The 144,135-nt window shown below is 40.6% G+C and overlaps 4 protein-coding genes across 4 annotated transcripts in view; all 4 read right to left on the minus strand.

Annotated features, from left to right (window-relative positions):
* The window catches only part of LOC311002364 (zinc finger protein 385B-like), a gene marked incomplete at both ends in the record, with an annotated part of 57,106 nt that extends 36,538 nt beyond the window's left edge, over positions 1-20,568 (minus strand). Inside the window, one exon of the mRNA XM_083993716.1 lies at positions 20,277-20,568. Coding sequence (XP_083849842.1) covers positions 20,277-20,568 — 292 coding nt within the window. The remainder of the gene's footprint in view (positions 1-20,276) is intronic.
* A 41,623-nt stretch (positions 20,569-62,191) lies between these two features.
* On the minus strand, positions 62,192-67,446 carry LOC311002679 (ras-related protein Rab-5C-like). The gene is made up of 6 exons (XM_083994107.1): positions 67,338-67,446; positions 66,445-66,839; positions 65,799-65,950; positions 65,483-65,605; positions 65,274-65,367; positions 62,192-63,261 (listed from the first exon to the last, which is right to left on the minus strand). The coding sequence occupies exons 2-6, from the start codon at positions 66,611-66,613 to the stop codon at positions 63,134-63,136; spliced, it is 666 nt and encodes a 221-aa protein (XP_083850233.1). The 5' UTR covers positions 66,614-66,839; positions 67,338-67,446; the 3' UTR covers positions 62,192-63,133.
* A 6,632-nt stretch (positions 67,447-74,078) lies between these two features.
* LOC311002449 (voltage-gated delayed rectifier potassium channel KCNH4-like) lies at positions 74,079-121,082 on the minus strand (the record flags this gene model as incomplete). Its single annotated transcript, XM_083993831.1, has 16 exons — positions 74,079-75,137; positions 76,308-76,384; positions 76,871-76,962; positions 78,339-78,730; positions 79,585-79,623; positions 87,273-87,487; positions 87,890-88,139; positions 88,428-88,627; positions 89,055-89,249; positions 93,168-93,369; positions 93,521-93,678; positions 95,585-95,825; positions 105,895-106,028; positions 106,545-106,676; positions 110,370-110,603; positions 121,007-121,082. 16 exons carry the CDS (start codon positions 121,080-121,082, stop codon positions 74,079-74,081), a joined length of 3,696 nt encoding a protein of 1,231 aa, XP_083849957.1.
* A 4,712-nt stretch (positions 121,083-125,794) lies between these two features.
* ghdc (GH3 domain containing) lies at positions 125,795-132,641 on the minus strand. Its single transcript, XM_083993840.1, has 11 exons — positions 132,430-132,641; positions 131,897-132,187; positions 130,740-130,936; positions 130,458-130,652; positions 130,124-130,243; positions 129,727-130,024; positions 128,645-128,834; positions 127,273-127,344; positions 127,027-127,160; positions 126,858-126,946; positions 125,795-126,750 (listed from the first exon to the last, which is right to left on the minus strand). The coding sequence occupies exons 1-11, from the start codon at positions 132,512-132,514 to the stop codon at positions 126,529-126,531; spliced, it is 1,893 nt and encodes a 630-aa protein (XP_083849966.1). The 5' UTR covers positions 132,515-132,641; the 3' UTR covers positions 125,795-126,528.
* Positions 132,642-144,135: the final 11,494 nt, after the last annotated feature.

A 144,135-nucleotide genomic window follows, 5' to 3' on the forward strand; every position in this document is an offset into this window, starting at 1 on the left:
TGTGCGCTGCCGGGCTTACAGAGCTAATGTGCGCACAGTCGGTACAGTGGTTTTGGGAGAGTAAACAGAAATGGTCAGATTCAAGGTTAGCTGAACATTTTTTAGCAAAACCCTAAAAGCTAATTTAATTCCACTTCTCACTGATGCCATAAAAGCATTGGAAAACTTTGAATGACTAAAATAAGATAATAGAATAAATACGCTTTTGGCTACTGCAAATTAAACTACAAACCATGAAATGGTCATATTGATCATGTGGGATTTGTGTAATAATTAACCAGTCGCCTGTATAACAAAAAAAAAAAAGAAAGAAATTGTGCAAGAGCTGTATAAATCATCTCTCTTCAACGTTACTGCTACTCCATATGACCATATGACTGACCTTGAGGTATGGTATCTGGGTGATGAAAGACGCAGGTCCAAGTTCTCACAATAACCAAAGTTGCCCCGTCCTAATCTGTACGTGTCTACTCTGCATCTCCATCATACTTTCTCTGTGTAATGTTACTTTCCCAGCCCATTATCCAGAAGTTATTATATGGAAAAGATGAATAAATCTAATTTTACTCAAACCACAGAGGCCCCACAGCAGGTGTAGTAATCTCTAAGGCGTTTTAGAAGGTTTTAGCGTCCTCCCTGAGAGCCCACATGTCCTCCTCAGGCCCCTGACACCGCCTCAGCCCCGCTGGCATCAGTCTTACGCTGGACTGCAGCAGGTCTCTGGTCACCAGATATCTCCAGGCTGCATGAGCTTTTGGCAAATCCAGAAAATAAAAAGAAATCCATGGCATGTGTCTAAACCATTCAAATTACTTAATGTAGTAGGTATTGGCATGCAGGCTGCATTCCCAGGATACGTTTGGAAAAAATTTCGTGCCCTCATTTTGATGCAGGATGTGAGTCATTCTAAGCTTCAACATGCACAGCGAGAAGTTTGAGATCACTTGGAAAAACAACAACACATAAATGCTTATGTCTTTCTAATGATTTTATAAATTCTGATTTTACTGGTTTGAAGAAATTATAAATTGAAAAGCCTTGAAAAGATTGAAAAGAACCATCCCAAAGTTTTCCCCACACTCAACCAACAAACTACCAAAGCCACAATAGCCACACACTGCAAGCTTAAGAAATTAGTGGTGCCTAAAATGTACAATAACACTCCCCACAATCACATCACATTTTTGGAGCTACAACTTGTTTTTGGATTGGACTAGGTGTAGATTAAGGCCAGTCTATAAATTGCATGGTTTGGACAGGGGCAAACGCTTGTAATACAGCGCATGTTCTCTTAAGTGACAGAAACCTATGTGTGTGTGTGTGTGTGTGTGTGTGTGTGTGTGTGTATGAGAGAGAGAGAGCTCCCACAGTCATTAACAGTCAAGCTAATCAAACTCACATTGTCAACACTCTACGATGACTGATTGGGCCTGTCAGTCTCTGTTAGCACGGCTGAGGTAAAGGAGGGCGCAGACTCTGCAGCACCAGCCAAACATTTGGAATAAGACTCACTAAATTAGACGGCTTGCCACATTTTTCTATTCATACTGTATCAAAATGAGTTTCTGAGAAGTCACAAGGATTTGTGAAACGAACAGGATGTGTTCAAATGAAAATACACAGTAGTCATCATCCACATGTGACACACATGTCCCTATCTACAAGATGACATGAAGGTGTAATGCCAGGGTGGTGGTGGTGGATACAAATTCACTTTTGATTTCAACATGGTGGCTTCAACTGTCGATGCAAAGGTGAGGTCATTGTATCTCTCTTTACCCTTCACATTCAACCTTCACATTAGCCAGAGATGTATTCAGTTTAAAATAGTCATTTTCACATGGTGCCTGAATAATATAATATAATATAATATAATATAATATAATATAATATAATATAATATAATATAGAGTCTAATTTGTTGTTGTTGCAGATAAGATTAATACAGTTTGTATTTGTTACAAATCTCTAGTAATGAAAACGTATGATTACAACAATCTACTCACTAATCATCTCATTGGTCACATTTGTACAGCTTATTGTTGCAATTATCATCCATCAGCCAATCAAACGACAACAATACAGGTCAGGAACTCCACTTAATATTCACATCAAAAAAGGGGGAAATTTGTGATCCCTGACGAATTAGTATAAAAGATAACATGATGCACGGGATGTCAACATGAACCAGAATCTATCAGGTACATCTTGTCAAATCCATACCTCCAAGAACTGAGACTGCCATCTTGGATTTGTATGGTGTACCTAATAAATTGCTCACAAACTGCTACATTCTCTGAATTGAAGCAGAATCGAAGCTGTGAAATTGAGTTGGCGTGTCAAAATGTATTTGCGCTGAGCTTAAGAACTTGACTTTGCTCTGGTGACGGGTGTCTCAAGAACTGCAGTGACACAAATAAATTAAAATGCTCTCACCGACACAAGGCACCCAGTTAAAGTACAGCAGACTAATTAAATTTGTTCTCTAAGATAATCTGCTCTATCAGTATTGCAATTAAAGCCATACTCTGCCATCTTCATTACCCTTCGATTGGGATAATGAGTCATTATAGCTGCTGGATAGAAAGCATGAGCCCCAACAGGAAAATCAATGGTCCCTTCTAAACTGACTCATAAACTTTCAGGCTCCTACGACATTTGAAAAACTTTTCCAAATTGTCCCTAACCATGCCAACAGACAGATCAGTGCCTCATAGCTAGCATGATGGGTATCATAACAGCACGTTAGACTAGCATGGGTGCTATTTGTAAATGATTTAAAGAGGAACTATGCAGGATTTTTAGCTTAACTCTGCTACATGTTTACCTAATTAAACAGCTTTGGAGTAATTGCGATGGTTTAATAAATGACATGTAACTTGTTACTGGGAGAATAGAGGCTTTCTGCCTTCCAAATGCACGTCACTTATTGCGTCTCTTGGCTGAAAAACAACTTTGCAAGATCAGCACCGCCACCTCGGTGTCCCAGCTCTGCGCACCGTGACACAAACGCGCCCCTTAACCCATGACCTCTTGTTATACACGTTGTAACATTCTAAGTGATATATAATGTTATCTATCGCTCTATTGATTGATTTCTCGCTGGCTTCACTGTAAACAAATGCACATAGCCAGCAAAACAGCAGAAAAGGGCTTGCATACAGTATGGTAGTTCCCCTTTAAGGTCAAAGTAAAGTGATTTACTTAAAACTATATCCTATCTTTCTCAGAGGTCTAGTTTTGTAGGTTGATGTATACTTTAAAATGAAATAAATAAAGATAATGACTTCATCGGGTTACCTAAAGGAAATATTTCTGGCTGATAGAAGGTTTGACAAACATTAGTAAAGACCGGGAGGAAAAAAAAGCACAACCAAAACAGAACACTTCATCATGTCAAGCAATCACGGAGGCAATTTGTAACCTGCAGCAGGTTATTCTGGGCTGATCAGATAACTATCATTTGTAGCAATTTAAAGCAATTCCCTGGTGTTTTTAAACCTCTGATACATAGTAAATAATTTGTATGTGTGTGGGTGGTAAATTGGATTTCTGGATCTTATTTTTATGACATTGCGCCGTACAGTTTTGTGCAAAACAGGATTGTAGTCAGCAGCAGACACGTGACTCACCTGCTTTAAAAGGGAATGAAAACAGGTAAGAAAACCAGCCTGTGTTACTGTAATACACTATACATTTCCTGCTTCCCTTCTTTGAATGCGTATTTTCAGCATTTGTTAGCTGACAGTAGAGTGCAACAGAAAACATGTGGGAGGGGGAACAAGGGGGGCTGACAAGTGAACTCACACCTAAAGAACATGCCCCAAAGCTCTGGAATAAATTATTTTTTAATGTCAGAAAGAATTAATTTGTTACCGTTTGAAAATCTTACACGTTTTCATCATTTTAATATGTTTTATTCTTCTGTCCCATTTATAGTTACAGTGATCCCGTGTTTTACTGTCTTACCTGCTTTATCACGTTAGTTCTGCGTTTTTGTGTTTCCACCCATACTCTTGAAATGTCGTGTTTCTGAAAAGATCCCCCCACCAGACTTGAGCCAAGAAGGTGGCAATCAAATCTTAAAGCGTCTTACATCGCTGAGCGCAGTTAATTTCCAGCTGAGGTGCAATTGTGCCGTGCGCCTCTGATCACGTAATTACAAAAAGCAGCCACCATGTCGTACTGCAGGTGACTGCTATTTGCACATAGAAACATACATGGACACAGAGCCCCCAGTGTGCATTATTACACTGCTGTGCTCCTATTGTGATTTATTATAATTATTTCACCCCATTTAGTTTAGTAGCTAAAGACTCAACACTTGCAACTCCATCTGCTAGTTTCCTCTGTCTCTTATTTTTCTGGTTCTTTCTGTATAGACAAAGGCCAGAGAGAAAGACATCAGTCTCACAACTGGGGAATATGTTCTTTATGCAAGGGTTTTCTCACAGTGTCACATCTCTTACATATTATACCGAACAAAGAATGAGATTCATATACATAGCCTGTCACTGCAGCTTGGGAGCAGTGCTCTTGACGAGGGGTGGAGGGGTGGAGGGGTGGGGACAGCTGCAGCATGGCCACCAGGCAAAACTCTACACTTATCTCCTCTCCAACTGTTTCCCTTTGATCTCTCTAATCTGCCATTTAAAGAAGAAAGCAACCCGAGCTGCCACACAGACACTTCTTAGTATTTCCATCCAGACACCACATTGCACCGTGCATGTGTGTTTCCATGAGCTATTCGTACAATCATACAATGTATATACATATTTATACTATAAATCTCTGATTTAGGTTAACTCCATGAGATGAGAAATGTCATGGATTTCACATCCTTGTTATATAAAACCTATAAGGATTAACGTCTTTCTGTGTTTATGTAAAATTAAGAGTGAAACATATCTAGGGCTGCAGCTAAAGTGTATTTATGTTATTGACTATCCTGCTAATTGATTGTTTTGTCTAAAAAGATGTCAGAAAAGAGTAAAAACTGCCCCCAAGAGGCCATAATGAGATGTGTAAATTCTCTCTTTATAAACAAAAAACATACAACAGAGAAAATAGCATATACAATTACAAAGCTGATTTGTCTCCATAAAACTAATCATCTAATGATTTTAACTCTTGTTTCAGCTTTAATTCATGCACATTTGTAATTAGAGGTCAAACTAAGTAACTGGAGAGTGGTACATTTCCTGCATGTACTACTAATGTGTGCTGGCAAAATGAGAGAGCGTCACTTGGCAAAACTGAGACGATGCTAAATTTAAAAACTCTAAATGCAATAAGCATTTTGTCGCCTTTAAAAAAACAAACACAAATGACTAAAAATCCCCACACTGCCTTTATCTTTAACAGGCTCCAATTATGCAAGCTAATCTGGGCATATTTCCCTGGGGAGGCAAAGACATAATTGCCAGCAATCTACCGAGTGATATCAGTGCTGTTCTTGTGTGGCTTAAAAATGACTTTACACATCTGGGGAATGCCAGTGTTGTATCGGTCTGAACTCCACACTTGGCTTCATCAAAAGGGCTGAATTAGAAAAACAAACAGGCCGGGGACTCGTTGTGGATGCAGAGGAAGTGAAAGAGGGCAGATGGTCGACGGGAGACGGAGCCTGCCCTTGAGCAACGACGCTGAAGTCATTGTTGTACAACACACTGTTGCGTGCGTTTGGGCAGACGGACCCACAACAACATCACAAGACAAATCAAACCTGAGCTCAAATCAGTTCCTTGTGAAACTATTTAGCTATTTTGCATTCCCATAGATAAGCAGCACTGGTATTACAGTCGTAGTGGAGGAATAAACAACAGTCTTACCCAGCAGCATCTCCACGTGTAAGTGATTCCTCAGCTTCACACTTTCTTCAGTGCTTTGACTTAGGCTTCTCCTGCCGGCTTATCTCCCATCAGAGAAGTTGAACAAAAACCAACAAAGTGCCGCACACACACAACCCCCCCCCCCCCACACACACACACACACAACCGTCTCTTTACTGTATCTGTCTCTCCTCCACTTTGACTTTCTAACTAAGGTGAAACAGCAGTCCTCTCCTCAGGCGCAGTGACACATCCAGGCTGCCATCCAAAGAGCCGCGGCTGAAGAACGACACATGTGTGCGTCAGTTAAGAGCTCCATGCTCTGCTGATCACCATGCCCTTTGTGAGATGCTGGAAAAAGGAGAGCGAAGCAGGCGGAGAAGGAAAGAGAGGCTGAGAGCGTTTGAAGAGCAAGTGTGTATTCTTCTTCTGTGTGTGTGCGTATGGAGGAGAGAGAGAGAGAGCGACAGAGCAGGAGAGTGAGAGAGAAAGAGGCTGAAGAGAAAAGAGAGAGAGAGGGGGGGGGGAGAGATGGAAACGAACCAGCTCTGTACAATATCAACATCCCACATCATCATCATCATCATCATCTTCTTCTCCCTCTACTTCTTCCTCTTAGCTGTGTTTTCTATTCAGGGTTCACACCTGCATGCTCCTTAAGGACTCAAATGTCATTTCCTTCCTGGCGTTACTTGACAACAATAGGCATCATTTATCTGTTTCTGTTCCGCTTAAACATGCAGCCGTTGCTGTGTCACTCCCGTTAGTTATTAACATCGTGGACATGAGAGAAAAACATTTAAAAAGCTGTCAAACCACATCCCAACCATGCGCCTCATGGTGAGGTTATAGACACTGCTGTGATTCATTCTGCAGTTCCCAGTGTTTGTGGTGAGGGATTGAAAATATTTCTACACCTCTTTCAAATAGGTTGAGTCACAAACCTACCTGAGTCACTCACGAAGCACAAAGTCATTATTTCTATAGCCGCCATTTGAGTGTGACTGATATCATCACTGTCGTAATCAAAGAGCAGGTGTTTAGTGTTCAGCCTGAGAAACCTGGATAATATGAGCTGTGTGTTCAATAGGCTCCTACAGAAAAGCCTTTACAGCATGTCGTATGTTTTATCCTCCATATATCTGCAATTATAATTATGTGTAATATCAAATCTGATGGATCACATAAGCAGCTGAAGTGGCTATAATGTGGCAGGAGTTGAGCTGCAGGTGCCAGAGAAGTGACTGTGTAATTGCCTCTGCACGATAAACACGGTGGCCTCCAGTACCAATTACAGGTTAACTGAAATACAGTAGAAGTAGAGAAGCAACCATGTCCATTAGAAAATATGTTTATGTACATCAGACAGTAGCAAATTTGTTTTAATGGAAACAAATCAATTGAATCCAATTTTCTATTAATATGATGAGGAGGTGTTCATTTACAGTTGCATGTTATTGAACACATCGCTGTTTATTTACATTTAATCAAATACCAATGTGCTTGTAGCATTAACTGAATTATCAATTAATGTGTAGATGCAAACTCCAACTCTGATACTGAATGCTTTATAGACCAACCATCCACCGTCCACATGAAGCTCCTCCTGGTGAGTCCCATTTGTGGATCAATGTATCTCTTTATTAACTGCATTAATAACAGCTTAGCTGCAAATGGAGACAGGATTTAGAGGAGGCTGATGAAGTCAGCAGAAAGTTGACTGACACTTGAAACAGAAATATCCACAAAGGTTTTTCAAATATTAATCATCATATACTAGTGGCTGTAGCTGCTTCTTATAACATTCATCACCTAATTAAATACTTGAAATTGACAGAGAATAGATCAATCCTAATAGGCAGGTCTGTAGCTTTAACCCTGCAAATATATACTATTTCTTATGCAAAGTCATGATCATTTTACATCTGTTTTAATACATTATCAGTTTTTAAGAAAAGGAACTACTTCATATTCATGCAGAAGAAGGTTAATGCACTATAATGAGTTGCAAAAATCAAAATCAGAGCAGCTTAGCATATTAATTGTACAGCTGTTTCCCCATTCAGTGCTGATTTAAATTATTTGAGATTAAGCAGCCAAAAGTGTGCAGCTCTACTCAAGTGTTTGTTTCAATGAGCAGGTGGGAGAGATTATTGTTCGACTAATAGTTTGCTCATTTTCCCGACTAATCTTTCGATGATTACTCTGTTGATGCTGCAGAGCAGAGTTGTGATTCTGGCTTCTGTGTTTCCCCGTCATGGTGCAGCATGATTCAAACAGGAAACTTTATGGATGAATGAGGCATTTTACGGCTCGGTATGACAAATATCCCCTGGGTTGCAAATAATGTATTACACTGCAATGGTCTTGGCATTAGCACTAAATTAGCACCAAATATCAACTAGTTTCAGTTTCAAGGTGAATGTTTCACTTGTACAGAAACAAAGCTGTTGAAGGGTTGTATTTAAAGGGACAACGAGGAGTTTCTCCAGCGGCAGAATGAAAAATTCCGCGACAATAAAAAAGTCTCATATTAATGTGGATGAATCTACGTTACCACTTGTTAATGGCCCATTTTCGATAAATATATTGTTTTGTCTCTATTGTTATTTTGTTATTATTAGTGGTGGTGGAAATGCTGGTCGAGCCGACCAGCGTTTCTTTACTTTCGGTTTCGTGGCGAGTCATGAGAATAACGCCGCTGAATCACCGTTTATGGTCGGAACGACGACGGTATGTGATCGTCTTCCAACCTCTGACTTTAATTCTTGATGAATGAAAAACACACGTCTGTCAAAGAATTTCACGGTGCGCGGAGGCTCATAAATGTAGTGTGAAAACGCTTCGCTTTTCCAAAACTCCTCGTTGTCCCTTTAAATGAGATTTTTTGAAAGTATTTTACAGTTGTTGTTTTTTTAAGTTTGCCAACAATTTGTTTCTATTTTTTCAAGAACATTGCTGCTTAAAATTAAAGATATTCAGAGGTTCTGATATATTCTAACGGACCATAATGCCACTGTATACAGGAGGCAGTGGTGAAACAATTTAGTTTACTTAGACGGTACTGTTAAATTCTCAGTACTCTATTACATGTCACAACATTTTAAATTATTTTACATCTCTGAATTCAGGGTGACAACTAATCCAATAAGTTAAATGTATTCTGTATGAGTTTCAGAGTTATAGTAGCGGAAGAGGGTTTTATACTATATTATTGTGGACACACACAAGAGCACATGCGGGCAATACAATTGTTTCATACAATGGGAAAGAAGAAGATTGCAAACTGGTGGTAAAAATGTTAGTTTTAAATTTTAGCCAAAAGTTGGTTTAAGAGCGTACACCACCTTTATGGGCTTTAAGGATATGATTTATTTTTGTGACAAAAACACAAGTTTTCTCCGTTCACAAGAAAACACGACAGTGCAGATTAAGTTTAAATGTACAAAGTGGGCTCAACCTTTACCATGTAGAAAACACAATTGTATGTGCTGAATGTAAAGCCTGACACTGACATGCAGTAAAATGCTGTTTACTTGTTATCAGATGAGTAACAAATAACTTGTATAATAATATGTAACCAATGCAGAATGCTCCTTGTAAATAGTATTTTAAGTGTATGATTATTTAAGTGAGAGAATTCTGACTTTAGAAAAGTCTTTCAGCTTTCAGATAAACCTTTTTTTTTTCAAGAATGAAAGTTGTTGAAGTGGAAGGTTTTCACTGAAAACTTGACTCAGCCTCACACACCCATGTTGCTCCAGAGTTGTGGAGGCAACACAGAGGCTTTGCATGCATCACTGGGGAGGGCTGGCCTTCAGTGCATTGTTATTCATTCCACAGTCACTATGATCACCTCAAATAAACACAATTATTCACACAGCCTCTACCCTGAAAACCTGGCCTCAAATGTCATACAAATGTTGTTCGGACACACACTCACACACGTACACATGCACGCACACAGCTTGTGTCTGCCCTGTGTGCTCCTTGCTGGCTCCTTGTCCACTTGAATAAGTGTGGTGTGGAAGCACAACACTGACAAATCCTGACAGTTTTACACTTGATTTCAGGCTGCTGCATTCAAATGAAAGAGCAGGGAGACGGCCTGGAGCACAACGGTTGCATGTCGGCTCCACACAGCATGCTTTCATCTGGCTGGGAGCCGACTAAACATTGGTTATATACCTCTATTTAGCTATACGCACTCTGTATGTGTAGTTAGCTACGTACGTTACTAGGGAAAGGACAGGGAGAACAGGATTTAATTTTATGGTCACTACACTTTCTGAATAAATCCTAACATATAGATGTATATAGATATATTCTACATGTTATCTCAAGAAGTGACATTTTCACTCAGACAAATCCATTGTTGTTCATATTTGTTTTCATGTCTGATCATGTGACTCTGCCTCAGATGCAGAATAATGACTCATATTCTTGCTAACACAACCCCAGTGGACTGCCATGTAGAAAACAACAAGTGGTCCATATCCCTGGGTAACATGTGACCTGTTTAGATGACACAGCCACTGGGGAATACTGTAAAACAGGTGTCTGCTTTAATGTCATCATGTCATCATTCAATGATCATTCCCTAAAGGATTTAGTGAAGACTCAAAAAAAGAGGAAATGGTCACCGAGCCAGCATCGCCCCTCTTTTTTTCTGTCTCTGCATGTCTGTCTGCAGCCTACCCTCTCTCCTGCAGGCCCTCAGACTGTGCAGAAGTATCATTAATGACAGATCAAGTGACATCTTAAAAAATTTGCTCAGCAGCCTCTGCGATGTGAAATGAGGCCAAGCAGCACAAAACTCCAGCTGATAAATGTCCTATTTCAAAGTGTAAAATCAGCATGCATGTGCTTTAATGGCGCTTCCTGTGGTACCATGCATCTACTGTGTGTGTTGGAATAGAAAAGAAGCAACAATTCAACCTTCAGAGAAGCATTCAATCTGCAGCGAAGCTCAATTTGAGAATTTCTTTGATTTTCCATTAGTGAGAGGAAGCTTTGTTCCACGGAGAAGAGAGGCTGAATTTTCCTTTCTAGATGGAAAATTGTTACAGGAAATAACATTAAATTTCAGGTTTGACTCGGGATGTTTGAAAAGTCAAATCAGAGAGGAACTGAATTACAGGAAGTAATATCACATCAGATGAATCTGAAAATTTCTGCCAGATCGGTGTAATTCAAGTCAGTTCAGTTCAGTTCAGTTCAGTGAACCTTATTTGGTCCCAAGGGGCAATTTAAAAGACGTGTAGACTTTAGATTAAACAGAAATACACCAGGAAGAACTCACAACTAGAGTGAGACAAACTTAACACATTAAAAAAAAGAGACAAATCAATGACAAGCTAGTAACTAAGCTACAATGTTTCAGCAGCTGCCCTTTCCCTCATTACTGCTCCATATCGCAAAAATATTCGACACATTATTAGTCTTTGCCATGTGAAATAAAATAAAATCTACTCTCAAATAAATTTTCCTTTGTTTAGGAAGGGAGATGAATGTTAGGCATCGACTCTGGTTACAGAAGCATAAACAAAGAAAGAGCCATGAGAGCTTTTCAGCTTCTTGTAAGGTCACATGGTTTTGCCACAATTGTTCAAATGAATGAACGTCATGTCAAAGAAACCACATGGGAGGGAGGTTCACTAACACACAAATACATTTTCACAACAATTATCATTATTTAACACTACAAATTGAAACCGTTCTCCCTTTCTCTAAATCTACGTATATCTCATACTGAAGGTCCTGAATGATGAGACATTAACTTGCATGTGAAGCTAGATTCATTCCTACGTGCAGGGAAACACAGTATTTTCTTTTGACCTGACCTTGAAATTTAGAGGTCATGACTGAGGGAATACAAGATGATACAATTTCCAGCTCTGATTTGTGCCACATTGAGCGATATATAAATAATACTAGGTCAAAAACCTCATTAGATTTCCATCATGACTTCTACTATAAAGTTACTCTAGTTACTCCAACATGAGACTGACATGTTAAATTGCTGTTTTAAAGGGTGCATGTCCTGTATAGTATATATCAGTATAATCAGTATATCAGTATAATCAGTATTCTGATTCTGATTCTGAAATGTCTTAACTCTTCTTCTTTTTTTTTTGCATGTGCATCCACAAGTGTGCATGTAAACAAATGCACATGCTTCTGGAAATGAGGAAAGCCCTGAACTGAAACAACTCAGCAGGTCCAGAAGTGGAAAGTGCTTTGCTTCGTTCTCTTGAGAACCACCCCACCCTGTTTTCATTTGAGCAATCACTTCATGAAGCTAAATAAAGGGAATGCTAGTTCAGCTGTTGGAAGGGAACAGGTATTATTAGGCTGGTTTCATCGCAGCACAGACTGCCTTATACCAACAGTCACCTTAATTGACTTGGCCCGTCCTCCTGTGCTCCTCTCCACTGTGAAATGGGAAACAGGCAGAAAACAGTTTGAGATATTGTACACAAACTTGACAATTTTATGTAGGAATTTTCCATCCTATTTGTTTACAAGGTTTAACTGAAGATCTGTTTGGCCGCTATTTTCTACCAGTTGAATCCTGCAATGAGCCGTGCTGTTTTTCTGAAACAACAATTTACTTATCAACAATGTTTTTCCCCCTGTACTTGAATATTCAACTTTTATTTCTTTGCAGGTTTTCATTTGCATGTGGACATTTAGGGTTTACAGACTATTTATGGGATTTGGATTTGGAAATTTGGATCTCATCATTTTTCAAGTACACACATTTCTATTAACTAGATATTTAATGATTAGTTGATTAATTGACAAAATATCACCCTTCCACTATTCCCCTAACTCATTAATCATTTTATTTTTGGATATTAGGATTTCTCACTTTTTTTGGAGGCATGTGTGTGAGATTTACTGGATATGGGAACAAACAAGACATTTGAAGATATCTTTTTGGATTTTTGGAGCCTTGAATATGACAAAGTACTGACAGTCTGTGTGTTCAAAAGTACAATTATTTTTCTGTCTGTGCAGTTTTTACCCCCAAATAAACCATTTCATGGCTAATTTTAGGACTAGGCAGTTGTTTGCTGTGCTGCTCAGTTTGGCTGTGGTATATTGTCAATTTCACAACAACCCAAACAAAAGGGGTCAAATCCTGTAGGGTTCATTTAACCGGTTCAAACATGGCAGGTGTGAAATCACTGTGCCCCATGGTGAGGAAACAAGAGGCTCTTCACCCTGAGGGACCGACACAAGCTGCCCACGACTGAGTCTCATCCCAACTATCAATTAATGGATGAGAAGGCTCTGACATTGTGGCCTGCAGGAGGTCGGGTGTTCAAACTCTGTCAGCGCTGATATTTTTGATGTACACGTATAAACTTGGGATGAGTACATTATGAAAAATGATGCACAGTTTTGTGCAACAAAGACATTTGCATTGCTGTTGGATTTGTTCGCAGTACAAATTTGGAATAGTACAGTATTGAAGTATTCCCAACACAATCTGGTCTCTTGTTTTAGAGAAATGTGTCAGTAAGGGCAACATTTCATCTGAACAAACTGCTCCCTGCTGTCTAGCTCACAAACTGGAGCAAAATGGAGGTCACATTAAAGAGCAACTAAACCCCTAAACCACTTTTTTCTGCTGAAAACAAATTAAAAAAAGAAGGAAAAACCTTTCTCAGTATGTTACAGTAATCCACTGATTTCATTTTACAGATAGCAGAAATGATCTGTCAGATACATTCACACAGGGCAAATTATCTACTGTTGCTATCAGACATTTAACTTTGTCCCAGTTTCAGACTAAACTACACTGAAGCACAGTTGTGTTCACATGGGGGAAATGACAGAAGAATACATTGAAGAAAAAAACATGGGTGAAACTAAGTGAGTGTTGTTGTTTTTTGTGTTGTTGCTGTTTTGGTATGTTGATGTGTGAGTTTGTTCTGTCTGGTTACTGTGTACTGGTGTGAAATAAAACACTTAATAATAATAATAAGAATTGGGCTGACGATGTGCTTAGTAGCAACAGGTGTCCCATAATCAATCATCAACTCCACCTGTGCTTTTCCTGTTCTGGTTTGGTTGGTTTGTTCTGAACCAAAACCTCTACTCTTTTTTGAATGGCCTATTCTGATTTTAACCCTAAAACTCAATGGGTATTTTTCACAGGAGACATTTCTGCTTGTAATAGTATGAAAAACACAGATTTACTAGTCGTAACAATGCCTCTGACAGAAAACCATGACAGTGCGACCCTGAAACTGAAGCCGCTGGGTGGGATTGAGCCATTATTTATTCCATTATTCATCAAATCAGTGATTTTTCCTACTTTAAATGCCATAATGTTCTACCTAAAAAAAGCCAAATCAAAATAGACTTAAAATCGTTGCAAAGACAAAGTGATGAATGCATGTACAGTGAGCTGATTTTGTTGTGTTACAGTTGCACAAATGCAGTCAGAGTAGTAGGAGCAGGAGTGGATGAAGGGGATGAATTCAGATTCATCACGTAGACTCACCGCTCATTTCTATTCACCTGAATAGAAGGACGCAGCATTCACACAGGTGTCCGCTCCACACCAGAAACACAGTCAAGTCAACAGCTGACCCAGATGTCCATAAATGTGTGATAACAAATAATGACCTTGCAAACACACACACACACACACACACACACACACACACACACACACACACACACACACACACACACACACACACACACACACACACACACACACACACACACACACACACACACACTGTTCTGGATCAGTCTCACACTTTTAAGTATGAATGATGATCTGCGGGGTCTATTATCTGACACAAAAAAGTCAATAACATTTTGATGATAACAAAATGAGGCTGAAATGAGGGAGAAATTAAACATTGGCTGTACTATTAATTTAATTTCATGCACTGAGTTAGACTGGAGCAGCCAAATATGCGTGCTGAGCCTACGGAGAGAGAGAGCCTCATAAATCAACATTAAAAAGTGCCATCTTATTGGCCAGTTGTAGATTAGAGGCAGTTTTTTTTTCCTGAGTGCTGACTGATGAAGCTGGTCAGCGCAGCAGAGTGACACAGGTGGCGGTGAGTGAAGGTGATTAATGGTCCTTCATCGAAACAGGTGTGCAGAAAATGCATGGTTATGTAAATAAACATCTGAATAAACAAGGTGTGTTAGCTCTCTGCTGAGTGAAGACTGAAACTATTTCAACACTTTTTTTGCCTATAGCAGCACAACTCTGCTGCTGGAGAGCCTGTATTTGCAGTATACTTAGTACAGTAGCCTATACGCCAAGTGTTTCTGACAGGTAGTGTAGTTTTTTTTTAAACATTTCTTTCCAGTTTAAATGTAGCCTTAGGTTGTAACATCTTCACGTGATACAGTGTAAACACCAGAGCTCACATCTGGCTCTATTAGCAGGTATTAAATATTCTTGATGTCACAAACGGTAAGAATCAAACACAAGACAGAAGCTGTTTCTACCAGAAGTTCACAATTTTCTGTTTTATGTTCTGATTTGTTGATTAAACTGTGTTTCAGGCTGTTTATCAAGCAAATATTAAGTTACGACTCTTTCAGTAAGAAGCAGTGAGGGACGGTTGTTCCTCTCCAGTAATAACTGTTTAACTGTCAGGATTTTCAGAGTAATACGCCATCACTTGATCTTTTTCACAGTGGACATTTAACTTGTCATCAGATGAATAACACAGGTGTAATTAATAACATAAATGGTGGCTCTGTCCCATTTAGGTGCTCCACATCCAGGCCTCTGGTGTTGTGCTTGATGTCTCACTGGCGTGGCTCAGTGGGACGGATGTAATGGAGCCATCACTCATTTTTATCAGTTATTTTTGTTTTTTTCCCCTCCTTTGACAAGTGAAAATGAGGGGGAATTCATGCAGGGACTGTCTGACCTCATTACTGTAAAGTGCCTAAAAAAATGAGAGTCTGCTGAAGCTCACCAAAAGTACATATACTGTCGTAGGTTTGTTTACATCAAGAGTAATCACAACTAGAAAATTTCCTCTGGGGAAATTTTGAATGGGCCACGGAGCTACTGCCGGTTTTGCCATCTCTGTCAACATGGGAATCAAACCCACGATCTTAAGGTCAAGACAGAGCTGATCAGACAGACACATGATCATCTTTCTACAGATGTTACTGGTTCAAATTTGCGGACTTCACGCGTGGTCCACGCGAGACGCTACAAGACTCAGGCATTTTTTTTCTTTGGCGAGACAAGAGGTTTTAATGAAAAGCCTCAATGTGCCAAAACAACCGCCAGGTGGCATCTGTGAGAACGGAGGACGACAGGCGGATGACTCAGTGATCTGTGCAGTAATCCACAGCTTAAACTCTAGGCTATTAAACTAGAACTAACTACTGTATACACTGCCTAAATCACAGAAACTATTATAATATGATAAAGCCTGTCTTGCTTTATGACTTGATGATTATGTATCACATATCGCCGCGATTAGGAGTGGCGCTGTTCATGATACAGAATACAAGAGGATGAAAGGAGAACTAGCTGCAGACAGTAAATAATATAGTAGCCTAGTTTTTCAATGACAAAATGTAACGACGGCAGCTACAGTAGACTATAGCCCACGTCTCACTCTCTTTTTTCGGTCATCTGTCTCGTCATCTCCAAAATGTGTTTTTAAAATGAGCCAACTACAGTACTGTGCAGTAGTGCCGCAGATTTCTCACTCCGCACCTTGTTTGAGAGTGCAGCTGGATGATTTCTTGTGAATGAACGGGTCTGTGTCACTTTGGGGCTGGGCGATAAAACATAGGATAAATAACTTTCCCTCGATAGAAGACGCGGCCGATACAAAGTGACACCGTCAGCCATGCAGCCGGCCTGGACTTTTTATTTTTAATTATGAAGGATCATCTGCGCAAGGCAAAGATGATAGCATCAACAAAACACGGCGTAACACACGCGGCTGTATGGGACAGGCTTTTATTTAATTCAGAACAAACCGCTTAGCAAAAATGGAAAATATAGTCTATAATAATTAATTGATCTGTTGTTTGGCCACTGTTTGAAAATAACCCGAATTATGAGCAAATAATCTGATCCAGAACAGCAGTCATAATCAGACTTCTTCTAAATAAACCTAAACATTAAATAACTGGGTCAGGTCGGACCATGGGGTTATTTTTTTTTTTAGCCTATGTGCAAAGTACCACATTAACATCTCTATTCATATAACGCCCATCGAAACAGCTGATTTACATGTCGGCCGTTAAGGCAAGGCAAGGCAAGGCAATTTTATTTGTATAGCCCGTTTTTCATTTTCGTTTCTTTTGGATTTTTTTTTACAACAATGTATCAATATAATATTGTTTTCGTTTCATTTCGTTATAAAAATCAATCCCTTTTCTTTGAAACAATGAGATTGAGCAGCTAAAACTCAATAAACTCAACCATGGCGTTGATGTTTTGTGATTTATCTGCTGCCTTGACTCTGCCCTTTATACATGTGCGTTCAGATTAACAATAAGACAAGCCATGGTTGAGTTTATTGAGTTTTAGCTGCTCAATCTCATTGTTTCAAAGAAAAGGGATTGATTTTTATAACGAAATGAAACGAAAACAATATTATATTGATACATTGTTGTAAAAAAAAATCCAAAAGAAACGAAAATGAACTAAAGAAAATAACTTTCACACACACACATTAAAACAGTGCGATTGGTTGAAAGCTGATAATTAGCCATGTGCTTATAAGCTGATTGGCCGAAACCAAGAACAAAGCCGCGTGAATGGCCAATCGCCATGTGTTAACATTTCCATATTCCGCACATTCTGTGACAAACTGTAAACTGTTTTCTTGTCTGTAACAACATCTATTGCACGTCTGTCCGTCCTGGGTGAGGGATCCCTCCTCTGTTGCTCACCCTGAGGTTTCTCATGTTTTTCCCTGTTAAAAGGGTTTCCATGGAGTTTTTCCTCAGTCGATGTGAGGGTCTAAGGACAGAGGATGTTGTTACGATGCCATGTAAAGCCCTTTGAGACAAACTGTTTGTAAAAACGGGCTATACAAATAAAATTGCCTTGCCTTGCCTTGCCTTAACGGCCGACATGTAAATCAGCTGTTTCGATGGGCGTTATATGAATAGAGATGTTAATGTGGTACTTTGCACATAGGCTAAAAAAAAAAATAACCCCATGGTCCGACCTGACCCAGTTATTTAATGTTTAGGTTTATTTAGAAGAAGTCTGATTATGACTGCTGTTCTGGATCAGATTATTTGCTCATAATTCGGGTTATTTTCAAACAGTGGCCAAACAACAGATCAATTAATTATTATAGACTATATTTTCCATTTTTGCTAAGCGGTTTGTTCTGAATTAAATAAAAGCCTGTCCCATACAGCCGCGTGTGTTACGCCGTGTTTTGTTGATGCTATCATCTTTGCCTTGCGCAGATGATCCTTCATAATTAAAAATAAAAAGTCCAGTAAAGTCCTATAAAAAAAAGAAGAAAAAAAAAAAAAAAAGTCCAGGCCGGCTGCATGGCTGACGGTGTCACTTTGTATCGGCCGCGTCTTCTATCGAGGGAAAGTTATTTATCCTATGTTTTATCGCCCAGCCCCAAAGTGACACAGACCCGTTCATTCACAAGAAATCATCCAGCTGCACTCTCAAACAAGGTGCGGAGTGAGAAATCTGCGGCACTACTGCACAGTACTGTAGTTGGCTCATTTTAAAAACACATTTTGGAGATGACGAGACAGATGACCGAAAAAAGAGAGTGAGACGTGGGCTATAGTCTACTGTAGCTGCCGTCGTTACATTTTGTCATTGAAAAACTAGGCTACTATATTATTTACTGTCTGCAGCTAGTTCTCCTTTCATCCTCTTGTATTCTGTATCATGAACAGCGCCACTCCTAATCGCGGCTATCAGGCTGTCAGCATTGTCCCCAAAACGTCTGAGCAGTATTTAGTACGGTGCTGCCACCTAGAGGAAAACAGTTGTGGTGAAAAGTCACGCGATCACGCGATCCTGCAGTGCAGGAAAACCCCCGCAATTTTGAACCAGTAACATCTGTATAAGCACTGATATGGACGAGCTGTAACCACATTAGGTTAACTGTGTGTGTGTGTGTGTGTGTGTGTGTGTGTGTGTGTGTGTGTGTGTGTGTGTGTGTGTGTGTGTGTGTGTGTGTGTGTGTGTGTGTGTGTGTGACTATGAGCTGCATCCTGTGTCAGTCTGATTAGCTGTGTCTGTGTTTATAAACATTTAAACGAGCGCCAGGTGGATTGTTTATGAAGTTAACGAGCTCTGGCCTGAGAATCAGACATTACCACGGCAACTCGAGGTGGTTACCACGGCGATAGGGGCCCCCCCAGGCTGAGACAGACAGAAACGTGGAGAAAAAGAGCGATTTTATGCCTCTGCACCGGTCTCACATTTAGGCTTACTGTGACAAAACGGTAACTCCTATCAGAACAAAACACAGATCACTTTGCTCTAAGGACTTCCTGAAAAATGTGGTACGATTTGGTGTTTCTACAGTAAATATTTTGGAGACGCTGGCAGTTTTAAAACATCGGTCCGTTCTGCTTCTCTCAGAAAATATTTGTATTGGAGTCAATGAGGAGCAGAGACAGACGTGGCCGCACTCAGAGGCTTATTCTGTAAATTATGTAAGTCTCTCTGATATTTTGAGCACATGATGAGAGACAGAACAAGTTTGTCTTACAAATTCTGGCCGGGCCGAGTGTGGAAAGAGACCGATGATGTCACGCGCTCTGACACGAACATTCCGTGCAATACACAACCATTATAATCTCATAATTTCTCCAAAAATGATCATGGTCATAGATCAGATCAAAAACTGTATGACCTATCAAAACGTGGAGTAATATGACAATACACAAGACTTGTGTCTACTGTTTAAAGTTTAAATGAAGTCTCTTGGTGAAAGTATGCCTGAGCAGTAGACGTTTGTTAAACTCCAATGATTGGTCTTTTTCGCTCTCTTTTTTTTTCACCCGTCCCATTGACTTCAATGCAAAATTTTGCGCAGTTTTTCGCGACTTACATCACGAAAAATTCATAAACTGTTGAGAAAAGTAATAGCACACCGATCCCGATCAAACCGCACTGGTCCCTGCAGCTATTTCATAGCTGTAGGGACCAGTGCCCGGTGCGATGGCCCGTGGCCCTAATAACAACTAACTGCTGCACAGCTGAATAAACACAACTCTTTTACTCACTGCAGAGCGATTCTTTTTGTAAGTTTAATTTGTTCTCTTGTCTGCACCTTTCTTATCAACAGCTTTACTTACCAACAGAAAACTTTTAGGAGGCAGCGCTGTGTCTTTGCCCTGCTCATCTTGTGTTGTGTTGTTTTGTGTTCAAGTCTCAAGTTGAATTCAGGAAATTGAACTAAATAAAGATGAGTGTGTCCCTACCTGTGCTGACGGCCTTGGCGAGTCTGCGCAGCCTCCTCTGGTGCGTCTTCCCCCGGTAGTGGATCTGGGCCTGGGCGCTGGAGTTGAGCTGTATGTTGCACACTTGGCACATTGTAGCGCTGCCGCTGCTGCTGCTGTTGCTCTGACGTCGCTCCCGTTTGGCCCTGTGCCCCGCTCCCACCTTCTTTTCCTCTTCATCCTCCTCTTCTTCCTCTTCTTCCTCCTCCTGCCCCTCCTGATTCTTGCGGGCAGGGCTGCTGTCCAGCCAGCTGGGGCTCTTGGGACGTTTCATATCTGGATGAAGGTTAAAAAAAAAGACCAAAAAAAAAAAAGCTCATTAATGAAAAGATTAATTACAGATTACCTGATTAGGCAAAGGTTATGTAATCAAAAGTGTTGAAAATTCATGTGGATATTGACATTTCATGAAATGTGTGGTATGTAGGTTGCTGAAGCCTCCACAGGGGGGCAACAGAGCAGCATCAACTCCATTCGGAGAAGTATTGGGTCTTTTTCTTTGGTGTGATTCGAACTGCATTTTTACATTCTCTACCATTGCAGAGGCTGAGAGTCAGACAAAAAGAACAGTTATCACTTGGATTCATCCACATCCTTTGACCAGAGCGTTCACTATCAGCATGTAGAATTTTCAATATGACCAAATGCATGTGTCAGAAATCTTTGACATCCCATTAAAGGGCTTGAATTAGACATCCATTAGCTGAAATGAACGGCCTTATCGCTGACACACATCACAGCATTACGACAGTCTGTAGATAAGCATCATGTTCCAGTGTCTCTCTATTTATCAGATAACAAAAGCTGGTTCCCGGGAGGAAAACAAAGCGACATGTTTCTTTGTGAGAGCTCGCAGCCATAATATCTGTAATGGCTGAGCAGTTATGGCAGAACGACAGCATAAATCAAGCTGTGGCAATGGCGATGGAAATGTCACCTAAAGTCGAACTGAATTCTTTGTTTTGGTGCTGTTCATATGATAATGGCATCAATTAAGTCCTCATTGTGTTGGACGTTTTATCCTCTGCCTAGCTGAAGGTATCCACCCCACCACTGGCGGCGCCGCCGCCGCCGCCGCCACTGCCAAACAGACATAATCATTTGTAAAATCTTTGCCGTTCTAAAAATTCAATTTGAGCGGTGTAAAGATGAAAGTGGAATGGAAATGTGTTCACTGGAATTCATCAGCCTCCGACCAGGCACATGGACTTCAAAGCTGCAGCCCATCACCACAATTATTTGAATGTAAGTCTGGCAGGGGATCAGTTACTGCTGGTGGAGCAGGTTGGAGGAGTAAGGAGGGTTTCAGCACAACCAGGTGTTCACCCAAACCTGGACCACAACACAACAAAACACAACCACACCTAAGACACACACAAAGTGACAGAAATTAGAAAAAAAATGGACATTTCAGAAAGCTTGTAAATCATGGCTTATGAATACTATACACATCAAAATATTGAATAACATTTACATGACATATGCATAAACATTTGAGTTTGACACAGAACAGTTCACAACAAATCAAACAAAAAACACGTCGAATAGAGTTCACATTCCAGTCACGTACTGGGAAAATGTTGATCAATATAAATATATCTCAAGTCACAAAATGTTGATATTGAAAATATTCAACAATTAACAGTACATGATTTGCTTTCTGAGAAAATAATGGGACAAAATGTCTCATCTCTCTTCGTAGTAACGAGAGGAAAAGGGAAAGGAAAAAAAAAAGACAGTGACTTAAACCATGAGGCAAAAACATTTATCTGAAACCACCGCCACTGTCAGACTGCCACTGCCTCTGAACATAAACTATAGGAAACAATTACATTTGCTATCACAACATAATTGAGAAAATAATTCAGTAGCATATTAATATAACCTATATACAGTATGTTGGAAACAGAGTTCAAAAATAATCAACACACTCCCCAGAGGAAAACTATATCACAAAACAATAATATATTTAACAGTTAGAATATATACATTTTATCTTTTCCCATAGTTTCTCTCAGTGGCAGTAACCACACTAATATAATAATTCACCAATGTGTTTCAAGGGCCAGACACCAACCAATCAGCTGCCACTGCTGAACTTCTGATTAGTTAATCAATTATTAACTCACCATTTAATGACAGGAAACGTATAGAAAAGAATTGCCTTAAAAATTTGAATTTTTATGAGCATACCTTGTTTTAAAATCTCAATCATCATCATTAAGTGGGTTGACATTGAAGTGCCACTGAATGCACACAGTACTATAACAAAGAGCACTAAATACATTTATGTTTGACAAAATACAGAGAAAATCCCAATATTCAAATCCATATCAGATTCCAGTCTAATATAAAAAGCCCCCAAAAAATGAATGTTGCTCAAATCGACCCCTTCAGATTCAGATGATATAATTCAAAATATAAGATTCTGTCATGATAACTGAAATCTGTTCGTAGATTAATGTACTATAACATAACTACACTGGTCCATTATCAATTTATTTTTTCTGATTTGTTTACTTCCATATCTCCAATGAATGCAGGTGCACACATCACTTTTTAAAATATCAGGAGACAGTGTTTGTTATTTCCAACAAGCTGCAGAGCTGCAACAGAAACATGCTGCATGCTGCTCCGACTGTCTGAGGTACAACATGTGTCTCAGTTCTGTTGGAGTTTTACTCTCACCTCCAAAGTCAGTTTGACTTCTCTGTGTCACTGTATATATTTATTTTGTACACAGGTCTCTCTTGACAACTAGACCCTGATCTCAATTAGACATCCTGTTTAAGTAAAGGATTTAAGTAAAGTAAATAAGTAAATACTATGTGCTATTAGTAGCTGATACTTTACCTTCTATTATGAAATAGGCAAATGTCATATCCCATGATGTCTATTGCCTTATTAGTCCAGGCAATCTAGATCATTTTGGACCAAAACATAGAACTAATTGCAGAAACAGAAGGTTTTTCACCATACATCATTTCTTTGAGGTGTCCAGAACAACATACTAAAAGTCCTAAGAAATCCTAGTTGGGGAAATATGTTTAATTCTCATTGATTTACTGTAGGATATATAAAGTCTATGGTGCCAATAAGGCCAGACAGCCATACACCCCAATGGGGCTATTTTTTTTTCCTTTACTCCTACCACAATGAAACTTTACACAATGAAATTATACATGAAAAGTAATTTTTTTTGTATTACAAGTTTCTTTTAAAATGAATTTGAATATGCAAATAAGCAATACACTAATGGAATATGCCCAAAATACACCAGAATAGGCTTGTTTTCCCCCCTTTACTCCTACCACAATGAAACTTCACATAATGGAAGTATACATGAAAAGTAACATTTTTTGTATTACAAGTTTCTTGGAAAATTAATTTGAATATGCAAATGAGCTCAACATTAATTGAGTTATGGTCAAGAAGCCATAAAGCCGCAAGCAGCAAAACCAGGGGCCAAATAACTAAGTTCTTATGCTGCCTTCACATGGAGTCCGGTAAACAGCAGACGGCATGCCGGACTCCATGTTAGTGGATGAAGAACGACGGTAAAACTTGGGGGAGCACGGCAAAAAATACCGTGGACGGCAACGGCATACTGTACGGCAATGCCGTCCCGAGTTCAAATATTTTAACTTTTGCCGTCCTCAACCGAACATGACGTGTGAGTACGAGTATGTTGACGTTGCCATAGCAACATGGTGACGCGTCTTGCCGTTGTGCCGTGCCGTCCGACAGTTTGTTTGTTTTTACCGTTCCGTCCAGCAGCATTTGCCGTTTACCGCCTGGCGTCTACCATGTGAACGCAGCATTAGTCCCGCTCATATATGTTGAACATAACAGCATATTTAAAGGTGTACAGAAAAGGCCGTTTGTCCTGTTTGTTGCGCCGAGTTGTCACGAGCTGCAACACGAGTTTACCCGAGTAAGGAAAACAAATTTGATTGGTCGTTATCGAGCGGGCGGGATATTCAAAGCTTGGGGCGAGACCGAGCTCCGTGTGTGTGTGTGTGTCTCAGACGTTTGAATGACCGATTACGGATCCAATATCAGTGGCTGATGAATCGTGTACAAGCTGACGTATAATCCGTGCGCCTGCATTATCCAATGCGAAAAAAAAAAAAAACACACTTTCATCCCGGATTTACTCAAAAATAGAATTTTGCACAAAGTTTGGCCTACATCGTCTGAAATATGAGTTATTACATTAATTTTATGATCCAGAGTGGGCTCAAATTCAGTTTTCTTTTCTGTACACCTTTAACATAACATCACACACAGTCATTGAAACGACTTTAATGTACAGTATTCTGACTTTCTTCTGATGTTCTCTGCAAATTGGGGGGAAAGTCATTAGGTAAGGCTTGTTTGCTAATAAAAAGTGGATTTAGAAAGCAACTGGAGACAAGACTGTGCAATCAATTCTTAAGGTCAGTATAAGTCTTTTTGTGGTAACTAGTGTGGCAAGTGACTTCAGATTGTATGCATAGGTTAACTTACTGAATGGACATGAATGTTAGTTTATTTTAAAGAAACTTGTAATACAAAAAAATTTACTTTTCATGTATACTTTCATTCTGTAAAGTTTCATTGTGATAGGAGTAAAGGGGAGAAAAAAAAGTCTATTCGGGTGTATTTGGGGCATATTTGATTAGTGTATGGCTCATTTGCATATTCAAATTTATTTTCAAAGAAACTTGTAATACAAAAAATGTTACATTTCATGAATACTTTCATTGTGTAAAGTTTCATTGTGATAGCAGTAAAGGAAAAAAAATAGCCCCATTGGGGTGTATGGTTGTCTGGCCTTATTGGCACCATAGACAAATATAAATCAATCTTGGATTGATGAGTATTAAACATATTTCCCCAACTAGGATTTCTTAGGACTTTTAGTATGTTGTTCTGGACACCTCAAAGAAATGATGTATGGTGAAAAACATTCTGTTAAAATTAGTCTGTCGGAAAACGCTATTTTGCCTGGACTATATGTTATCATTTCCTTTTGGCAGAGAGGTCAGAATAGCTTTTCAAAAAAACATGTGTTTGCAAATGACCATCACAAAATAAAAAGCCCTCTGGATCGTGGCCCTGTTTTCAGGCCAAATCAAACTCAGTTCAGATGTTCATGCTGGCTAATGTCTAATACTGTACATTGATGCCACTGGTGTGTAAACCCTCTTCCTTCACACGAGGAACACTCAAGCTGCTCCACTTACTCGTCTTCATGTAGCCAGCTGGAGTTGGCACCTGACAGCCCCATTACTAAACAACTTTTAACAGGTTGCCGGCAGCCAGCAGCTGCTGGTTTTTGCTGACGCTCTGTACCACAGCCAGGGCTGCCCTGGCTGTTTGGCACCTGAACGGGCAGCTGGGAGCAGCCCAGTCCTCCACTACAGACCAAATGGTTAAAGTGACCGGTGCTGCACAGATTAAGCTGTGGCACCTGCAGCTGAGGGTCTGCTGAGTTATGAGTCGAGAGTGAAACCCCATCAAAGCAGCATCATTTGTTTTCATTGGAGTATTTTAATTTTTAATGCTCAGCAGCTCTACAGGGTAAAGCAAAGTATTAACACTTACTTAACGATCTACAAGAAACAAACAGGACAGAGTTGCTTTTTGTCTTCAATAATCACATGGGTAATGTAAAAGTTGACCTTGTCATTGTTCCAGTTTATCCAACCAAAACCTGCAGTTATACTTTCTCTAACATTGACCAAATCATTGAAGAGGAAAAAACTATTATATAAACTAACTATATTATTACATTATAACATTAACCAGAACCAGCACAAGACTGAGTGATACCTGCAGTACCCATCACAATATATCGCTATCAAGATTACACAGCATCATTTATCTAATTGTGAGTAACATACAACTTTTTGCATCATTTCAGTGATGAAACTTAAAATATATAAAGCAAAATTTGCTGTAGCTTAGATCCTCCAGCTATTACTGAGATGTATCATGCCAACAATTTTTCTTACACAGGCCTTGACACCTTGCAGGGTGCAGGTGTGAATTTTCAATTGTTAACTTTTTTGGTGTCGAAATGAAACAATAAAAGAAGCTGTAACATTGTACTTGGTAAGAATTTAAATAGTGCTAGATTTGTTTCTCTGGAAGGATGGTAGTGAGTCATGGGTCGACAGTTAGCTGGTTTTCATGCTAACTTTGGTTGAATAAAAGATGTGATAGACAAGTTATCATTATGAGTTTTTGGTGAGTAAAGGAGTTAAAGTAAAGTCTGATGTTGAATTCACAGTGTTTCCCCTTGACTGGTAAGTAAACAATTCTGAATGCTAATGCTGTAGCTTACAAATAGCTCTGTTAAAGAACAAAAGAAAGAATTCAAGAGCACAACTGGACCGAACTAAATTATTATTTATTTGAAACACTGAAATTCAACATGTAAGAAGACTGAATGAAGAAAACCAAACACACACATAACAAAGCACATGTTGGAAAAAATAAACATGAAGAAAACAAGACCTACTGGAGTGTGGTAATGAGCTAATCAGCAAAGTCTCCAAACACCACCAGCACAAAAATCTACATATCAGTCCAAATCCTAATGGTTTGTACACAATCTGAAGGGCATCATGGTCAAATTTTGATGATGTAAAGTACAGCAGAATGAGTATTATCCATACAAGAGACATGAGCTCTGTCTAGATCTTTATGTATCATGGAAAAATTCTTGTTTGTTCAACATGATACAGAGAGCTCTGAGGGGAGTTCAAGCATCAAACCCAGCACCTTTATCTGTGCTGTATCGGGCGTGCTGTCCTCTTGGTAGTGAAACTATCTGGCCCCAGCTGCTCTTTAAATACCAGCACTCATCAGCCCGTCTGGCTGTTGGTGGAGGATCAGGAAAACTACTTCAGAGCCAATAATATAAAGCACAAGTCATAAAGGCTGCATTATGTTACTCCCTCTGACAGGATGCCCCTTGTACTGTAAAGCTCAAAATCGTAAACAAATCTGGAGAAGTGAGTTTGCCCTGACCGGATACAGTTAGCCATAGTAAACATTTTTAGTCCTATCACTGTGTTATTGCTGCCACGCTGCGTCCTGTAAAAAGGATTCCAGCTAATGGTTCTTGTCATCACCCGATCTATCAAGACAGTAGATATAAAAAACCAAATAGTTCACCTGCCTGTACGTCTCATGTCTTTGTTTACCACTCCCATAACTTTCTGTGGTCAACATCTTTTCTTTATGGGCGAACATAGCTGCATGGAAATCACCTGTCAACTTCATAAACTACTCTATCAGGAGACTCACTTGTACCTAATGTTCTCCACATGGGTGTCCACATAAAAGGGCCGATCATTCATTTTACGGCCCTGGTGATAAACTTTTTTTGTGGTAGATTTAAAGGACAACCTCAAGTCTGAGCCTGGAATAAATCTAATGCCGACACCTCCCAGACTCTCGATGGTTGGTGGAGTTAAAGGAGAATCCCAGTCATTTTTTTTTTGGTGTTTTTGCCTTTATTTGATAGCACACAGTATAGATAGACAGGAAAGGGGGAGGCAGAGAGAGGGGGAATGACATGCAGGAAAGGTCTGCCCGACGCAGGATTCGAACCGGGGACGCCTGCGTTGAGGACTGTAGCCTCTATATGGGGCGGCCGCTCTAACCACTGCGCCACGCACCGGCCCTATACCGGTCATTTTTGACCCCAATCGTTGTCATTACCATAACATGGCCGTAGCATCCGTGACGTCACCCATTGGTTTTGGGGAGTCGTTTTTGTGACTCAAATATGGCGGCCTGAACAGCGCCATGTTGGATTTTGGTGGGCGTGTACTTTCCATATTTGGAGGAGAGGCGGTAACTGAGAACCCGTCCACTGGCCTCGAAGCAACTGCCAAACTGAGCTTTGCTCCCCCCAACACTGGGTGACCATCAGGACAACGATTTAGGGATTCTCCTTGTGTGAATTTCAGTCTGAAAGGGAAACAGAAAGTTAAAATCACTGCTTAAAATGTGATTTAAACGACACTACCAGTCTAATTTGAAACTACTTATGCTGGCTTTAGTGCTACGTCTTTATCAAAGCCTCCATGAAGGTCATCTTAATGCGAAGCTGGCAGAGGCTAACAGCTAGCAGCAGCAGCAGCAGCAGCAGCTCAATCCGGTCCAGCCAAGTGGATACGATACTGAGCTGACAGGCAGCAATAAAACTTGCAACCTGTTCAGCCCGTTTCCCCCCCAAGCTGCTTTGCCCATCTGTATGATGTGCTTGCCTGCCTTGATGTGCTGTTGTTTCACGCTGGGGGCAAATTTGTTTATCACTGAGCTTTGACAAATGAGGGATTTCTGCTGGAAGAGTTTTGGCACGGTGAAGTCCAAAAGAGTTACTCACAGTCGTTGTTTTGACTTGTGTTCGGAAAAACATCTCCTTCTGTTTTTAAATAACATTAATTACATGATAAAATGACTTGTCAGCATGTAGATCATTGTCCTATAATTTCTCAAGGGGACACAGTACACCATCGCACTTCTCTATATTTAGCTGCACTTAATTCCCACAGCAACAGTATATCTATTACACTATAAAGGCTATGAGGCTATGCAATGTTTTTTGTTCTCTAACTGTACACTCTGCCATCTGTCTCTATACAATCAAAGTCTGTTGAATTATTATTAATCATACTCAACTTCAAGGCAGACTAAGAATATACAGTATTTCAGAGAACCCGACCCTGTGTTTAGACCGGCACTTCCACTCCCTTCAAGGCTATAAATTCATCTGAACCTGTGATATTTCACAGCTCCGTCTGCGTGATCTAGGAAACTCCTCTGAATGAACGGGTCTAATCCAGATGTGTTAAAGAGGTGGGCCTTGCCTACAACAACTCTACAAAAGGCAGCTGTTAATGGGATGTTTTGGCCATACTCTTATGCTCTTTCAAAAATGGCTTTGGTCCAGAGGCCGAGGCCAAGATGAGTTCCCTCGCTGCCACACCTGTCATCACTGTTCCATTACGTCGACAGCAGACGACAGCAGATTACGCGTTTGGCCCGACATGAAAAAACTGGACAGAGAAGGAATATGAGTAATAATCTTTCTGTTTGTAGTGGGATATATTTACCAAGTGTGTGTCTTACGTGTAAAAAAAAAAGAAAAGAAAAAAAAAATCTGATCACGGCTACAAACTCTAAATGCCCCACACACAAAAAGGCAGCACCTACAGTATACAGTTCTTTTGAATCTTCAAGTTAATTACAGCTGTGTCGCTAGGCAACCCCGCACATCCCATGTGAAGACGAATTTGAACCTTTTCCACACAAATTGCAGCTCAATTATGCTGCAATTTATGCGGTGAAAGAGAAAGAAATGGACGAAATGCCACATTTTACAGAGTTGTGGGTGTGGAACTGTGCAACACACACGGTCTGCAGAAAGATAAAAGTGAGTGAATGTATTGATTTCTAATCTAATCTGTAATGATGATGAGCTAGATTATGGAATAATAATCCGATACAAGGTGAAATCTTCACATTTGTTCATATTTTTTTTATCTGAAAACCAATTCCAGCAAAAAAAATTGCTATGATTATAGTTGCTGTTGTTGCTCTGGGTGGTGATGATTTTCTGGTGATGCTGTTACATGCTGTCAACTACAAAGTGTAATGTGGACTCAAATCCAGACTGAAGAGACAATGCTGTCCCCTAGAAACTACATTTATATTCTACTAATTTGCTTTCCCAATTACCTTTGTAGGAAAACATTAAAATGTTACTAATGTTGGTCTCATGCTTGGACGCTTTTTTAATATCTAACCCGTACCTCATCCTTCCGTTAACCTTGACCAAAGGCTGTGAGAGACAGGGGCTTAAAAGAGGTTTAGTTTATCCTGAATCACAGCGGGGGTGAACAACAGGCAATCAGCCAGTAGAGGTGAAAAAATAAAAAATAAATCCCCAAAAAAGGAAGAAGCTGAGCAAACACCCCCAAAAAGCATTAATGATAAACTCGTGGGATGGCAAACAAAAAGAAAATACACAATCTGACACAGGCACTACTAGTTTTGGTCTGGTAGAACATTGCATGTTAGAACTGTAGGAATAATAAGTAGATACGTAGAAAATGAAATGGGCCTACCTATAGGCCTACTGTATTATATCCATCATTTTATGATAATCAACAACTGATTAATCACTTCACTGTTAGTTGGACAGAACAAACACTTTGGAGAAAATGACTTACACACTTTTACGGACAAAATAATCAATTGAGATAAAATAATAAATGACTGAATAAATGAGAAATGAACTGATCCTAAGCTGTAGCTCTGACATCAGTGTACAGTGATAATAGTGTCCTCTTGATGAGGACAATACACATTACTTAACTTTAGAAGTTGGTTAATAACAAACTTTTATGCCCCTTTCAAGTTAAGTGCACCTTGTTAGACTGTGGTGAAATAAAAGCAGCTCTTAGTTGTTGTGGATGTTCCTCTGAGCGGTGTTAAATGAGGATGATGAAGATCTCTACTTGGAAAGCTCAAAGAGAAGCATGACTCACCTTGAAATCTCAGTGAGGTATAGTTGCACACATGCAGACACACACACACACACACACACACACACACACACACACACACACACACACACACACACACACACACACACACACACACACACACACACACACACACACACATGTGCATTCAACACATTAACAATAGCAAACACACAGTGGGCCACACTCACACACACACTCATACACACACTGTACACACTGTATAAATGTGTACCATAGAGATACAACTGTGTTAGCATACATAATCCCACAGCATGAGTGTGTGTCAGATCTCTATGACAAGGTCATTTGCAAATGTTCCACTCATATAATGCAGTGATTCACTCTGTTAGGTAAGTGAGTGGGAGCTGTTAAGAGGGTGCATATATTTAGTCTCTACATTTCCCTTGGACTCAGCTGGTACTGGGAACATGGGACAACGACACCTCATATATACATATAGTTGTGCAAAGGCAGTGACGTGATATGTCTACTATTTTGTAAGTTCAACAAACCATAAAATAATGAAGCACGGACAACACTGTGACCCAGAATAAGGCAACAAATGTTGTGTATGATGAAAAAGAAACAAATTTTAAAGATTTTTTTGTTCAAAATTTGAATTTTGATACTTTTACTCTGCATTTGTCATTCAAGCTACTAAATACATAGTCAGCACTAACTTATTATACAACAGGTTGTAGATGATTCAAAGACTATTTAGCAAAAAACACAAGGATGAACTAAATTAAAACCTTATTTCTAAAGTTGACTAATGCCTGTACTGACCTGGCATCTATCTTATAGACACCTCACTGCAATTGACCAGATAATACACACACACTCACACAAGCACCCCAACTATTGACCGAGTGTGGATAGTTAATGGACTTGCACTTATATAGTCTTAGTGTCCACAAAGTGTTGCCACTCATTCACTCACACCTTCATATATCACACCCACGAGACACCCACAGCCTTTAGGTGCAACGTGCAATTCAGTACCTTGCTCAAGGACACTTCCTCACATGACCTCGAACCGGGGATCCAATCACAGACCTTCTAATTACAAGACAACCCACTCTACCTCCTGAGTATATTGTGGATCCACTATTACAGCAGGAAATCCAGTTTTTGGACCCTAATGCTGCACCACTGGTCTCCCTCTGTTGTAAAGAGACACCTGAGGGTCCACAAGTCTCATCTGGGTTAAAGGGACAACGAGAAGTTTCTATTTGGTTATAAAAAAGTCTCACCTTAATGTGGATGAATCTACGTTACCACTTGTTAATGGGCCCATTTTAGATAAATATATCATTTTGTCTCTATGGTTATTTTGTTATTATTAGTGGTGGTGGAAATGCTGGGCGAGCCGACCAGCGTTTTTTACTTTGGGTTTCGTGGCGAGTCATGAGAATAACACCGCCGAATCGCCATTTATGGTCGGAACTACAATGGTATGTGATCGTCTTCCAACCTCTGACTTTAATTCTTGATGAATGAAAACATGAGTCTGTCTTGCACCGGTCAAAGAATTTCACGGTGCGTGGAGGCTCATAAATGTAGTGTGAAAACGCTTCGCTTTTCCAAAACTCCTCGTTGTCCCTTTAAAGAGGAAACACTGCTAGATATTTAGGAAGCTCTCTGCCCTCCCTCCAGCGTCTCTTGGCTGAAAATCAACCTTGCAAGATCAGCGCCTCCGACCCGGTGTCCCAGCTCTGGCCTCGGCAGCACCACAACACAAACACAACCCATAATCTGTAATCTCTCTTGTTTATGACAGATAAGACCACACACATATACACATAGTAAAACGTATATGATATATAACATTATCCACATGAAGAGCCACACTTTAGCTCCAACAAACATTTGGTCAGACGTCCATGCACTACTTGAAAGAAGACAAGAGTGTTCAGGTGTCGGACAACAAAATGTGACCACACACTCATGAGCTTCGTTGCTTCATTGCAGTTTACTGTAGGAAAGAGTCAAAATCCTTAAGAAAAATAGTGAGGTTTATCTAGTTAAATATATCAGGGTAAATTTAAGGGTTCAAAGTTTTACTACAACACCAGCAGGAAACGTTGAACCTTGGGTGGTGGACAGCCTTGTCCTCCTCATCACTACCACGGATACAGGCGTGTGCATCCTAAAAGTCCTTTGATAGCCCACAGGTCCACGATGGCAAGGCCCGGTGTTGGAAAGATACACAAGCGCTTTTTCTCTGTCTCTCTCACACACACACACACACACACACACACACACACACACACACACACACACACACACACACACACACACACACACACACACACACACACACACACACACACAATACCACTCTGTAGCTAGAGATTAGGTCCAATGTTAAACAAAGAGGCAGTGCAGGTTTCCGACATGCCAGCTCTTTAATTAGACTGCTGGTATCTGAGGATACAGATACCATAGTACACACACACACACACACACACACACACACACACACACACACACACACACACACACACACACACACACACACACACACACACACACACACACACACACACACACACACACACACACACACACACACACACACACACAGGAGAGGTATAGAACATAATTGAGAATAATATGTAAATAAATGGTTTGGTGGTTTTGAACATGTACACACAAACTCAAGCTAATTGTTTATCTGTAGAGTGTTTGTTGCAGTGAGATGGTGAGACAGGCAGATACAGTAGGAAGTGGAGCAGCCAATCAGCTGTCACCTTCTCTGATGTGTTGTGAGGCTACGAAGACCAGACAGCCCTCGCATGCCTCTGTGGGTAAGTAGCCTGATACAGTATTTGCCAACACAGGCCGCTCAAACAATCCAACAGGCTCGCTGAACATTAAATTCATTAGTCACTAAATTAATTATGCAATGACTGACAACTGCTGTCTGCTCCGTCTCTTACTCCTACTCATTTCTGTTCAATATTTTCTTTCCTTTCTGTCTCTACTCTTAAAATGTTAAACTTATCTACTGGTGCTCACTGTGTGATAACTCATATCATTTAGGGCTTACTACTTTCATACACAGTCTTATTGTCAATGGGTAGGCAGTTTTAAAGGGACAACGAGGAGTTTTGGAAAGCTAAGTGTTTTCAAACTGCATTTCCCATGAGCCTCTGCGTGCATGGTGAAATTCTTGGACCGGCGCAAGACGGACATCTTGCCAAGAATGTTTTCATTCATCAAGAATGAAAGTCAGAGGTTCAAAGACGATCAGATACCGTCGTAGTTCCGACCATAAACGGCGATTTGGCAGTGTTATTCTCATGACTCGCCGGGCAGCGTCCGCGAAACCGAAAGTAAAGAAACGCTGGTCGGCTCGCCCAGCATTTCCACCTAATAAAAATAACAAAATAACAATAGAGACAAAACAATATATTTATCAAAAATGGGCCCATTAACAAGTGTGGGTAGTGTAGATTCATCCACATTAATATGAGACTTTTTTATTCTTGTGGAATTTTTGGTTCTGCCGATGTAGAAACTCCTCATTGTCCCTTTAAATTTGATTTCATGTTGCTGCTTTTGTAATTGCGTTCTTGACCCATCTGGGGCACCATTCATTTGACATTTACCTGAATTTCAAACAAAAGTAATGGTTGACGCCTGCAAGCGTCAACAGTTTTCTTTAAAGCAGAAGTAAGCGATCCGGTGGTTTTGGCTAACTTCCTGTTAGCTGATGGAGTTAGCAGTCCCCGCCCTCGTCCCTACGTCACCACATTCACGCACATCGTCCTCAGTCTATGCAACTGCCCCCTTGTCTTGCACACACAGAGAGGACCGCCCCTTTATGCCGTTCTCTCTCCTCATTGGATAAAGGTTGTAGGATACAAGGAACGTTTTCTCCTCGGCTTACAGCAGAGCAGAGTGACTGACAGACCCGTGTTTCAGACCAAACACTCTATAGAAGTGATTGCTGTCGGAAGATAGAACAATTTAAGACTTATATTAACACAAATATTCTGCTTACTTCTGCTTTAGTAATCAGACAGATTGGGATTTATGATATATGATGATGTACAATAATTAGCTGGAATCAGGAAATCAAAAAAATATGAAAATGACTGATTGATTGATTGACTTGTTGTGAAAATAATTGTTGTTTTGTTTGTAATTTTTGAGCGACTGCTGCATGGCAGTGAAAATCTTAAAAATATATAACTGTGATTCATGAAAAAAAAAAACATAACCATCATACAAGGAAAAATAAAATCAAAAGCATCCCACTGTTACAGGGAAATCAACTGCACTCAGTAGCATAGGCAAAATAAACTTGAACAAGGGAATTGTTTCCTAACACCAACTAGGTGTTATGAGATTTCTCTCTAAAGGCTTTTCTGGGACATCAAAATACTCAACCACCGAATCTCAATACCTGTTGACCGCTGGTTTACAGTCACAAGGGGATGTTACATTAGGTAAAATGCCAGAAAGAGACAACAGACATACTGACTCAGCAGTTTCTGATTCACTTACATTGAATGTACAGGCTAACACAAAGACACCACATCTACTGTACCTGGACATCAGGCCATCCAGCACTGACCCCTGTTCATGTGGTCAGCTACAGTACGTTAGGGTGAATCATACTCCTCTTTGATCTCCACTGGCTTCCCATGAGGCAGCTGTTGTTTTGTCTATTAACTCATTGAGTGCCAACCACGTAATTTCTCGTTTTTCGTTCCCATGCGTTGAGTGCCGTTTTTTTTAAATTATGAAACTAGACACTTTAACACACGATGTGTACATTTGGGGACTCTATGACGAGCAGAACTGAAATAGATGACGATCAAAAACTCATTACAGCTCACGATCTGGAAGTTTTTATCATAACTCAGCTTTTGCAAACGGAGTTCTGCATGTGGATGCAGCAGCTGCTCTGCTCTCACCCGCGAGGCTGCAGCAGCTCAGAGCAGAAACAGGAAGCTCTCAGCCGACTGTCCCGCCCGGTCTTCATCTGGAGCAACACCGTGTCCTCCCCAAGGTCCTCCCGCGGTAAAATCTGATGGTCTCTGGGTCAAAGCAGACCGGCATCACCGACCCGTACCACAGAAGGACCGCGACCACCGGTGGGACCGGTCTTCCCGACCTGCTGTGGCCGAGAGACCATCACATTCCGCGGCGAGAGGCTGTGACACAGCACGGTGCGTTTGTGTTAAACCCCCCCCCCGATGGTGGTTTTGTGAATAGAGCAATTGTTGTATATATTTATCTTATACGAGCCCTTTGATCCAGAAATGCGAGTGTCAGAAGAGCGACAGGCACAAACAGAGCACCTTTCATAAAAGACGCTCTATCTCCTTTTCTAGAAAAAAAGCAGGGATTTTGGTGAAACCCAGCCATGTTTAGCTTGACTTTTCTCAGGAACAGAGGCACGTAGAAACAAACGGTTTGTGGCCATTTGAAGCATAAAGTTTCACCTTTCAAATGAGCCACAGTATGTGTTGGTGGCAATAATATAGAATACACTGTGGCTCTACAAAAATGGTCTAAATTGCCGGTACACTTGACTAAAACTTTGGAAAGGAGCGCGGCACTCAATGAGTTAACAGTTGTGTGTGAATGATGTCACAAAGTGTAACAGTTTACAAAGGGACAGATTGTGGATGCACATGTCCCCAGACATCAAAATCATTAATCCTAGTGGCCTTTTGTATACAAAATGATCAGTCAATCAATTGAAAAAATAATCTGTATCAATAATGAAAGAAATCTTAAACCCTATAAATATTCAATCCACTTTTTTTTTATCATAATACAGTGCTTTACAAAAGAGCATATTTTCAATTACCTCCATGTCACTGCTATTTTATCATTTATCTTAAATGTTATTACTGTGGTGAACAAAACTAGGAGCAATCACAACACATTGATATATATATGACATCTTGGCACACATTGTTTCGTAATCTGAGAAACCCAGAATGCTCATTTAAAATAAATCCCTGTCCTTGCACTTAATCTACTTTCAGCAAAAAACCTTGATAGATTCACATTCAGTATTGTGGTCCACGTAAACACTGCTGAGGTAAGCCACAGCCACGTCCAACAAAATGTAATCTGCTCCACCCAGGTGGAGTCAGTGAAACTTAATGCCGAGCTGACAGACTAGATTTCCTGTTGTAACGAGACAGAAGAAACTCACCAGAGAACTTATCTGTCATCACAGTGTTGTTACCAGAAGGTTAATGAGCTCATTTATTACACGTTATCGGACGTTATGCACATTATATCACTAATGGTCTGAAAATCACAAGACTTGAAATTTGCTTGAGTAAATCATCACAGTGAAAATCATGTCTGTTTATATTTCATCATCACTTTCATCGTTCATGTTGTTGCAGGTGCAGCAACTTTCACACAATATGATACAACACTGAGGACGATAAAAGCAAACATGATGATTCACTGTGTTTCAAATTTCAAACATAGTTTATTTTGATTTAAAAAAAATTGAATATAAATTAATTAGTATAAACTAGCCTGTGGTTTCATGTAAACAAGGTAAACAAACAAAAACACTTTAATCGGCCGTTCAATGAACATGAACAGTGACTGTATGGACCTGGTTTGACTTGTGCTGGGGACCCTTATTTCATGTCATCACCTCATGTCTCCTCCCTTTTGACTTTGTAATGGATTTAAAAGCCCTAAATACTTTGTTTGAAATGGTGCAAATCAGTTAAAATGTATTTATTACGTAATTATAAATAGTGGGATAGGCCTTCATTGAAATGCAGTGTTCTTTATAAGGAGGTTATTATTTAATTGTATTTCATATTCATTGAGTTTTTTCAACCCAGTGACAGGACACAGGGGATAAAAGAGTGGACACTTCATTGTGACTAAAAACCCTTGGTAAGCATTCAGCTCTGGGATATAAAAAAAAAATTGGAGGACATCAAGCCAAGGACGAGGAATGGTGCAGTAGGAAAGGGGAGGAGAAGAGAGGAGAAGAGAGGAGAGGAGAGGAGAGGAGAGGAGAGGAGAGGAGAGGAGAGGAGAGGAGAGGAGGGGAGGGGAGGGGAGGGGAGAGGAGAGGAGAGGAGAGGAGAGGAGAGGAGAGGAGAGGAGAGGAGAGGAGAGGAGAGGAGAGGAGAGGAGGATGTCTAAACTAAAACTAAACCCCTAAAACTAAATGGGGCAGAGAAGCTCACTCAAATTGGGCTTTTTTCCTAAAAGGCTACACACAAACTAAAGACAGTAGGTAGACTGACCTATACACTAGATGGACAGATGATGATGGAAACTATGAGCAAAAATCAGGTTAGGCCAAATGGGAAAACTGGGACATTGGGGGAAACTTGGGAAGGACATTCCTTCTTTTTTATCTGGAGGGAGAGACTGCTCTCCAACCAAGGGCGACAGCAATTGTGGGCATCTGTCATCGGCCATCTGGGACGACCTTAAGGCTGCTGTGGGGACCATAGCAAATGTGACCTGAGCACGGACGACTGTAGTGTACTGAAATCATGCAAACAGAGGGGAAAAAAGGACATTTACTGTGCAGCATTTAAACAAATACTTCAATTCATTCAGCGTTTACTTCAAAATACTGTGTATGTGCTCAGGTTGGGAGTATAGTTTGACATAAACTTAATTTTAGGTTTGTGTCTGTGTTCATTTTAGATGAGCTATTATTTATGACATATCTCAATGCAAAAATGATAGCATGACCAGTTGTTTACATTTTGGACATTTTTCTGAGTGGTCAGAATATTGATTTTCTCATCTAAACCTTGGTAATAAAGCAGAAATATTTCTTTAAACCAACTGATATTTCTTATTTTTGCTGCAACAATAACCACTAAACGGCGCTGTCATTTTGAATTACATACACTATGGTCATTTTGCTAATACCAAAGCAAACCAAAGTGATTTTATGCTAAATAATCAATGTTTTGATGATGACCAAATTCAAGATTTCATAGCCTTCAACAAACTGTATGTCAGCATATGGTTTAAATGGACTAAATATAGCAGGTTTCAAAGACCTTACAGGCAGTTTGAGGGACATACAGATATGGCGAGAATGCTGATTACAATGAGATGGATTAGTCGGGACAACTGTGCTGCTTTTCTGACAGAGAGATGTGGGCTGTTAAAGGGATCGGCCTGCAGTCAGCTGTAATCCTCCTCTTCCTTCCCTCCACGCTCAAAACAACACTTGACCCAATTCTCTTTAATAGTTTTAGATACATTCAACGAATGGGAGCTTATTGCAAGAATTTTCACGGCTAAGGGATGCCAAGAAAATGTGTGAATCTGTGCAGGATGTGGTATATGTCAGTGAAAATCAAGCTATTATGCTTTCTATGCTATCCATCCTGCCAACGACAGAGAACTGAACATGGTTTCTGTACCTCAAGATGATTTTCAAGTGTCGCTGTTGTGTTATGATGTAGATTTTTCTACAAGCTATAGGTGGTTTGTTCATATTTAAATTACATTGACGGTGAAATTCAAAGCCTTTTAATAAACTTTATTCAACTTATTCTTCATCTTACTTGGTTTATTTGCTTGCTGATCAGTCAAGAACATTTAATTTATTTTACGACTACAATTACTAATCGTAAAACTTTACTAAATTAAACTTTATTATCCTGAGTGGAAATTCCTCTTTGTTTTTTTGGTAGGTGACAGGCAAATAAGTACAATCTCTGTTGTTACTGCATTTCAGTCCCATGTTGTTGGATCTTAGAAACTGCAAGGTACTTACACTGCAGTCATTTCAGCCTCATTTAGGAGTTATTTAATTAACTTAGTGTCAATTGATTGTCGCCAGTTCAGTTAGCTTCCTCTGCCCATTCTTCCAGTAGATGTTCTTGTTTCTTTAATGCGATTCCTCCAAACTCCAAAATCTTTTAAGTCATAAATTAAGAGTGTGGAAAAAGTCAAAAATTTTAACAAACAAAGAAAAAAGTTACCGAGTGCTCACAGGTGAGGAGTAGACTCCAGGCAGTTTGTTCAGATGCTCTTGAAGTTGAAAAATCCAAAGTAAGAAGAACTAAAGCAAAAAATCTTACTTCAGGCACTCCGACGAGCCAAGGAATTTTCTTTAAAAAGCCTTTATTTTATGTTAGGGCATATCTTCTTATTAAAATATAGGACGCCAACCGGTCAAAAATTTTAAATGGATTTTATATGTTTACAAAAAGAAAAAGAGAGGTATGCTGGAAACTACAAACGCACAAACATGTGACATATAAACATTCTGACCTTCAAGGCATGTAAACTAACAGCAGGTTATATACACACAAACTGGACAATCTATATGATGAATTATCTTCTGGGACGGCATGAAAACAGTTTCAAGTGATATTTATGAAGATGAAAAGGTCATTATTCAAAGGTTTTCTGTTACAGTCAGTCTTTACAAGCCCATCTTCTTTAAGTATTTCTTGGTGAATGGTTGTTCTCTCTCCTCATTGGATAAAGGTTGTAGGATACAAGGAAAGTTTTCTCCTCGGCTTACAGCAGAGCAGAGTGACTGACAGACCCGTGTTTCAGACCAAACACTCTATAGAAGTGATTGCTGTCGGAAGATAGAACTATTTAAGACTTATATTAACACAAACATTCCGCTTACTTCTGCTTTAACTGTCAAGGTAAGTGTGTTGTTTGGTCCATTATTATTCTTTATTACATATATTTTGAAAAATAACCTTGGATACAAACGTGGCATTGGAAATGACTCTACGATTTATTTGAAGAACTTGAACAAAAGTCTATTTAAGTCTCTTGGCCTTGACACAAGTGTGTAAATATGCTTTTACATATAGTACCCTGAGGGTGAGCGGTGAGCACGATTTCTGCCTCTCGCTTTGGGCTTTGTGCACCTGATAGCTTTCAGATCAGTAACTGCATGACACTGATAATACAGGCTGAGGCAAGGACTCGTGACTTTTCAATAACAGCGACGTGTACCTTATCTCAGCCTGCCTCTCCATTTCTTTAAGCTCTGGCACCAAGTTATATTCCCACTGTTTTGAGAACTTCAGCAAAATGCTAAATATGTTTATGCTAAATGATGGCGTGCCAAGCAGAAAATCCTTCCATTTGGAGAGGAAACGTATGCTTTCCATGTGGAGTGATAGCAGGAGGTGGGAGGAGGGAAGCATGGGGGCAGGGATGACTAATGTGGATGACTAAGAGATGTGCTCAGGCCGCTTTTCCATGTCATTTGTCTAGGCCATGTCTAGCGCATCAGTTGATAAATATATATTGTGTGGAGCTGAGACCCCTGTGTAGCGATAGTATTTTTCATTTCCATTTTTTCCATCTTTTATCTTAAACGGATGGCACTGAGTGAGCAAAGAACAACAAGAGATACTTCAAATATATTTGACTGTTCACAGCATAGTCACTCAGTGTTTTTCTCTGGGCGAGGAAAACAAAACACAGGAATGTAGATCCTACAAACCGCACAGAAGCCATCACCTTCTCACATTCTGCACCTGACCACTATTTTCATTAATAACAATAATCACTTCATTAGTGTATAATCAATCTCTAAGTCAATAAAATGTCAAATCCACACATTGGACATAACTGGAACTCAGGAATTGCTTAATAAATAACCTAAATGATACTTCATAAACAAAACTGTAATCAATAAATTGTCTGTTGATCTATATAAAAACTATTGCAGCCAACGTCGTCATATTATAAAAGCCCAAGTCAATCAGTTGATAATCCATTATATCACCAAAAAACTTTAAGTTGTATCCATTGTTGCTTTTTCATATTTAATACTGTATGGTGCAGCTCAGAGCCACTTGACCCAGACAAAATGTTTTCCTTGAAAAATTAATCAACTATGATTGACTGGGTTTCCCCAAACATGGACTGGCTATTTGAAACTGCCCATCACCTCATATTGTAAATTAAAACCATTAATGCAAAACATATTGATTATAGTGCTGCTTATGTATATGGTTAGTTATACGAGAAAAGATGTGCGTATGACTACCTGCATTAGCAATTATCCAAACAAACTTTAGATTAAATGACTTTTCAATGCAGTGAGAATCTCTGAGGTATCTAATCACAATGGTTAAGAAATTCAATGGCATTTTATTTCTGGTGCAAATCATCCCAACGTTGACAGACGACTGCTGATAAGATCGCTGCTCTGTCTCTCGCTCCAATTCCTCTAATCATCCATCCTATGAGTTCTTATCTGTGCTGACTCCTATTAGAAACCTAACAGGCTAAATTGGATGGACTTTTAATTAGCTGCACTCCCCAGGTAAAAGGGGTTTAATTGCCTGAATTATCTTACCGCCTCCTTATGGCAACAGGGCACGAAATAGCACCTGAAAAGCTTTTCCATCAAATAAGCCAGTTAGTTAAATCAGTTTGAATCACAACATTACCAGCCTATACAAGAAAAGAGTTTGTCTGTTTTATCCAAATAGCATCATCACGATGATTCATTCTGATGTAGTTAGTCATTTGGCACACAAGATGATTATGGGACCAACTGGGTGAAAGTACCACTGATTAAAAAACAGGGACTACAAATTACCACTTACATTTGAGTTACTGTAACATCAACCCTCATAATGATCAAATATAAACTTTGAGTAACTCGGTCATAAGCTCATGTCATGAGGTAACTAACGCAAAACACATGGCCATAACCCTTGTCTGTCTTTTATTTTGGTGTCAGTGAGCAATAGTCAGAATAAAATAAAATAAAAATAAAAAAACAGCTGTCTGCATCTGGAAACAACAGTAGAGGAAATAAAACGGCACAGCTACAGGCTGTGAAATGACGACAATAAGATGAAAGATGTTAAAACAATCACACATAGCTTGAGGGAACCTCAGACTGCAGAGTTCATTTCTAACTCTCTTGTATAGCTTCATCACTACAAGTCACCACTTTTGAATATGTAACAAACTGTCAAATATTTTTAAAAGTTTCCTGTATTTCATTATTTTCTCTGGGACATTAGGTAAAAATAAAATATCAAAACATGACCAAGGCCAAACTAATGACCTAACTTTCACTTGATGATACCTGCGATGCTGTATAGTTGTTATATCACTATGACTATTTTGCTTTGGCACTCAAGCGAATAACTACTGAACAAAAAACATTAATTTACACTCCTCTGTAGAAAAGCCCAAATATGAACTGTTATATTCCTGTTGTAATTCTGATAATGAGCCAAGCTATAGTACAGAGTCATGAGTGAAAAGCTCCACAGACATCGACACAGCAACAGACTGTTAATACACTCAACCAAACAGAGGGAGCAAGAAAATGGAAAACATCAGCGACATTTATTATCAAGCCTGGTTAATAAATGAGACCTTTGTGTCACAGTGAGCCATCATGGACATGAAAACGCTGGAATAAAAATTGTGCAAGAAATTTTAGTCAGTTGACCCATGATCCTAACTTGTTAGCGGACAGAACAGTCCAGGCTTCACCGTCAGTGTCCTGTGATTCAGCTGTGAATTGAATCGGACAGCACTATACAAGCTGCACCGTCTCGCCATAATGGCTCCTTCAATTAACGACTATTTAATTTGGCCTGCTTGACTGGTCTTTGTGTTCAGCAGTAATGGCCATTAGAGGGAATATAACCCCATTTAATGGAAGAACAAAGCAAAATTATTACAGAATAAAAGGCTGCGTGACACATCAGGTGCAAAGTTAAGTTATCTGATGCAAAAAAAATGCTCCTTTTCTTCCCCTCAACAAAAGAGGTTTCCAATTTCATCAGCTGTGTGACTGAATCTAGTTTAACTGTAGGGCATAAGGACTATTTTCTCTCTCTCTGTGTCTGAGGGAAACTAAATACATCTTCTAATTAACACCATTAGCCTGAAGTATGCATCTATATATAGATAAATGAGCTTGTCTTCATATGTATGTCAATATAAAGGATAAGTGAACCAACAAAACTTCAGCACAATTAGTCAACTCCAAAACAAACAGGCACAACAATGCTGTCTTGTATATAATGGTGTCAACAAGCTCTAATTATCCCAAAGGGAGGGAAATATTCAATGGGAGACGACTCAGAAACACCCTGTCGAGGTGTCCCATCCCTTAATTCCTTTTTTTCCTGCTGTAAAAACGACAGAAAGGTAGCCTAATGGACAGAAGTTCTGGTTTAGACATTGTAACACACACTATTGACCTTGTATACATAGTTGCCTAGCAGTTCATCCTCATTTTGAAATGTGAAGGTGAAGTATTTTCAAATCCTGGAGTAGAGCACAGGCCATAACCGACCAATGAATGAACACACTGCAGCAGGTTACACAACTTCACACAACTCTGGTCTGTACAGCACTGTAAATAGTGTTCAGTTTAACTGGTACTAACATGACAGCATATAGCTACCTTCCTACCTTAGCTACCTTATTTTTCATACTGCAGTTATGTGGTGCAAGAGTATAAATATAGTGCCTCCTTTTCTATTCACTGAATTAAGAATCAATACTAAACTGAATCATGACCCAGAATCAGAGTTGAAATCACAAGATTTCCTGCTGAGGATTTGATTCTCTGAGTGAAATGTTGATGTAAAATGTAAAAAAAACGGAAACAGCATTAGTCACAAGAATTTCTGAATCTGTTTCTCTGTGAAGCCAAAAGGCTTTCAGGGTTTCCCTCAGAAAATTGTTCGGCGAAGATGGTAGGCCAATTTCTTTGAGACGGGTAGGTGGGTGTACAAATCTATATGCATTACACACACAAACACACACAAAGAGAAATATTTTCGCACTGCTGCCTGCTGTGTCAAATCTGTACCTGCAATCCAGCCACAGAGGAATGGAGAAGTAATGGTCCATACAAAAATTCAACTTCCCACACAGCCCACGAGGTGTCTGTCCATTTCTCTGTCCATATACTCAAACTCAAAGACTCAAAGAACTCTTTCTGCACCCATGAAAAATTCGACATGGCTCACTGACGTGATCTAACAAAAATCTAATTTGCGTTCCTAAATGCATGTTTGTGTTAATAAATGCAGCTAAAAGTGACACATGCTGCTTAATTCACCAACCAGCAGCATTTGGGAAATTCTGTGGCAGCTGTATGTGAGTGGCATTTGACAGGCAACTGCACGTTTGCTTTCAAAAAAAAAAAAAAAAGGAGGGGAGGCGGGGAAATCAAGGGACTCTCTGTGCTGTGTGTATAGTGTGTATTTTAGCACCCTGTGTGTTGATATTACATGACATCATGACAAGAGGTCCTTTTTAAAAGACACACAGCAGCCTGCTTGTGTGAGAGGAAATAAGGTTTTTTTGTGCATGTGTGTGTTAAGTTTGTACTTTGCAAAAATCGCTGCGTTTGTGTATTTTTCCTTCCAGTCAGAATTAATGTTGATTTATCTTGAGGTAGATTCTGAAGAACGAAATCTTACACAAATACGTTTATGTTTTTCCCTGATGATCCAACCTCAGGGAGGATGATTCATACTGTCAGTGTAGAGATGCATGAGCCGAGAAAACTACTTACTGTGGGTGTAACCAAACATTTGACTGTGTCTTATAGACTGCCTGCCTGTCCCTCTTCAGCTTTCTGTTTATTATGGCCTGGTATTGACCAGCTCATCTTGTGTCATTACATGTCATGTATTGATCGTTTTTGTGGGCATTTTGACATTTTCACGGCACCCTGAAGGATTGTTCTCTCCACCCTGAGCTCCAGCTGACAGCGTTGTGTTGAGGTGGGGGGATCAGGAGAGAGTCTGGGAGGTGGCTCTGCCCTGTCTTCACCTCTAAGCAGCCAAATAAAGATCACAGTTATCAGTCCAGAGGCAGGTTTAAGCTGCCACAGTGAAGGAGAGTGTCATCTGACTTGTAATGACACAGCCCGAGAGCCATTACATCTTTGATGGGAGACTTAAGCAGAAATCCATTTCAGTGTGTCTGGGGAGAGACGGGCTCAGAGGAGGTGGAGGGCTGTGGGGTGTTTGGGAAGAGCAATCTGTTGTGAGTCTGTTGTGATAAGGTGTATGCTGCACATGCAATTTACTGGTGGAAGCTTCCAGTGAGGATGACCGTGGTACGTAAATTCACCCACGGTCCATTTCAAATTAGTCCTGATAATACATGCACGGGAAGAAAAGAGATGCGTTTTTTTCTAAAAAATTCTCGTATTTATCGTCTTTTTTTTTTCCTGCTACGGTCGGCAGAGAGAATGTGTGTTAACAACACAGGCAGGGGGTGGAGCGATAAAATCCTGGGCAGAAAATGGCTGCTGTAGAGAACTGTGGTGAACGCATGAAGACAGTCTTTCTCTTGCTTACATTTTACACCACTGCTCTTTGTATATATTTTGCATACGAAAAACTGCCCAACAGAACTGACAATAAGTCGACTGACAGAATCAGAACAGACAGAATCAGAATCTGCTATTTGTGTAAAATAACAAATAATTTAAGGCTTATCAAAAATGAGGATTTTATGCTTACACATTATTTTAAATTAAATATCTTAGGGGCTTAGATTGTTGTCTGAAATAAACAATAAAAACAGTTTGAAGACAGATTCTGCAAATCTGTAATGATAATTTCAACAATTTTTTTATTTTATAGATCAAACAATTAAAGCAGAAGTAAGCGATCCAGTCGTTTTGGCCTTTATGCCGTTCTCTCTCCTCATTGGATAAAGGTTGTAGGATACAAGGAAAGTTACAGCAGAGCAGAGTGACTGACAGACCCGTGTTTCAGACCAAACACTCTATAGAAGTGATTGCTGTCGGAAGATAGAACTATTTAAGACTTACAGTATATTAACACAAACATTCTGCTTACTTCTGCTTTAATTGAGAAAATAATTAGTTGCACCCCTACTGTTCAAAAAGCGCATAATGCATACATATTTTCTAAGATACAACTTCAGATTATAACCAAATAACCATAATCTTTGATGTAACAATAAAACACCTTGTTTACACCTGAAAACAACATATAAGATAATAATAGTATAAGATTTCTTTAAGTCAAACAGAGAAATGAATCCCACAGACTACAACAGTGAGAGGAGCTCTGCAGGCCGATGCTATTGGTGGACCACCTAGACTGATTTAAGACCTGTGGTCCTCGATGACACAGAGCAGGTGGTACTTCCATCTGCACCTTTAAGAGGCTGGAGAATAACCCCTCTATCAACCATATGTGTAGAAAAGCAATTTACAGCTAAGGGGGTAAATATCTCAAATATGCTGAATTATTTCTGATCCACTGCTGTTCATCTAACCCCATCCCAAACGTAGCCCGTCCTCAGGGAAACCCAACAGTCACACAGCTGAGAAATACCCTCATAAAATAGGAGTCGGACTGACCACGTTTTATTGTTATAGATACTGTATGTTCTGAAAGAGGCTAGCTGCTGCAAGATAACACAGTGTTGAGTGAAACTAAAAGAAACAATGACTATATCAGTAAGCAATAGCAATATGATAGTTTTAAGCCATATGAATCTTATGTTATCCCTGCAATGCCTTGGTCTGTATTTTGATGACATCACTTGATGTGTGATTGTGGAAACAAGACCATTTGATTTGATTCAGTGCTAACAACCTGTGACCTTCAATTCTCATTAGTCAGGAAGGAAAATAAGGTTATTACAGACACCAATAAACAGGATAATATTGATAATTAAACTTGACAGTCAACTCTTTTAACAGATTTCATTCTGAGCATTCAGTTAGTAATATTATAGCCTACAGTCCTTGAAACAATAATCTAACATATTATTTCAATTGACTTTTTTTTTTTTTTTTTACCTAATAAGAGCTTTTATAAAAATGTATTCATTTCATGGCAATGTTGTATAACATTTCCAGTTGGCATACAGGGATATTTCTCTGTGACTACGTGCAGCCCAAATCATGAGAAGTGATCCTGAATATTTCCAGTGAATTCATCATAAAAACACACAGCCTATGATAAAAACACATTCGGGATGCCACACCCTGCTACAGCTGAATTGTATTTGGGAGTACCAACAGGATATCCCTATGTTAGGATAACATAGCCCAGACACAACTCTGGCTAATTATTGACAGACTGTCTTCCTGTAAAAAAGAAATAAAATAAAAAAGACCCATTGGTCATCTATGGGAGCAGCCATAGTAATTATGATTAGGGCAAACGAGGAAGTGGTGTGCTGTAGTATAAAGGGCAACAACGTTTGTGTTCGGATGAGGGTCAGCAAAACACAGAACTGTTCATTTCCCATGTGAAATGTCATTTCTTTGATCTGTAACTGTGTGTTTACATGATGATGAAGGTCTGGTATGCTTGCTGTTGGTTAGTGTGTTAGAAAAGGAACAAAGGATCTATATGTTTGTCTAATCTCGAGGATTTGTGCCCTCATACTGTATAAAAACACTGAGAGCTCTGGGCGTTGTCGAAAAATCTTTGCTTGGTCATGCCTGTGACAAAAAGCAATATTCCTCACATGTCAACAAAAAAAATGTTTTGTGGTTGATTGTTCAATCCTTGGTGGACTTTATCAGCAGGAGCCACAAGTCCATTGACAGTGAAGGGCTGGAGCTCAAGCTGCTCCCATCCCAATCTCGTTCCACATGATTATTCTCAATTTCACAGCTGATGGTTTTTACTGAGACAGACGGCAGCAGCCAAATGCCAAAGTACAGAGGAGAGCACCCTGAGGAGGAGGAGAAAGTTAGAGAGGGAGGAAAAAAGATAGGCTGGTCACTCAACTTCATCACCAATGTTTGGGATAGAAGTAATCTGTGAATGTGACCTATTGCCAGGTGCAAGGTGGTGAGGGATGTGGGGTGCTGCTTGATTTTGTGGCTGATGGTTCAAGTCCATAATGTGAATATGAAGGAAAATAGAGCAGTGCTGAGCCTGCAGGTAGACATCAAAAGAAATGAAGGGAAAGCCTTCCACTCCTAACTCTGGTGATGCAGTGTGGATCTTACACATCCTAACATGTCTGAACTCAAACCACCTGCATTATGATTAATCCTGTAGTTTATGATGAGTCGCTGTAAATTCTTATTAAATCTGCAGCCGCTACACACTACAGTTCAGTTCACAGTTGTTTAAAGCCCCAGTGTGTAACTTATTTGGCTTTTTATTGGCAAAAATCAAACATGTCTTTCATAAATATGTATTTCACTGAAGTGGAATCACACCCGCATACAGATGAAAGCTTTCTGGTACCTTAGAATGAGTTGTTACAAGTCGTTACAAAAGTGGGCGACGCACCGAACCGAGGCGGCCATGTTGCATCGCCATTTTTTACGTTGAGTGGCAGCGTGGCCGTAGGTAACCACGGAAACTCAGCGGAGCTGTGGGCTCGGCCTGTTAAAACTGTCACCACTGTGTAGTGTGAGGAAGGACGGAGGCACTGATGTTGCATTCAGGTGCAGTCAGGTGCAGTCAGGCAGACGGTTGTCGGCAAACCAACCGGATGTCATTTTACTCCACCAGAGAAAGACGGTAAAACAATACCACATCACCATGACAACATATTGTCAGGCCTGTATTGTTTTGCCTCGTGCTGTCGGACCACTTGTTTACATAGACGCTTGTTTATCCTGTTACATGCAGCGTCTGTTGTCTGTCTGACGTCTGCCTGATTTCACCTGAATGCAACATCAAGAATACGTTTCGATATGCACCCGCACGGCTAGACGGGGGGAATAACTACTATACCTTTAAGGAAAAACTGCATTTATATACTTGTGGCCTCTTTTATAGGAGTCACTTGTTCAGTGGGAAAGACAGCCAGAGACAGGGAATTAGATGACAATAACAAAGAGAGATCATCCTGTGATGGGATCACACCATCCGCGCCGCCCGCCTGCATCTTGACCCATGAGTACAGAGTAGTCATTACTACATTATTACCACCTGCGACAGTGTGGCTGGTATTGTTTTCACCTTGCGAGTCTGTGTGTGTCTTTGTGTGGGTGTCATTGTGGGAAATGTGGTTTCGGACACAGGAACACTATAGCAGGAGCTACTGTACCAACTAACACAGAGGCAGCAGTGGCCAATATAGCACAAATGTTGTGTCTGTATCTGTGTGCAGATTTTTGTCACCAGCATTAGGTACACCCACAAAACTTCATAGCTGTGTTGTGATAAAAAGTGAAAAAGGCTTAACATGTTGCCACTCATTGCAGCTATAGTGTAATCCAACTGCAAGATGTTCTGTAATCATTTCTACATGATGTATATTTAGTGCAAATAGGTCAGATTGGTTTTCAACTACACACTATTGTGATGACAAAATTTGTGATATTAAGATCAATTAAAACTCTTGCTACTATGGATGTAAACAATTAATCGACTATCGATTAATTGTCGATAAGAATTTAATCGATTAAATTAAATTAATTGCAATTAATCGTTCCTTTTCAATGGGAGTTTTACTGTGAAATGTAAACAAGCAAAGCCGACGTAATGTAGCAGATCTCTGTGTAAACGTGCAGCGCACTGCAGCACACAAGGGAGAGAGGGAGAGGAGGTGAAAAGAGACAACAACACTGTTAGCTAGTTGTAGCTATAGCATACTGGCCTCAGGCTGTACCATCGCTAACACACAGACGACCAGTGAGTAACGAGTCAAAAAGCCGCCGACACTGAGCAGCCTGAGGAGTTGTAATGCAGCCTGACCGCAGCTCAAACAAACAAAAAAAGCGCTGGTCGCGGTGGCGCGGAGAACAGCAGAGTTTCCTCTGCTGCAGCGGATCAGCTGACATGTGGTCAAGACGTAGCTACAGACCTGTCACAGTCACAGGTGTCTCTCATCTCATCTCATTATGACAGGAGCTCTGTCTTCAGACTGTCCTGACCTGTCCCTGAACATCACACAGGGACAACATGGAGCTGCCTGAGTTTTACATCAGGCTGAGTTCAACAAATCAGTTTAGCTACTGTTATTTAAGTAGCCTAGTTAAATACAGTAATCATAGTGTAGTGGCAGGAAAGACCATTAAATGTGTAGATATTGTGTTGGTCAAGAACAAGTTCAACTTAAAGCAGATATCAGTGGAATGTTTTTGTTAATATAAGTCCTAAATAGTCCTATTTTCCGTCAGCAATCACTTACATGAAGTGTTTCAGCCTAAACACGAGTCTCTCCGTCACTCTGCTCTGCTGTAACCCGAGGAGAAAATTTTCCTTGTGGGATACAAGTGTTATCCAATGAGGAGAGAGAACGGCATGAAGGGCTGTGTGTGCAGCCAAGGGATGCGCGTGAATGTGGTGACGTAGCACGAGGACCAATTGATGCCTGACAAGGGCGGGGGCTGCTAACTCATGGTGCGTTCAAAGAAACTCGTACTTTGTGTTTTTCCTTCCTGTGAAGTCATACCAGTTCGATCTGGTACGAGTTCACGGGTCGGAAGTTATGAGTGGCCGTTATAGGGAACTTTCACAGACAACAGGATGGTAAAAACACGAGCTACGGGTTACCTGGAACGCTACCAAGTCGTAGTTGTGACTTGAAGCTGTAACTTACGGTTTCAAAAGCCTGCCTTGAACGCAGCATTAGCCGAAACGGCCGTGAAGCTGATATCTGCTTTAAGTCAGAGGAAAAATGTTTAGGGTGTTTTTACTGTTCCTGAATATAAAAATGGGTCACATTGGACCCTCAACATTATTTAAAGGTTAAATAACCTGATACTTAAACATTTTTCATTGTGCTGTGCTCTTAAAATAAACTAACAAATACTAGTGTAAAGTCCTATAAGGAATGTTGAGCTTAAAGGGACAACGAGGAGTTTTGGAAAAGCGAAGCGTTTTCACACTACATTTATGAGCCTCCGCGCGCACCGTACATTTCTTTGACCGGGCGCAAGACGGACTCATGTTTTCATTCATCAATAATTAAAGTCAGAGGTTCAAAGAGGTTCACATACCACCGTAGTTCCGACCATAAACGGCGATGCGGCTGCGTTATTCTCATGATTCGCAACGAAGGAAGTGCTGGTCGGCTCGACCAGCACTTCCGCCACCACTAATAATAACAAAATAACGATAGAGACAGAACGATATATTTATCGAAAATGGGCCCATTAACAAGTGTGGGTAGCGGAGATTCATCCACATTAACGTGAGACTTTTTTATAACCGAATAGAAACTCCTCGTTGTCCCTTTAAATTTTCAGTTAGTCACTGAAATAGCTTTTTTGACAACTTGATCAATGCTAAGCATGTCGATACTGAAAAAACTGCCTAAAAACCATCAAGTTTAAGGCTTTAATTACAACCTACTCTGAGTATTTACCTTCATTCCTGTTTCTCTAGTAGTTTTGTGAATTTTACCCAGTGCCTGTAGAGTGTGAGTCCAGCTGTGTACACACCTAAGAGCCCAACAGAATCACAACACCAGGTACTAAAAAAAAAAAATCTACAAACTCTCCCAGCCTCACACTGGAGGAGTGCTAGTGAAAATTACAGCATCACTCTGGGGAGTGGGTAGTAGGAGGTGCAGGATTTGATGAATCAAGGACCTTTTGTTCACAGTGAAAATGACTGCTTGCATGCAGTTGGAAAGAACATCTCTTCTGTGGTGCGACGGTGTTTGGCAGGCAGGCGGGCGTCATTTGGAGCCATTTAGGTTTGAAGCTGACGCAGAGGGGGATAGGGGAACAGCAAGGTCATTTAAAGAGGATGCAGAAGATGATGATGTGGCCAGTTCTCAGTGTTTAAGTGGATCTTCTACACCTCAATTGAGAAGGAGCCGCGAATATGCCATGGCAACAACTGACAATGACTGCATGAGACACTCATCTATAGCAGTATAGGCAGGTATACAGACCCACACCTGAAATCTGGCAAACAGTACTGACACATAAGAGGTATTTTATTTAAATACTCTATCCTGGGGTTGTTGGTGGCTATCCATTTGTGTATTTGTACAGTCGCACAGAAAATAACTCCCCCGCTGACACACATAAGCATCTGTCTAGTGTCTACATGCACACACATCCTGGCAGTCACACCCTGACTGGGATTCATGTGGGCAGCGAAACAGATCCTTAAACTCCAGGGTTTAAAAAACTACTCCATTCATTTACCCACTTAGCCGACTTAATACCTTTGACCTCCATTAACAGGATCACAGACTATTACATCCACTGATTTATAACTCTGGCAGTCAGTAGTTAAGGATGATGGCTGAACACATGCATGTATACGTAATAGGGATTTCACTTCTCATAAAGTTTTAACAATTTCAAATTGGAGACAATAACCATTACTTAACCTTTAAAATACAAATTGGTCTTGGCAGTTCCACCTTAGTATGTTTTGGTCTCTCAATCTTCACACAATCTTGACAAATCAAGCTCCTAGTCTCAGTGCAAAGCAGTTTACTATTCACATATTACTGCAACAGCTGAATTTAGTCAGATTTGTCAGTATGGCTCTTAAGAGTTGTCCCTACAATAGGGTCCTACAGCCCTATATTGCCTCTTTATGGCAAAAAATAAAAAAGATAGTTAACTTGTCTAACTTGTAACTTTGGTACAGAATTACACTCATTTTGACTTCTAAGCAGTACAATTTTAAGAGTTAGCTTTTAAAGGACACTGCTAGCCTTTGTTTTCATTGAATTTTGGATACACCATCTTAAGGTTTTTGCACAAATAGGCTATAAAGACAGGTAACCACCATAGACTGTGTATAAAACGGTAACCACATGTTACTCGTGTTTAAAAGTAGCTACAGCTGTATCACAACACAAGTAGGTTATAGGTTATTAAAAAAAGTTAAGACACAATGTCGTGTGTGTTTAGCCTACTAGTGAACACATAGCCTTGTGTTTGCTGGTTTGTCACTGCGTAAGGAAAGAACAACTTATTTTTATTTTATTTTTTTTTACCTTAATAAAAAATAAATATTGAAGACACGTCTGGTCGAGAGACCAGCGCAGTCCACCTGTGTCTAACATTACACACAACAGCAACAACAGCAACAACAGCAACAGCCTCGACCGTTTCTCCTACCTGGGTGAGACGTGTTCACGGCTCCTCCGGTGCTGCTGGACATTTCCATTTCACAGCGCGAGCTCAACTGCAGGCGTCCTGGTCCCGCGACCGAGTCAGGAAAAGAGAAGCCACGCGGGGTTATGTGCGCGCGCTGTGCCACTGCCGCCGCCGACGGGGGGATGCCAAATCACTGCGCGCGAGGATGAGAGAGAGAGAGAGAGAGAGAGAGAGAGAGAGAGAGAGAGAGAGAGAGAGAGAGAGAGCTGAAGCTGACATGAGTGTTTGAAAATGGATTCAACATCCATAACTTTTACAGCCACACAAAGGTGTGTGTGTGTGTGTGTGTGTGTGTGTGTGTGTGTGTGTGTGTGTGTGTGTGTGTGTGTGTGTGTGTGTGTGTGTGTGTAGTTCAGTCACAGCAGCGATGTGAATAAAAATGCAGGCTAATGCAGCATAGGGGTTTTAGTCCATTTCTATTACTTATATTGAATTTTAAAAATGTGACTTAAATTATATTTTATTAACACAAGATGATGAACTACCAACCAGAATAAGGGGTCTGTGAGACTGTTTTAGAAACCTTTTTAAACCTTTATTACTATAGAAAAAAACCCTCATGTGAAGCATATTCCTAAACAAAGTTAAAGGAATAGTATAGTTTTAACACAGGCCACTCAGACAGGCTTTACAAAATGAGACATGTGTTAAATAATCTTTATATCGCAAACTTCAACTCTTCCTGCCACCCACAGTGTTGGTGACTGACAATATGGTCAAATACAGTTGTTGTTGATGTTGATGTTGTTGTTGATGTAGTGATAAGATAAGAATTTAAAACATTTCCTGAAAGGAGAAGGCTAGAATGTCAGGACCACAAACATGTCTTGATGGAGAGAAAAAAAACAGGTCAATGAAGAGTTGAAAAATGTCCTGTCTTGCATTACTAAGGAAAGTGAAACAAAGAAAAAGTAAATACCCTCATTTGTTCCTTTGCTAGATCGATAATTAAATTGAATGGGTTCTTCCCTGGCACACACCCCCATCCCTCCACCAAGTTGGGTCAAAAGAGGTTCAGTACATGTTGCATAAGCCTGCTGAATAATGAACAGTCAAACCAACAAACATATGACAGGTGCAATAACCACTTAAAGTGTTCTTATTCAGTAGATTAAATCTACATATAAAGGGACCTAAGGAAGGTTTTACCTTGACTGCAATATCTCAACATGAAATGTTGATTATGCTAAACCAACCACTAGGTCTTTCCAACATTACAGTAACAGGTAATATAAACAAACATTTTCCATATGAGATTCTGAACACAAAATGAATTGAATGGGACATTAAGGCCGCGTTCAGACTGCCAGCCAAAATCCGATTTTTAGCCCATCCAGATTGGAACTGGATGGCTCTTTTTAAGTCTGAACAGTCCCAAATCACATGAAATCCGATTTTTGCAAAACGGATCGAAACCACCTCCAGGAGGTAGTTTCAGATCGCATTTGGACAGATGCGTCTCAGTCTGAACAGCTCCAAACACTCAGATCGGTTTTGACTGTCCGTGACGTCACTCTCCGCGGCGCTGTCACGGTGTTACAGGTCCCGTATGGTCCCGTGAGCTCCAGTTAAACATCAATTTCCTCCTTGTTACTTTTCTTTTATGCAAACTACCGTGTTGTCGGCGACAGGAGTGACGGCGACGGCGCGCTCCCAGCTCTGGGGTGCTGGAGTTTACCGTCTCTGTGGCTACACACACACACACACGCGCGCACACCAGTCTCTCTGGTACACGTACACGTACACACACACCAGGCGGGCTGAGGTTGAAACTAGCGGGGCAGTGCGGCTGCAGCACCGGGCAGATCACTGTGCTGCAGCTGATCTGCCCGGTGCTGCAGCCGCCGCGTCCGCGAGGCATATACGGCGTAGCCTCCGCTCCGACGTCGTTGCTACAGCAACCTGTCAGATGGGTCAATAATGTGGCCCAGTCTGAACAGAGCCAAATGCGATTTGGACACTTGCTAAATACAGTGTGGACAGTCAGCCCTAAAAATCGGATATGAGAAGGAATCAGATTTGAATCAGATATGCCTGCAGTCTGAACGCGGCCTAACTTCTCAATGCCTTTAATGATGAACATCTATTAGACATTTCTCTACTGCAGTATTTTAGTATTTTGGCATTTATCTCAAATGTGTTTTCAGATTAGCGTGACTCTACAACAAAAATGGAAGACTTCTTACAACATTAAGAAGTGAAGGAACATACAGAGAGAAGCATCTTCTGCTTTGGTCCCAATGTGTTTCTACTCCTGGTAAAAGTCTGTGTCTTTCAAATGTCATACCTTTGTAATCCAGGCTTAGTTTTAAATGTGTGAACTCCAAGACCAAGCTGAGACAAACCCAATGACATCAACAGGGTTCATTTCTAGGCATTAGAAAGCTGCCTCCAGAGGCTGTAGACTGAAACCATGCTAATGTATGTGTGAGCGGTTCTATTATTAAAAGCCAACTCCGACATCACAGCCCCTTGGAGGAAGATGAATTGTTGAAGGGGGTCAAAGGAAACTGTTGTATCACTTTGACATGTCAGGTCCCCTCCACCTTTAGGGCCCTGTTTGTTTGCTGTAAGGCCTATCACCAGCCATCATTCCCCAATCCCACCCCCTTTAGACCCCCTCATTAACATTGTTGGGCCACGTTCAAAAGCGGATGCCTGCAGATGAATTTGAGAGTACAGTGACTCGGGCACATGCCTGCGTGTGCTGTGGCCAACCTGGTGGTGTGCGTTTTGGCTCAGCTGTCAGCCAGACACTGATGGATTCTCGCTGGAAACATACTTGGAGTTTGAGCTATGTCCTTCGCCTAGAAGTCCTCTGGCACCCTGCTTGACCTCACCACAAGGCACCCACCCTAAAAATAAAGGTGTGCTAGTATGCACATACAAGCAGAGACAAGGGTGTAAGATATCACCTCTCACCAAGTGCTCTTGATGCTTCTGCTGGTGTGCGTGGATACAGAAGGAAACAACACACACAGCTAAACAGCTACACACACATTTGCACAATGCACACACAAAGCTAGCTCAAACTGGAGACTCCCACAGTCGAGGAATCAGCCTCCCGTTGTTAACGCTGGATTAGGATTTACAAGGTACAGTGTTTTGGTTGCTCCATTTCCAATCAGCATGTTGGCAGCAGCTAATACCAGAGCTCGGCTCCATCATCATCATCTCCAGTGCTTTCATTAGAGGACATTTTTATTCCTCTGGTTCCCAGAATGATCAAGAACGCCGCTGCTCTCTTTAGAGCCGCATGTCTCAGTTTAACGTGGTTACTATGACAACATGATTTTATTTCTTCTTCTGTGTTAACTGAATTCTTTTTCACTTTAACGTCTGATTGAGATAGTACCTGAAGGATGCAAGTGGCTCTTAAAAAAAAAAAAGACAGAGCAGGAAAACGGAGGTGAAGAGCAGTTTCCTTGTGAGAGCTGAAGCCAGATCATGGCTGTAGCTAGTTCACAGCCTGCAACATTGTAATGCTCAGTAGGAAAGAATATTTATACATGACTACAATACCCAACTTTTGACTCAGGTTGGTCTAGTAATTAGTCCACTACAGTGTTTTGACCATTCATTATTCAGATAACAAAAGCAATTTCATGTTTTTGGCATAATGTGACTCACATGATGTGATGTCTTTTCAGGGAGGTAAAACATTCACCATGTATCAACCATTAAGCTGCCAACCCTCTCTGCTCTCTGTTAGAAATGGCAGAAAATGAAAAGTGACATTTGTAAATAGTTTAGATTTTTCTCCAAAATCAAAATTCATCATAGGCCATTTGATTCCTTTGTTGTCATTTTTGTATGTGTTGTGTAAAAAGTGTATAGTGTTTTAATATTTGCTGTCAAATGTTATAAATGTACCTTCATTTATTTTCCTTCATATTTACTTTGCTTTATAGAAAAATAAGGTAACTATGATTTGTTTTGTTTCATTACTGAAGTCAATAAATTGTTTCTGGAATTTGATATGATTGCACATGATCAAGAAGGAAAATACACTTTCTACTTCAAGCAACAAGAAGTAAACATATATTTTCAGACATAATAAATTGAAAATGTGTTGTCTGTATTATAGATGTAATGTTGTGGAAAATCATCAAACAACGTGTGCCCTTGAAGTAACCTTTAGTCTATCTCCTGTACAGGATGTTTGACCAGTATGAGGCATCACATTTTAGTCTTTTGTTTTTATTTCTTTTCATGGTGCAAATTTGTAAAAAAATAAATAAATAAAAAATAAAAATAAAAAAAAAGGTTTGAACCATTGGGTTCAACAATGTTAAATGATTGGAAATGCTACATGTATTTAAATTATATGACATCAAAAGGGTTCTATTCGTATTATTCAAACTGTGACTTATTTGTCTGCCTGACTTTGAACAACCTTATTTATGTATTCATTTACACGAAAAAAACACTCATGTCAAGACCAGACATACAGTTGTCTTGGCTCATTTAACATGCATTACTTCACTTCTCTCCGACACTGAGGAATGTGAATAAACATTATACATGGACAGACGGGGGAAAAGTCTGGATGAACAGCCCCAAAAATAACGCACTTACTCTTAGGCAGGCTGAACAAATGAGACTGAAAAGCTTTAGAAAAGTGTCTCAATGTGTTCTGGGCAAACTTACGTCATTGCCCCATCGCCCCCTCTCCCCTTCTCCGTCCTTGAGCATCAGTGTCACTGAAGTCCACTTGAGTTTCCTCAGTTATGACACCCTGAAGAGAAAGCAAGGGAAGACAGTGCAAGCTTGATACACAGCTTCATGGCTTCAAGTTCATGGCCGGGACCATCAAGATATTGTTTTTCATAATATTATAGGTCCTGATGATATGTAGGAATCTAGGGAGTCCAGATAAACTGTTCTTTAAAGTTAAGGATTTGCTGTTGGTTGATAAAATCATATGCAGACGATCTTCCAGTGTGAGTCAAGGCTAAACAAATATCTTTTCTGAAATGGACCAGAGAGGTGAACAAAAACTGATGCATTTTAATAGTTGTTCAAAAGAAAATAATTCAAGCTTATTGTCCAAAATAACAGTTTTTAACCGGTTATCAAAGCATAAATACTACTGTAAACAAGGAGAAGCTGTTAGCCTGGCTCTGTTCAAAGTGAATTAAATCCACCTGACTAGCACAGATAAACATACAAAGTGTAAATACCATGTGGGCTATTTCTTGACTGGGTGCAGTTGTCAGGTGAGAGACTCCAGGAACATATAACAAATAATAATAATAAAAAAAAAAATGTTGTTTTTATACTTTTATTCTGTAAAGAGTGAACTGGGGAGATATAAAGTGTAAACTTTTTTTGTAAACCTTTAGTTGTGTTGAACCTTGTTGATTCTGTTAGCATGCTAACTAGTTCCCCCTGTTTTCGAGTTAAGTGACATAAGCAAGCTGCTAACTATAGCTTCAGCTTTGTTATACAGGTGTGGAAATGGTATCAATCTTCTCATCAGGAAAATAAATAACTTTAATTTTTTTTTTACCCCTCTGTATCAGGAACCATGTGAACACTTTCAATTGCTCAGTGGATGTGTAAATGTATTGCTGACAATGTGAATAATAAGCACACCCAGCACAGACACATATAATGCAACATAATGCAAGATATAAAAAAAGAACTCACAATCCTTTCAAAAAAAGAAATCACAATCCTTTCAGCAGCAACTGCTCATTGTGCTTTAGTGTGGCGGCATCATGGCTCCGTCTGCACTAGCATAGCACCCCATCCTGTGGCGACACAGTTAGATGTTTCATTTTAGATAAGAGAAAATTATTGTACCACATCACACATGCTATCGCTATCAGCAGAAATCTCAAACTGCTCCGCAGAATGCAGTCCAGATACCGTGTCCCTGTGCCCTTGGTATTTAATGACATTTCTCTCTGTCCTAGAAGATAGAAGCAATCCATCAGAGCAGGCCTTTGAAAATATTTGACTGTTTTTCTGTGTTTTTGAACTGGGCTTATGCTATTAAATTGGGCCGATGGTTCCTCGAGCAAACACAAATTTATAGTTCTGAGGCTAATCTGAAAATCCTTGTTGTTATGACAACCAGACCTTTTACAGGTTTTGGCCATGTTACCTGTTTCATTTGTTGTACGAAAAGCAGACACAATAAATATCACTGGAACAAAACGTGGATGTGTAAAAGGTTTGTGACTGCACTTATTTTCGGGGCACATCTCCTTCATTCTGCAAATCTCCAGCTCTAAACACAGTCAATTTCAGTCCAGCTCTCACACACAAGTATGAAATGAGTTTCCTTTTTGACAGAACACATCTTGACTGACAGCTCAACAAATGAGAAATCATCTACTGTGAACAGAGCGGCCTTCTGCTTTTGGCAGAGATGCTGCCTGTTTCTGAGGCGAGAGAGTGTGTGTGTGTGTGTGTGTGTGTGTGTGTGTGTGTGTGTTGAAATGGCTTTAAATATGGATTTAATGTAAGGTCCGAGGCAGCAAAACCATAATAGCAGGTCTGTCAGCTTCAGCTTACACCATTTCCAGTACAGAAATCATTACAAGTTATATATAACCTGTAATATTTATATAATCATACACACACACACACACACACACACACACATTACATCTTTATGGAGGGGTCAGACCAAGAGAATGGGTCAGTCACATCATTTTTAGTACCTGCATGTATAACACAAAGACATGTTTCTTCATTAGTGTTTCCTGTATTTCCAAAATGTAGTTGTTGCTAGGATTTTCTAGTTGGGCGTATATAATGTGGATGTAATTCATATTCAGAGGGATGTTTGAGGACTTATTCGTTGCTCAGTGAAGGAGTTTGTGAGACCAGTAAACAACTGAAATATAGTATCGGTTAATATTCAGTCATAGCAGATCAAATAAAGGTTGTACCATCAAAACCTCTTTGATCTTAATGGCATCTTTTTAAAACACTGCAGCTGGTTGGGACTCCTTCTACTATCACTGGTCACGCAAAACAGTGTATTTATCTAAGGAGGTGGTCAAAATATTTCTTCTATCTATCTGGTTCACATTTATTTGACCTATTATGATTTCAATTGCGTATGCCACCGAGGAGACACACAACATTGTGTTGTATAGTTGTGCTCTGACAAATAAGCCATTATATTCTATTTGATCAAGTCTAATTCAATACACTGTAAGCAGTGACAATAAAGTTAAACACCTCAACTAAAAACCTCTCTAAAACAGTTACAGCAATTACTGAACACATTATTTAAATTATTATTTTTGTATTGAATTTATCAGACTTTGCAAGTTGCAATAAACTAATATGTTCACAAAATACTTGATAGACATTGTTCTCAAATGCGCCATCTAATACATTATCCAGTTTCTTCATCTACTTAAAACCACAAAGAGCTTCAGGCACCTCTATTAAGAGGGCACTGTTCATTACAATAAAGTGAACTGCTGCATTAACCCAGAGAAACCCTGCTCCAAAATGAGCTGTAGAATAATCAGGTGAACACAAATGAGGCAACACCACTACTGTATAATCCCTCTGCAAGGAAGCGTCTTTCTTCCTCCACTTTGTCACTAATGGATCTCTACATGTCAGTCCACCCTCACATGTGCGCTTGCATACAAATGCATGAATTGTCTCAGGGGCATTCAGGAGAGCAGTTTATGACTATTTTTGTATCTGGATTTCAGTGCGGTGCTGCCACCTAGTGGTTGGAAATGTTTATTGAAGTTGGAAAATTAACATGTTAGATTGGGAATCATTTTTTAACCATTTAGAAATTGTGGCCAAAAGTATGATTTTAGGATTAACTGAATCTAGGAAGTGCTCCCATCATTAACAACACTTTATGAGTTACCCTGCAGATTGAAATGAACATCTGTGCCAGGTATGACAGGTCACTGTATTTAGTCCAGGATAGAGATTTTGCAAGACAGCGGTATCAATGTACTTTTGGAGTAGATCCTACAGCGCCTTTGTGCAGCTACAAATTTCATAAAACATGCAATGACAGGACGCCATAGGAATACTAAAGAATGACCCTGAGGAGAAAGCACAGGCACACCCTCACCCTGACATCTCTGAGTGGACTACCAGATCATGCCACAAACTAACATGTTATCAAACACACCTGAATACGAGGTGAGCACTATATACATCTTTACTAAGGAAATCTATTTAGCGAGAAAATACGCCTTGATACATCTCAATTTATCATCCAATAGGAAACATTCATCACAACATCATTCTGCCAATGCCAAACCACACACTGCAAAACAACTCCAAACAAAATGAATCTCGCATGTCATTTATTACTTTTTAGATTTACAAGTTATTCTTACATTTCATTTAAAAAAGGCTAACAGCTCTCTGGTGTCACACATATGAATACGCAATGAATGCAAACAACTGCATTTGTTGCACAGTTCAGAAAACACACTTCAGATGTGCAGCCTATTAAATCGTGACCTGCTTCAAAGAGCAAAGTCTGGAGCTTTCCGTTATAACTGTGTCATGTTCAGGTCCCTCAGGAGAAGAACTTAATGCTGTGACCTCAACTGCAACAGGACCAAAAGATTCATTTCTCTGCCTTTTACAATTTCAGCATTATCAATAGTTGGGCATTTGTATCTTTCATAAGATGAAGAATGTAGAAGGAACTGACAGGAGTAGAAAAATAAACAACTGTCAATATATATATGCGTGTGTGCATATCTACTATACACACACATACATGTACAGTGAGGCCCAAAAGTCTGAGATCACTTTCCAATTCACTTAAATGGAAAAGTGGTCTCAGATTTTGGACTGCAATGCACGTAACATAAAAACACACTCAAACAATTAGGGAAAATGTCAAACAACCTCAATATCACCCCTCAAAAAAAAAGAAGAAAAAAAAAAAAGAGGATAATTTAAGACAGATTTCAATCAACTGGAGACAGAGGTTTGAAGGGAATCAGGGAGGTAGATAGATACAGTGGGGAAAGACAGAAGAGAAGTAGTGAGGGATCTTTGTTATTCCCTCTAGCTTATGATTCTTAAAAAAAAAAAACCTTCCTTTTAATCAAAGAGGATCCAGATAATCTCATCTGTAATCTCAGTTTAAGTGCAGGAGTGGCGAGTGGCTCTGCTCTCTCCTGCCTCTCTGTTATTTTTTTTGTTTTTTTTTAGCTATGTGCTGTCCATAAAACAATGTTCAGGGCTCGCTCACTAAGTTCATTGTTTTGTACTTGCTAATTGCCACCGCCGCAGCACTGGCTGCTGCGGCTCTGAGGGGCAGTTTCTTGTAGATCCACACCGGTCCGGGTCCGTCCACCTTGCCCAGCTCCACCCTGAGCCTCGTTCTTCGGTAGCTTCTTTGCTAAAAGGATAAAGAAACACAGGATTGCAAATATAAAAATTCAAAAGTTCAAAGTTGCATGAACACAAGAGGAATACAGAAATGAAAACATATAATTCTGCTTCACAAAGTTCTAGCTTCTCAGAAACTTTAAAACACTAGATAATCTTACTTTGTTCTAAAAATATTCCAATTGGGAGTAAAACCATTCTTTGAAGGAACTGTTCACAACTCACTGATATATGCAGGGTATAATGAGGGGCTGCAAGCTGCACAATTTCAATGACAAAAGGTCATTAACGTAAAAAGGTTGGGGACCACACGGTTCCAACATCTGTAGAGGCTTGTGTCACAGAATTAAGAAAAAGAGAGTTCTCTACCTCAGCAGGTGTCTTGGAAAAAGTAATTCCTGCAAACTAATGTAGTTGAAGCAGACACCACAGAGAGGGATGGACTTTCACATTCAAAGAAGTGTTGACTTTTTTCCACTTTCCAACTAAATGAATTCTATTTTCAGGGATGCAAACGGATCAGGACCAGAGAGGAGGAGAGGAATTGTCAGGCGGGGGGGGGGGGGGGGGGGGTGCTCACCATTAACAAATAATTATATTATAATATCACGGAAAAGTCCATTTCCAGTAGTTCAACCAACCCCAACCATAGTTTTCAGAAGGCCAATATTTCTATATTAAAATGCTTTTTAAAAAAAATTTCCTTTGCAATATTACTGAATTTTAGGTCTTACCTGAATGTTAGCCATAATGATTACTATTAAAAGGAACTGAATAAAAAATAATAATAATAATTAATAAACTCTCCCATAATATTCTAATGCACCTGTACATCAGAAACAATAGCAGTGATAGGTACAGTGGGACAGTGATTTTCAACCACTGTGAGAGTTCGCCAGGTGTGCCGTGGAAAATTATCAAATTTAACTTGATTGATCCAAACTAGCGATGCACATTTTGAATTTTTTGAATGAACACACACACACTCCCCGGGAGCGAACAGGAAAGACAGGCAGTGTGTGAGTGAGTGAGATTTTATATTATTACAGCTATTTTGAATTTTATTGGAATACAAATGCCTCATCCTGAACCAGTTCTTATGGACAGAAGGCATTGTAAGGTTAACATAAGATACGCACATCAGCATCAAGCTGAGGTGGAGAAGTATATTATCAGCTGTCTGGCTCTGTGCACTACCAGATAAAAGTGCACTTTAAATGTCCAAAACATTTGCTGTGTTCACTTGATGCTACTTTATGTCAAATACAATAGGCTACAACATGTGAGGTAGGCTACTGTAGCCTATTGTTACTTTACAGCACTGCTATGTCAAAAAACTGCAGTAACTCAACTCATTTGTTAAATGGTATCTTTTGAGTTTTATTACACAATCCTTCAACTTACAAATAACCCAAAGTATGAAAAAACTCAAACTAATACTAAAACTAAGCAGATAGAAAAAAATTAAAACTAACTAAAACTAGCAAACCCGCTCTAAAAACTAATTAAAACTAACTGAATTAGAGAAAAAGAAGTCAAAACTAAATAAAACTAAACTATAATTAAAAATCCAAAACTATTATAACCTTGAACCCCACACTGTCCTCCTCCTCCTCCTCCTCCTCCTCCTCCTCCTCCTCCTCCTCCTCCTCCTCCTCCTCCTCCTCCTCCTCCTCCTCCTCCTCCTCCTCCTCCTCCCTCTCTATTGGCTTCCTGACCCTTTATTGCTGCCTCAGCTGCCACAGCAGCACTCGCTAAAGCCTGGAAATATTTGAAACTAATTATTTGGATACCTAATCCCACTGGTCGGACAGTTCAACATGTTTTCTCAAGTTTCCATGTTCTCTGTACTCTGTTTTGTTGAAACCTCTGGTTATGTGACTTTACCCCCTTGAGCATATTCATAAATTCTTTCTAATATTATTAACCATTATTTAATACTAATTCAAGGTTGGTTGCAGGGACATCTGAGAGAGTGATTGGAGGAGATAACTAACTGATTGGTTGGAATAATGCACTTACCAATAGCCATGAAAATTTCATTAACATTCATGGCAGTCTTGGCCGAGGTCTCCATGAAGAGTAGACTGTTGTCATCAGCGTATGTTTGTGCTTCCTAAATAAATTATTTGGATAACAAACAACAAACAATTTAACAGATTCAGGATGTGGCTTTGAATACATTTTATAATTTTGCTGTTAAACTGATTCTTATCAATCGATCATTTTACCTGAAGATCTACAGCTCTCTTATTTGCGATGTCGGCCTTGTTGCCTGCCAGAGCGATCACGATGTTGGGACTGGCTTGTCTCTGCAGCTCCTTCACCCAGTTTTTTGCACGTACGAAAGTATCCTAAACAAACAAGCAAAACACTTTATCAATACTACACTCATCTCATGTTTTCACATGACAACTAGATTCACATTTTGTAGAAGATTTTTACTCCCTAGTGTGGCCCTATATTAATTGATCGAAACCCGACCTTGCTTTAAAAATGTAAAAACGTGTCGTGTGTTGTTACTGTTCTCCAGCAGCTGAAACCTACTGTGTTGGTGATGTCGTAGACCACGATGGCCGCCTGAGCTCCTCTGTAGTACATTGGAGCCAGGCTGTGGTAACGCTCCTGACCCGCTGTGTCCCAGATCTCAAACTTCACAGTGGTGTCGTCCAGGCAGACGGTCTGAGTGAGGAAGGCAGCTGAGGAGAGAAAGACAAAGAGGATTGATAAAACATGTCCCGCATCGTCTCCAAAGATCCTGTTCATGTTTTGTGTGTGTAAGCAACTGGCTGTACATCACTTAACAAGCTCCATGCCGTTTACAACAGCACAAACAAATCTAAAATTAGATTCATTCAATGAAGAATGCAGATTTCTTGAGGCAAAAGCTAAATATTTTTGGTACTAACAAAAACGTGTCCACAACACTGTTATGAAAAGTGGATTTGGACTTGACTGTGGGGTCAAATCTGTAATCTCACTCACTGAAGAATCGATATTGCTTGTTTTAAATTTGCTTGTGTTCTTACTCAATTTAGTACTTTCTCTTTCTCAAGAAACATTATTTACAAAAGCACATTTATTTATTCTGTATGGGTAGAAAAAGTTGAGTGCACAAACACATTTCAACACCACACACTACTAATTGAGAGACGCAAAATCTTTTCAATAGCCACACGTTTCTGTCTCCTACCTCCGATGGTGCTCTCCTGGAATTCGTGGAACTGGCCTTTGACGAAGCGCAGCACTAAGCTGGACTTGCCCACTGCCGACTCCCCCAGCAGCACCAGTTTGAACTGGCAGATTTTGTTTGTTGCCGTGGCACCATTCGGCCTGGTTGCTCCTCCACCGCGCCCAGCCATTGACAGGGACAAGAAGAGAGACTGAGGAGACTGATGATGTCTGATGTGGGCTGAGACTACCAGCTACCAGGGTGTAAAGGACAGGGGCCGACTCTGGGCACCGCAGGCACTGATGGTGAGGGAGGTCGAGGATCAGTCTTCAGATGGGAAGCACCGGATCGGGGCAGACAAGAGTTTGGCACAGCCTGGCGTTGTGTCTTCAGTCCTTGGCCAACAGTCCAAAAACCTTCAGAGATTGAACAGAAAAATCTAAATACAAGATCAGACCCAGAAAATAAGTGGCATACTATCTGATCTGTCACTAAATGGTTGGTTGACTTGTTATTAGTAACATCAATATGCAGTCAAGGCAGAATGAGACTGACAGATTAGAGCTGACAGACAGAACAGAGTTGTCTCTACTGGAGTTTTAACACATGGCTTTACAACACTGTCATCTCTTTCAAGTCAAAATCACAATCGACTAAAAGCCAAGTGTGTGTAACGTGTGTGTGACCTTCTTTATATCACAACAGCAGCTGCTCCAGACTACATGACTGTAAACACGCCACAGCCTAAAGATCTTCACTGTGACCGTGTAACCGGACAAAAACAAAACCCGAGTGTGAGTTAGCTCCGAGGCTAAAGCTAACAGCCATGCTAACGTCGGCTAACATGGAAAAAACACAAACACACACACACACACACACCAAAAAAGAAACAAATAACGCGCCAGCTTTCTTACCAACAACGAGAAACAACCTCCAGCAGCTACAACGATGTTCCTCTTTGACTGTTTTTCTCCTTTTCTGCCCAAACACTTCAGGCTGAGTAAAAAAATGACGCTTCCGCCTTGTGTAACCAAAATACTTCCTGGATTCGTTGGTCACGTGACACTGTGTCGCAACCAATCAGATGAGCAGAGAGTATGTCGTCAGAAGAGGCCACTTTTTCCTATTTTTGCTGTAGACATTTAATACAGAAGCAAAACCCAAATAATTGAGCAAGGGGAGAAAAACACAATAAATATGACATGGTGAAATAATATTTCTGAGGAATCACTCACTCAGCTTGATTTCACTGACTATTTGAATTAGTTTCCAGATATTGAGTTACTGGTAATTGTGACTTTGCTGTTGTAAATATTGCTGCTGTTCTGAAATATGCACAGTAGCAGTCACAGTAGTCATTCCTTGGTTTTGTGTGTGTAGCCTGTAGGCTTAGCCTACTTCTGTTTTGCACTTGCACTCACATGATTTTTTTTTCTGCAAGCCATGTTAATGTGCACCCAATACCATATTAGCCTTAGCCACCAGTTCAGAAGTCATGACTCTGTTTCGGGAAGTTGGGAAATTGGTCCAGCATGTTGACTGCAGTCCTGAAGGCGTGCAGGCTTTCTCTACTGACTAAATAGTAACTGTAATTTATTTGTATTTATTTATTTTGATATTAAGGCCTGAAAAAAATTGTACATACTGCCCTTTTCTGATGTTGAGCCCCTGCCCCTCTATAGTCATGTGCACGTCCCTGTTTCAGCATAATCATAACGGGATCATCCCTATGTTCCCCGGGTCCTATGTTCCCCACTTTGTATGGGACCAGGGAATATAGAACCCTTTTTCTAAAAAAGGGTTCTATGTTCCCTGCTGTGTCCAGACCGGGGAACATAGGACCCTTTTTTAGAAAAAGGGTCCTATGTTCCCCGCTTTCCCCCCTTTTTTGTGACTTTGAGTGAGAAGTGTAATTGTACCATTGGTTGGGTTTAGGCAATGAAGAAAGGAGTTGGTTAAGTTTAGTAAAAATACCAGGTAGAGGCTAGACAGGCCAGATAGATAGATAGAGTCCAGATAAGTAGAGAGAGTCCATCAACCAGCAGCAGGGAACATATTTTCCCCACTCGGGGAACATAGGACCTGGGGAACATAGGTACGCTCCCATCACAACCACACGGTGGCGCAATGGGAAAACTCAACAGGACCTGTGAAGCTCAAACTGAGAGAAAATGAAATATATCTCATCGATAATAATAATATCTCACCATTTGCTGATTGATGTTAAAAGTTCTGGAGTTGAAGCCAATTTCTCTTTCACTATCACTATCATTTTATATCAATGTTAAATTAATGGTCAGAATTGGCATGTATGTTTTGCAACAAAAAAAAAGCACGAAATTTGCAAAAAATATGAAATTTAAAGCAAAAGGTTGGATGAGATGAATCTTTATAATGACAATGGACACGTTAGCCTACATTACAACAGATTATTGATTCATTAATAGGCTATGTGTAGGAATGCTCTTGTTGCACAGATCACCACAGCAGCAATAGGAACTTGTAAAGGGTTGATCAATCAAAAGTTGACAGTCATCTGATCTAGAGCAAGCCTTGAAGCCTGTGACAACTGTGATAATAAGGGAACAAAAATAAGGGCAGAGGCCTGCACTTGCTTCACCTGGACTCAACAAATACACACAGTAATTCCGCAACTCCTTATATAACCACCCAAATACCACAGGCACTTTACCCCATGTAACCTGCCATGTTTGTGTTTGTTTCTTTATCTTCTTTTAACCTACCTTGTTCCTTGTTTTTTTTTTTATGTTGAATAGTGTTTTTCTGTTTTTGGCTTTTATGATGTGTGATGATGATTGTAACCTATGTATGTATGCCATAGTAGCCTACCATGATACAACTGTGATGAGCAATTGCAATTTCATTGTCTTTTAATGCAGTGACAATAAAGGCATCTTATCTTATCTTATTTTATCTTATCTTATCTAAGACAGAACAGAACTACTTATCAAAAGCACAACACCAGAAACAAAATATGAAATTACAAGTATAAACTTATGTAGATGTCACGTCTCTCAAACCACTGAAAACAACAAGAGAAATGTACCTCGACATTAAAAAAAATTATGACAATCCACATTTTCAAACACCTCAGGATTTCATATCTTATGATGTTAGGTGATTGGCTAGGCCCCAAACTCAGAATACCAAAGGTAACATGATGGACAACACCTGGAAAACAAAAACCGGGACAGTAAAAGAACACCTGGCGCATAAGAGATTAAGGAGAGCTTGAAAAACTGAAAAAACATGAAAACCACGGATTGTCGAAGTCTTATTTCCCAAACGGGAGGAAGGAGGACTAAGTAAGTAAGCACCATTATCGTTTTGGTTTCATTGGAAAACAAACAATTACAAAACGGATTCACCTGTGACAGCACTCACACTCAATATTTTGAAGTGAATCATCTATAATAAACAACTGACTAACTTTACAGTCCAGGATTAAACTCTGGAAGAGGACAGTATATATATATATAGTATGTTCATTCAAGTGAAACTTGCCACACTACTCATTATTTGACAGGCAGTGTACAAAGTTGAATAAACAAACTGTGGTGTGTGCAGTGGTACTAGTCCATCACAAACCCTAGCAGCCCAACAGTCTCTCCTTAATAAATAAAACACAATAAAGAGCCTCAATTTAGATGCATGCAAGTTGAAGCAGGTCAAACTTTTTTTTAATTGGCAGATACAAGTATCACAAAAACCTCTACAAATCTAATTTTTCAAACTTGCTGTGGAAACATTCCAAGTAAACAAACAATAAAGAATGAAAGATGAAATTATGTAGTTATTTTTACAAATTATACATATATATTATATATATCATTTGAGACCGGAAGTTATGGCACTCAGTAACCTTGTTAACAAATTTATTAAATTCATAGTTTATACTGGTTCTGTATGGTTGATCTTTTATTCATACTGGTTCTGTATGGTCTTGGATATATGACTCATGTTTGATCTTTTATGTCTCAAAGTTTACAAGTATGCAATGTAGCCCAAGCTGACTGCTAGGACTGGGACAAATGGGTCTCATTAGTTTGCATTTACACTTTGTGTTGCATTTACACTTTGTGTTGCATTTTTATATGTATGAAAGGTGCTATACAAATAAATAAAGTTTGTTGGAATGATGCTGGTACAGTTTAAATAAAACAAATGTTTTGAATGTACGTACATGTTGATCTGTAATTATTTATACATTTGATTAGAAGTTATTGGTTCAGAGTTACATTATAAACTATTGCAGTGTGCAATTTTAAATTCCTCTTTAAATTATTCTGCTATACTGTCTTAACCAAAGTTAAGTGGATTATGTGTAAGAAATCAGAGTTATTACAATATAAAATGATAAGTTAGTACAATTTACAGGAGAGTTAGCAGAAGTAAGGATTAAAAGTTATTACCCACCCAACTTTTTTTTTTGTTGCAGTAATGGACATTTCTGATTGAACAATGTGTATGAAACTGGAGTAAACCTTCGGTGAGTTGCATACAACGTAGTCATATTGACTGTTCTCAGCATTATTGATACATATTTAATATAGATACATAAGGAAACATCAGAGAGAAGGAAAATAAACCAGTGAAAAACAGAAAAATTCAAAGCAATATTCAAAGTTTTATTACGATAACACCATATACAAGTACATATATGACAGCACTCATTCATCAAAATAAGTTTTTGACAATTGTTATTTATCAGTTGCACAGGTCTGTCATGCAGCAAGAGGCAGATGATATCCCAGGACGGTTCAGCATCAGGCAGTGTTTTAATTCATAGCAACCCTTGAAGCGGTTGATATCTGTGTAGAAGCATGGAGAAAGATGATGGATCATTAGAAGATATAGTGATTCCTTGTTATTGGATGGCTTCTGTGATCGTGGCATTTAAGCACTTACTTGGTCCGGCATAAATGACGGCATTGATGCAGACATTACTGTTCCCGAAGCAGGTCTCCACAGGACCTGAGCAGTCTCTCAAGCCTCCACAGTTACATCTCAAAGCTTCGCCTAGTAACAACAACAAAACAAATAAAACATTTTCACCATTTCAAACATGAATAACTTGTGCAATTTCAGTTAAATGTGGGTTACAGGTGTGCAGGCCACCTCACCTTGGCTGATAACCAGTACCAAAACAAGAGCAAGAACCACACCCTTCATTTTTTCACAATGTGATGTCTGCACAGCAAACTGTGTAAAAAAGATTAAAATGTTAGAAGGTCAGACTCCATGCCTTCCTTCTTAAATGTGAAAGTATCCTTAGTTATAACCCAAAAAGTTAAAGCCATCTCACCTGATGAGAGTTCGTTCTGGTCCACTACACTGACACCTGGGCCTCCTTTTTATCCAGTGCAATTGTTGCGTCACTGCAGCCTATGCCGTTTATTAATGTGTTCACTTGGGGTTTTCCTCACAAAGTGATTCAGGCCAAGAGAGCACAGTCTTACACCACTGACTTACTGTATGAGAAACACCATGTACTGTGCTCTCTCATTAAACCAATAGTTATTCCTATGACTAATAATATGACAACAGTGTAATCATCACTAGACCTTCTCATGAGTGTGTCAACTCAAAACAGATGGGTTTTTTTTTTTTATTATTATCGTTTCTTCTTATTATATTAACAAGTGAGAGATATAAAAAAAAAGAGGTGCATGTTGTAGATGGGATGGAAATTTTATGTAGCCTGGTTCATGCAGGGTAAAATAGGCTACTGTAGTTTTTTAAAGGTTATGGAGATGTTCTTCACAAATACATGAATATACTGTACATTTGCTTTAACCAAAAACTCATTGAATTCACAGTCGCTAATGAGAGAAACAACAGCAGCAAATCCTCATAGTGACTGTCTGTGTTGTTCTGTTCTTTCCAGGGTTTAGTCAGTGTCCTCACAGTTTCTTCTTTACAGTAAAGATACAGTATGTGTGCTTTTGTACCTCTTTTTGGGAAGTGTGCACAATGTGTGACTGAGTTTAATTATCAATTAGAAGTCTTTTCTTTCTTTCTTTCTTTCTTTTATTTTTTACACCTCAGTTTGGTATAAAATATATTAATCACAAAATCAACAGACACATTGTTGATGTACCGATGCTTTCACCTTTGATACTTACAATGGGAAACAGGTGAAATCTTCCAGTATCTTAATTTCTCCATAGATAAACTATTATTGACAAATTATCACATTAACTTCACAAATGAAAATGTAGTTTTTTTTCATTAAGTTGTAATCAGACGCTCTGATTGCGTGACAGTTATATCTGACTTGTTATGTGTGAGTGACTATATCTTGCTGTATAAACTTGCTGAGTCCTATGGCATAATTGAGTGCACACTTGTGTACAACAACACTGAACAGTCTGAGCAAAGGGTAAAGTGACTTCTAGTAATTTAATGTTTTCTTAAGTTCCGGCACAATTTTTTAAAAACATTTGCATTTAACTGTAAATCACAATTTGATTAATGTTCTTTATGTTTCAGTTAATTAAAAATTGTGACCTGAGTTGTTCATCAAATAATGTTTTTTTTTTTTTTTTTTTTTTACTGTGACACCACATTAAGAAAACACAGTCAGACATTCTCTGCATACTTTATTTTGTCAGCCAAGGAGAATCATTCAGAATATCAGAATCAATCAATCAATCAGAATAAAATTCCTGAATACTCTGAATATTTAATGAGAATAATGAGTCCATGTTTTTTTTAATCACAGGAGGCATCAGTATTTTGTAAGTTCATAACAATATTATATGTTTCGAAGAACCCGCTTTTCATCTAAATGTGTATAGAATATGTTTAATCCCTCAGCTCAGAAGTCTGTGCTTTCACAGAGCTGTTTCACCGAATTAGATTAATACCTTTGTGAGGAAACATATTATCTGGTAAGAATCTTTAGGAGATAATAGCATAAAAGGAGATTAACTGATGTCATAAATAATGTACTTTGTGCTGTTTTGTGGAATTTGAATATTTAATATTCATAGTGCAGAAACTATGAATTTGCGAACAAAAAAAATGCTGAACTGAGAAAAGCATTCAATTTTAAACAATAAACAATCTATGCGGTGTGATGCATATACTCCCTATACATACATAGACATACTCCCTATACGCAAGGTGAAGCATGTGTCGTTTTTTTGTTTTGTTCCTTTGAATAATAAAACTTCCAACCACTCTGACCTGTCTGTGTGCACAATCAACAGGTTTTCATGTGGAATGCTTACACATTGATTTGGAAACCTTTTCCTTAGGAAAAAGAATAAACAACTTTACCATGCAAGAAGGTAACAGGAATTATCAACTGCAAATTGCTCTGAGGATATTGGAAAAAATATACAGTATATACTAGAACCCACAGCTGTGGCGCTTTTTCTTTTTTAAAGACACACTTCAGTAAAGCCAAGATAATGCACAAATGACATGCGTTTGCATAGAAATGGTGTAAATTGCGTGGAGTTTGACAAATATGAGAGCCCAGGAATTAAATTGGGGAAATACAGCACACATTGACAATCTCCAGCAGAGTCTCTTTAAACACTGTAAGAAGTTGCATTTCAATAACTGCTACCTTTTGTCTCCCGATGCAGTGAAGTCAGTGAGTCTGCCCCTGAAACGTGCACAGTTTAATCTGTGAGGTCGAGACACCACGACTGCTCCGTGCTCTGCGTCTGGACGCCGATGCTGGACCTTCGTGATGACGCGCTTTCACTGTCCCTGCTCTCCATAGAGCCCCCTTTCCCCAGTAGGCACTCCAGACTGGTGTGTTCTATGGCCGACGGGTCGCCCAGCGGGAGGTGGGGCTCCAGGCCGTCCGACCGCGGCGACCCCGAGGCCAGGGGGGAACCCAGAGGGTTGCTGGGCAATGTGGGCAGGGAGGCAGGGACGGGTTGGACGGTGGGGTGCGAGTTGTCAATTTGGAAGATGGAGGCGTCCTGGAGCAGGTTGTGAGTAGTTGTAACGCAAATGTCCTCGTTTGAGGTGTGTGGTAAGTTCAGATGGGACGCGGAGGGCAGGCAGAAAACGGGGTAAGAGCTCGGCGATGAATCCAGCAGACTGCGCGTGGACAAACCTGTAGGGACGCTGGACAAAAGGCAAGAGTATTCATCAATATCACTGGGAGGCTGCAGGCACAACGTGGGCTGGGATTTGCTGATGGTTGTCGGACTGGCACTGAGAGGTCTGTTGTCGGAGTCCTCGTGCCAGGGATGAGCTGCCAGGCCTGGACTTCCACCGTGGAAGCCCGGGCTGATACCGAGAAGGGACGGGCTCGTCCACAGATGTGCTTTCATGCTCTCGGAGCCATGACACGAGTCTGACCCGGGCTCAGAGTTTAGAGAGGGGGGGGGGCAGGGGTTAGCGGGCGGAGTGGAGGATTTAGATCGGCGGTGGCTCTCTATTTGAGTTTCAGCGGCTCCAACACCGTAGCTCCAGTGCTCAGCGGAGGAGGGGACGCTCTGGTGGCTGTGGCCTTCGTGGCTCCCAGGATCGTTATGGAGATGGTAGGCTGAAGCTGGGTTGAGTGGCACGCCAGCGTTGGGGCCTGTGGGAGGGCTGGACATCCCATGGACGCTGTATGGGTATGAGGCTTTGTAGTGCTGCATGGATATGTGAGCCTGGAGGAGATGCATCACGTGGTGCAGGCCCTTGGTGAGCTCCAATACTTCCTGGTTCAATGTGCTCATCTGCACAGAGAAAGCACACGCTTTAGTCACGTCTACCTGGCACATATTCTTTTATCACACTGAGGAAACATTAAGCCTGGGTATACCCATGCTGCCTTGTGCGCAATTTTATTAAAGAGCAACGATTAGCGTTTTGTTCCTCATCGGATTTCTGTCGCTCTACATACGTCATCGGGTATGACTGATACGATTGGCTATAAGCTACGTACAGTACAGATGCATTTGATAGACATTTGTAGCGCCCAATAAACAACTCTAGGCTTTCGTAAACCATGCCTCAAACACAAAAAAATGAACGGGCGGTTCCCAGACCGAATCTCAATCTACATTGAGATGAGGTCTGGTGTTAGCCAGCAACAGCTTCAAAATATAACATCTGGACCCAATCAAGCCTCAGGTGATTTCCAGTGACCTCCTGGAAGAGCACCAAACAACTCTAAGAAGCAGCTTCTTATGCAGCATTGAAATCCACAGGGACTGAGACAGACTGAGGTAACTGACACAAATAGAGAGGAAAGTAGATGTAGCTGTAGTAAGTGAACCGTGACGGTAAGGGGGCCAGAGGAGGGCCATAAGTAGAGCTGGGTTGTCATCAGAATTTCTTCTTTCTTCAGACCGTCGAGTCAGCACTCCCGGCTATCCTCTGCATTGCAGAAGCGCCCTACTGATTAATTAATTTCGACTTAAGACGGCACCTACCTGGGCCCATCTGGATGCTCTCACTGCACCTGCTTTCGCTCTATTTACATTCAGATTAAGAGTGCGGGGACAGGAACAAGGCAGAAACCCGGTCTACCTGATCTCTTTGTTTGTTTCAGTAAGTACGTATACAAACATGACCGACGCTGAATGAGATGCCAGAAATTTATCAAGGAAAAATAAGTTTCTCCTTGTTTATCTTGGTCTGCGCCGAAGATGTCAGCGAATCTGGAACTCGTATTTCACTGCCAAAATGAAATGAGTTCACAGGTTGTATTTTCTCATTACAAACTCATTAATCCTTCGTGTATTTCATATTCAGTCTCTCGAAAAAATACTTTAGAGAGATAGGACAGAGGAGATGATGAGTGGGGAGACGGAGCAGAGTTGACTCAGGTCTGGGAGGACTTGATAAGCTGCATTATCTTCGGTTCAATCAATTTCAATTTAACTCAAGAGGTTGTACTTTACCTTATGGTTGAGCTGACTGATGCCCTGCCTGACTTCCTCTGTCTCCAGCAGCAGAGTGGCGCTCGACTGTGTGGAGTCTGGGAAAACAAGGTGAGGAGAATAAGTAGCTGATTTAGTAGCACACACATCAACACACCACCTACTGTAGAATTCATTTTTTAAGCAAAATGATGAGGTGTGACACCAGAGGAACAACGACTTATACATATATATGTGTAAGTATAATGTGTATCCGTGCTGCCTGTTGTATCTAGAAGGGGCAGAGTCATTGCACTAAAGTAAATTAGACTTCAGCTTGTACAGAAGCTGATATTCTACCTGGGACGATCGTGATCATGAGTAAAAGCTCAGGTCAGATGATCAGTCCCCTGCTTTGACCTCAGTTGTCCTTTAACATGTTCTCTGACTCTTTGGACACCTGGTTGTCATTTCATTCCCCTCATGCGCTCTCATATTCCCCCCAGAAGGCGGCAGCCGGGGCGGCGTTGCGGTGTCCACCGTTTGAACTCCTCCGGCCATCTGGCACCCGGGTGACCCGCGCAGCTGGAGGCGGTTTGGCTTACCTTGGGTGCTGCCTCCTGTGCTGGCTTTAGGCCCGGTGTGCTCCACATTGAAATGGAACGTGTGCCCATTGTCTTCGATGCCGTCTACAACCCTGCGGCGAGAGGGAGGGGAGGGTGCAGAGGAGGGAAGCTGGAGTTAATGTAACAGTAGAGCTTTTTCAATTATCGCTGGAGCCAACAGACGACCCAGGAATGTGCCATGAGAGCTGCTGCTGGCAGGAGCCCATGTTGGTCTGAACATGAGGAGAAGCGCCCAGTCTGGAGAAGCAGACACCTGAGCTCTATGAACCAGCACTTACCCATATCTAGGACTTACTGGATGACTTAGGGATACATTATGAATACAGATGGTTGGGGCAGGAGGATAAGGTGCTCCGCTAATGAAATGCAGTGACATCTGTTGAAATATGCAATGCAAATACTACTGCATTTATGCAAGTTTCTCTGGCATGACTTTAAGTGTCACTTACTGCAATACCTTATTCAGATCATGTCATACACTCTAAGGTTATAGCAAGCTGAGTGTGTATAGATACTCTGCTCTGCAAAAATCAGTCAGATAATGTCTGTGATAGCAAAGAAAAAAGGAATTAATTTAAGACAAGAGGTGGCAAGTGAAGACAGTGTGAGGATCTGATATTTAAGCAATATCACACGAGAGGGAGTGCTGTTGTACTGTATATCAGCACGGCTGTGATTCGGTCGTCTCTTGTCCAATCAAATTGCTCGGTTGGGACCGGTCGGAACTAACTGTTGTATAAGATACTATATAACTACTTTTTTGTTTAAAGCGATAGTTCAACATTTTGGCAAATTCACCTGTTGCCATAACCCCTGTAGTCATAGCAGTAGGTTCATTATCCTTAATTATCGGTGCATGTTGTTTTGAGAGCCACGGGGCAGAGACATGAGCTGCTCAGTGAACACAATGGAGGTGAATGGTACAGGTCCCCTGTCTTTCATCAAACTCATCAAATACACAACCCAACAATGCCAAAACGCTCCTGTGGACAAGTTGTGACCTGCACATTCACCACACTATGAAAAAATAATGTAACATTACGAGACAGAGTTGTTTTCGAGGCAAATGCATAGCAGGAACTTCTTTCCAGACATGGCTGCTGGGCGGAGTGATTTCAAAAGCACAAGTGGTTCCAAATATTTGCTTTGTGTGTTGTAATGTTACATAATCATGATAATTTAAAGGTAATAAACCTACTCCTATGACTATAGGGATTATGGAAATAGGCGAATTTGCCAAAATGTTGAAATATCCCTTTAAGAATTTTAATAGCAGAATGTTTTTGATTTATTATTGTTCATTTGTCTGATCACTCAGCGTAAACTGTATTCTAAAGTTAAAACAAATGCATGTAGTTTTGACTGTTCAGAGTTTTTTTTTTTTTTTTTCCTGCTTCTGTTTTGAAAATGACTTTATACAGTAATGTTAGTTTAAGGTTTTCTCTACCTTGGACTCAGGTCTGGGGGTCCATAGCAGGTGACAGTTGGGATAAGCAGCTTTGAAGGCTTTTGCTCAGCTCCCATCCCTCCCCGGGCCGCCGCCGACTCTTGGGCCAGGGTGGAGGCCGACGTAGGGGTGCTGTGCTCTCGTTTGGACAGTGGCTGGGGGGATGCACTCTGCCCATGGAAGCCACGGCTGAGGTTGGGGGAGCGGCAGCGTCGCAGAGCGTTGAACTGCCGCAGCTCGTCCCCCAGCAGGTTCCCCAGGGACGTGCGGCGAACGGGGCTGCCGAAGCTGGGGAGCAGGAGGTTGCGACGGGAGCGGGTGGCTGGAGAGAGGTGGAAGGAATCGTCTAGGTCATCACCCTTGGTTTCCACGATAGAAGGGAGTCTGGATTCCTGCAAAACAGGAAATATAAAAAAGCAGCATTTACAACTGCACATTTTGTTACTTAAGATTTCCACAACTTCACAAATTTGTGTTTGTGTCAAAATACCAACCCTGAGGATATGAAAACGGATTAAAGCAGGAGTAGAATACATTTTGGAAACTAATAATTACATGAACACTGAAATATTGAATATGAAGTAAGAAATCATATTGTAAAACCAAACTCATTCAAAATGGCACTCAAAACACTCTGCTCCCTGAAAACATTTGGTGCGTAATCCGGCACATAATAACCTATTTATTTTAAAGGCTGCAGATAATGAGAAAATAATGTGTTGTTTAGAGTTTGATGAGTTTCTGTTGATGACTTTTTAATCACATCACAAATCTATTACATTACCCATAGCTGCCCATGCACTTATAAATAAAAACAACAGATTTTACTTTTAACATACACTGTAAAGAAAAATAAGGCAGGAAGGTACAGGGAGAAGCATACAGTACATAGTAAGAAGAATAGCTCATACGGTTTCCCATTAGGAAAGCTATTGACCCAGTTAGCTAGCTAACTCCAGGGACACTCTGCTCCAAATGAGTTTCAACCTGTAGGGGAAGTCCTTGCACAAACCCTCCCACAGTGTTCATCAGCATTAATGTATGTTCCAGAAAACCATTCAAAAAGCCAGTATGAACATAAAACACATGAAACAAATCTCCTCTCTCACCACAACAACTGTGCTGTGGTCTCACCTATCCTACATCTGGTTTCATTTCATGACTTAATGGTTAATTCAACTAATTTGTTGTGGACAAAAGAAACAACACCTCATAGGGAAAAAGACTGAATTCACACTGAACTCACATGAGAGAGCCTGGGTGACCTTGAAAACCTGTTGAGACCCTGCAGTGAGAAAATGAAAGCAACAGAGATTACATATGACACATACTGTACCTATAGGCAGAATTTATTCATTCATTTTAAAGCAGAAGTAAGCTGAATGTTTGTGTTAATATAAGTCTTAAATAGTTATATCTTCCGACAGCAATCACTTATAGAGTGTTTGGTCTGCCAGTCACTCTGCTCTGCTGTAAGCCGAGGAGAAAACTTTCCTTGTATCCTACAACCTTTATCCAATGAGGAGAGAGAACGGCATAAAGGGGCGGTCCTCTCTGTGTGTGCAGCCAAGGGATGCGCGTGAATGTGGTGACGTAGGGACGAGGGCGGGGACTGCTAACTCCATCTGCTGACAGGAAGTTAGCCAAAACCACCGGATCGCTCACTTCTGCTTTAATGTCCTCTCTCCAAGATGTACAATTTAACCCTGTAGTACCATCTTCAGAAGTACATCTCTTTTGGTGATATATTTGAACTTACAAAAACAGAGTAAAACTCTTAAACTCTTATATTTGTTCTTTTTTTTCCACTGGAGCTGTTTTCCATTTGTTTTCCCACCGCTGAAACAATCTTGCCCAGTCACACACCGTTTGCCACATGGGCTGACTCACTCACGTAACTGATCTGTCTCCACACCTGACTGCAGAGGGATTCCAGCAGAAGTTTGTCTTTTTGCTGGTGTGTGGAGAAATTGCCAGCAATTTAGCATAATCACCGGCTGGGATGGCGCATTAAACAGTGGTAGTGTGAAGCCTTCCCCTCGTGTGTGAAAAATGTGCTTGCGACAACATGGCTTAATGTGACAACACAAGCCACAGTCTGTCGCTCCACCAGTCTAGTGCCAGTGGTGCTCTCTGATGCAAGGAATCCAAGTATACACATTAAAATGAGTTTGAAATTTATCACAGCTGAAAGGAAATGAAAGAAAAAAAAGAAAATCATCTATCCGTCTATTCAAGTCAGGGACAAATTCTCCTCATAAGACAAAATTAACCCTGGAGGGACTTGGAATGATTAACTAGCCAGAGAGGCACATTAGTGTCAAATGACATTAATTGAACATCAATATTAGTAATACGAGGAATGAGCAACTGATGTCAAAAGTGTTCCACATAGTCAACTGGGTTTGCAGGGACTTAAAGGGAAACTTCATTTTTTTCAATGGGCCCTGTTTTCATATGTTTTTCTGTATATGTGAGTGATGGATGGAGTATTGAGCCGGGCAGGCAGCCTGCAGCCCAGCTAACGCTCTTCCACGGGGCAAGTGGCTCCCGTCAAAGTTCACCCTATAAACCTGCATTTTCTTCACACTGACAGGCTCAGATAGTTACAGTGAGTGTCCGACAACATACTAGAAAGGAGAAATGAACGTACGTCTCTTCTTTGAGTGGCAGTGGCTCAGGCAGTTTTAGTTTTAGTTTTTATTATGGATCCCCATTAGTCCTCACCTTGGTAAGGACTATTCTTCCTGGGGTCCAGACACTCATATATGACAATCAAAACATAATACAATAACTTACAGAATTAGATAAATGACAAACAACAAATTAAAACAAAATAATAAGAATAAAAATATTTTACAAATACAAACCAACTTTGACTTTTCAAAACCTTAAAAAAATGTAAGTTCTTTACTAATAATGGCCTCTTTTATTTTCTTTTTGAATCTCCATTTATTTTCAATGTTGGTCATGTTTGGTGGGAGCCTATTCCAATGTCACTGCTCTGTACATTACAGTTCTCCTAAGTAGAGCGGGTCGTCCAATAATCAGAGGTTCGAATCCCGCTCTCTCCCAGTCTCTGACGTAGTGTCCTTGGGCGAGACACCTTACCCACCTTGCCTCGTGTGAATGTGTATGAATGATCATGGTGGTGGTCGGAGGGGCCGTTTGGCACATTGGCAGCCACGCTTCTGTCAGTCTGCCCCAGGGCGGCTGTGGCTACACAACACACGTAGTTTACCACCACTGGTGTGAATGTGGTATGAATGAATAACGGTTACTGTACAAAAGCGCTATATAAATGTAATGTAATTATTATTATTATTATTATAGTCATCCCGGTCAAAGTGTTCACTGCAGACCCTGTGGTCGGCACGGCGACGGTGCAGTGCATCGACAGGAGTGTCAGCATCCATTTGTAGCACAGCTAACTGCTAGCCCTAACTTGTGAAAGCTCTGTGAAAGCTGCGTGAAGAGCAGTCCAACCTTTTGTTGCCACAATTTGGAAATAGTCCGGTCGTCTCTTTTCACCTCAGTCAGGTAACAGTATTCCCCACCGGTGTTTTGCCGCGAGTTATCGCGAGATTTCAGAACAAGATTTCTAGCATGGTGAGATTTGGACACAGATCACACCAAACAGCGACCTCCAAATAAAGGTAGAGACTGTAGAGACATATGTTAATTTCTCCTTTCTAGTATGTTGTCGGACACTCACTGTAACTATCTGAGCCTGTCAGTGTGAAAAAAATGCACGTTTATAGGGCGAACTTTGACAGGAGCCACTTGCCTGGTTGAAGAGCGTTAGCTGGGCTGCAGGCTGCCTGCCCGGCTCATTACTGGAGCCACCTCAATAAAAGTATTATCCATCACTCATGAAAAACATATGAAAACAGGGCCCAGGTTGAAAAAAAAACGAAGTTTCCCTTTGACTGAGGGGCTTTTTCCTATGTTGTATTTGCATTTGGATTTGGAGTAGACTCTTTTACAAAGACCAAAGTTGTGTATATTTTGGTACAAATCCAGTAAAGATCATGTTTTTGTACAGGAGGTTTAGAAAACACTAACTCAAAATTGCTAAAAACTCAAAAAAAAAAAAAAGAAAGAAAGAAAAAAGAAGAAATCAGGAAACTACAAATGACATTTACACAGAGGCACAGACAGGTAGAAAGTGAAGCACAACTGAGCAAATCCTTTGTGATTATAAACTTATTCAGAAACTAATAACGATCAGTAAACAAATTAACACTTGTTTTTTGTCAGAATAGTATAAAAATCAGAAGCATAGGCTGTTGACAGCCAAGTGAGTGAGGACTCATCATCGGGGCTCTGCTTGAAATGACTGATGTTTTATGAAGGTACAGTCACCTAGGACTGTTGCTGTGACATGTTGTCATCCCTCTCTGTGCTCCTTCAGCCCACTCCTGATTGGTATTTTTATCCCATCCAACATGTCAACAAAATTGAGTTCATCTTGTCTCCATCTCTCTCTCTCTAAAAAAAAAGAAAAACTCCTGTGTTTTGCACTCCCACCATAGTTACCAGTGGCTGCCTTTGCCAACTTTGTTAAACTGCTGTTGTCATGTATGGCTCCAAAGGGAGCAGCATCCCCATAACTCCTGACCAACCAGTTTGTCCTTCACGCCCCATCACTGCTGACTACTCTCCCTGTGGCGACATGGTCATTATAGTTCAACAAATTCTGTCTCAGTGCTGGCTTTCTTCTGGAGATGTGACCTTCCTGTGCCACCCAGAACAGTCCAAATCCACATCGAACCCAACAAGTCAACCTGACCTTAAGTCTGTAATAACTATGAAACCAGTTACAAGCACAACACTGATTTATCATCATCACATATCATCTTCTCAGTTGATGTAATAAACATGCAGCCAAACCGGTACTCACACACCTGGTTGTTATAAACAATCAATCAATCAATCAATCAATTTATTATTTAAAGTGCAAAATCACCATGGGACATGGTCTCAATACACTTAACAATAAAAAGTACAATAATAACAAACAAATAATAAAAAACAATAGAAAAACACCAGAAAAAGAAAAAGATAAAACAGTTTGTTTACAATAATAACAGACAATAAAACAATAGTAAAACACCAGAGGAAAATTATAAAATTAGTTAGTTTAAACCAAAGTATTGGGTAAAAAGGTACGTTCTAAGACGGGACTTAAACATTGCGGTGGATGTAGCGTCTCTGATATCTTGTGGGAGGCCGTTCCATAAAAAAGGAGCACGGTAGGAGAAGGCCCTACCACCAGCTGACTTTTTATTGATTGATGGAATGACCAGGAGGTTTGAACCAAGAGAAGGAAGAGGACGTGACGGAGTGTAGGGAGTGAGTAGTTCAGATAAATACAGAGGTGCAAGTCCGTTCAAGGCTTTATAGGTTAAAAGAAGAACTTTAAAATCAGCTCTAGCCTGAATGGGCAGCCAATGTAGTGATGCCAGGACAGGAGTTACTGTATGTGACAGAATTTACTTGTTTTCGTTAAAAGTCTAGCAGCTGAATTTTGTACAAGCTGAAGGCTCCTGGTAGTACAGATGGGGAGGCCGGAAAAAAGGACGTACAATAATCTAATCGGGAAGACACAAGGGCATGGAGAACCACCTCGGCGCTACGCAGGGATAGAGAAGGGCGGATTTTGGCAATGTTCTGCAGGTGAAAGAAAGCTGTCTTAGTGATATCCTTTATATGGGACTGGAAAGTCAAGGTTGAATCAAAAATAACACTGAGGTTTCTAATGAGAGTACTTTCAGAAATAAAACAACCATCAATATTGAGACCAAGAACCTCGGATAAATATTATTATTATTTTTTTTTTATTTATAAATATTTATAATTATTAGGCTTAATCACCAGCAGATCTGTCTTAGCAGTATTAAGCATGAGACAGTTGTGACTCATCCAGATCTTGATTCAATTTACACATGTTTTCAGATTTTGAATTTGAGAGGGGTCATTAGGCTGCAGTGGAATGTATAGTTGTGTATCGTCAGCATAGAAATGGAACTGAATACCGTATTCAGCAATTATCCTACCCAGAGGAAGCATGTAAATACAAAACAACAGAGGGCCCAGGACAGACCCCTGGGGCACACCAGAGACAACTGTAGAGCATTCAGACAAAGAGTTATTAAAACTAACACATTGGGTTCTGCTAGATAAGTTGGACTGGAACCATGAGAGCGCCAGCCCATGAACACCAACACAATGCTCCAGTCGGTGTAGAAGCACACAGTGATCTACAGTATCGAAGGCCGAACTTAAATCAAGAAGCAAAAGTAAGGAAGCTGATCCGGAGTCAGCAGTAACAAGTAGGTCATTAACTACTCTAGTTAGGGCAGTCTCAGTAGAGTGACAGGAGCGGTAACCAGATTGTAAGTTGTCAAAGAGATTGTTGTCAGAAAGGTGGGCAGTCAGATCAGCAACAATTCTCTCAAGTATTTTGGAGAAAAAGGGGAGACAGGTCGATAATTAGCAAGAACCAGTGGATCTATTGGGTTTCTTGAGGAGTGGTTTAATGACAGCGCATAGAGCAACACAGAGTCATGCTTCTTCTTTTAGCGTTGTTTTTGGTCTCAAACCAAAACAGCAGAGCTGCAGGCCAAACAGACAGCGTGTGTTATTTGCACAATGAAAAAGTTGATCAATAATTTCAACTTACTGTATTTGGCTTGTGTTGCTACAGATAAGACACTCAACTCGACTTGAAAGCAGTATAATGGGTTTTTGTCTCTGCATGCTTGTGGCAAAAAAAACTGTAAAACTTTTAAGTTCCATATCATCACCAACTAAGAAGAATTTAATTGACAGCACTGCAATAAAACTTGAAAATAAATTATAGAGATGTCAAAATCCTCCTCATTTTCCATCTGTCAGACTGGGTTTTTCCCTTTAAGACGAGATAGAGTAGTCCCTTTTGGGGACCAGGCATTCCTATAATCGTCTTCTTTGACAGTATTTCATAACAGACGACTGATTGATGTACAGTCAGCAATACTCTCAAGTATCTCTCTAGTGTTAAAAGGACCTCCCATACGACAACTCCCGCCTAAAACTAACCACCGTCAGGATGCGCATGAGACCAGTACAACTGTATGTTTGTATGTGTGTGGCAGGAGACTGTGGGACCTGGCAGCACGAGCAGGTAGCTGAGCACTCCTTCATCCTGTCAGGGGAGCGGCGGTGCCCCGGCTTTGAGCTCGAGCATAAACTCTGAACAGATGGTGAGGTAGAAGTAGAGAGCTAATACTCATGATCAGTCCCGCCCCTGACAAATGTGTTTGATTCTAAATTAAAGACTATAATAACCCTTGTAACTACATAATGGCAAACATGGCCTTGTAACTACATAAAGGCACACATACATCTAATATGTCTACAATAATTTGCTTTTCATTCATCTGTGCGTAGAATTTGTAGAAATATCTTGCTATGGAAGGAAACCCATCATAAATTCAATTGAAGCTCTTTTCCCTGGACAACCAATACTCAACACAGCCAGCACATCTGTTCCACACTTAACAAACCAATAAAATGATAACAACATAATAAATAATAAAAGTTTCAAACAATGAAAAAAAAAAAAAAAGCCTGCGGGAAACAAGATGAAAGCTTAAAGCAAGTGCAAAATGTTTGTGACAATTAGGATGCTATTGGGAAAGTCCTTGGGGAGCTTTGTCACTTTTGTCAGTCACACATCAGTGACATCTTGGCGTTCATTTGTTTTGATCATACGGTTCAACAGAACGCCACGCAACACAGATGCTGAACTTCACTCTGTGGGTTTTCAAGATCCAGTTTTGATAAGATTACATAACAGGTGCCTGTAAACGTGGCTACATGTCTACCATCAACAGGTGCATTTTCTCCAGGCAGGATTATCTTGCCTTACATAATGCTTTCTGATATAACTATAAGGGGAGGGGTAACAGGTGTACTGTGAGGAGGTCAGTGTCTGGGTGTAATGTCATCCTGCTGTGCTTTGGGGTGGTAACAGGGAAGTGATACGGCCGTCTGACAGCGGCACCCACACATGGTAACTGGTGTGACAATCAAGCCACCAACGGCCCTTTGGTCGCTGCAGCAGAACAAGTGTCAAGGAGAGTGACAAAGGCACCACAGGGGGCATAAATGTGTTGCTCAGTCTGTTGTATGCTCTGTTGCAATGTCAGATAAATGTAGGGGGAAACTGTGTGTGCATATCATCTGCTGGGCTGCAATGCACAATGTCATATATATCTATATCTATAACTACTATATATAATCTCATATAATATACTGTACCAGTCTTTGTGTAAACTGCCATGTGAAGGATTATACTGTATATGTAAACAAAATATTTAAAATACCGTATCAAACAACACTTGTGCTGCAAACCAAGAAAAGAAAATATCTTCCTAGTGGGAAAAACAGGGGTTCTCAAAGTAGGGTTCAAAACCCCCCGGGGGGTCGCAAGGTACTGAGAGTGGGGACGCGAGATAATTTATTACTTTGACTGAGATATTCTTCTTCTTCTAAAGTAAATAGCTATATGTAAAATCATATCCTTGTTGTAAGGCTGTGCTGTTCTCTTGTGTAGTTGTTATGCCTGTGTTCGGATACGTCAATTGGTGCGTGTGATCTGTGTGCACGTCATTTATAGTGGGGATAGTGGGGTCATAGTGATAGTGGGCAACACTGTTTTGGGGGTCGCAGGCTGAAAAGTATGGGAACCCCTGGTCTAAACCATAAACGCTAAATGTGAAGTTTGGGTGTTAGCTGCCTAGAAGTGCTGACTGTCTTTTGTGACTTGCTCTCCTTATATTATATAAGTGATGATTTACAGTTTGATAGACATGTGGCTAAAATGTTTAGAACTCTGATAAGACATTTAATGAGCACTATTTCAATGTGATCAATGTGTATTTGTACCTCGTCTTGGCTTCCCTCACGCAGGTTGTATGTGAGGTTGTTGTGGATGTCAGAGGCGAACACGCTGGCATATTCGGGGTAAAGCTCCAGCACCTCTCTCAGGCCTCGAACACTGATGTACTGCAGGTCACAGTAGGTCAAGGCCTTCACATCAGCATTGGTTTTGATCACCTGGTCTGGTCCTGGCAGGTCAGACCCAATCAGGTCCCCTTTGCCTAGAATGAAAGCAGTAGATATTCACATTGTCAAGTCAAGTAACTTTATTAATACCGGTGGGTAGATTTGTTTTGCAGCAGGAGGGTAACCCCAATTTAAAAGGACAAAACACAAAACAAAACACTTAAACAACACAGGACAGAGACATGGACAGGAATTTGACAATACATTCTCCATAAAAATACCAGTGTAACATAACTGTAAAACATGTTAAGAGGATGACACAGGGAGCAGTGAATAAGTTAAAAACAAAATAGATAAAATACATAAATAATGAGGTAAACCTGATAAAATGAGTAAAAAGTGCACTATAACTTATTTAAAATACAAACAGCAGCAGCTTTTGCCCAACTTCATGCTATATAACTGCCTTGAATATGATGCTACTGTACAATACAAACCTAATATGGCCAGCACCATGTTGTCTTTCAGCACCTCTAGAGACCCAGAGCACACAAAGTAGTTGGCGTGCAGCGCGTCGCCCTGGCGGATCAGATACTCCCCCGGGACACAGAAGGAGGTTTTTATGTGGAGGGACAGGGAGCGCAGACAGCCACGACTGGCCCCCTTAAAGACTGGCAGCTGGAGGATGTCCTTATTCAGATGCATGGCGATGTCGGCCCGGAGCTCGTCAGGGAAGTCGTGCAGGAGCTGGGGATGTGTGACAGATCGTAATAAGATGCGACACTGATTGGTAATTAGGGAATGGACTCTGTTGCCACCAGTTACCCTCTTTTGAATTTCAATAGGATGTCAATTGGTGGTTTACCTACAGCCATGTGTTTTGCAAGATCATAGACAATTACAGCTTGTGATTTGGATTTTACAGCAGATCTCACTGTTCAAATGACATCAAAACATCGCAGCGAGGTTCCTCGAGGGCAGACAGAACTGTGCACAAAGGTATTACATGACAGCAACAACGAAAGGGACTCCTACCTCGTTGGCATCTATACCATTGTTGACAGACCACGTGGTCTGGAAGTACTCCAGCATTCGTTGTTTGAGCTGCTGGGGCAGGCGGTGGACACGGATGAAGTCCTTCAGGTCTTTCATGCGCGTGTGGTAGAGAGAGCGGCGCGAGTACATTCGCTGGATGATGGCCGTCACGTTACCGAAGACGAGGGCATGCATCAGAGCTGTGAGAGAGGAAGAAACGACTAGCATGAAGGACCACAAATAACTGTATCATGGCAGAGTATTAGTTTTCCTAGGTTATTTATTTAATTTTGAAAGTTGTCTAACAAAGAAAAGAATAGAATACCTCTTAAGGTGACTTAATTTTTAATTGTTTCAAACAATACAGCTCCCAATAAAGCTCAGTTTATCATGAATAAAAAATAAATACAATAATTACTGTATCTTATCTGTTGTTGCACCAATAATTACCACCTGAGCTGGAATAATCTGTTTATTGGTTTAATAAAGACGGCAACAAGCTGAGTCTTAAAGGCCAGCCAAAGTTTCCAACTCACTTCCTGCTGAATCTCTAGACCTGCCATGACAAACAGAGCCACTGTTCTGCCAGGATGCCAGAGGGAGAATGTACCCTAGTGTCAGACATACCGCCGACGAGCATGGTGCAGATGGAGAAGATCTTCTCAGCATCAGTGTTGGCACAGACATTGCCAAAGCCCACACTGGTCAGGCTGCTGAGGGTAAAGTAGAGGGCAGCGATGTAGGAGCTGCGGACTGTCGGGCCACCCACTGTGCTGTTGATGTACGGCGTCTCCAGGCGTTTGCCTAGCTCGTGGAGCCACCCTTGATTGAGGAGATCAAGCAGAAGAGAGGGACAAAGCCTGTTAATTCATGTTGTCTGTGTGTTTTCTGTCAGCTAAAAACTAGATGGTAGCGGCAGCGTGGTGGTACTGTAATACTTAAAGGAGAATTCCGGTCATTTTTGACCCCAAAATCGTTGCCCTGATGGTCACCCAGTGTTGGAGGGAGCAAAAAACGCCACTAAAATTGATGCAGGCAAACCAGAGTTACACCACGGTGCTAGCGCTAGCGACAACGCTAAAGTATGGGGGCAATTTTTTGAACCACAACAAACACTCAAAAAACAATCAAATATCTATGGTACATGACTCGAATCCTATGACACACCACTGAATTGTATAAACTTTGTGTTTTTGCATGGAATCACTCACCTCAGACAGCCGAACTCTGAAACATCCTGGAAAGACATTACTAAGCGATCACAGAGCGCCTGCTCTCCTCGCCACAGAAACAAACACTTTTTCCTTGTTGTGACGATTTCTTTACTAAAATAAACGGTGGAGCAGTGCAGTGGTAATGTCCAAAATATCTCTGACCGTATATTTTAGTAAAGAAATCGTCACAACAAGGAAAAAGTGTTTGTTTCTGTGGCGGGGAGAGCAGGCGCTCTGTGATCGCTTAGTAATGTCTTTCCAGGATGTTTCAGAGTTCGGCTGTCTGAGGTGAGTGATTACATGCAAAAACACAAAGTTTATACAATTCAGTGGTGTGTCATAAGGATTCGAGTCATGTACCATAGATATTTGATAGTTTTTTGAGTGTTTGTTTGAAAAAATTGCCCCCATACTTTAGCGTTGTCGCTATCGCTAGCACCGTCTAGCCATGGTGTAACTCTGGTTTGCCTGCATCAATTTTAGTGGCGTTTTTTGCTCCCTCCAACACTGGGTGACCATCAGGGCAACGATTTAAGGGGGGTACACACATAAAGATTTTATAAATCTCAACCGATTTTTTATCTGTGAGAGACCCCACACATGAAGATAAAAAATCTGTGATTCAACAGTTTTGATCGTATTGTGTGTGGTGTGCTGCGATATTCCAAACACAGCACACCACACACATCAAGATTTTTCAGAATCTTGACCCTCCGGTCAGAAAACTCAGAAAGAGATCCGTATTGTTGTAGCTACTCTTTCGGGTCTATTTCCGGAATGGACAATGAGAGCAACGTAATTTTTTTTAAATGAAAGCGGGACACTTCAGCCTTTACAACGATCCCATCGGTGTGTCTGTGGCTCCGGACGCCGAGCAGCCAAGCGGCTGTCCAATAGGGACCCGTGCGCTGTCACACGATGGGCTGTGAGCGGCGTCACATGATCGTTTAAACATGGTTGCTCTATTGCCGGCTGTTGCCGGCTATGAGCGCTATCGTCTTTGCTATCGGCTATCAGGAAATCTCCCGTGTGCGTGAATGTCTGTGTGAACCTCATGTAATGCCAGGGCTGCACTGTGGCTGTGTCGAGAAGTGGCTTGCCGTGAGCAGCATGCAGAGCTCGGCAAGCAGAGCTCGGCAAGCAGGCACTTCTCGGCACAACACCGGCTCTCCACACACAAGATGACTTTTGATTGAAAGGGCCACAGTTGTCGGCCCCGATAATCGTAAATACTAAACATGTTTAATACTAAAGATTATCGGCACCGAACGTTTTCTGAGCCGATTGTCGGGAGAATTTTGACTCTTAACACACCACACACTACAAGAGAATCTCATGAAATAATCTTAAGAGCTTAAGATAATCGGGCGATTTCTGTCCGTGGTCAGAAGTGGGAAAATCGGGGCAAAATCAGCCCGATTATCTTTATGTGTGTGGTAGGCTTTAGGGGTCAAAAATGACCGTAATTCTCCTTTAAAAGGTCCTGTGTGTAAAATGAGGGGAAACCAGTATCATCTGGCAATCTGATTTTATTATTTATCTATTAAATAATTCTATTGTTTATTTATAATACTCTTGAAACGTGCTCTCTGGTTGGCTGGATTTTCCATTCTGTGATGGCGGCGCAAGATGGCAACACTCTCTAAGCAAGACCCTTGCTATATAAAAGAATTATAAGGCTATGAAAACCAAACAGATTTTATTTTAGAGCCTGAAGAAGCCTTGATGCAAAATGCGTTAATAAATCATAGATCCTCCATACAGTCTTAGTGTGCAGTATGTTGCCACATTTTGTGGTTTTCTTTCTATTGATTGTACTTTTATGCCACACTACCAGCACCTCGACTGTTCGCTGTGCACGGGCATTTTTTCTATATACAAATTATACAAATATATTAATTGGTAGTAGATTCAGATTTTGCCAATAAACCTTGACAAATATTATACACTGGACCTTTATTATTATATTTTGGGTCCATGTGTTTGTGTGTGTCAGAAAGAGATTGTCAGCAGTGTCAGTTGGCTGGCATGTTGGTACGGGACATGGCAGAATTAGATCGGCTCCTCCTGGGATAAATAAGGCCAAGTGTTAATTTGCAGGTATGACTTAACCTCCCTGTGGAGGCAATATACTGACACAAAAGTATGCACAATCCCATGTATATGCACAAATAGAAACACACACACACACACACACACACACACACACACACACACACACACACACACACACACACACACACACACACACACACACACAGTGGACAGAACCAGGTGTTACATTTTGCTGTACATTAAAACATGTGAAAGTATGTGTGTTTCCAGAGGCAAGGCAAGGCAATTTTATTTGTATAGCCCGTTTTTACAAACAGTTTGTCTCAAAGGGCTTTACATGGCATCGTAACAACATCCTCTGTCCTTAGACCCTCACATCGACTGCGGACAGACCAGAGGGGTCTGGCTGCAGACCTCCACTGTCAGGGCGCTTCCTTGCAGACCTCCACTGTGAGGCCACCTCCACTGTGGGGACGGAAGTTGATTCGAAGCTTTTCAAAATAAAAGCGAATAAACCGGAAGCATGTATTTGTGAAGTTATTTTTTATTTAAACATGAAGAATAAGAAAAGGTGGTCAATAATGGACAAACGCTGGGCTTAATATATGAATAAAATTAAAACTAAATTGGCTTTACCGTGTGTGTGTAAGTAAGTAACGGAGGTCCGCGGGTGGTTAGCGGTACTCGAGTTAAACTCACTCACCCTTAAAAGAAGTGGTAACCAATGTGCAGAGTGCATTGACACAAACAAGACATTAGTATGCTGCTCACTACCAGTCATTTGTTATATGGGCTTTTGATCTGGTGTCAGGCTGTCCTCATTAGAGTGCCAGAGTATGGTGGCGAACACCGTCTCACCACTGAGCTGAGCTAGAAATCCCAATAGGTGAGCCATGATTTTTTATAGCTGAGTTGGGACAAAACAAATGTCGGGGGCGGCGTTTAGCTCACTTGGTAGAGCTGCCGCCCTACGTTGAGGCTATAGTCCTCACTGCAGGCGGCCCCGGTTCGAATCCCGCATTGGGGTGGCCCTTTCCTGCATGTCATTCCCCCTCTCTGCCTCCCCATTTCCTGTCTCTCTCTCGACTGTGTTATCAATTAAAGGCATTAAAAGCCCCCAAAATATACTTAAAAAAACAAAAACAAATGTCGATTCGCTGTCTTGGTAAAAAAAAACCTAGTCCGTGGTATCAGACCAGACAACAGACTTAGATCGAATTTATGATAAAGATCTGGACAGTCAGCACTCGCTTAAGGTTTGAAATTAGGAGTTTAATGAAATTTTAGATTCTATTTCCTGCCAGGCGCTGCAGACAGACGACAAATAAACAATTGCATATGGTGAAAATCAGATAGAACTATCACTTCATTTATTCTACAGAGAAATGAAAATATTATTTTCACACCCTCTCTGGATCAGACACCAAACACAACCTTCACACTGCACAACAAGGCCTGAGTCAAGACTCACCAATGTCCCAGCTCTCACTGGTCTCAATCTCCCTGCGTCCAATCATGTACCAGATACAGGCCATCCAGTGTGCCAGCAGGGCAAACACAGACATTAGTAAGGTCAGCACCATGGCGCTGTACTGGGAGTAGCGGTCCAGCTTCTGAAGGAGACGAAGGAGGCGTAGCAGACGTACTGTCTTCAGCAGGTGCACCAAGGAGGTCTGAGGTGGAGGAAGGGAGAGCAGACACTTATCTTGCATATCAATCAGTATCCAGGAAGGAGCTAATCACAGAGGTGGACATGCAGTTGACAAACAGCAAAAATGTCCTGCTCATGTCATGTCAGTAATCACAGAGAGCAGCAGCACTCACCACTGTGATGTTGAAGGCATACAGCAGGTCAAAGGGCAGAGCGGCCACCAGGTCCACAAAGAACCAGCTGGTGGCGTAGTGGATGCAAATGGCACGTGACTCATACACCACCTGGCCTGACTGGCTCACGAAGGTGGTGCGAAAGTTCAGGATAATGTCTGCGCATGAGAAGAGATGGCACACTCATTACTCATTAAGCCAGTGGTTCCCAACCTTTTCTGGCTCGTAACTCCATTTTGACATCACAAATTTCTGACGACCCCATCAATCAAGATGCGCCAGCTCAGATATTTATATATTTAGGATTGTTTAGGATTGTGTGTGGTGTTTTTAATCATATTTTTAAAAATAATAATAATTTGTTTAAAAACTATTTTTATCAGTCATTTTTTTATCTATTACTGGACATTCCAGGCAACCCCATTTGAATTCCAGGCGACCCCACATGGGGTCCTGACCCCAAGGTTGAAAAACACATTAAACTGAACAGACATACTGTAAATATATTTTTTAAATTAATTCAGTCATATTAATGGCAATTTAACCTTAAAATAATAACAATATATATTTAAGATAATAGAAAAATACACAAGGAGCTATAGCTGAAGCTGGGAACAGATGGAATATGTTGGTGTTTTAAGGTATCCATACAAATCAATGGAAGAGATCATTTAACCTTAGTCTGACTGAGAGTGTAACAAGCTCATAACAAGCAGACCTCTGGGTGTGAGGCCTAATGTAACAAAACCTCATCTGTCATCCAAGCTGTCGATGTTGGCGGAGATGCTGGCTCATCACTCAATGTGAAATTCAGCTCTAAAAATTAAAAGTAAAGGAAGTAAGAAGGAAGAAGTAAGAGATGATGGTGATGGAATTTAGAGACATGAGCTGTAAGATTAAAATAGATCATTATTCCCTGATCATTATTGGCCAATGTGCTTTATTTTGAGAGCTATATGAGGCTGCTCGTGTTTCTTTCAAATATATAATCTATCAATAACTCGCCTGACCTCAAAGGAGACACAGGAAATATACCGTAATATGTTATGATAAACAAACTACCTCCAGCCCATTCTTCCCTTGGGTGTCTCCCTGTGGGGGTTTATCAAGGATTATCAACTGGGAGGACATCCTGAGGGGACTACAAGACCTAGGTTGCCTGGAACGAGGAGAACTTTCTGGGGAAAAGGATGCATGGGTTGCTCCTGTTCCCTGTTGCCATAGGTGTCAAGAAAATGGATAGATGTTACCACATAAAAATACCCTCAAAGCACCACCGTATTGTTGTTACTGTAACTGAGAGTTAGATCAAACACAATTAGCCCTTGCATGCATCTGTAATACTAGACATTGATCATTTTAACACATACGTATATGATACCACGCGCTACAGAAACAGCTTTGTCCTGCTGCTGTTTGTCTTTTAAATAAGTTATAGTGCACTTTTTTTACTCCTTTTTTAGGTTTAGCTCATTTTGTACTTTATGTATTTTAACTTACTTTATTTATTTTACTTATTTTCTATTCCATCTTTTTTTGCTTTCAACTTATTCACTGCTCCCTGTGTCATTCTCTTAACATGTTTTACAGTTATGCTACACTGGTATTTTTATGCAGCATAAACAGTATTGTCTGATTTCTGTCCATTTCTCTGTTCTGTGTTGTTTAAGTGTTTTGTTTTGTTTTGTTTTGTTTTGTTTTGTTTTGTTTTGTTTTGTTTTGTTTTGTTTTGTTTTGTTTTGTTTGTGTTTTGTCCTTTTAAATTGGTGTTACCCTCCTGCTGCAAAACAAGCAGGTATTGATAAAGTTAGTCGACTTGACTTGAAATATTATCAAAAGACTGAATAGAGACCTCAGGAATTTCTGAATGAAGTCCTAAAAAAAAAATAAAAAAAGAGTCAAAGAGTATTTTATTTTACAGCCTGTAAAAGGTCTTAATAACCAAAGCCAATTTCATTCCAGTCAATCAAATGTATTTTCTGTATCAACAGATATTAGAGTTGGTGATTTAGTTAGTGAATTAGATGCAAGCATTTATAAATACACCTCTGTCAAAATACTCACCTATAATAAAGAGCATTTCCACTACGATGTCGCTTACGATGGTGGAGCGCGCAGCTGTGACAGTGTCGTCGTAGGGCGTGAAGCTGACGTTGTAGGGCACGGTGACGGCCACGTAGAAGGTAGCCAGCAGGATGAGCCAGTCCCACAAGGCTTTAGACACACTGTAGTGGAGCAGAATGAAGCGCGACTTCTGCACCGCTGCCACCTTGTACTCTGGCAGTGATGGCTTGTCCATCAGGCTCTGTTAGAGAAGAGAGGATATGATAGATGAAGGAGAGCATGGAGAATAAAAGCCTTAAATATTTGGTTTTTTTTTGCTGAAACATACACAGCCACATGTACAGTATGCAGTATACCACACATATAGAAAGGTGGTCTGCCTGTTGGGGGTTGAAGTCCAATAATAACAGCCTCTTGATTTTTAAGCTGAAGTTAATAAATATACAAGAGACACAAAGCATTGTGGAGAAGCTGCATAAATGAATAACTAGATAAGCAGATGCTCACGAGGTGGAGTGCTGTGAAAATAAATGATAATCAGAGGGACAGTGCAGTGCCAAGATTTTGCAGAAACAGACAATATAAATGTCAACACCCTCTCTTGTGTTTTGACCGCTGATGATTCAGTATGAGCGTCAACTCAAGTGAAAAAGATATGGTAATGCTGGAAGTTATCTATTCTTGGCAGCAGTGATAAACCTTTTAAATGGTCGTGCAGTAACAATACTGAATGACAGAGCTATGACCGTGGTCAGTGAGGGGAAACTTATTACCAACACTGACGCCATATAATTTCATGTATGACTTGACCTAGGCAAGACTTCATCTTAATTCTTACGTACGTGATGCGGTACGACAGTAGCCGTGCTTCTATAAGGAAATGAGAGCAATTAGACAACTGACCATCAGCTGCTGCTATTTTTGGAAACCTACTGCTTCTTCATTCCCCTTATTTCATTTTTATTAAGAAAATCCAATTGCAGAAAATATGCACTGCTACTTCTGATGAGATGGGGAGACCGTTCGGCACATAATGAGACTGCATCTCTCCAAATTGGGCCATGCACTTGGCACATAATAGCCTTAACAATGTTTAGGTGACAGGAGGAGAAGCTATTACCCGTGGCAGCGGTGAGAGGGAAACAGAAAGGAGACATAAATGAGCAGTGATCCATCCGCAAAACAATGTGGCCACTTCACACAAACAGGTGAGACCAGAAATGAGGAGGCTGGTTAATCAAGTCTTGGGCTCTGAGGCTGCACTGTTTGACATGAAGGGAATAGATCAAGTCCCTTTGAAAGTAATGGAGAGAATAGATGACCTTTTTTTTTTAGAAGAAGAAAAAGAAATACCAGAGAGCAATCACACGCAGTATGCACAATATGAATGCAGGGAAGGAAAGATCTAGCTGTGAAATATCTGTCAGTCTTTTATACTAGAGAAGAAAAATGTTCAGAATGTTTCCATGGAAGAAAAACGCTAATAATTACAGCGTGGCGGCTTGATGGAGGACCATTTCTGGTGAAAGGCTAATTGTTTATCACAGTATCCCCCCAGTGAGTGCTTTTCATGGCATCTAACCATTAGTAAGCAGAAATCTAGAAAAACCTTGTTGACTGCCATCAACAGCTGTGGTCACTTTAATGACAGCTCAGGCAGTGTCAGCAAAAGCTTGACAGTTTTTTTTTTTAATTTGCCTTACATCACTGAGGTCAGGACGCCCATCTGACCTTTGGCACTTGAGGCGGTCAGCTGAGCACATCCCAATGATTAGAAAAGAAAGCCCAGCACTGCAGGGGCAACATGGGACAGTGTGTTGCACAACTACAGCTGGTCTTCGCACTTCATTTACTCACATTGTAGCCTAGAGCTTCTTCCAACTACATCTCCCAGCATGCTTTGGGCTTTAGGGTTAGGGTTGATAAAAGCCCGTCCTTGATGGGGACGGAGTTGCACATGGCTTACTATGTGACTCAAGTAGCAACCATTCCCCTATGCCCCTAAAGCACAGAGTCTATAAACTATTGCAGAGGATCCTGTCTTGACAACGTTATAGTCCATTGTTATTTCACTCTTTTCCCTGGCCTCTCCTCTTGAGCAGCAGTGCAGCATGAGGACAACTGGCACAACACAATATATACTCTGTAAAATAACCACAATCCTCTTGAACAGACTTTGAATTACCCGACTCTTATTGTGTGATGGTATTGGTATAATCACTATACTTAACAGGCTTTGCAATATGAACTTCAGTTTCAACCACCCAGTATATTCACTCACTAAATTGAGTAATAACAGCAAGAGAGAAAAGATAAATATTTGCTGTTTGAAAGTGCCAGCGTGAGTGCGAGTATGAAGGGCAAAATAAAATTTGAAGTATATTTTTTTGGCGTTTTTGCTTTTATTTGATAGTACATAGTGAGATAGACAGGAAAGGGGGAGGCAGAGAGAGGGGGAATGACATGCAGGAAAGGTCTGCCCGACGCGGGAATCAAACCGGGGACGCCTGCGTTGAGGACTGTAGCCTCTACATGGGGTGGCCGCCTTAACCACTGCGCCACGCACCGCCCCGGCAAAATAAAATTTAAAGAAAAAAGAGTTAAATTGGGGGAAAGTGTGATGTGAAAGCACAGACTGGAGCTGTGTGTTTTGCAGGTAGCCAAAGAAGTGTTTGCATCACAACTTAAAATGCCTCTAGATTGCTAGATTTTTTCCTTTTCATAGCCCTGTGCATTAAAGTGAAAAGAGGCATTAGTGACTCTCCCCTGGCTAGGAGAAGCAGCAGCTTGAAGCTCAAATCTGAGTTTCTTGTCAAGATGCCTTGGATTGGTTACAGTAGCTGATACACTGATAGGCTGACAGCATCAAAACTGCCAGAACTGACATAAACAACAACTCAGTCAGAGTGTTTGTGCTTTGAAAAGGAGCCCGAAGAGAAAGGAAAATTCAAGCTGAGCTCGTATCTGAAGCGGTGATTCATTGTTTCATGGATCTTTTGAAAAGGATGCCTCTGTGGTCTGAAACTAAGGTACACAAAGGGCTGTGGGGATATTCGGCTGCTATCAGATTTTATTTAGTAAATTATGTGTCTATATTTAAATGTATTAAAACTTCAATCAGTTACTTGTCACCTCTGTCTCTTTATGTTTGTGTCTGTGCTAGTATTCAATGATCTATAATGTTTCTGTATTTTCCAGTATAGTTCTCCAACCTTCTTCCTTTGCCTGACAGGATGATGGGCTACAAATAGAGAGCAAGTCAGAGCAAATCGGCCTGTAATGTGGAGGCAGAGGACCACATTGTTAGTTAACTGCTACTGAAACACACAGACAGAGAAACAAAGTGAAAGAAAAATGGAGGAGGGGAGGACTGGCAGAAGAAGGGAAATAATGGGGGAAAAAATAGTAACGGGAGGGAGGATGACAGTGAAATGAGATATTTTGATCCTTTAGCTATGCCACAACGTAAAAATACTGTTGCAGGAAAAAAAAATACTATAAAGTATTCACACTAAATAATGCAAATAAATATTGTTTTTATGATGGTGATATTATCAGCAGTGCATTATTGTGTTGACAGTTGTTTCAACTTTTATATAGCTTTACATATTTTATAAAATGATGATAGATTTTATATGTTATATCCTTAGGAAAAAGGATAAAAATGTAATGAAATGTGTAGTGAAGCAGAAACATTCAGAAAATCAAAGTCCCCAAGTTAAGTACCGGTAATAAAACATTTTAAAGTGCAGGTTAAGAGGGAAAGGGAGAGATTCTTTAAAAGTGGAAGAAAATGGGGGCTGCACAGTGACAGACAATGAGAGGGACAGACAGCAGGCTCCACAGGGATGAACCCAAAAAACAAGATAAGGTTGGAGCGGCAGATGGAGAGAGACAGAAAACGTGTCAAAGCAGCAGAGAAAGAGAAGAGTGATTAAAGCTAAAAATAAATAAAATAAATAAATAAAAGAGAGAGAAACTAAAGGCACTAAAAGGGAAGAAGAGAGATAAACAGTTCACACAGCTATTTCAATAAATTGCTAATGAATGCTAATGACTTGGCTAACCAGTTTTCCAAAGTGGTGATAAATTACCAGCGGTCTTCAGGGTACAGAATTGTATCATCTTACTCACCTGAAAAAGATTTCCCAAATTCGCAAGCATTGTTTTATGATAGTAGTTAATTTAGCATATAGTTTTAAAACAAGGTTCTTTCGACAAAAATAAGAGTTTTAAGCCAGCTAACTAGCTGTGTTGATGCACTGTTGCCGTGGTTACTGCACTGCAGAACACTCAGAATGTGTAGTCACTTGTCTCTGAACCGCTGTTGACTTTTCTCTTTCTTTTGCCCTTTATGCATTTATTACATGACATTATGCATTTATTACATGACAGCTGAAGAAATTATAAATATTTTCAAATTTTCAACTTGATGGAGTTTCCTCACTGGTTCTCTAAACTTCTCAAATGTTTTTGTTTTTGTTAAAATCAATGTTCAAGCACATAATTTTACTAAAAAAGAAACAGAGGGGGAAAAAAACACCCACTTATTATCAGGGGTGGAAAGAGTACCAAAAAAATCTACTCAAGTAAAAGTAGGCTACAGTTACCTTGATGAAATTTTACTTAAGTAAAAGTAAAAGTACTGGTGTAAAAATCTACTCAAGTAAAAGTAAAAAGTAGTTCATTTAAAATTTACTCAGAGTACAAGTTACTTAGTTACTTTTTTTTTTTTTTTTTTTGGGGGGGGGGGGTTATAATGGCCAGAGATTGGCCTAACATTCTCTGTGCATGTCTCTGTGTTCCAAATTTGCCCCTTCTCCATCGATACACTGGTCTCCACCACTAAGGTTGTCACGATCATGATCATGATACTGAAATTTTCAACTCAATATCGATATTAAGGAAAATATTCGATACTCAATACCATTTTCAATACGGATAAAAAAAGAAAAGAAAAATCTCTCTCTCCCTCTTTCACTCACACACACCTGTTTTTTTTTACTGTCTTTCCTGTCTGCTCTCAAGGAGGAGGAGGAGGAGGGGGGGGTTACTGTAGGTTCTCTCTCTTTTGCCTCTTTACTGTAACTGCTCTGAAGCAGTGGGCTGCTTGTCTGTTCCTTTGAGCATGGCCATGGATCTGACTGGGCTCCTACATTTAACTCAACGGACTGCCGGTCTGGCCTTCAGCCCCGGTGTGTCTGGCACGGTCACCATAAACGTAGCCGAATAGATGGACATGCCTGATAACGTTGTCTTTAATCATTAACGTCAGCTTTTAGCCACTAGCTGCGGCTAATGGCTAATATTAAGACGACAACATATAGCGACGAGCCCTGTTATGCACAAACTCACGTAGCGGTGAGGGGGGAGAGGTGTGTACCTGCTGCTGCTGCTGTGTGCGTCTGTGAAGGGAGAGAGAGAGAGAGAGAGAGAGAGAGAGAGAGAGAGAGAGAGAGGCGGCAGCAGCGTAGCTACTTTTGACCCACACAGAGTTATATATTTTTTACTTTGTAACTTAAGCTATTTAAAATGTAACTAAGTACATTTCTTCCAACAATATGTACTCAAGTAAAAGTAAAAGTACTGATTTTAAAAATTACTCAAAAAAGTACAAGTACACAAAAAAGCTACTTAATTACAGTAACTTGAGTAAATGTAACTCGTTACTTTCCACCCCTGCTTATTATTTATTTTTCATCTTGATATCAAAGTGTTTGACCCCTGGTCTGGTTCAACTTTGACCTTGTCATGTTGTGATAAGATACAAATACGAATAACTTTATTAATCCCCAAAGGGAAATTCATTCATTCATTCATGATGGCTGGTGATCTAGATATTAGTTGGTAATATAAAACACACATAACTGTGAGATGATGTTAAAATATACTGGTATGTCACATATGAACATTAAAGGAGTCATCACTGTTTCTTTTACGTATCCAGTCCCCCTTGAATTGCTTTGAATCAATTCTTCAAAACTTATTAGAAACATAAAAAAAAAAAAAACATAGAGCTTGTTCTGACACTTTTTCATACGGCAACTTTCTCTCGGTCATTGTATTAATATGTAATGAGGCGCGCATTGATTGGACGCAGGAAGGACAGGAATGGTGGCTGGCCCATGCAGGCATTGCTGTATTGGAAACCGCATACTATGCTGCTCTCTGTCGTGTACCGTAACCATGTTATATAACTTAAAGCAGAAGTGAGTGATCCGGTCGTTTTCGCTAATGCTGCGTTCCAGGCAGGCTTTTGAAATCGTAAATTACAGCTTCAAGTCACAACTTACGACTTTGTAGCGTTCCAGGCAACCCACTCGTGTTTTTCCGACCTGTTTTACCGGTGAAAGTCATTATAACGGCCACTCGTAACTTCCGACCGGTGAACTCGTACCAGATCGAACTGGTACCACTTCACGGTCGGAAAAATACGAGTTTCCTTGAACGCACCATAACAGTCCTCGTCGCTACGTCACCACATTCACGGCGTTCCTTGGCTGCACACACAGCCCTGCATGCCGTTCTCTCTCCTCATTGGATAAAAACTGTAGGATACGATAAATGTTTTCTCCTCGGCTCAGAGCAGAGCAGAGGGACTGAGAGACCCGTGTTTCAGTCCAAACACTCTATGTAAGTGATTGCTGTCGGAAGATATAACTATTTAAGACTTATATTAACACAAATATATCACTCACTTCTGCTTTAATAAAATAAAACAAAATTTAATCGGTTCATTGTAAAACCTGTATTTATTGATGCAAATATGGTGATTTGTGTACGTAGGCTACAGAGCCTCGGGGCAGAGCTGCTGCTCTGTGTGAAGCTTCACTTTTCATTCAAACAAACTAATACAACTGCCACATGTTAGATTTCATCAATGAGACCAACATTTATCTCCTAAAAAGAATTTAACTAGCCAGCGGTAAACCTCTACAAACCTGCGGGTAAGTTAATTAACGATTGTTTCCTCCCGCAGCATGACGACGTAGTTTGGCCGGCTAACGAGCTCTGTAGACGGCTGCTGAGGAGCTTCACTTCTCCCAACGTCGGAGCAAACTTCTAAACAGCCGTCATTTAGATAAACTAACTGCACATTGGGGATCTAAACCCTTACTTTCTCGCATGAAAAAATATTCAAACTTAATAAAGTGAGGAAATAACAGCGCTACAGTGGGAAATAAAACAATAAGTAATGGTGGCGCGGCGGAAGTCGGGGTGGTGGAAGAGAGGTGTGTTTATGAAAGCAGTCTCCACGGTGACGTCACCATAGGAGCAGAGTCAAAATCTGGTAATTTTGCAGTGTGAAGCCTCATGAGCTATTCTGGTATAAACAAAGAGCCCAAACGAAAAAACTCAGCCACTTTCAAACTCCAGGTTTTCAGGCAAGTTTCCACTGAGGTCCAACACCAATATAGTACATGGTTTTTTTTAAAGTATATTTTTCAGCTTTTTCTTGACAGTACAGTCGAGAGAGACAGGAAATGGGGAGGCAGAGAGAGGGGGAATGACACGCAGGATAGGGCCGTCCGATGCGGGATTCGAACCGGGGCCGCCTGCACGAGGATTATAGCCTCAACACTTGGGGCGCCTGCTTAACCCACTGCGCCAGTTGGCGCCCCACATTATACATGTTTTAACAAGGAAAAATACGATTTCCGGGTGATGATTAAACCATTCTGTGACCTCTGACATGGTGCCTGATTGGCCTATCCCACAACCACAAAAACAAGGCAATATTCACAGTACGCTAGTACTGTATGTTGGAGGCATGCATGCTACTGTTTATGGCATTATTTTATGCTGTACTATAAATAATAAATAAACAATACATTTTCCTGGTGGTAGAGGTATAATGTGGGAAAAACTGAGGTTATAAAACTGTGTTTTTTGTCTGCAAGAGTGTGTGTGCATGTAAAATCGATGTGCAAGAGAACCAGAGACCGAGAGCTAGCTGCATACTGACGCTGGTAGTGTAAATTTCATATTCCTAATGCTGAGAGTAGAGAATACTATGCATCTAATTCTGGGTGCACTGAAGCTGTGCCATATATTTACCTCACCCCCCCGAGAGGGCAAGCTATCATTTACTGTCTGTCCTGATGTATGTGTGAATGTTTTTGGGAAAACGAATGTGTGAGTGTCCTATTAGAACAGGTGTAGGACTATGTGTGTGTGTGTGTGTGTGTTGCAAGCCTGCATTGGCGCCAGTGAACACTGCCATCTGTATGTATGTGGGATGGAGAAACGTGGCAGCAGGAGGTTTGGCAGACGATGGGTTGGTGAAGCACATGGATTGCCCAGGAAGGCACCTGCATGTCAGCTCTGACAGCAACGGCAGTGCTTTTGTTTCTGGAGGTGTTATCTAGGTACAGGTCAGCTGCACACATGTTCGTGTGAAGGTATTAATCCATTCCTTTTCAGAAAAAAATAAACCACAATTATCCTTGTCTTTTACTTGAACAACAGTTACTGGCTAACAACACAATTAAAAATGGAAATCACAATTTCCTAGAACTTAACTTGAACCCTAAATTACTTTAAAAAATCAATTATTTTCTTTTTAAAGTGACAGAAAACAGTAATCCAAATGTCTGCAGTATAAAATGAATATCATGTTATTATGCTGGGCTGTGATGGCTCTATCTCAATTTTGTTGTTGTAGGTGACAATGACAAAGTATTGAATTGAATTGAATTGAATTGAATTGAATTGAATTGAATTGAATTGAATTGAATTGAATTGAATTGAACTGAATTGAATTGAATTGAATTGAATTGAATTGAATTGAATTGAACTGAACTGAACTGAACTGAATTGAATTGAATTGAATTGAATTGAATTGAATTGAATTGAACTGAATTGAATCATCTACCTTAAGCCCATTGTAAAAAAATTAGTATATGTTTTCTTTTCTACTTTAACCCACTACACTCTGAAACGTTACCCTGACTTTCACACCTCCATCTTTGTGTTATGAATGGATAGTAATCTATCTGGAGTTGGCAAACACATTTGACCAGTCACTGGAAAATTACAGCATTTTGAATGATGAGAGCGAAGAGTCTAAAAGGCAATTCTGATTGTGTTTTTGCAGGTTTTAGCACTGAGGGGAGGAGGGCTCACCGTTCAGTGTCACATAAAGGGCATACCATTAAAATGATAGAGGTGCTTTGAAAAGAGTTTGTGTTACTGGCTCTCTCGGTTCTAATGATAAAACTGCTTTAGTTTCAGACAATGGTGGTTTCGGTGGTTTCTGGTAACAGATACTCTCCCATGACACAGTTGTTTTTTCATTTTCAAATGCTAATACTAATGACAATCAGTCACACATGTCTTTCATTTTGATTTCAATTTACCCCTGAAAAGTTCTGAATTGCTCTCAGCTCCCTGGGATGAGGCGACACATTGTGAACGACAGGTTTGAGTTCAGACCCAGTTGGTGACTGAGCCTCTGCAGGAAGGGAGCAGGATTATGTAAAAAAAAAAAAAAAAAAAAAAGGTGCTCTCCTCCCGTTTGTATCTCAGAGCAAAACGGGGGCTTGTTCCCATGAATAACATTGCTTAAAGTATTATTATTCAACACAAAGGCCTTTGTTCTGTCCAAATAAGATGAGCGACGACGAAACAGACCATTGCTGGGTCTGTTTCATCTGAACAAAAAGCCTCTTAAGGTGCTTGAAACACAAACACACTTGAAAGACAGATGAGGGCAAGCAACTGCACGGGGGGAAATAAACACATTTATCTGGATAGGGTTGAAAAACATTTGAAATCTGTGTGGAATAAGCATATTGCACCCTACAGCCACATGTATCACACTGTGTGCATTTGGACCCAAGGGTAAAGGTAATTTAAGGGAACATGCTGATGACATAATGACCTACGATGACGGTGCTCCTGGCTTCCCACCCCATGGCTAATAACACCTCACCAGCAGTGACAACCACCCCCTAGCTAACCACTGCAGCCACATTGACCTTGCTGTTTGTCCATTCAAAGCCAAACATCAAACCCAAGCTTAAAGATTAAAACAGTAAATGCAACTGATGTATTTTCCACTGAGATAAGCCACTCTCTATGAATCTGGGTCAAGACTTCTCTCACATTGTCTTCCTAAAAACTCATCTTTTAGATATCAACATTAATAATTCACGCTCAAGAATGAGGGCGCTGCATGTCTAAGCAACTTTTGACTGGTGATTTTCTTAGAGGGTATGTCAGGGCAGATATAGAAGTATAAGAAAAGAAAATACCATCTCACGCAACTAACCAATCAGGAAGCATGTGAGAACGGTAAAAGTACTCACACTGCCCAGGTTGACCTCTCTTTTGCCTCCTCTTGAGAACTGGCTGGTGAGCTGGTACAACATGGTGCGTCCACGCTTCCTGGCCTGGCTGAAGTGAGAGCTGCTCTTCCTCCTGCACCTCTTGTCATCTGAACCTGTCACACAGTCAGATCAGCAGACGTGAATTAGATTACAAAGTTGTGTCACAAGGAATTTGGTGGGATCAGGAGACAAACAAACACCGGAGCAGATTATTATGTAATCTAATGCAATGTGTGAACTCTGACAGGTGTTTACTGAATAATTGTTCCTGTTATTTTTTTTTTAAACAAGACAGCAACCACTGATATGTACTTGACTCCCATTCAATTGCATTATAACAAAGTGACAGTCTCTGTCCCCTGGCACAGTGCTTGGCATTTGCGGCAGACTGTGTCCAGGTTCCACTTGAGGACACGCCGCTGCCCAAATCAAAGTCCCCATTGGAAAAACAGCGTCTGAGTTCAGTGAACGAATGCCAGTCCAAACCAAATTGCAGGGTAGAATGTGACAGTGATGAACAAGAGCGCACGGAGAAAATGAAAGCTGAGGGCCAGAGGATGGCACGCTCGTAAATCATGCTCAAAGTAAGCCAATAAGAGGGGTTTTTGTAAACAGGGATTGTAGCCTACCCTCCTTCTTGCTGTTGTGGTGGCTCTTCCCGTGGGTGTCGGTGATGTCCTTGAATGAGAAGAGGAAGAGAACCATTTCGCCTTTCTCGTTCTTAATGGGCACGATGTCCAGCAGACACCAGAAGGCCACACCTGGAGCAAAACCAGAGATGTTCATTTAGTGTTGTATTTTTACTTTTGTTTCCTCCACAAACTTTTGAACAGGCGGGCCAGACAGGGGCAGAGTCCCTGGGTTAAAGCAGTACTTAAGAACTTTCAGTTTTGAGTTGAGTTTGGCGGCACCAGTGGCCCAAAGCGGTAGTGTTTTGCCTGAAGGAAGACTCCATTTCCCATGAGCACCAGCGCGTAGTGCCATAAACATCCTGATCTCCTGGTGCATGGAAATGAACAGAAGACGTCCAAATAAGTTTCTGTTTCCAGCGGATCATTTCTCAGTAAACACACATACACAATCCAACAGAAAGGTGCCGCATTGCTGCTCCCTCCTCGTCGTCACTCGTGAAAGTGAAAGTGAAACTGAAGTGAGAGCCGGGTTCCTACCATGCTCCTCAAAGCTGCTTAGTGCCAGTGAAGGCCATACAGACCATAATGATACAGACCCCCTCAGGCCATGACAGAGGTGTCATTCAACCTGTTGTAAGTCGATGTACCATCACAAAAGTTATGAAAATATTATATGAAGGTTGAAAAGTTCCTTAGTGTTGGTTTAAAACCATAGATTTGGCCATGACAGGACTTTTTAAGGAGTCAACAGAATGGCTTATTAATGTATAATCTGTATTTTCATTAATTTCTGTATTAACCTGTTGTGACATTTAAAAAAAAAAAAAACTATACACAGCATAGAAAGATTATTGTTAATGGAAGAGAAAAAAAAACATTTTTTTATTCATTGGGGCAAACAGTGCTACAGTTCCCATTCAAAATCACAGTAAAATGCTGCTAAACCAATGATGCTTCTGTTTTAATAATCCATTAATGTACGATTGGTGACATAGGCTTGCAGATGTTTGGGGCTGTGCTAGTTATTTTACTACCTATGATCAGTAAGTATCTGCATGGTGAAGACGCTCTTGATGTTTCTCTTTTGGAGGCGTGATATCTACAAAGCATAAAACATGTTAACAAAAAATGTTGGCAATAGAATAAAAGGAGTTATCTGAATTATAAAACTGTTAGAGGTGTGGACTGACACTCACAAGTGACCGTCAACACACTGTTCCACTCTTGCCCTTTTGTGTCTGTCATTAAGTGCGATATTTGTATAGCCTGTGATGTGAGCCTCCACATAGTCCCTTTTTCAACCGATCAAATGTTAGCATGCCTAAATAGGCGGTTGAGAGCTCATAGCCTCTGGGAGGGCACAATGGAATGATCTAATATGACTCCACTCCAAATATGGTGTGACCGAGTTCACACGAACACAGTGTCTTCTCAAACACACTGATAGGGACACTTCTGTCCAAACAAAGCACAGAAGGAGACATGTTGCTGCTGTTCATATTCAAACCTACACCCTTGGTTAAAACTCAAGATTTCGCCCTCATAATAGACAGATAGTAACTATACACTGACAATAGTTACATTGTTTAGTCAGTGTAGTAAATGAATGCCAATAAAAAAAAATTTTTTTAATTAAATCGTCTGTATGACTGATCTGATAATAGCTGTCATGTGTAACTAAAATCTGCACAATTTCATGGTGAGATTATGAAACCATGAACACAGACTGAATCATTTTACACAGGAGCAAGACCCCCAGACTGACAGAGATGCAAAATGATTGGTTAGGGTTAGAGGACACCAATTGATTACCAGTCAGATTCCAGGAGGAACCGGATTTATGTAATGTCATCACTCTTCTAACAGAGGACTTTGATTTCCTATGTCATGTCAGCCCTCACCATGTCTGAACTGTGGACACTTGTCAAGTTCGCCATAACCTTTCCAAAAATATACCTCAAATTAGATATGGATCATGTTCTGGAGAAATGTGCACAAAGAGAAAGAACAAGTCAGGGGGTTGGTTATAACAAGTCAGAGGGAGCAGGAGCTCCCCAGATCCAAGACCTTGCCATAACCCAGAATGCTCATTAGCAACTCTGCAGAAACTGTGCTCTCTGCCACCAAACAGATGTTTCACATCTCCTGTAGTGTCCCCAGTGTGCTTGTGTGTGTGTGCACTTATGTGTGAGGAGGAAAGAGTGTAGATGTTGCTGTTTCGGCACAAGGCTGTTGGTGCAAATACAACACGACAGAAACTGTTAGTGTGTGTTTAGCGCTTTCACACAGCAGGCACACACTCATGAGGACACTGTGTGTGTGTGTGTGTGTGTGTGTGTGTGTGTGTGTGTGTGTGTGTGTGTGTGTGTGTGTGTGTGTGTGTGTGTGTGTGTGTGTGTGTGTGTGTCAAACTTTATCACAAAATATATCTAACAACTAGATTAAATCTTGAAACATATTTTTTCCACTTTCACTGCTGTGCGCTCATTTTCTCTTCCACGGTCTGTTTGTCTGAGGATACATTATATTATTTTCGGATACATAACAAATGACTGTGTTTTTCTCCTCATTAGTTGTAGTTGTATGGCCGTACTTACTGTACTGTTAAAGAAAAACAAGAAGACTAAAAGAAAAGGCTTTTTTTTGTCAGCTGCAGTGCCGATTTGTTGATCCATCAGAGTCATTAGTGGTTCACACACTCGGAGGCTGCTGCAGGTTTGGGTCTGTGTTGAAGAAACATAATCCTGTGTGCCAATCAGAGAGACTTACTGTTGTGTGTTCTCTTTTCATGCATGACCTCTCACTTTGAGCCCAAGACTTTGTCAGAAGGATTAGCTGGAAGAGGAAATGAGTTAAACTCTGGATTTAAGCTACTGTAATAAACACACACTCACATAGTATGTACGGTACTTTGTCCTGCTCTGACAAGGTACGATCAGCCTTTGAAATGTGTGTTAGAAAATGTGTTTAACCTCGTTATTCTACCACACTGCAAGTTTTAAACATATGCTGAATTAAAGCAGAAGTAAGCAGAATGTTTGTGTTAATATACTAAGTCTTAAATAGTTGTATCTTCCGACAGCAATCACTTCTATAGAGTGTTTGGTCTGTCAGTCACTCTGCTCTGCTGTAAGCCCAGGAGAAAACTTTCCTTGTATCCTACAACCTTTATCCAATGAGGAGAGAGAACGGCATAAAGGGGCGGTCCTCTCTGTGTGTGCAGCCAAGGGATGCGCGTGAATGTGGTGACGTAGAGACGAGGGCGGGGACTGCTAACTCCATCTGCTGACAGGAAGTTAGCCAAAACCACCAGATCGCTTACTTCTGCTTTAAGATAAACTGACAGATGATTTTTTTTTCAACTCAATCTGACGGTTTTGTATTAATAATAATGAGTGGTGAAGAGCTCTAACTCTACATAAGAGCATGTGTTGCGCCGCTGAACTGCTGTAGCCTATTTAAAATTCTGCATCACTGAGGAGATTCATAATTCAGCCAAAATATTCAGCTCTCATCTAAAAATAAATGTGCACTTCATGAGGTTGAGAACAAAAAAAAAAGAAAAAGTAAAAAAGAATCCCACAACGTAAATGTTGCTTCAAAAACTGAACAGATGATCACAGCACGATCAAACCAGAACAAAATCTAGGAAAAACAAAAAGTGTTGTCGTTTTCTCAGTTTATAAGTTTGATCAATAGCAAAACATGACAGGATTGTTAATTTCTCCATAACCTTTTCTGTTTTTAATGAATAAAACTACACACAGGCTATGTATAAACACTTCGACCTTCACTTCCCTTTCCTCTTTGGCATGTACCCACCGTTCTTCTTGTAGAAGTGGACCTCGGCCTGGTACTCCTCTCGGCCCTCCAGAGCTTTCTCCATCTGCTGGGCCACATGCTCGCTGGTGTCGGCCCCGTACAAGAAGCGACAGCTGCAGTTCTTTTGCATCACCTCGGTCCTCGTGAAGCCCGTCAGTTCACAGAAGCCGTCTGAGCAGTAGACGATGGGGTAGCCGCGGTGGCCTTGGGCATTACCCAGCAGGAAATTACTGTCTGTGAGGGGCAAGAGAGGAAAAAGAAACAGCCGGGTGCATCAGGTTAAAGTCTAAAGTCTGGTACAGAGTTTGTCCTTTGCACTAGAATCAAAGTTTGTTTAGCTCTTTGAACTGGTGTCAAAGCTTTGCAAGGCTTAGTTCAACACTAGTTCAAAGTAAATATGAATCAGACTTTGGTGTGGACTTAATTAATTTCCCCAGGTCACCATCGTCAGGTTTCTGTACTGAGTTATGTTGCCGTAGTTATCAGAGCGGTCGAGGGCGGTTAAGGGAGTCATGGGCTGCAGATGGCAAGATATAAAAACAGCTGACTGGGGTCTAAAAGGAGCACAGACGTTAGTAATTGATTCACACATAACTCCAGGCTTACTTGACGGGATGATGTGAACCATTAAAAGACTTGACCCTTGAATTTAAAAAGTGAGTGGGTAAAAGAGGAGTGCAGAAGAGTGGAAAAGAGCCAAGAGAATAAAAATATATATGGGAATTTGAATGAAGCAGGAGATGTGACTCCATCACTTCTGCCATCACTTTTACAATTCCTTTAGATAAAAGATCTCGTGTCCAACCCAACTGACATGTGAAGGAAATATGAAGACTAATTATTAACATTAAGTTGAATGATTACACTAATCAGTATTGAATATAAAACACATATGGCAAGAATCAAATGGTAATTAAATTAACTTTGCATTGACGTAAAAAAAAAAAAAAAAGATAATGCATAATTTAGCTATATTATATTGTGCAATTAATTTCATGTAAAATATTAATGATCTCATTGTACTACTCTTTTTACCACAGTTCACCTTTTTTGCATTAATTACTTCTATATAAATACTGATTATGTATATTTCATGCTAAATTACATTATGTGCCTGTAGTTTATGAAATTGGTGTTATCTCAAATCTTTATTCTGGCTCTATGATGTATTGCACCTCATTTCAAAATTCAATAAAACACTGGAGCATTGTCCACATCCCCTCCTCTTATGTTCCTTCATTTGTGCATTGCAAGCACACCGTGCTTATAAAGCCATGGATAGAGAAATGCAATAATCCTCCATGACCTGATGAAGATCCATAAGATCCATACGTCTAAATGTCATATTAAAGTGGAGGAATTACGTCTGCTGTGCAGGTATTTGCATTTGTGTGGATTATACTACATGAGGTGGATATTTGCTTTACACCTGTGCTGCTCATCCACCACCACCACAGCATTTTTGCTTTGCCTCTTCTTTGTTTCCCACTAGGCTCTCAGCACCATGGACAGTTCTCCAGCAGAAGGCCTGTAGCCTGTGCTTTTGCAATGGGCTTTATGCACAGCTCCACTACTTCCTGAAATAAGCCAGCTCCTTTATTTCCTGTTTCCCTACATGATTGGACCAACTGATTAATTCAGGTGTGTCTGACCAGACAAAATAACACCCCCCCCCCACAGAACCAGATTTATGTTCTGGGACCTCATCCCACTGACTTCAGGCTGCAGCCCTCACAGACTGTACACTCGTTCTGCGTGCCTACACATATTAATCTTGGTGATAGGTGTGCTGTAGTTTGACGTCATAGTAACATGGGACCTTGATGAGCTAAAGCAGATTCCTGCTGCAGCTTGGCTTCTTTGGCCACGTCTGCCAGAAACACCAGAGAGAGGAACTTTGAAAATATAAAGAGAAGCACAGGACACAAAGCAGTGTGCTAAAAGAGAAAAACTAACTGAGGCACTTTCACTGACTTCCACTTTAATATTTTTGCTGTTTAAGATGACACTGACCTACACATAGTTGGACCAACTCTTCTCAACAAACCCATGTTGGGAAACTTTGGATTGCATCATACTGATCTGTTATTTATGTTTTATGCTTCCCAGAAAACCGTTTTGTCTCTGACATTCTCCCACAGCCCTTTCACCTCCTCCTCCTTCATCTAACCCCCATGACTGTATGGTCCTGGAAACATATTTCCCTGTGGCTGCATAAGTGAATTCACACACACCAAGGTTCCTGTAGGGGTTCAGGTTTGTTTTGTATTTTGACTGAAATCAATTTTTACTTCTTTTTGTGTGTGTTAGCCCTGTTAGCTAGTAGGTTACTACTTATCACATCATTAAAGATTGCATTTATTTTCCTCTTGAACAGAAATATGTGACTAGTGTTTAAATCAAATCTTAATGTCTCTCTCTCTTTCTTATTTCTTTTTCATATTAGCAGAGCTGTTCCACAATTTTTCCACATTACCTCTATAGTACCTCTTGGGTTTCAGGTACTCTTGGTTGGGAGTTATTGGATTAAAGTCCTCCACACGTATCTTTCTACTGGATAAGGTGTAATTACACACTTAAGGAAATATCTGCGCATATATATTTGCTAATTATTTTTAAGTTACTACTAAGGCACCAGGCTGCATCGCACACAAAGTGGCATGTTGCTGCTGATTAACTGAAAGCAACATCACATTGTCTGAATGCCAAGCAGAAGAGGCAGCACGTGCGTACGTAGACAGACAGTCTGAGATCTACAGAATCCACAGAGAACGGGCCTAAGAAAGGAGGAGTATTAAGCAGCTGCTCCCTCACTTTCCACAATCTTTAATTGGCCAGACAGAGCGGCAAGCAGTCTGTAGGGGATGTCTTTTCTGAGCAGTGACAACCTTTCTTGAGTGTGCAGTGAGCAGCAACTAAACTGTCACTATGGAATTATAGGAAGAAGACAGGCATTAGTCGGATCCATCAACGGGAGAGGAGGCTACGCCATGTCTTCCTACAGTTCCCCCTCCCATCTCAGTTACATGGAAACTGAAGTATCTTGGTTCTGCAGCCTTTGTGAATGTGTGGTTCATGGAGAGAGACTGTTGCTTTTTCCCCCCACAAAGAGTCACAACTTCTGAGTCTTTTGTGCAAGCTCAGGCATTTTGGTTAAATTTTTTCTAATCTAAATAAATTGCCCTAGAAACAATGGCTGAACAAGATGAGATTGCCTGTCCTGTTGGAGAAAAAAAGAAAAAAACCCAACATGCCCTCGTTTTCATGTTCTATAAATTCCTGACACCCCAACTCGGTGAGCCAGCAAGTGTTGGAGAGCTGCTGCATTCATCTCTGGTTTATGTAATATTTACCTAAGAATAGGTACATCTCTACTCAGCATCCCTAAATCGGTCCTTCAAATGGGTCAAGAGCAGGTGGAGTCATAAATCACTTCATAAGGATGTTTTGAAACCAATGAGCCATGAAGGAAAAAAACACAAAAACTTTTATGCTGCTGTGTTTGGAGCTAGGTGAACTTTGCTGCTCCACACTGTGGGTTACATTAGTCCCATGTAGTAAATGATTCAGAAAAGCTTCATTCAAGCTGCTATGTTTTAACCTCTATGGATGATTTAATCAGGTGCCAGTCAGTTTTTGGTTTTTGTTTTTTTGTTTTTTGTTTTTTTTTGGTGGTGGTGGTGGGGGGGGGGGGGCATTTTAAGATATGAGAAATACTTTTTCTTGCTTTCTTGCCTAGAGTTAGATTGAAAAATTGATATCACTGTCATGTCACATAAAGCTGGAGCTGGAGCTGGCAGCTGCTTATCTTGGCTTAGCATAAACACTGGAAATAGAAGAGAAAGCTGGGATCTGTTCAGAGGTCTCTTTAAACATTAAATCGACGTCTTTGACATTTTGCTTTCTGGATTTCAAAGTTTACATTAGAGGTGTTGGTAGGTGACCTGTGAGCTGTTTATCTACCATCTCTACCAGTCTTTGTGTTAATGTCAGAGTCTTCTTTATAGACAGTGGAAACAGTTATACATTTTCATCTAAGTCTTCCTTTTTGGCATTAAAAACAAATGAATTCATTTCCCAAAATGCCAAACAACTCATTTAAAATGCATTTTATTTTCAGAGTGGATAACCTAATATCCTGGAAACCAGTCATTACCAGTGGATAAAAACATCTCTGAAGTCTCACACGAGTTTCTACAATTTCATACTCATTCCTTCTCTGTTAACTTTGTAAACAAGCAATCCATCGCCCACATGAACAACAGTTTGTGTGTGTACTGTATGTGTGATTGTGACAATGCCTCAATTCTTAGGCCATAATCCTCTCAGGGATATTGCTTTGAGTGGCCGCTCCGCCGCGCCAGCTTCCTTAATTACACATCTGTGCTGACTCGCTACAACTGTAATCTGACATGATAACACAGCATGCTACTGTTAGCAACAAGCAGCCTCCACCACGTCCGAGTCGCAAAAGTTCCTTGGCGTGTAATAAGACTGATGAAGCCCATGAGACTCGGCCTGTGCATCAGCAGCTAATTACCATCCAGTAGCATGTAATTACTTGCTGGGGCAGATGGGTGACAGCGCAAAGAGAAGTGGACTTGTAGGGGGAAAGGTCACCGGTTTGGTAAAGAGGCACGAGGAGAGTCAGTGCATATTAAATCAAACACTGGTTCATTTTTTTCTACATTTACAAGTGACAACATCTGGAGCTGCAGTATCAGTGATGTTGGCATCTGACGCCTGTGAATGGCACAAAGGACCACAGTTACTGTATGTTATCGCATTTAGCAAAGTGCTCCATAAAGCCTCACACCCACTCACACACCTACATTCAGACACCGCTGATGGAGGTGGAGCTGCTGTGTAAGATACAAACCTGTGCACTGGGAGAAGATTTAGATTTCAGTTTCTTATTCTGGAAAAAAATATACTTATATTAGGTATCAAACCTTCACTCTAACTACTGGATGATTTTATTTTCAATGACAAATCAACACTGGGATCAAACTCTGCATCTGTAAAAAAGTAAATACCAGGAGCTTCAAGAGAAGCAGCAAAGCGTGGAGCCACACAATAGCTCCAGCTATCCACGGTCTGCAGTCTTCTGGCCTTTGCAGCTGCCTATTAAGAGCTGCTCATCAGCTGTGTAACAATGAGCTCCACAAGGTTCAATCTGACAGCCCCCTCTGTCTCCCCCTTTGGTTCCTTGGTTGGCTTTTAACAGAAAAGTGTTTAGGGGGGAAATAAACCCGTTCTTATCTCTGCCTGCAGCTGCCCTGTGGTTCTGCAGCCCCGCGAGGCGAGTGCTGCTGTCGATGTGAAAACGCCGGCAGGGAGGTCGTGTAAAGGAGCCTGCAGGAGGTGTGTGTGTGGGTGTAAAGGACAGGCGTGTGACACACACGCGTGCGCATACGCATGTAGCGAGCACGGCACAGGGGCTGTCACTAGGGTTTTAGCCTATGTGACAACAAACATCTGCCCCGCTGATGTGCCCCGGACCAAAACACAGCTCAAGAAGTGCCGTTCTTTAACCTGACCCTGACCTTTGACCTCTGAGAATTTCCCTACGGGGACCAATAGATGATTGACAACATGCAACACACGGACGCTTATGTCACATCAGCATGCTGTACATACAAACACATGACGAACACAAAAGCCCAGAGAACAGACCACACTAAATAAACACACACGCACAAATTTTTCTCTGGGGAACAGGAAGACTGACATTGCTATGAGCCAAATACTGTGCAGTGCCAAAGGTTACTGACTTAACCTGTTCTGACATTTTGCTTTTTGTGCTCGAGTCTATATGCTACAGACAAGCAATTTCCTCGGTCCAGAAGCTGTAAAATTAAGATCAACTTAAAATTGCTTTCTGTGTTGGTAAATGTTATTGCTAAGGTCAAGCTTAATCCAATCAATATTTTGTGAATATAATTCTCACTCGGAGCCACAGACTGGAGAAATTACACCAGAGGAAAAAAAAAAAAACACTGATGGCATGAAAATGTGGACAATGAAGCTGCACAATAGACACTGACTGAGAAACAGATGTCACGCTTTTAAAGCCAAAACGCTCCATTATAGGTCCCAGCAGAGTGTACCTGTAGTTACACTTGTTTTGCATTGTGGGAGAAATCAGATTTTATAGGCATGCTGGGAAAAATAATGTAATAAGACGGACAGCGATGTCTAGATAAATAATTATTTGGTATAAACTGCACTTACTGTCACACAGCAGACAAGATGAGGATTGTGGTGGAGTGACACATTAGATAAATATTTTGGACACTGTGTGACTGCAAGGCTGCTCAGTCAGCAGTTGTGCTTTCTTTTGTTTTGCTGATCTAAAAGCATTTCTTTTTACCAGATGGGCGGACTGAACCAACTGAAAATATGTGACATGTATCAGGTTTGTTTTTGACTTTAGTATACGTTTTTGTTTTTCTCCTACAAGGTTTGTTGTAATGTATGATGAGATTTGGTATTATACGTATTTAATTAACAACAAAGGTTTAATATAGTGTGACTAACCCTAACTTTATAGTCTGTAATGAATACTAAACATTGCAAAAAAAAAAGCTGTTTACATAAAATGAGTGACAATATTACACAGGACCATTAAATAAAAATAATTACAGTGATTGGTTGCTATAAATTAGACATATAATGTCAATAGAAGTCTAGAAAGAGGCTGTTTGGACTGTGGGATTTGAAAGCATTTTTGCTGAGACTACATTTCATATTATGAAATAAAATAAAAAAACATGTAAGCATTATTGTGAAAACTACTCTGATACAGCATAACGTTTGATCTTGTATGTAAAACATGTACATTTTATTATTTTGTGTTAGGATGTTTGATGTTTTTTTTCCTTTGAAATATTTGAAAATCTGAAAAATTGTACATTGGGAATAAACTGAGAGACAAACTATGAGCTGTAAGGGACAGGAACAGTGTTGTTCTTTTAATAAAATTTGTCTTATACTGGGAAAAACTATCCATCCTCAGCAGGTGAGCAGCCTTCTAGTGCAAAACTTTGCTCAGTCATCAGTCTCCACAGTGAAAGTCAAACAGCAGGTGAAGCAAGTTTTTGAAAGAAGAGGGACATCAACTAATGATGTATTTTATCATAGTTTTCGAAGAGAGAGAGAGAGAGAGAGAGAGAGTTTAGAGTCATTTAAGAACAATATGTGTATGTTTTATATAGTATATAACAACTTGCAACAGTCTAATGATGCCCAAGCACACACATGCATGCTCTCACACACGCATAGGGTAAATCATTTTATGTATATTTTTATTTATTTGTATATTGTTGTATATATTCATGAGTTGTACTGTGTCATTGATTACTAATGCTTTGGCAACATAGTTCTTTTAACTGTCATGCCAATAAAGCGAATTTGAATTGAATTGAATTGAATTGAGAGAGAGAGAGAGAGAGAGGGAGAGAGAGAGAGAGAGAGAGAGAGAGAGAGAGAGAGAGAGAGAGAGGGAGAGAGAGAGAGAGAGAGAGAGAGAGAGAGAGAGAGAGAGAGAGAGAGAGAGAGAGAGAGAGAGAGGGAGAGAGAGAGAGAGAGAGAGAGGGAGAGAGAGGCAAATATTGAAATCCATCTTAAGCTTCAGCAGGTTGAAGACAGTTTGAGGTGATACACCTGTGTGACTCACAGCGCCACTTGTTTTAAGATGTGCCTTTCTACAACAACCTGCCCTCTAAAAGTCCTTGATTGGAAAAGCAAGTTCAAGTGCTTTCTTTTTAGCGGACCATCTTTTTCCAAAAAAGAAAGAAGTGCTCAAGCATCATCCTTGTCAAGTGGCGGGACCCAGTTGCCCCGGAAACAGGAAGGAAGTTATTTTGAGCGATTGGGCACACTGCCACTCCTCTAGGAGCCACGGCCTTATGGTGGCTTTGAGAATGGCTTGGAAGTGAGAAAAACTGGCTTGTGGATTGCAAAGACGAGTATCCTGCTGCTTGTCTATTGTTCTAAACGGCCATTAAGTGTCATGCAGAAGGACGGATAAGCATTTGCAACAGTGAAGCAAAGCAGAAGTGACTTCTGTGAATATTAAGGAGATAAACAAATTTGTAGCCATGCAAATTTTCATAGAGGATGTGGGTTCCTTTGTAGACACTAACATCAACAATGTCTGAATAAAATAACAAGCAGAGTAAATGGCAGATCAGGAAGGTTTTTCTTCAAATATATATTGCTATTAGTCTTTATAAGAAATGACATTAAACATTACAGTAGAAACATCACTGAGCCTGAAGGGGAAGTGTTTCTTTGCCTCTTGCTCTCTCACACAGGGAGGTCAGAGAAGAGGTTCAACCACGGAACAGCCCTCTGGAGTTGGCACAGGGCTAATTCAGCTGGAGGACTCTTCATCTGGGTGGACGCAACATGAGGGCATGACCCCTGGTCCTCCAGCTGAACTCAGCACTACCCACATCATCTCTCAAGGAGTCAACGTGTTTACATTCTCATCCCACAAGTCTCCACACATTTTTAAATTTCAAACTACCCTTACATTTAGACATGAGAACAATTCCTGATGAGCAGCATATCACGCTGCTTTAAGCTCCGGAGAGATCGTCTAACACCTCATTAAGACGCCTGACTCACTAGTTAAAGCCATAATTGCATACCCCACACGTCAATTACACAGTAATGTCACCCATTTCACAGCATTTATTTCCCCAAGTTGAACCGAGGGGCCCGGCTCGGAGGATAAGTGTGAAACAGCCGTTCATTCAGGCCACTGCACCTGACTGAGGGAGGACAGGCTGAATCGACGAGTGAACAAACACAGACGTCCCCACGGCATTTGTTTACAACGAGCCACAACCTCCCCTGAGGTGGCACGAGGTAAAAAAACAAGAGACACCAGCCAGGCAGAAATGGCAGCGCTGGCTAATGGCTGCAGAGGCTGGTTTGGAGCTAAGTGTGAAACAAATGTGAAAGACAACATTGTTTCTGAGGATCAATTCTCTGCCTGTGTCTTTACTGTAAAAGTGCAAACAAACTTTTTTTTTCTACATCCCAGTGCGACCAGCAGCAGATGTTGCATTACTCAGTCAATGTATGGCTCACATCAGAAACTGTCATGAGACCAGATGCATCTTGCTCATACTCAACTTGTGATGAAAATAAATAAATGTCTGTGCTTATGACATGGATTTTATTCCAAATAGGACAGACAATAGATTTAAAATGTGGTCAGAAAGGGGCCTTACGGCTTCCTGCTGCTTTATACACAATGGGTCTGTGAAAAGTTTTGACGATCTCAAAAGGGAACATGACTTAGAGAGGCAGGATTTTTTTCAGATACCTCCAAGTAAGGAATCGATTAAATACAATTTTGACAGAGGACCAGAGAAGTGACATCCTGAAGGTTTTCGTTTCAATTTATAAATCAGGGTGTGGAAAGAAATTTATATCTAGATTATACAACGGTCTCCAAGACGCCTCAAATTCAAACAGCCTGCATATTAAATGTAGATGGGAAAGGGAGGGAGATTTGGTCATATCTGGGGATGAATGGGAAAATATTTGTAAATTACAATGGAAAACCACATCTTCACACAACTGGCGAGAGTTTGGATGGAAAAACATAGTGAGATTTTTTATAACACCTGCTCAGAAGAGACACCAGGGTAGTGGAACAAATTGTTGGAGGATGTGTGGTTCAGATGTGGCCAATCATTATCATTTATTTTGGGATTGTCCGAAACTTTCATCTTTCCGGCATGACATTCTTGATAGTCTGGAGTATATGTTTCAAATGACTATACAACTTGATGTCAGCTCAATGTATTTTTGTACCATGGCATTACATATCCAATCATTAGCGGACAAATATTTAATGACGATATTATTTATTGGAGCAAAGAAAGCTATAACAAGGAAATGGCTACAACCCAACGCACCGACACTGGAAGACTGGCAAGGGACTATTCACCAAATCTACATCATGGAGAGACTGACATTTGCTCTAAAACTGCATTCGGAGAAATGTAAGAGTTGGTGGTCCAAATGGATCAGATATATAAGATCATGGAGACCTGAACTGCTTTAAGTTCCTCTATTACAAGGCTTGAAGTACTAGTCTATTAATCTTGATGGAAAAATGAGTAAATGTGACTTCTTTTGTTCAAATGTTCCTATTTAAAACATTGTAAAATGAAAGGGAGAGTAATAGCTGGGGGGATATGTTAACACAAATACATGCTTTTGTTTAGCTCTGTATGAGTGTGGTGGTATTGAAATGACTTTGTATGTTTCTACCTTATAAAAAAAATAAATATATAAATAAATGTCAAGTCTTTTTCATTTCCTGTGATGAGAACTATCCTCAAGCTCCCCAAAGATTTTTATTTGTTACTTATTTTCAATGTATCTTTTGTCTTCATTAGATAGGAGAGGTGAGAGGAAATGAAGGCAAGGAGAAAGAGGAGATGTTATGCAACCCCTGCCACATTCAAAGTGGGGACACAGCAATTACACGGTGAGCCACTCTAACCACTGGTTCACAGGACACAACCATTTTGGGGTTATTTTGGAAGTATCAGAGTGAAGAGTGTGGAAAAGCTACAAGTAATTATCCTCTGTGTTTCCATCGTACTTACGGGTGCCATCGAAGCGCGTCGCAATGGTGTCCAGAAAGGTGTTCTGGGGGGCCAGGAGGCCCTTCATCACCGGCATCTTGACCCAGATGTGGGACGGCCAACAGCTGGCTCGAGGTCACACCATCCCAGAATCAGAGCAGGTGGCTTCCAGGGGCTCTCAGCAGGTGCAGGAGACTTCGAGGGAGACAGAGTAGTGGCAGCGGCAGGGAAACACATTTACAGTAAAAAAAAAAAAAAAACCCAGCCACCCCTTTCTCTGTGCGATGTCTCTCCCAGGCAATAGTGCAGGGGGGGGGGGGCAAAAATAGCTCACTTCAACAATGCAGGGGTTCGGGGCGGCTCAGATAAGTGGAAATTAAGAGTAGCAATCACCGGCAGCTGCTCGGTCAACAAGGAGGGATCAGGTCCAGGTGACGCCAACATCCAGAGAGCTTCAGATCTGTCAGCCCAGCTGTTGCTTGCCTGCACCTTTCAGCCCGGGAGCTCATTAAAGCAGCAACGTGGAGGAAGTTATCCTTTAAGTCCACCGTGTCTTCCATCTAGAAGGAGAGCAAGAATCTGCAAGACAAAAAAAAACAAAAACAAAGGAACAAAGGCAGAGCATGTGTCTACACCTCTCTCATCCCTCAGCTCAGTACTCAGGATGCTGTGGCAGAGTAGTTGCATCTTCTTGAGCTTTCTCCCCTCCTCGCCTCTCTCTCTCTGTGTCTCTGTCTTGCTCCTGCTCCCATCCACTCCTGTGTTATTCCAGCCAATGAGACGCTGGCATCCTCTGTGGGGACCTGGTTTCATCTGTGGCGGGGGTATAGAGAGAGAGAGATGGAGAAAGATAGGGAGAGAGAAAGAGAGAGAGGGTGTGAGAGTGAGAAGCGAGACGTGGAGGGAGGATGGGAGGGGAGGGGAGGGGAGGGAGGAAGGGAGGATGCTTTCGGAGCAGGTGACAGCACCATTACACTCCACAGTGCTACTATCAGCACATGGCTTTTGTGTGAATGTCTGCAAATCAAGGAAAGATGGATTACCTGCGTGTCGCTCACTGCAGCCTATTGTATTGAGCTGGGCTGTGTCCTATTGTGCTGTTCTCCCCATGGGAGTCAGTCTCGGAGGAAAGCTGGAAAATGTGTGTCTGTGGGGGAAATATTCACATTTCTTTATTTTCGTATGCACACTTTGCTGAGTGAAGGAGTTGGTTACGCTGTAATGACTGTAGTCCTCCAATCCCATTCCTAGAATATGACTGTTTCAAACTGGTCTCTTCTGGATGGAGCTGGTCACTGTTGCCCTCTCAGCCTCTACAGCATCCTCATGAGAGAATTAAAGCTCCGGGATGAAAGCCGCTAAGAGCGGATTAAAAGGATAAGCCTTGAGATGTTTTTCATGAAGACTTGATGCTGAACACACCAAAGTAATGTTGTGTCTTAGCTCACTTTGACCCAAGCAAACAGCGATGCGTAAAAGCTGACGAGGGAAATACCTCCAGACAGGGATGTTTATCTGAAAACATACCTGGTCTATTTGTAATGAACTTTATTTGTCAACAGTAATCTCATTAGATATTGCAGTCATCAGGGAAAGATGAGCCTGGCATTAATGTAATTAATGGGACTCTCGTTAAATATTTACGTTTGTAAACTGCATTAGGAAACCTGATATTTAGATGGATAATTATTTTAAGATGTTGAATGGTGGAAAAGTCTAGCACAGGGTTTGAATTGAACATTTTAATATATTGTGTCCCATACTAAAATGTAGACATCTTTTGAAAGGAGTGGATTGTGGGGAAATGGGCAGAAGACTGAGACAATTCTGTTCATTTTAAAGCAGGTGATAAGGTTTTCAGCCGGACTAAAAGGTCTGAGCTTTGCTGAGCTGGGGAGCAGAATTGTCACTGTGATTTATGTGTATCTTGAGGATGGTCGTATAGATTTACTGGTACCCAGAAAAACACAGAGGAGATTCTTCAACAACAATGTCATTTTTAAGTGTTTTATTTTTTTTTTATTAATCCAAGCACCTTCTCCTCTGTTTTTAAATTTGCATCAGACTGTCAGGACTTGTAGCACAAGAGCATGTGAAGTAGCTTACAGTATATGTGACGTAATGGCTTTGAAAGTTTTAGTCTTTCAAAGAAAAAGAAAAAAAAATCTTTAAAACATATTTACTGAAGTGAAGCTTCATGCAAATTTGTAATCCACCCAAAATGACTGAGAAATGAAATATAAATTTTTTTTTTTCTTGCAGTGGCACTGATGATCTTTCTTCAATGAAACTTGAAATATTTAAGATGAAATACAAGTATGGCTTTGATCTTGATTGACAGCTATACTGCAGATTTCTCTGAATTACCGGGCTAAAGAAGTGGTTGATGATAATGACGCTAGGCACCTTTAATATTGAATTTTAAATGGATCCTAATAATGGTAATTGGGTGAAATTCAGGCAATTACTGACTCCGTGTGTGTGTGTGTGGAAGGGGGTTAAGAAGATGACACTTTGTAAACTCTTCATTAACATTTTGTCAGTCAGTAAATTCAGCAGAGAAAAATGTGATTAAAATGTGGAAAGTAATTAATCCATCCATCAGGCTGCACAGGTGAGCTCTGTTCGGAGGAAAAAACGGGTGAAAAAACACCAACAAGCAGTGAAAGTAAAAGACTGTCTCGCAGACTGTAACAGGGTATTGTTCCCCCTCTCGGATCCTTTTCAAGCCCTGGCAGCCATTCACTGCTATTTATTTTTAATGGCCTCTCGTTGTTCCGTCTTCTTGTAGTTCATCCATCTCTGCTTGTCTCTAATAAAGAGGCTAATCCATAAAACATGCCCACTATCTACTCCACAGTCTAATACAACAGAGTGACGCACAGACAGCCAGGTGACATATAATCCCAACTACATTTCCCATAGTTCCAAGCTTGTCTGAATGTCTACTGGATATGAAACCCAATGGGGATATCACTTGATTTAATACAAAAAGAATTGGCTGTTTATTGATATTTACAACAACAACAACAACAACAACAAAAAGATTATCTGTAAACATTTTAAACGTGAATGAAAAACTGCAGTGCTGTAATCCTGATTTATACTGTGAGATAGACGGGCTTCATATCCAGCATCATTCACTCCACATGCAACATCTCTTTTCTCAATTAAACACGTCTTCCTTCACACACAGCAAACCCATTGAGAAATCAGGCCTGTCATTCTCAAATCTCTGCTGTTTACATTGAATTAACTTGTGCCTGAGCAGATGTGCACAGAAGCTCCGTGTGTGTGTGTGTGTGTGTGTGTGTGTGTGTGTGTGTGTGTGTGTGTGTGTGTGTGTGTGTGTGTGTGTGTGTGTGTGTGTGTGTGTGTGTGTGTAAATCCTCCAGGCATGTGAGAATGACAGAGAGAGGAAGATACACACCACATTCTCACTAAGCTCCACATAGAAAAGGACTGGAATTTGTAATGGGAATTAAAATAAAATAAAAAACAGTCACAGCTTGGATCAAGTGACTGGGAACATGCCTAATTTCATAATCATATTCTCACAATAAAACTGTGTTATCATCAGTGAGTAGCTTCTCCTCATTCCCACTCAGTTTATCACAGTTGGTCTGAGAAACTGTGAATACTTAATTCACAAAAGAGATTGTACAGGGGGAAAAGCAGCTTGTTTTTTGCCTCCTTGGGTTCATTAGTTTGGGTTGTTTTGTTGACTTATGGTTTAATATCACTCTTCATCTGACGTTAAAGCCTGAAATAATCAACACAAGTTGCACGTTTACAGTGTTCACCTGCTATAATAAAGAAAAGCAACAGTCCAGTGGCATTTTTTGTGCTTTCAGTTCTCCAGAGCAAATTAATCTGTCTTTGTTTCAGAATCGGAAGTCAATAGCCAATGAGCCCCTGACCTTTGAGGTGTTGGGGAACATGAGGAAAGCAAGAGACTCTCACTTCCTCAGGTTAAACTTTAAAACCTCCACAGAGGTAAACAGCCTCTTAGTTTCTCTTCCTTTGCGTCACCATTTCATGAAAAGGCCATTTGGTCCGAGCTTCGATGTGGTAAATTTAGCTTTTATCACTTTGCGGTTGCTTCCATCTGATCGCACTGTGAAGCCAAAATAAAGCCAGAGCAGCGTCAAATCTCTGCTGAAATGGGACATTACTAAAAATATTAGCCCACTTTGCAAGACCTGCAGGAGAGAGGCGTGCCATGCAACACATGAGACTGACAGTCTTTCAGAAAGGCGCTTGTTCACTGCAAAGATGTCCATGTTTAACAATGACTGATGTCGTTGGGGCAAAATCTCATTTAAGACAATAAGGTTGAAGTCAGGAAATAGTCCAAGTCCATACCCTCTTTAATCTTTAATATAAAATCAGATCAGATTATTGCTTGCTTCTGATCTGTTTGATTTACAGAGAGCATCATGAGACATATAAGTGGTGAATCTGGGCACCTGAAGCAGATGACAGCTACTGTTTCTGTATGTCTTACACACTGAACTGGCCCCCTCTAGTGGCTGATGATAAAACCCTGCTGGGACCAGTGTTTTTTTTTTTGTAAAAACAAATGTAGTTGGTCAGATGGTGAAAAGCAAATAAAACCCACGCCAGCCAACATGTTTTCCACCAGTAAATAAGACGCAACAGAACTTCTATTCTGAATCATCCTCAAGGCTCAAAGTGGACACAAATCTGCAGCTGGCAATTTAATTAAAAAATATTAACATTGTTATTAAACAATTGTGACTCTGAGGGGAAAGCTTATTAAGATGGAGTAACAGCTCTGATGTTTTTGTAAAAATGAAAAAAGATTTGCCAGGAGACAGAACATGTAATGCTAATGAGTCCAGATGAGGTTCGTTCCTGATAAGATGAAATATCCGAGAATTTCACCTTCTGGTTTTCTTTGATCATTTACAGTCTGAGAGGACATAACCCACAACAGGATTTTACATATAGAAATATAAACTTTAAAGGATCCACGCTGCTTTTACATCTTGCAGCTCCACTTCATGATTGGGATTTAGATTTAGACACAGTTTACTTTCACATGTAAATCTTTCAGGTGCTACTTTAATCCTCACAGGTGACTGCACAGGTGCAGCCAAAACATCCAATAACACCAGATGGTATCTGTTGAAAGGATAATATCTGAAAAACATGTAGCAATATAAACAAAGCAGCAATGTGAGTTTTCTAATGTTCATTTGCTTTTTCTCCATATGGCCGCAAAAAAACACAGAGGCAAGAATGTTAAACACTTTTTTTTTATGAATATCACTCACCTGTTATAAGGCAACACAATCAACAGATTAGATACATGTATGCGGCAGTTTTCACCAAGTGCACTTTCATAAAATTATAAATATTGTGAAAATGAGCCTAATAAACATGTTTAATTGTCAAATATGTGTTTGTGACAAAGGCACAATCCACCAACACCATGTGTCCGTCAGTTGGTCAGTGAGCGCTCACCACAGTCAGAGTCACAGGCTTCGTCTCATTCTCAGTCCCCACAACAGGAGGTTTCAGGAGACCGTTTTTCCCAATAAGAAATCAGCGTATTCTTTTCTGCGCAGCACCCGGTGCATTTTGAAAGTGTTGGGTGAGGTGTTCGAAAACGACATCATCTGCTTACAAAGCTCCTGGAATGCTCCCTCCGCCACCAGCTGCACCCTCATTGGTCCGATGCTGCCTTTGATACGGAAAGACTTGTAAACAGCCGAGCCCTGCTGGAGAGACATGTCCAACTGGAGGGAAGGAGAGAAGACGGCAATCAAGAGAAAGACGATACAAAGTGATTTCTTGCTACTGTGCAAAAACACTGTATTTTTGCAGGTGTGTAGGTTTGTCTTACCTTGTATCGCTGCTCCTCTGTGAGGTTCCTCACACCTTTCAGCTCCACAAACACCTGGTAATGAGGATCTGAGCCACCTATTGTATCTCCTACAACACCACAATGAAGTGACATTTCATTATAGTGCAAACTGATAATTACATAGTACTTACATAGTAGATATTCTTACCCAGGATACCACTCTCGGCGCAGCAGTAGTCGACCAGCTGAGCTCCCGGCCACTGAGCGACGGCTTTCTTTAGAGAGTCGAGGAACAATACTTCAGACACCTTCTCCCCTCGAACATTCAACATCTGACCTCGTCTGACAGGAGAGAAGCAGCGATGAAACATTTTTGCTTCAAGATTTACCTGAGCAGCCAGCGAATCAACTTACATGCAGATGTTATACCTGTATTTATTTATTTATACTGTACCTGTACTGAAACTCAACGATAGGACACTGATTATGAAACCCGACTACTTTCACAATGTCTCCAAGGCGGTATCTGAAAAATAGACCACATACCAGTGTCACTTGTGTAGCTGTCAAGACATCAAATTTTAAAAAAGGTAATTATACTGTTGAGAGCATATTCATGGGTTGCAGTGACGTCACGTCGAAGGGACCGCCGCCATATTTGTGTCCGATTTGACAGGTCTCCTCATATGACAGCATGCAAACCGCAGGATGGAAATGACAGTTTCTTGACAAAATGACAGGGTTTCATACATCCTGTCTGGGTTTATATCTCTATAACAACAGACTAACTCTATATTATCCCACTTATTACACAGTTTATTAATTAATTAATTAATCGGTCGACTCGTGTGTAGTTGTTTTCAACGAGCTTTTGATAATCAATCAGTAGATTGATGAATTATCATGTAAATGTTACGATGTGCGCATTTATGTCGTCCTGTCTGTCATAAGAGATGACGATACGGGACACGTTTGTGTCACGGACTCGCGGTGGCACAGACACAGCTGGTCACAGCTGTGACACTGCGCTGGCCCGTCCGGTCTGTCCGCTCTGATCGCAGGTTTGGTTCCAGCAGCGGTGAGGGAGGCAGAGAGCCTCCACTCTCCCTCTAACAAGCTACAAGTCATTTTTCTAACATCACAATTAGTCTGAAGCTGGTAAAAATGAAACACAAGGTAAAAATCCTTGATAGTTCTTCTGCCCTGCTCCGCTGATCAGAGCGGCGTCCCTAGCAACGGCCCGTTTTACTTAGCAACGGTCTGTTATACAGAAATAAAAGACCCTAAATGCAGAATCAGTGAGTAATTAATAAGAAAGTAATCAAAATGCAGAATTCAATATATCCATGTTATTAAAAAAAAAAGTGAATCCCCACTTTTTGTGAGACAGCCCACGCTGCCACTGATAGACTGCCTGCAGTCAACTATTTATTCCGCCTATAACTTTACGTCTTTTGGGATGGAATAAAAGTGCAGTCCGGGGTTTTTTGGCGACTGCTATCACAGTCAACAGCACAATATAATCCTGACATATTTCAAATAACGTCAATTTTCGGTCTCTTGCTGATTTCCTCCTCCTACTCCACTTGTTCTGGTAACGTGACGCTGTGATCTGTGCCCAGATTGCCCTGATTCGGACACAAATATGGCGGCGCAGAAACACAGTGACGTCATGTGAATCTAATGAATTGGATTGTGTAGTGGAGCCAGAAAACAAAAGGCTGATATTTACTTCATCATTCTGTCATTACAGTCCAGAGAAACCACAGCACAATAACCAGTAATTAATTAAGTAAAGTACAGGAAAAAAACAAAACAAATCATACCTGAAGAGTCCGGACGCATTTGTGATGACAAGTTCATAGTTTTGTCCCTCCGTCACCTCCTCCATCAGCAGAGTGTCCGGCATCTCCTCCTCCAGGCTGCTCTCTGGCAGGAACTCACAGAACATGGAGCGAGGACACAGCAGATAACGTCTGCCCGGCTCCTGAGGCCACAGGTTCACCCCGATTAGACCTGCAGGGGTACATGCATTCAATTAAAGCAGGTGGAATACTTTCTAACTTGTAAATACAGAATTAATCATAAGAAGAAGAAATTGTGAAATTGGTGCCATCTCTCATTCGTGCTCATACCTTAATTAAACCTTTGGGGTTAAAAACTAATGATGTTGAGATTTCATGTTTGATTGAACAATAGGCTTTATGCACAGTTCCACTACTTCCTGAACTTTAAGTCCCCCTCCCGCGACCCTTTTTGGTTATTTTAAAGCATTCTCTGTGGTCTTTAAATTGTGATTATGAAGTTTTTAGCCAAAATCACAAAACCTGTGCCATTTCTCAGGGCTCTTCTTCTGCACAGCACCAGCAGCTCATTAGCAATGCACCTCTGGAGGGTGGGCGGAGACTGCGCTGCTCTGCACCCCCCCCCCCCCCCCCCCCCCCCAGGGAATAAAGGAGCTGGCTTATGTTCAGGAAGTAGTGGAGCTGTGCATAATCATGTAAATCATAAACTGCCGGCACAATTATCTGAATCAAAAATGCTGGCGTCTTTAATTTCTTAATTAGCCAACAATGAAGAAAAACACAAAAGTCATTTGCATCTTTGATTCTGAGGCTTGATAAAAGTACTTTATATTGTAAATGACTAACAACATAAGTAGCAAATAGGAAATCAATGGATTATTTACTTTACTGTGAACACTTCTGACATACATCAATTTATTTACTGTTGTTCTGTTCAATGTATATTTAATGCTTAGTTTGGCTGACCATGAATTGGAGAGCCTGATGTGAATTTTACAGTACAGTGTGGGACAAACACCCTCCACCTGACACCTGAGAATTATTCTGGCCACTCTATAATCAAAATACTTTGTCATTTCCAGCAGCTGTTCCCACAGATGTACCTTCAGTAGCAGCATAAAAGGGGGAGTAGAAAGGAACTCCCTGGCAGTAATTCTCCCTCAACATTTCTCCGTATATCTGATTGGAGCCTGAATCCACCGCCAGCGCCAGGTGGAGGTGAGGCCACAGCCGCTTGGCGATTCCCCTAAAGCCATCCTGGAAGTGGGCCCGGAGCTGAGCGGCTCTCCCTGGGTCTGGCTTCATCAGAGATTCAAGCCTGGCCCTCACTTTGGGCTCCAGCGCCAGAGCACTGCTGACCTTTCCTTGTTCAATGTCACCGACAAGCTCCTGCCAACGATGCTGCAGGACAGCGAACATCAGATAAAGATTACTTTTCTAATCCTCACCGAATAATACATTTTATAACAGTGAATCCTCCTGAAGTGAACGATGCAGTACCTGCAAGGCACAGAAAGCGTAAAAAACTGTGGAGGCAAAGTTGGACTCCAGCGTTCCCACACTGGGATCTTTCAGGGCAAACAGAAGGTGCAGGTAGAGAGTGTCCTTCTCACTGGGAACCTTCAGAGACACATACAGAACATTTTTTTTGGAAATCATTTAGAAATACTATTAGGCTTTGAAAGCAAGCAAACAAAAAACATTTTTTAAAAAAAGCTCAGACACTTGAAACCACTTGGCAATTAAATCTGAATTGAATCCAATTAATTGTTAATAAATGTTTCATCACTTGGTGAAGACGCAATTCCCATATTAATCAATGTATTTATTGTACCTCAAAGGCAGGTGCTGGGGTGGTGTAGAGGTTCAGCATGTGGCGGGACGAGGCTGGTGTGGAGGAGTTTGGTCCGATGGGAATACCGGCCTCAGACTGGCGAAAAGTAGGTGTATAGAAGAACTTGGTTGTGCGCTGGAGGCTGTCGGTCGCCGGGAATGCCTGACGCATGGCATCCAAACACACAGTCACTCCCTGACGAAAACACACAAATAAATATTATCATCTTATTTTGTGTGTAACAGGGGCTGACTCATCATCAAGACCACGCAGCAGCCTCACCTGCAAGAAGAACTCAGTATTGGTGTCTTTGGTGCTGAGCAGCATGGCGCTGGCTCCTGATGTCCCAGAGGTCATGGCCAGGATCAGTGGCTTCTCAGCAATAATCACCTTATCCTCTCCTGCAGCGATGCGTCTGATGAGCTCTCTGTAGTGCTCGTATGTGGTGATGGGGTGGCGTGCCCTGAAGGTAGCACTGTCTGAAACAACACCAGCTGAACTGTGAACAAACATCTTAAATTAAGTAAAGTTTGTTTAGAGATCATTTTTGATTTCTGCATTTGTTTAATTTTGTAAATCTCTATTTTGCTGACCATGAGATGAGGACCTGTGAGTTGAAACTATAATGTTATACATACAGTTCCTCAGGTCAACAACGAAATGCCTTTTTGATGTCTTTATAAAGTTTTATTGAGTGTCATTAATTCCACATTGGTATGACATTATAAAATACAAATGTTAGCTTTGTGCAAATTTCTAGAGGGGTGGACTTTTATAAAAATTGAAACATTTGAAGAATTAGTTTCTCTGTGGGATTTAGGCTCAGTTCCCTTATGTTTGGACAAAACAAGCAATGTGAAGTTAAGTTATGGTGAGAATTTCATGGAGTAATTAACCAAAGAAAACATTAATATTAATGAAAGGGTTGAGGAGGAGGAGATTGCCTTGCACAGCACAGATCAGAACCTCACAATGGTGCCGGTGGTGTCAGGAATAAAGTCCCCAAAAAAAGGAAGGAGTTCCACCGCACACAAAGGGGTCGTATAAACACTGATTTATTTATTTAAAAAGTCAAGCAGCAATGCATTTCACCCGTGTGGGCTTCAACAGGCTATTAATGAAAGGGTATTGGAAAAAGAAAATACATGTTTGATGATGAAACCAATCAACAGATTGATGTTAATACGTTTTTTTTAAGGCTAGACATTTTTGTGGGGCTAAGGGTGTTTGGAAATTTGTATCCAGGAACTCAGATAGTCAGTCCTGTTGTCATTGGCCATGTGTGCAGCCTATAGACTCTGAGCATATATAACCAATACATAACATTACGTCACAGTCACTCAGAAGGGCAAACCTTTGTCAGCTATTTTGCATGTGCAGGTTATTAACCGTCACTAAATGCATACACCTAATTTCCACAGTGTTGCTTCACTTCTTACCTTTAATTGAGCCGAAGTCAAACTGTCTCCCGTAACATGTGTTTGCGTTTTGACTCAAGCGTTTGAGCAGAGTCTCCTCCTGGACGCTCCTCACTTTCAGCGTGTCGGCTTCAAGTTTCTTCCTCTGCCGCCTGCCCAGCCAGCCCAGAGCCTTCACCCCCACATACTGACTCAAGAGGCCGCTCAGGGTCCGGTTCTCACCCCTCACCTTGGAGCTAATGTCCCTCCAAACCAGCGCCATCCCGGCCAGAGAGCACACACCGACGGCGACAGGCAGAGGAGGCGGCATCCCTGCGAGCAGACCCGGGGTTACACAAGGAGCAATAGCGGGGACAAGGAGCCAGGTGGGGGCGCTGTTAGTCTACACAGCGTCTGCTATCTGTTTTACGTACAGTACAGTCAGGTCAATCACTCATAGACTGTAAAAAATCACTGTGCACTGCTTGCGTCCCCTCTGGTAATCTGCCACAGCGACATTTCCCATCATTTCACCACTTCACGACGTGCTCATTGCTTTATCTAACGTTACTCACCATGCGTTTGTCCAATGACGGCGACAGCAAACGATAGAACCGCAAAAGACAGCGGCGTAGCTACTCGAAACCACGACAAAGCCATTTAGACAAAACATTGAGACTATATTTGACAATATGCTATGTGTTTCTGTTGTTTTAAACGCGTATAATAACGTTAAGATACATTTGTTTGTCAAAGGAAGAGTCTAAAATTTCGCCTTCGCAACTGTTTGAGTCTCTTCCGTGTTTGGGTCGACACCCGTCGCTGATTGGTTGAACATACGGCTGGACGGTTAAGCCCCGCCCATGCCACGCACGTCACACGCTAAGCACTGGAAAAGAGAGTAACGACCGGGTTTGTGGACTTTTTATGTTTTATGTTTTATGCAACTCAAGTGTTCTAAGATGCACCCTGTTTTGCTGAAGGTTTGATAATGCAAAGACAATTTCACTCAGGAATCTTTTTTACCTCGTTTTTTGATAACACCAGGTCACTCTTTACATGTTGCCCTGCTGATTTACACTTTATATGGCTTGTTGAGTTCAATTGCCATAAAAACAAAAAAACAAAAAAAACAAAACATGGGTGCCTCTCTATGTTTACATTTAATATGTTTCACTGCACATAGAACCTAAGATGGGTCAGCTCCTGATAAGGAGGATAATACTCTTAAAGTTTATTCTATCTTTTTCACTATATTGTTCTATTCATTGTTAATTGTTAATATGTCTTTATCCATTGTTACTTTCAATGCCAGGGGGTTAAGAAATAATATTAAGCGCAAGGCACTTTTTCTGTTTGTCAAGAAGCACAAAACTGATTTTTGTTTTATCCAACAGTCACATTCAGTCCCTGATGACCGAAAGTTTTGGAGATCCCAATGGGCTAATGAGTTGTGGCAGGCTCATGGATCTGAACATTCTGCCGGTGTTACCAATTTAAAGCACAACTTTTCAGGATCCGTGTTATTAACTACTTGTGATCCCTCAGGTCATTTTATTCTCCAAGTGGTAGACATTGAAAAATTAATATTGTTAACTGTTAACATATATGGCTATAATTCACACAATGATATTGACATACTGTTGGATACATTAGAAAACCATATTCAAAATGCTTCTAATAACTTTCCTATCTCAGGTATTGTAGTAGGGGGAGACTTTAACATGATACTTGATCACAACCTGGACTGCTGGCCTCAACGTAACTCTACTGCAGTCAATGAAAACCTGAAAGTCTTCATGCAAAAATTTAATTTAATCGATGTGTGGAGATATCATCATCATAACGCCAGTACCTTTACATGGAGTAACATAAGTGCCACCAGGAAATCGCGTCTAGATTTTTGGTTAGTTTCTAATAATCTGAACATTGATAAAATATCAGCTAACATTATTACAACACCACTAACTGATCATAATGCAGTCTCCATTTTTATACCATTGCACTCTGCCTCCACAAAGACATATAGAAATGCTTACTGGAAGCTAAACAGTTCTCTTTTAAAACACAAGACTGTTAAATTAGGCATAAAGAGGATAATAGCAGAGTTTTGGAATAAGGCAAGTGCTGAAGATGTTTATGGTAGCAACTGGGAACTTTTGAAATTTAAAGCAGCTCAATATTTAAGAAACTATGGTGGTACTTTCTCCAAAAATCAAAGACTAGAGGAAGAGAAAGTAGTCTCTAAAATAATTTTATTATCACAGAAGAGCCCTGCTGATATGTCAGAAAGGGATCGGTCAGACTTGATCTCAGAACAAATTAAACTAAATGAAATCTATTTACTTAAGGCTAAAGGTGCCTTCGTAAGATCAAGAAAGAGATGGATCGAACAAGGAGAACAGAATTCTGCCTATTTTTTTAACCTAGAAAGAAATCATGGGAAGCTCAATTTAATCCAACAACTCAATATTAATGGTGATATAACTGATGATTCTAATAGAATAGCAGACTTTTGCTCCAGTTTTTACAGCGAGCTATATAAAACAAAATACTGTCAGCAGCAGGGGCGGGTCCAGGATATTTTATGAGGGGTGGCACAGGGGGTACCAACAGTGAATCTGGAGGGGCCGCCCAAAAGTAACAAAAATTAAGGCTGCCACTGATCGCTGTCTTGAATGTTATATTGTACAGTTACACGTCTTCATCTTGCTTTTATTGGCCACATTAAATCTTTCAACTTGTAAGGAAGATGCCTGTGTGACCTTCTCATTTTCCACTTGTCAATATTAAAATGATAGTCAATCAATAATCAACTCTGTCTTGTAAATAAGAAGTCTTAGCATGAACATTACTCAAATGGTGAAAATTGAGAGCAATAACAATCTTACACCATTTTATATATTTACTATACAGAACACTATAGGATGTTTGCTGTACAGAGTTGATTAAGAGCCTACAGTAAACGGTAAACGTAGCAGTGCCTTTATCTCCTATATAATATTAACCAGTCCACCTGGACTTATTTTGTTTTTTTAGCTGTAAAAGTGTAATACAGTCTGCTGAGTATGTGCTTTTGTCCCTTTTTTCAGGACAACTTCTTCTTTCAACATCTGGCAGTTGTTTTTCTCTACTGTGTGATATAAGTGTTATAACAGGGTGTAATAACAGAAAAACACAAAAAACAGAATTGAATTTTTTGTGGTTTTTACTAAATAAGGCACTGAGAATATACATGGATAAAATATTTTGAATGTACAAAATGAACTTTGAACTAGAACTAGAAACAACAATGTCAATTTTGAACCAGTAGTTTGTTTTAGGTCTCATTTTTCTTAAGTGGGTCCAGGCGTTTTTGGCCCTGCTGGTAACTTACTGCAAACAGCAGTGCCTGTCCAGCTGTAATCAGAGACCTACATTGCACTGCTGACATTTCCATTGAGTGTTTCTTTTGTAGACAGTGTAGGCTACTGCTTTCTCCATCTCTCCAGTGCAAGTAGGGACAGGAAAACAGCTGGCAAAGACTTGTAGTGTTGTTGATGGCTGTTCTTCAGAAGACATCCTGAAAGTAAAAAAGATCAGATCAGATTCATCTCAAAGAAAATACTTGATCAGCAGTAGAATAAAAAAAAGTAATAAACATGACAGCACAATAAAGATAAAGATAAAAGTAAGACAACTTCAGTAAAATAAACAAAACTACTATTCCACATTATATTGTTTGAAACTAGCAGGATAATATTGCAACAGCAACAGAAGAATATTGAAATTAAGTGTTTAGTGAAGCAGCAGAGATATAGCCTATATAAAAAAACAAAGAAAGAAACAGAAATTGAAACAGCAAAACAAACATGATCAATCTTTACTACTCACCCAAATTCAGATGAATTTCCTCCATCTCTGAACGTGCTGGGTATAATTATCTTCCCGGACGACCTCCTCAAAATGTCCAGAGTGAGAAAAAAATATAGGAAAAACACGGCGAAAAAAACGAGCAAACACGGTAAAAACACAGTTCAAAAAGGCAAACCCATGGAAAATAACACAGCAAGAGCACACGGATACAACACACGGTGAAAAACACACTAAAATACACGTAAAGTCCAATAAAATCTCACTTGTCAACACAGCTCCGTCACATTCAGTCACTCTCTCCTTCCTCATTCAAAGCTCGGCTTTCCCGGGGCTGCTGTGACGCTGTGCCTGGGATTACCGTAATGACCTGTATATCACTGAAAAGCGCAGAATGTCTGCTTTCAGAAACCGCGTGTTCCTTTTTTTTGATTGCGCGAACAGTCTAAGATTTACGGTAATTTAAAAAAACGGTGTAGAAACCTGTCACCGGTGGCAGTGATTGACATAACGACAGGACAATGACCATTGGGGGGGCACACGGGGTGGCCAATCAGATTGCAGGGGTGGCACGTGCCCCCCCGTGCCACCACGGTGGACCCGCCTCTGAATGTAACCCGCGGGGTTGACGTTTTTTTCAAAAATGGCCTGTGTGGTTTTTGGATGATATATCCGAGTTTGGAGAAATTTGAAGAAATGTTTCATTTTTGGCCAAAATGTAACCCGCAGGGTTGACGTTTTTTTTTCAAAAATGGCCTGTGTGGTTTTTGGATGATATATTCGAGTTTGGAGAAATTTGAAGAAATTTTTCATTTTTGGCCAAAATGTAACCCGCGGGGTTGACGTTTTTTTCAAAAATGGCCTTTGTGGTTTTTGGTCATTTTCTCCAAAACCACTGGCCCGATTTCAACCAAACCTGCTGCGTTGGACTCTCCTCGGACCCCCAGATGATATATCCGAGTTTGGAGAAATTTGAAGAAATTTTTCATTTTTGGCCAAAATGTAACCCGCGGGGTTGACGTTTTTTTCAAAAATGGCCTGTGTGTTTTTTGGATGATATATCCGAGTTTGGAGAAATTTGAAGAAATTTTTCATTTTTGGCCAAAATGTAACCCGCGGGGTTGACGTTTTTTTCAAAAATGGCCTGTGTTGTTTTAGGATGATATATCCGAGTTTGGAGAAATTTGAAGAAATTTTTAATTTTTGGCCAAAATGTAACCCGCGGGCTTGTCGTTTTTTTCAAAAATGGCCTGTGTGGTTTTTGGATCCGACTTTGGAGAAATTTGAAGAAATTTTTCATTTTTGGCCAAAATGTAACCCGCGGGGTTGACGTTTTTTTTTTCAAAAATGGCCTGTGTGGTTTTTGGATGATATATCCGAGTTTGGAGAAATTTGAAGAAATTTTTCATTTTTGGCCAAAATGTAACCCGCGTGGTTGACGTTTTTTTCAAAAATGTTCTGTGTGGTTTTTGGTCATTTTCTCCAAAACCACCGGCCCGATTTCAACCAAACCTGCTGCGTTGGACTCCCCTCGGACCCCCAGATGATATATCCGAGTTTGCAGAATTTGAAGAAATTTTTCATTTTTAGCCAAAATGTAACCCGCGGGCTTGTCGTTTTTTTCAAAAATGGCCTGTGTGGTTTTTGGATGATATATCCGAGTTTGGAGAAATTTGAAGAAATTTTTCATTTTTGGCCAAAATGTAACCAGCAGGGGTTGACGTTTTTTTCAAAAATGGCCTGTGTTGTTTTAGGATGATATATCCGAGTTTGGAGAAATTTGAAGAAATTTTTCATTTTTGGCCAAAATGTAACCCGCGGGCTTGTCGTTTTTTTCAAAAATGGCCTGTGTGGTTTTTGGATGATATATCCGAGTTTGGAGAAATTTGAAGAAATTTTTCATTTTTGGCCAAAATGTAACCCGCGGGGTTGACGTTTTTTTCAAAAATTACCTGTGTGGTTTTTGGATGATATATCGGAGTTTGGAGAAATTTGAAGACATTTTTCATTTTTGGCCAAAATGTAACCCGCGGGGTTGACGTTTTTTTCAAAAATGTTCTGTGTGGTTTTTGGTCATTTTCTCCAAAACCACCGGCCCGATTTCAACCAAACCTGCTGCGTTGGACTCCCCTCGGACCCCCAGATGATATATCCGAGTTTGGAGAAATTTGAAGACATTTTTGGCCAAAATGTAACCCGCAGGCTTGACGTTTTTTTCAAAAATGGCCTGTGTGGTTTTTGGATGATATATCCGAGTTTGGAGAAATTTGAAGAAATGTTTCATTTTTCGCCAAAATATAACCCGCGGGGTTGACTTTTTTTTCAAAAATGGCCTTTGTGGTTTTTGGATGATATATCCGAGTTTGGAGAAATTTGATTTTTTTTTTCATTTTTGGCCAAAATGTAACCCGCGTGGTTGATGTTTTTTTCAAAAATGTTCTGTGTGGTTTTTGGTCATTTTCTCCAAAACCACCGGCCCGATTTCAACCAAACCTGCTGCGTTGGACTCCCCTCGGACCCCCAGATGATATATCCGAGTTTGCAGAAATTTGAAGAAATTTTTCATTTTTGGCCAAAATGTAACCCGCGGGCTTGACGTTTTTTTCAAAAATGTTCTGTGTGGTTTTTGGTCATTTTCTCCAAAACCACCGGCCCGATTTCAACCAAACCTGCTGCGTTGGACTCCCCTCGGACCCCCAGATGATATATCCGAGTTTGGAGACATTTGAAGAAATTCTAATTTTTGGTCAAAAAAAAAAGAAGTTTGGTTGAAATCGGGCCGGTGGTTTTGGAGAAAATGACCAAAAACCAAACAGGCAAATTTAAAAAGACGACAGGCGCGCGGCTTATGTTTTTTTTTTTTGACCAAAAAAGAAAATTTCTTCAAATTTCTCCAAACTCTGATATATCATCGGGGGGTCCGAGGGGAGTCCAACGCAGAAGTTTGGTTGAAATCGGGGCGGTGGTTTTGGAGAAAATGACCAAAAACCAAACAGGACATTTTAAAAAAGACGACGGGGGGAGTGTTACGTTTTTTTTTTTTTGTCCAAAAAAAAAAAATGTCTTCTAATTTCTCCAAACTCGGATATATCATCGGGGGGTCCGAGGGGAGTCCAACGCAGAAGTTTGGTTGAAATCGGGGCGGTGGTTTTGGAGAAAATGACCAAAAACCAAACAGGCGAAGCTCATGTTTTTTTTGTTTTTTTTGACCAAAAGAAAAAATTTCTTCAAATTTCTCCAAACTCGGATATATCATCGGGGGGTCCGAGGGGAGTCCAACGCAGAAGTTTGGTTGAAATCGGGGCGGTGGTTTTGGAGAAAATGACCAAAAACCAAACAGGCCATTTTAAAAAAGACGACAGGGGGGAGGGTTACGGTTTGTTTTTTTTGACCAAAAAAAAAAATTTTCTTCAAATTTCTCCAAACTCGGATATATCATCGGGGGGTCCGAGGGGAGTCCAACGCAGAAGTTTGGTTGAAATCGGGGCGGTGGTTTTGGAGAAAATGACCAAAAACCAAACAGGCCATTTTAAAAAAGACGACAGGGGGGAGGGTTACGTTTTTTTTTTTTTGTCCAAAAAAAAAAAATTTCTTCTAATTTCTCCAAACTCGGATATATCATCGGGGGGTCCGAGGGGAGTCCAACGCAGAAGTTTGGTTGAAATCGGGGCGGTGGTTTTGGAGAAAATGACCAAAAACCAAACAGGCGAAGCTCATGTTTTTTTTGTTTTTTTTGACCAAAAGAAAAAATTTCTTCAAATTTCTCCAAACTCGGATATATCATCGGGGGGTCCGAGGGGAGTCCAACGCAGAAGTTTGGTTGAAATCGGGGCGGTGGTTTTGGAGAAAATGACCAAAAACCAAACAGGCCATTTTAAAAAAGACGACAGGGGGGAGGGTTACGTTTTTTTTTTTTTACCAAAAAAAAAAAATTTCTTCAAATTTCTCCAAACTCGGATATATCATCGGGGGGTCCGAGGGGAGTCCAACGCAGAAGTTTGGTTGAAATCGGGGCGATGGTTTTGGAGAAAATGACCAAAAACCAAACAGGCGAATTTCATGTTTTTTTTGACCAAAAAAAAAAAAATTCTTCAAATTTCTCCAAACTCGGATATATCATCGGGGGGTCCGAGGGGAGTCCAACGCAGAAGTTTGGTTGAAATCGGGGCGGTGGTTTTGGAGAAAATGACCAAAAACCAAACAGGCCATTTTAAAAAAGACAACAGGGGGGAGGGTTACGTTTTTTTTTTTTGACCAAAAAAAAAAAATTTCTTCAAATTTCTCCAAACTCGGATATGTCATCGGGGGGTCCGATGGGAGTCCAACGCAGAAGTTTGGTTGAAATCGGGGCTGTGGTTTTGGAGAAAATGACCAAAAACCAAACAGGCGAATTTCATGTTTTTTTTTTTTTTTTTGACCAAAAAAAAAAAAAATCTTCAAATTTCTCCAAACTCGGATATATCATCGGGGGGTCTGAGGGGAGTCCAACGCAGAAGTTTGGTTGAAATCGGGGCGGTGGTTTTGGAGAAAATGACCAAAAACCAAACAGGCGAATTTCATGTTTGTTTTTTTTTTTTTACCAAAAAAAAAAAAATTCTTCAAATTTCTCCAAACTCGGATATATCATCGGGGGGTCCGAGGGGAGTCCAACGCCGAAGTTTGGTTGAAATCGGGGCGGTGGTTTTGGAGAAAATGACCAAAAACCAAACAGGCCATTTTAAAAAAGACGACAGGGGGGAGGGTTACGTTTTTTTTTTTTTGACCAAAAAAAAAAAAAATCTTCAAATTTCTCCAAACTCGGATATGTCATCGGGGGGTCCGATGGGAGTCCAACGCAGAAGTTTGGTTGAAAATGGGGCTGTGGTTTTGGAGAAAATGACCAAAAACCAAACAGGCGAATTTCATGTTTTTTGTTTTTTTTTTGACCAAAAAAAAAAAATTCTTCAAATTTCTCCAAACTCGGATATATCATCGGGGGGTCTGAGGGGAGTCCAACGCAGAAGTTTGGTTGAAATCGGGGCGGTGGTTTTGGAGAAAATGACCAAAAACCAAACAGGCGAATTTCATGTTTTGTTTTGTTTTTTTACCAAAAAAAAAAAAATTCTTCAAATTTCTCCAAACTCGGATATATCATCGGGGGGTCCGAGGGGAATCCAACGCAGAAGTTTGGTTGAAATCGGGGCGGTGGTTTTGGAGAAAATGACCAAAAACCAAACAGGCCATTTTAAAAAAGACGACAGGGGGGAGGGTTACGTTTTTTTTTTTTGTCCAAAAAAAAAAATTTCTTCTAATTTCTCCAAACTCGGATATATCATCGGGGGGTCCGAGGGGAGTCCAACGCAGAAGTTTGGTTGAAATCGGGGCGGTGGTTTTGGAGAAAATTACCAAAAACCAAACAGGCGAAGCTCATGTTTTTTTTGACCAAAATAAAAAATTTCTTCAAATTTCTCCAAACTCGGATATATCATCGGGGGGTCCGAGGGGAGTCCAACGCAGAAGTTTGGTTGAAATCGGGGCGGTGGTTTTGGAGAAAATGACCAAAAACCAAACAGGCCATTTTAAAAAAGACGACAGGGGGGAGGGTTACGTTTTTTTTTTTTGACCAAAAAAAAAAAAATTCTTCAAATTTCTCCAAACTCGGATATATCATCGGGGGGTCCGAGGGGAGTCCAACGCAGAAGTTTGGTTGAAATCGGGGCGGTGGTTTTGGAGAAAATGACCAAAAACCAAACAGGCGAATTTCATGTTTTGTTTTGTTTTTTTACCAAAAAAAAAAATTCTTCAAATTTCTCCAAACTCGGATATATCATCGGGGGGTCCGAGGGGAGTCCAACGCAGAAGTTTGGTTGAAATCGGGGCTGTGGTTTTGGAGAAAATGACCAAAAACCAAACAGGCCATTTTAAAAAAGACGACAGGGGGGAGGGTTACGTTTTTTTTTTTTTGTCCAAAAAAAAAAAATTTCTTCTAATTTCTCCAAACTCGGATATATCATCGGGGGGTCCGAGGGGAGTCCAACGCAGAAGTTTGGTTGAAATCGGGGCGGTGGTTTTGGAGAAAATTACCAAAAACCAAACAGGCGAAGCTCATGTTTTTTTTGTTTTTTTTGACCAAAAGAAAAAATTTCTTCAAATTTCTCCAAACTCGGATATATCATCGGGGGGTCCGAGGGGAGTCCAACGCAGAAGTTTGGTTGAAATCGGGGCGGTGGTTTTGGAGAAAATGACCAAAAACCAAACAGGCCATTTTAAAAAAGACGACAGGGGGGAGGGTTACGTTTTTTTTTTTTGACCAAAAAAAAAAAAATTCTTCAAATTTCTCCAAACTCGGATATATCATCGGGGGGTCCGAGGGGAGTCCAACGCAGAAGTTTGGTTGAAATCGGGGCGGTGGTTTTGGAGAAAATGACCAAAAACCAAACAGGCGAATTTCATGTTTTGTTTTGTTTTTTTACCAAAAAAAAAAATTCTTCAAATTTCTCCAAACTCGGATATATCATCGGGGGGTCCGAGGGGAGTCCAACGCAGAAGTTTGGTTGAAATCGGGGCGGTGGTTTTGGAGAAAATGACCAAAAACCAAACAGGCCATTTTAAAAAAGACGACAGGGGGGAGGGTTACGTTTTTTTTTTTTTGTCCAAAAAAAAAAAATTTCTTCTAATTTCTCCAAACTCGGATATATCATCGGGGGGTCCGAGGGGAGTCCAACGCAGAAGTTTGGTTGAAATCGGGGCGGTGGTTTTGGAGAAAATTACCAAAAACCAAACAGGCGAAGCTCATGTTTTTTTTGTTTTTTTTGACCAAAAGAAAAAATTTCTTCAAATTTCTCCAAACTCGGATATATCATCGGGGGGTCCGAGGGGAGTCCAACGCAGAAGTTTGGTTGAAATCGGGGCGGTGGTTTTGGAGAAAATGACCAAAAACCAAACAGGCCATTTTAAAAAAGACGACAGGGGGGAGGGTTACGTTTTTGTTTTTTTGACCAAAAAAAAAAAAATTCTTCAAATTTCTCCAAACTCGGATATATCATCGGGGGGTCCGAGGGGAGTCCAACGCAGAAGTTTGGTTGAAATCGGGGCGGTGGTTTTGGAGAAAATGACCAAAAACCAAACAGGCCATTTTAAAAAAGACGACAGAGGGGGGTGTTACGTTTTGTTTTTTTTTTACCAAAAAAAAAAAATTTCTTCAAATTTCTCCAAACTCGGATATATCATCGGGGGGTCCGAGGGGAGTCCAACGCAGAAGTTTGGTTGAAATCGGGGCGGTGGTTTTGGAGAAAATGACCAAAAACCAAACAGGCCATTTTAAAAAAGACGACAGGGGGGGGGTGTTACGTTTTTGTTTTTTTTTGACCAAAAAAAAAAATTTCTTCAAATTTCTCCAAACTCGGATATATCATCGGGGGGTCCGAGGGTAGTCCAATGCAGAAGTTTGGTTGAAATCGGGGCGGTGGTTTTGGAGAAAATGACCAAAAACCAAACAGGCGAATTTCATGTTTTGTTTTGTTTTTTTACCAAAAAAAAAAAAATTCTTCAAATTTCTCCAAACTCGGATATATCATCGGGGGGTCCGAGGGGAGTCCAACGCAGAAGTTTGGTTGAAATCGGGGCGGTGGTTTTGGAGAAAATGACCAAAAACCAAACAGGCCATTTTAAAAAAGACGACAGGGGGGAGGGTTACGTTTTTTTTTTTTTGTCCAAAAAAAAAAAATTTCTTCTAATTTCTCCAAACTCGGATATATCATCGGGGGGTCCGAGGGGAGTCCAACGCAGAAGTTGGGTTGAAATCGGGGCGGTGGTTTTGGAGAAAATGACCAAAAACCAAACAGGCGAATTTCATGTTTTCTTTTTTTTTTTTGACCAAAAAAAAAAATTTCTTCAAATTTCTCCAAACTCGGATATATCATCGGGGGGTCCGAGGGGAGTCCAACGCAGAAGTTTTGTTGAAATCGGGGCGGTGGTTTTGGAGAAAATGACCAAAAACCAAACAGGCGAATTTCATGTTTTCTTCTTTTTTTTTGACCAAAAAAAAAAATTTCTTCAAATTTCTCCAAACTCGGATATATCATCGGGGGGTCCGAGGGGAGTCCAACGCAGAAGTTTGGTTGAAATCGGGGCGGTGGTTTTGGAGAAAATGACCAAAAACCAAACAGGCGAATTTCATGTTTTCTTCTTTTTTTTTGACCAAAAAAAAAAATTTCTTCAAATTTCTCCAAACTCGGATATATCATCGGGGGGTCCGAGGGGAGTCCAACGCAGAAGTTTGGTTGAAATCGGGGCGGTGGTTTTGGAGAAAATGACCAAAAACCAAACAGGCCATTTTAAAAAAGACGACAGGGGGGAGGGTTACGTTTTTTTTTTTTTGTCCAAAAAAAAAAAATTTCTTCTAATTTCTCCAAACTCGGATATATCATCGGGGGGTCCGAGGGGAGTCC

Source organism: Trachurus trachurus (assembly GCF_905171665.1).
Source record: "Trachurus trachurus genome assembly, chromosome: 19".
Lineage (NCBI taxonomy): Eukaryota > Metazoa > Chordata > Actinopteri > Carangiformes > Carangidae > Trachurus > Trachurus trachurus.

What these genes read in the sequence shown, in the direction of transcription:
- LOC311002679 (XM_083994107.1), bottom strand. Translation starts at nt 66,613, where the DNA reads ATGGCTGGGCGCGGTGGAGGAGCAACCAGGCCGAATGGTGCCACGGCA. An exon ending in TCTACGACATCACCAACACA is followed by an intron (nt 65,606 to 65,798) that starts GTAGGTTTCAGC and finishes TTGTTTGTTTAG; the next exon opens with GATACTTTCGTACGTGCAAA. An exon ending in AGAGAGCTGTAGATCTTCAG is followed by an intron (nt 65,368 to 65,482) that starts GTAAAATGATCG and finishes TAATTTATTTAG; the next exon opens with GAAGCACAAACATACGCTGA.
- ghdc (XM_083993840.1), bottom strand. Translation starts at nt 132,514, where the DNA reads ATGGCTTTGTCGTGGTTTCGAGTAGCTACGCCGCTGTCTTTTGCGGTT. An exon ending in ACGCTTTCTGTGCCTTGCAG is followed by an intron (nt 130,025 to 130,123) that starts GTACTGCATCGT and finishes GCTGTCCTGCAG; the next exon opens with CATCGTTGGCAGGAGCTTGT. An exon ending in CTTTTATGCTGCTACTGAAG is followed by an intron (nt 128,835 to 129,726) that starts GTACATCTGTGG and finishes GTACCCCTGCAG; the next exon opens with GTCTAATCGGGGTGAACCTG.